Consider the following 144,179-nt stretch of genomic DNA (forward strand, 5'->3'; position numbering starts at 1 on the left):
ATTTCTCAAACTCCTTCGCCTGCTACCCACAACAACCATCACCCAAACCCTCCAAAAACACCATCACAACTTTCTCACCCTCCCTATAGTGCTGCTGCTCCAACACCAACGTCATCACAACCACCATACAATACTTTCCCTGTTTAATATAAGAAACTACTTATTTGTACTTGGAGAAAAACAAAAGATAGAAGAAAGAGTAACCAATGACTGAGACAATATAACAAACAGAAAGAGCGCAAAGCTAAATAACAAGCTTAGTGATAAATATAACAAACATAAGGCATAAGAAACAAATATAAAGTGAAATAATTCTCAAACAATTCAAATTCAAAGTAACAACAGGAATGCTATTTGCGTGACCTAAACTTGTCAATGGGAAGGATATGTAAACAGGTGCTAAAATAGAGCAGAAAAAAGAATGGTAGAATCATCAATACCTGCAGAAGAATGCCAAAAACGAGAATCTCACCAAAAACACGAGCAGTGATAATCGAACAATGACTAGCGGTGATGAACGCGAGCAGAGAGGATCGAAACTCGACGAAAAGAAAAGTAGATGATCGAAGCTCAACAAGCAGATGATCGAATCTCAACGAGTAGAGAATCGAAGCTCAACGAGGAGAGGAGCAGAAGATCGAAGCACATTGACGAGCAGAGAAGATCGAAGCACATTCACGAGAAGAAAAAATTGAAGCTCATTAGCGAGCAGAGATTGAGATCGAAGCTCAATAAAGAAATGCGCGTCATCATCAAATGGATTGAAGAACAACAGAAGAACGAAACATTTGGAATGGATTGAGGATTTTGTGATTTTATTAATTGAAATATTTTAGGAATTTTGTTAGGGTTGTGGTTTTAGGAACAAAACGTTTTGGAATGGATTGGAGTTTTCTTCTCCCTTTTTTCTCTTTCTCGGCACAATATAGTTTATTTTTGGTTTTTAAAAATATTAAAAAATTTTAAACAACACTTGAAACGTGAAGACTAAAATAAATCTAAAGGCAACTTTTAAAAAAAAGTAATATATTATTTTTATAATAGTTGTTTTTGTATATTTAATATAGCAACATTTAATAAGTGTAATATATAAATATTATAAATGTTGTTTATTTAATTTATTAAAGCAACGTTTTTTATATGTTTTTTAAATTGATCAAAAATAACACTTATTAACAAGGTGTTATATTAGTTTTACTTTTTTGCAATAAATTTTAAATGATGCTTTTAACCACTTTAGACAACATTTTTTAAGAGTTATTTATCGCATATGTTGTAATAACTCAAAAATGTTGTAGTGTATGTTGTGTAGAATTAAAAAAAATTATGGATATTTTAAGAAAAACATGTGTAGAAAAAAATTGGGTAAAATCCACGATTTGATAAAACTTGAATTTTTTTACCATCTATATATTTTTCTTTGGACTTTTCATGTCCCGGCAGAATGCTCCTTTCGTTTTTGATGAGTACTTTCTGCAACTACTTATTTTTGAATTTTTTTTTTGACAATTATATCCTCTTTTTGAGGAGATGCCAAATTTAAGACATTAAAAAAATAAAAAATAAATATTTAATTTTCTTTTCAGAGTGAAATGATAAATGTCTAAATGAATAATATATTACATTAACTTGGTTTTTCATCATAAATAATTTTATAACTTCACTCAATTTCTTTTTTCTTTCAACCTTATGCAGTTCATATAGCCTGCTAATTAAGTCTCTCTCTCTATTAATCTAGTAATCACCTTAGTTATATATATATATATATATATATATATATATATATATATATATTTAAATTTTTAAAAATTATTTTTTTTAAACTTTTGACTTATAAAAAATAGTATTATTAATATCTGATATTTATAAAAAAAATTAAAAAAATGATTTTTTTATAATAAAAATTTATTATCATATTTTTTTAAAATAAATATTTTTTAAACTAAAAAACTAAATACAAAATAATTTATTTATAAATTAATTTTAATATAAATATTTATTATTTAAATTATTTTTAAAAATAAAATTTAATTATACTGTTTACTCAAACTGAAACTTAATCGCTCTAACTATGTAATTTGTCAAATGTCACCTATATATCTTGCATTGATGACACCCCACAATGGTCGCCAAACAGCAATCGCTTTCATCCAAAACCTACATTATTTATTCTTCTCTTTTTTTTTTTTTTTTGCCAGCTCTAAGGTAGTGTTTATTTGCAGCTGATACTGGGGGACAGGGTCTCAGTATTGTGTTTGTTGAGGTAGAGACTAGCACTGAAAATTGTGTCTCTATCTCAATAATTTGAGTATTTCAGTGCTTCAAAAAATTGGGGACACTAGAGACTGGGACAGAGACAGAATTTGAACTAATTAATTTCTACCTAAAATACCCCTAACATAATTATGTAATTCCAAAATTACCCTTTCACTATATGAAATTAGGGCTTCAGTTTTTACTCAGCCCCTCGAAACACCTTCTCCTTCATGCTCGAAGGAGATCCTGGTCGGCGTTCATAGGCAGCGAAGGTCCGTCAACCACGCCGGCGTAACTGGTTGAAGGTAAGCGCTTGGGACTTCCGACGTCCTCTCCGTAGGCCTCCGTTTCTGATGTCGTCTCCCTTGTTCACAGATCTGGCGGTCCCACGAACCTGTAGGAGAGAGCCTGCTGAGTAGGTGTGGAGTCCATCTGAGAGTTGTTGCAACTAATGATATTGAAATTGAAATTGAAATTGAAAGGATATTGAAATTGAAATACTAATGATACTACTAGATAAAGTGCCTAACATATAAAAAAAACACAGATGCTAGGTTTATATATATACTCATTTCATATCAAATTGCCATGGTTTGAATCTAATCATGTCCAATTAGTAAGTTTAATTATAAGACGTGACAGACCAACCTATCCTGAATTTGATTCCATGTAGTTAGAGTACCATGCAATGAATTGGAGCTTTATAAACAAAAAAAAAGGGATATGTACAAAACAGAGAATCTTAATTATTAGTAATGTTTAACAATTATTAGGCATCAGCATTGACCAATTGTGCTAATTTATGTCCACTCTCTCAAACAAAACCCTAGATAAGATATGTATCTATCAGATGTTGATGAACTAACATGCAAAGATCACAATTTGTTTTATTTAAGAAACATTCCACGACTGATGTGTGTCACTGGGTCATTAAAAAACAGTATCATTATTCAGCATCCAACGATAACGAATCAACAAAACAACCAATGCACAACAGAGCTAATCCTATCAACCAATTCACAACAGAGCAACAGACCTAATCCAATCAAGCAGTTCACAACACAGCAACATAGCTAATCCAATCAACCAATTCACAACAGAGGTAACCCAATCTAGGGAACGGGGAAGGAGCACCTATTAAATTTTGAAACCATACGAAACTTACCTAATTCGTGCACCCACAAACACCGGCGACCAGACACAGAAATCCGGCACCGGGTCGACGCACAACCCCAGACGTGGATTCCGCAGCGGCGCCACAAATCACGGGGTCCGTCACGGGACGACGACCATCAACCAGGGATCGCTGCCGACTCGCCTTCCTCGGTCCCACCAAAAACAGCTGACAAGCTCAGGTCCTTGCGGCGGCGGGTCGGGCTCCAGCCATCTTTCCCGGAAGAGAACAGGAGGAAGGGTTCATTGGAGGAGAAAAGGGGTGAGGGTAACTCCAACTTACGAAAATGAATTTGGCTTTGTGGGGGGTTAGGGTTGTTTGGTGATATAAGGGCATTTTAGTAACTTTACAAATTTAGTCTTCATTTTTTATTTCAAACCAAATACGATACTGAGACATAACTCACTCTTGTACACCATCACACCAAACACAATACTAATACTTATTTCTATTTCTGTCTCTTAGTCTCTGTCTCTCTGTCTCTGTCTCGCAAACAAACGCTACCTATAAGGATTAAAAATTTTGAGACCTAACTATTTTGGCGAACTTATAATTGTTCATCCTATTTTATTCAATACTACAGAGGCATCCTTGTTAAAAAAATAAAAATAAAAATCGAAAAAACGAAAAGGCTTATGAAGATTTTTGTTACCAGAAAAATTAAAGCCATAATTGGGATTAACTAATAAACTATGATTTCGAATTCGAATTTTAAAATCGATAAATAAACATTCAATGTTATAAATGGAACAATAGTCGTCATGTTAGATATGTAGCTATTTATAAATCTTTTTATTTAAATTTTAAAAAATATTTATATAAAAAACGTAATATATATATATATATATTACTAATTTTACCATTAAAATGTGTTATATGTGACTTTTTTATTCTAATTGAAATTAAATATTTTCTTCTAAAATTAAAGAGTTCTACTTTCCTACCTACTAATTTTATAACCAAAATGTGTCACATGTCACTCTCTCGTTGCAATTAAAATCAAATTTTTTTCTCCAAAATTAAAGAGTTCTTTCCTCCTCCCAACTAATTTTACAACCAAAATATATCACATATCATTTTCTCATTGCAATTGAAATCAAATATTTTTCTCAAAAATTAAAAGTTCTCCCCTCCTCCCTCTCTCTTTATCTATTTCTCTTGTTCCTTCAACCATTCTATCTCTTTTATATATCATTATTAATGATTTATTATTATAAATTTAACAATTAAAATGTGCAACATGACATTCTTTAATTATATTAAAATTAAAATTGAAATAATAAAATTAAAATATAGCTATATTATATATTATATTATATTATATTATATTATATTATATTATATATTACTATTTAATTTAATAACAAAATGTATCACATGATACTCTTATTAAACTTGAGAGAAAATATTTTTCTCCAAAATTAATAAACTCCCTTCCTAAACTCTCTCATCTACATCTCTCCCTTTTTTCTATTTATCTCTACCTTTTTCACTCTATATATAATTTATTATATATTTATATATTACTATCTAATTTAACAACTAAATATGTCACATGACATTCTCTTATTAAAATTGAGAGAAAATATTTTTCTCCAAAATTATTAAACCCCCTTCTTAAATTCGCTCATATATCTCTCTCCTTTTTTCTATTTCTCTTTACCCTTTCCACTCTATATATAATTTATATTTTATATTAGTAATTTAACAAATTAAAATATGTCACCCGATATTTTTTTTATATAATTAAAATAATTTTTGTTTTTAAAATTAACAAACTCCCTTTCTCAATCTTCATCTTTATCTTTCTCTCTCTTTTCTCTCGTTCTCTATTTTTTATATCTTTTTGTTCTAAAAAAATAAAATTAACAAAATAATATAATTCAAATAAAAGATATTATTATTATATACATATCTTTTAGTTTTTTATTTAGTTTTAAATTTTCACTGCTTATCTTTCTAATCTATATTTTCATTTCTCTTCTTTTAAATATTTATTAAATATAATTTAGAGAGAATACTAATGTTATGATTAAAAGTTAAAATCAAGATTCAATTGTTTAAAAAATTAATTTTAAGTTAATTTTATAACTATCAATATATATTTTTTTATGGTAATATCTAATTATATTTTTATATACATAGAGAGAAAAAAATATTATTTTTAAATAGCAAACATAAAAATTAATTATTTCTGTTTGTGCAACAGACTTAACATATAATCAAAAGTATATAAGTTAAATCGTTTCAAATTTTAGATAACGAATATTTAAATTAATTATTAGTAATAAATTAAACTTTTTCACATGAAAATAATAACTAAAAATCTTATTATTTGATTTTTTATCTACGGAGACTCTGGTTTTTTTAGTCGACGGGAACTTTTGTCCAATACGATCTTTTTGTAAAAGTAGTTTGATTCTATAAATTTTTTGTGCCATAATCTATAATGTCAGAATAAAATTAAACCAATATAATTTTAAGAGATTTATATTCCCATAATGTAATTACAAGTAAAAATACTACTATATATATATATATATATATATATATATATATATATATATATATAGATAGAGAGAGAGAGAGAGAGAGAGAGAGAGAGAGAGAGAGAGAGAGAGAGAGAGAGAGAGAGAGAGAGAGAGAGAGAGAGAGAGAGAGAGAGAGAGAGAGAGAGAGAGAGAGAGAGAGAGAGAGAGAGAGAGAGAGAGAGAGAGAGAGAGGAGAGAGAGAGAGAGAGAGAGAGAGTCTAACTCACTAACTCCCAAAACCAAGACGTACGTGAGAGTCATAACAAAACAAAACAAAAACTATAGCAAATCTAAGCTACCAAGAAACCCTGCAAAAACATCCTAGATAGACTACAAGATATAGAAATTGATTAAAGGCCTAAGAGAACTCTAATAATCAAAACATACATTATTATAACACTTCTTTATCACTAAAGCACCTTCGCTCACAATAATTTCATGACACACCACAATAACTAGGGCACTAATGGTGCAAGTCCTGGAAATGAGCATGTGGAGGGACCAAGCCCATGTGGAGGGACCAAGCCCTAATAAAGCTAGGGAATGAAACACCAATATAAAGTAAATGAATTCTCTTAATCATAGCATCATTAATTCTATTATTTGACTTGAGTATTAACATGCTTTTATTTTGTAAGTAAAACCACCATCTGATGTGGTGATTGGTTTTCGGCAAATCATATATATGTGGGTCGATCACTCCTATACCGACATGATAGAGATAAAGACTCAAAACACAATAGGATCAGTGAGATTACTTTAAAATCAAGAAAGCTTAGACTATTCTTAATTTATACTACAAAAAATGTGCTTATTACTATCAGATTTAATGATAGATATTATTAATGGGTTTAGTGGCGAATTTTTCGACGATTACGAGTGAAAATTTATCTTTGGATTATTTGTCATCAGATTTAAAATTCCGTAACTAAATCCGACCATAAACAGGGGTACAAAAATAATTTTATTAGTGTCAAGTTTAGCGTTGGATTTTCTGTCAAAAATTTCCAACGATAACATGAGTTAGTGAAACACAGCGTTTGGGCAATGACCCTTGTTATTGAATTTTTCTATTGTTAAATTTGAGACAAAATTCAAACACAAAACCCTTCTTACTCACTTCTACAAACTCTCTCTATCCTCTTCTTCTCTCTGTCGTCTCTCTCCTTCTCCTCCATTGAAAAAGGTTCCTACGCCACCACCCGAACTATTGTCTCTGCCGCTTAGTCCCATCGTCATCGTAGATTAGCCATCGTCATTGTTGTTGTTGTTGGAGTCTTCATATAAAGTCTTCATCGTCGTTGTTGGTGTCCTTCCCGTCAGAGGTTGTCACTGTCATTACCGTTACAGCTGTCACCAAAGTTAAGGTTGTTTTTTTTTTTTAGTTGTTTGTTATATTACACCTAAAATTTACTAAATTCTAGCTTCACCACCATTGATTTTATTGTTACCTCCTATTATCGCTAAGCTCTCACCATCCTGTAGTCACCATTACAAATAATTTTTCTATATTTTTTTTAAAAATTTTTATTTATTTAAAATTTTATTAAGTATTTTATTAAATCCTTGATTAAATTTTGTTAACGAAATATGTGATTAGGATTTGTTACATTAATTTAATTATTATAATTAGAAATTAAATTAGGTTAGGTTACATAGGGTGTAATTTATAGTAATTAGTTGGATAAATTAATTTAGAGTTTACTTAAAGTTGAAGTTAGAGTAATATAGAGTTGAATTTTTTTTATTTGTTTAGAATTTTATTTTTTTTATTAAATTCTTGATTAAATTGTTTAATAAAGTGTGTGATTAGGGTTTGTTATATTAATTTAGTATAATTAGAAATTAAATAATATTAAATTAGACAGAGTGTAAGTTAGAATAATTAGTTGGATAAATTAGTTTAGAATTTTGTTTATAGTTAAAGTTAGAGTAATTTAGAGTTGAACTTAGATAAATTAAGTAAATTTAGAATTAATTAGGATTTTCAAATTAGTATATAAGTGTATTTTTACAAATGTTATTAATTCTTTTATTATTTTTTATATTTTACTAACTTTATTTCTCTTTTATGATTTTTTTGTTTGTTTGAATATCATGTAACTTTAATCATAGGTTGTTCGTCCTGATAATATATGTGGGTTGTTCGTGCAGTATTAAAGTTGATTTTCTACATCAACATGTTAAATTAGTAAAATTTTATGCCGAACTTACTCTTCTTAAGATAGAATTTTAGGATAGAAGTGAAAAAATGTTGCCTTCTCAAAATATTTATTTATTAAAAATACAGAATAATAAGAGGATGTGCACTAAAACAGTTAGCATTTGATGCGTATTTGTTTTAATTTATGCTTGCAATTTTTTTCTATGTGAAAATTGATCAATTTTTTTGGTAAAAGTCTCTTGATTAAGAAAAAACTCTGCCAAATTTCTGATAAAATTGTTCAAAAGACATATTTAGTTTGTAAAAAAATAAAAATGATATCAAATTTATCTAATTATATCGATTACTTAAAAATCTCTAAGATCATATTGTAATAATAATCATGAAATAAATACTATCAAATTTATCTCTAATTATATCGATTACTTAAAAAATTTACAAAATTTATATATATATTATTTTATAATAAATATAGTGCATTATGTTTATGAACCCACACAATATCTTATAGGGTTAAAAAACATTCTTCATATAGTGAATTAGGGTTCTCTCTCATGATAAGACAAGTACCAGCACAGGAAACAATACCACCATTTAGATTGCCGATTCAGTAAGACCAGGGAGACGACGACAATGACAATTGTTAGGGTATAGTTTTGCTTTATTTGATAATATTAGTAGTTTATCTATTTGACTTTTTTTTATATATTTGTTATTTCAGATTATAGTTGTATATGTTTGATTAAAAATATCCTTAGATATTCATTAATTAATATTTGACTATTAATTCTTGAAATATTGATGATGATGTAAATTATGTATAGCCATTCAAAAATTAAAAAACAAAAGTTCATTATAGAATTTACCATCAGTTAAATTTGTCGATAATTATTAATAAATAATATATTATCGTTAGATTTAACATGAGATAAATTTGATAATAAATTTAAATTTTATTTTTTAAAATTTAATTATATCTACCACTAAATATGTCGATAAATAATTACCGACAAAATTTTTATTGTCTAATTTAATCTGACATTAAATCAAATAGTAAATAGATCACCAACAAATTTTTTGATAAATCCGCTATAAATCTAACAGTATTTAACGACTTTTTTTTTTGTTGGTAATTTGTTACTGCTATAATAGAACCAGTTAAATATCAATTAGGCACTTTCTATATAGAGCAGTTCAAATAAGAATGTAGTAGCCTGATTACTCGATTCATAATAATACAATTCAAAGTTCATCATTGTTCTCTTCTTCTCTCCTCTGATCCGTATTTTTTCTGAGTTCAAATGCTATTGCATTTTTTCAACAATTGCACAAATTCGTTCATGATATCATAGAGCTAAGATTTTGTGATCCATGGCTGCAGTAATACCTTCTCAATCCACAAATTCTTCTTTTCCTACACCAGTTCTTGATAAATTGAATGACGATTCATTCAAAACATGGAGACAACTAGCTTTACATGTAATTAATTTAAACGACCTTGGTGATCATCTCATCAAGGAGAAAATTCCTCAACAATTTGCCACGGATGCAAATAGACTTGCAGACACTAAATTTGAGAATACAAAGCCTAGAAAATCAAGGAGCATTACTTGATGATTTGGTTACTCACTTCTCTGGATTCATCATTCAAGAATAGATGCTTAAATGCCATTTTGCTTACCAAATTTGAAAACTATCAATGATTATTTCTCCACAATTTCAAGAATCAATGTACAATAATTGAAATCTCAATTAAAGTCTATCAAAAAATATGATTCCGCCACTACTGAGTCATTACAAGAAAATATTGAGTATTGTCGAATTTTTTATGGGAAAAGCAAACAAAATTTGACGGTAATTAAGTTACTATTGGATTCATCATCGGAAAAAATTGGACGGTATAAGACTTGTCGGTAAATATTTATCGAATTTTTTCGTCCGACGATAATTATCGTTGGATTCTGCAACGGATTACCTGCTCGAAAAAATGTTTGGTTACTGGCGAATTTTTTTATGGTAATATTAGCACTACAATATGTTGTTTTTCGTACTATTACGTACCGTCGGATTATTTCCTCGATAAATCCGACGATAATGTCAATTTTAAAAAAATATATAAAATAAATGGTCAATTATAATTTTTTTATTTAAATTAATTTGTTACATAATTAATGGTCAATTTATAAATAATAGAAACCTATTATTTAAAACAAATTATCAAATGTTCAAATAAATTAAAACTCAAGTGAATCAAATAAATACAATGAAATAATAAAACGAAGCACTAATCACTAAAGATCTAGGGAGTCCTCATCGTCATCGTCATCGTCATTCCCGTGGCCCTGATGAGGTGGCGCAGAAGGTGGTGATATCTGTGTGTCACAAGGTTTTGAAAATCGGACCGGTCATCAAACCACTCTAGTCACTGGTTCACTGGTTTATTGGTCTAACCGGTCCAACCAGTGGTTCAACCGGAAAAACCGTTTTAGAATAAAATAATAAATAAATAATAAATAAATTATAAATAACCATCCTAAAATATCTTCCAAATTTAAAATACTATACAAAAAATCATCAATCAAATTCATATGATTTTATCAAAATACAAACTCAAAAGTTAAATAGTAAAAAAATATCTAAATATTAAATTTTGACTTTGAGGGTTAACAGGATCACTTAACACCTCAGATTCTAATTTAGAAATGTCAGGAGACAAATGATTATCAATTTCAAAAGAATGTTGAGCTAGTTCAGTTAGAAAATGTTGATCATTATGTGGTATTATGCTAACTGAACATGAACCTGAACCTTGCAAGATGACCTTTTTGGTTTAATCTTAGGCAGCGTTGCATTCATCTGTTGTAAGAGAGATCTCTTAGCAACAGATTCTTCTTGCTGAGTGATGAACCACTATTTCATGATAAATCTTGTACTTAAATTGAATGATTTATCAATTCTTCACCTACTTATTCATATGAATTTGCATGATTTTACAATTTCTTCCTTGGAATTCGATATATGAGAAAACATGTTTCCTATGCTTTAAAATTACCAAATTTAATTATCCTTTATTACCATTCGATGCCGTGATTTGTGTGTTGAGTACTTTCAGGTTTTATAGGGCAAGAATGACTTAAAGGATGGAAAGGAAATATACAAAAATGAAAGGAAAGCACAAATTAGAGTCCTTGGAAGAAATTGGCAGTGACGCGTCCGCATGGACGACGCGAACGTGTAGTTTGCTCAAAAGAGAATCGACGCGAGCGCATGGATGAGGCAAACGCGTGACCTGCGAAACACAACTGATGCGGGTGCATGACTGACGCAACCGCATGGAAAAGCAACACTCCAGATGACGTGACCGCGTGACCCACGCGGACGCGTGACATGCACGATCTGCAGAATTTGTAGAAGTCGTCCTCAGCGATTTCTGGGCCCCTTTTGGCCCAGAGAACACAGATTGAAGGATTATAAATAGAGGAATTCATCCATTCATGAGCATATGGATATTAGAGACTAAATACTGGATTCATACATAGTTTTAGGATTTAGATGTAGTTTTTAGAGAGAGAGGTTCTCCCCTCTCTCTTAGGATTAGGATTAGGATTTATCTTATTGGGATTATCTCTTCATCACAGGTTCAATGTCCTTTTTATTTGTCTTTCCAATTTGATTTATGAACTTGTCCATGTTAGAATTGACATCTTTATTTAAATATAATTTGAGGTATTTCAGACTCATGATTGCTTTTCCTTATTTTCAATTTAGATTATTTACTATTGGCTTTGGTTGATTAATTGGTAACTCTTGGGTTATCAAACTCATCGTGATTGATAATTATTATTCTTGATGATTAATTTAGATCCCTATAACTCTAGTCTTTCCTCAGGAGTTGACTAGGACTTTAGGTGTTAAATTGATTTGTCCACTTAATTTACCTTCATAGTTAGAGGTTGACTTAGTGGTAGCAAAAATATAATTCTCATCACCATTGATAAGGATAATTAGGATAGGACTCCCAGTTTTCATACTTTGCCAAGAGCTTTTCTTAGTTATTAATTTATTAATTCCTATAATTTATTTCCTCTTATTCAAAACCCTTTTCAAAACCCAAAATATTGTTTTTCATAACCAATAATAAATCATACTTCCCTGCCATTCCTTGAGAAGACGACCCGAGATTTGAATACTTCAGTTTATAAATTATATTGTGTTTGTTACTTGTGACAACCAAAAGTTTGTAAGAAAGGTTGATTGCTTGGTTTAGAAACTATACTTGCAACGAGAATTTATTATAACTTCTAAACCATCAATCTTCCGTTCTTCACTGAGCAAGCCATAATCGGGATCTAGTGTTGTTTCCAAGTTGAGGTATCAACATAACAAGTAATCATTGAATAAGAAAGCATAACATATCACCAACTACCTATATACTTTGACTCTCCTTCCACTACCATCATCATCATTCACCAATTTATTTATATATGGCATTGGCAGGTAGCTACCTTACTCATTCAGCAACAACCAGCATTTGATTTTATTTCCATTTTTAGCATTCAGTAACAACCATTACAAAACAGCAGCATAACAACAACACTGCCTTAGCAAAATAGCAGCATAACAACAATAGCATCTTAATAAGTCATTAATCACAAATTTCAAATTCAAAACTAGAATCCAACATCACATTGCTTGGTTTGATATCTCTCTGAACAGCACATTGTTCCTATTCTTCATGAAGACTACCATTTGGCATATATTCATAAACAAGAAGGAACTCACCTTGATCATGGCACCAACCTATGAGTTGCACAAGATTCTGATGCCTTAACCTGCTGATGACATTGACTTCAGTTACATACTCTCTTTTCCCTTGTCTTGATCCACTTGATATCTTCTTAACAGCAACAACCAAATCTAGATCAGCAAAGTAGCCTTTATACACTGCTTCAAATCCACCTTGGCCTAACCTCCTGTTTGGGTAAAAATCATTGATAGCAAAGACAATCTCTTTATAAGAGAATCTTCTTAGTCCTGCTCCTCTTTCAAAATCATCAATAATAGAGCTCACCCTCTCTATTTTGGCATCCTTTTTCTTGTTCTTCCATCTTCTAAATATCACACAATCACAGTGCCATAAAAAAATAGCAGCATAACAACAACATCAGCTTAACAAGTCACTAATCACAATGAAAAATAAGAAAATCCTCAACAAGACCATATCTAAATTTTTCCTACAGCATTCAACAATATTGCAACAAACAAATTAGGAGCCATCAGAACCAGTAAAATACTATCAGCAACTGCCATCAAAATTGGTAAAACACTATTAGTAACTGCCATCAAAACCAATAAAACACTATCAGCAACTGCCATCAGAACCATACAATCAAAACCATACATAAAAATTTGCAAATTTGTAAAATTTCCACCATTAGCAACAGGCAAATACAAGACAGAACCAAAAGAAGAATTGAAGAACCAACCTTTAGAACTAAACTTGAAACAGTTAAAACCAAGACCGAAGTAGACTAGGGTTCAGTGAAGAAGAAGAAGAACCAAAAAATTAAAAAAGAAGACCAAACATTCAGTGAAGATGAAGATGAGAAGCCACTAACCTGGGTCCGTGCCGAGAAGCCAGCAAAGATGAAGAGCCGAAGAGGACCTCTCAAGTTACTGGGTTCCGAACACGGGGAAGAGGAAGAAGCGGCGGTGCTGGGGACTTGGGACGCCGGCGGTGCTGAGGACCTGGGTTGGCCGGTGACGATGGAGGGCTAGGCGGCTAGGGTTTCTTCGATCAGAGTTCTCTGTTCTCTAGTACATGAATGAATGAATGATTGGGGAAAGAGGAGAGGGGGGATAGGTTTGGTCACGCGTGGATGATCCATTTCTTTTTTTTATCAATTCAAAAACGACGTCGTTTTCTATTAACCGGTCGGTTACCGGTCCGGCCTAACTGACCGGTTCTTGGCCGATTCGACGATTTTCTGGCAGTTTTCTTGAGAGCAGTTATAAGGGAAGGATCGGACCGCTTGCATTGCCGGTTCCTGGTTGAACTGGTTCGACAGGCCGGTCCGGTCCGGTTTTCAGAACCTTGGTGTGTCACCAGTACGACTGCTGCCACCAGCAGGGATGATGCCAGTGGCACGCATCTGAGCCTAGTAAACCTCCATCTGAGCCTCCATCCGTTAAAGCCGCTCCAGCTGATCCTTCCATTCTAGCCTGAGGTCATTCGTACCCATCATGCATGTAAGGATCTTTTGAAAGCTATCCTGATGATTGTTCAGCTCTTGAGCCTGCTGGTGATTGCTAAGTTGGTGTCCTCCCCACTTTGCTAAGATAGTTGAGTCGCGGCCTCTAGTCTTTGCTTGTAGTACTCCTGTGTAACACATGTTATTGTGATTAGTACGATAGTTATACAGTTAATCTCTAAATTTTATATCAGAATATCAGATGTATATTTACTCACATAATAATCCTGAGATTGCTGATAAGCAAATCTCACTTTGTTCTCCTTCAACGTATGGGTGTACTTGAACGTCTTCGCCAATATCACCTTGCGATCCAACGACTTCGACTATGCAGGTTGCATTGAAACAATATGATTAGGATGCCTAATAATGATATGGAAAAGAATATAACTAAGTTAATAACAAATTAAAAAAATTATATACTAGTCTAGCCTTAGTCTTCATGAAGGTTGCTGAGCCGTCAGTATACTTGGATGACTTGACCGATGCCCTATTAGTTCTGTTGGTGAGATATCATTGCCTGAACCCATCATCGGTCTCCCAGTGAACTAACAGAGCCTTCTTTATTTCCGGTCAGAGCCAGGTCATTAGGTGGTCCCGCCCCTCACGAACATCTTCCAACATCTATTGTAGGCGCCGACTCATTTGATGGTGATATATCTTCCTAATGAAGGCATCGTGCTCAGCGGCCCATATAAAGTGCAGCTGCACAAAGAAACTTTAGAATTTGTTAATCAAAATAGAAGATATAAACTAGGTAAAAATATTTGAAACAAAAAAAATTAACGCCCAATTCTGAAACCATCGCTCTCTAGTATTAGAGCGGATCTTTTTGTACCTGGGCCAAGGATGGTCGTATATCAGCTTGATGACATTGGTCATCTCCTGAGTACATGCGTTGTTCGGTGCAAACCTGTCAACAATTCACAAATAAACCAATATGGCAATATAAATTAAAACTTCAAAAGCAAATAACCATAACAATATATAGAGACTTTCATAGAAATTTTGGCAAAGTTTCATTTATAACTGGAATGTGCCACAAACTCTATCCATCAACAATTAACTTAAATAGCACCAAACATCAACAATCAATGAATAACATGCCATATGGTTGAATCAACGTCCATAAATCCATTAAATTCACTAAACTAGAATTGTAAGATCCCTAAATTTTTAAAAGTTATTAATAAATTATTATGATGTATTATATTTATTTAAGACTACATTTTAGATATTTTTATATAAAAATTTAGTAAACTCTTAGTTATTATTTAGAATTTTTATATTTGAAAAATAATGAGTAATTTATATGCCTTAATTTTAATATATAGATTTTTAACCTTATTTTATAAATGAAAGAGAATTAATCTAATTACCATCAATTTTCGTTGAATTGGTATTTATTCAAAAACAACTCTCAAGTTGATAATAAAATGGTATTTTAAAGACAATAAATTTATATTTGAATTATTACTTAACCCTATTATCTTATTAATATTTTTATTTTATACAAATCCTAATTTTTTATACAACAAACCCTAGCATTAATATTTTTTTTTTCCCTTTTCTACCCAGCCGCCATTACCCTTTCCTTTTCTCCTATTCTAAAAACGCAAACAGAACAAAAAAAGAAAGAAAATCAAAAGGAAAGAAAGGAAAGAAATAAGGAAAGAAAGGGAAGAGAGAAAGGGGGAAGCTGATCGGAGAAGAGGGAGAGAGAGAGAGAGAGAGAGAGAGAGAGAGAGAGAGCTGAACGGAAGAGAGAGAGACATCCAGAGGAGGCACCGCTGGGCCAGAGTAGAGCCACCACTGGGAGGGTCCTCGCCGCTGCCGCCATAGTCACGCAGCCGCTGTCTGGTCGTCATCATCGTTGCGCTCGCCAGAATTGAGGCAGAGAGCAGCGTCGAAAGAAAGCCCATCAACCCCATTGCCGCTGTCGTGCTCGCAAGTATGGAGGAAGCCCGTTGCTGCCAGCTTCGTCGGATCTCTGTCAACGAACCTGTCCTTGCCGTCGCCATTGGAGTCGCGAACGGAGGAGGGAGAAGAGGCGCGAAAGGGAGCGTCACTGTGTTGCCGTGGTCATCGAGTGGCTGGGCTTGCCATCGTCGCGTTTGGGTGGCTGTTGTGCCGCCGTTCGTTGCTGCCTTGTCGCCAATGAAGCTTCGCGTTGCCATTCTGACCGCCGGTAACCACCGGTGGAACCCCATCTTCTCGGTAAGCGTTTCATTCTGGAATCTTTGAAAATCGGAATTCTGTTATGAGTTATTGAAGGTTTTGAAACGTTGGTAATGTAGGGTCAAAGTCTGAGTCTTGCATGCTGAATTCAATGGTTGTTGCCTGCAACATCAAGCTGCTGCATCATCACTGGAGTTGTTGCTGCTCCGCGTTCTCGGTTAATCATAAGTCCGGTAAGCTGTCCCTTGTTCCGAACTCTGTTAGTCACTATTCTGTTATATGTTACTAAGATTCCTGCGACATGAATGCCTTAGGATCGAGTTCCGGTTATTGTATGTTACAATTCAAGCTGTTTCGGTTGTTGCGAAAGTGGATAAAGCTGAGGTTACGGTTGCTGCTGTTGCTGGCCGAGAAAAAAGGGGTTTTTGACGCGTTTTGGTTTTGCGAGTTTCGACTTTGAGGTAGGGGCGTTTTTATTAAAACTTATTTTAGTTCTTAAGGGTTGTTATAAATTGATATTTAGGCGAGTAAATATTTTTGGTGATTATGGAGTCTTATGAGTTGAACTAAACTGCCTTGAATGAATATGATTGCTTACTTGCCTGTGGCTAGTTCTGAATATTGAGTTGATTATTGAAGTAGTGAATGAAAGATTAATTTGGAAATCTAATTCGAATGTTTACTAAGTATGATTTGAGAATTGAAAAGTGATTTGATGTTAGATTTAGTTTGACTTCGGAAAATGATTTGAGATTTGTGAATAACTTGGGTTTGAAAATGTTGGAAAGTGTTTGAGAAAATGTTAGTTGACTTTGTTGGAAATAAATTGGAATTTAGAAAGGGTTATAATATTGGAAATGAGCTTGATTTGTAGAAAAATGAATTTAAATTAAAAATGGTTTGAGATATTGAAATTGTTCTGATTTTGAAATTGAGTTGAAAGGAGTTTGAGAAATGGTTTTGTTGGGACCCGGAAAGGGTGGCAGTGTCCGAGTTTTAGAGGAGATGTTGCCGAAATTTTATAAAATTAGAAGTTTTATTTGGAGTATTTAATTAAAAAGATTTTTTCTTAAACATTATATGTTTTTAAGATTGATTTATTTATCAGAGAATGGATTATGGTTTGAATGGGGATTTGTTAATGGATGGAATGGAAAGAAGGATGATGGGGATTTTCTTTGAAATATGATTTTGAATGAAGTTGGAAATTGGAAATGAGATATGGATTGATGAATGATAATGATGTTGAGAATGACTTAGACATTGAAGAATGTTGAATGGATTATTTATATGGCTTATGAAATTGAATTATCTGAGATATTAGATTCCCTGGATTAAGTGACGTGGCTTGCCAGCACGTGTACCAGGTTGAAAACTCGATACTCTGTTGACCCTACGATGTAAGTGTGACCGGACACTATATAAATTCTCGGGAATGTTACCCCCATTGAGCAATATTGATTATTTGAGAAAAAGCTATGCATAGACTCTTGGGGATGCACGTCGGGGTACAGTCTAAGTACAATTCAGACTTGTCGGGTTGGCTGGATAACCGACAGATGAGCCTCATCAGCCATAGGACAGGCATGCATCATATGCATTTGTATGCTTTGCTTGGGTTTGATCTTGTTTTGGTTTGCCTAATTGCTAAACTGTTCTTAACTGCTACTTGAACTATTTGCTGTAACTGCTACCTAAACATGTGCTTTCCTTGTTTGTCTTGCTTGTGTTTGTCCTGGCATGCTACATTTCAGAATGAACTTTGGTGTTGAATTAATGATTGTGTTGTTTGATTGCGTGGTTGGTTTCTGATTGGGTTTTTCTTATAAGAAAGGAAATGTTTGGATTTCTAAAAGATTAAACATTATTTTTTTTAAAAGGTTTTGAACAATTACCTATTGGTTTTTAAAAGATTCATAAGGCAATGATAATCACTGAGCTTGAAAACGGTTTTCTTATTAAATATCTTTTTTATGACAACTTTGAAACTCCGTGGTGAGACCATGTGGTTAGGTTCTCACCCCCTACAGCTTTATCTTTTCAGGAACCGGACGAAGCATTATGAGGAGTTATGCTGCGTTTGATTTATATGTTGTATTAATTAGATTATTTTTTCCCTCGCCTTTGTTATCACAGTTTTATAAGAGGGATAGGAGTTGTATGTTTTATATGTGTATTATATTATGAGATATTATGTAAGGAGCATAGTCCATGAATTTATGCCTGCTTGTGCTTTTCTTAAGATAAAGTATGTATTTCCGGTTTTCAAAGGAATCAGCAATACAGTTTCGAGTCACAGGCTCCTATTTTAATATTTAGTATATAAAGTAGTCATAATACTTCTTGCTATCAGAGTAGCGCAGCCGAAAGCGTGACATTCTGGTAGTGAGGGTGTTACAAGAATCATTAATCAAGCATTTTCAGCAATTCAATAATGAAACATGAAACACTTTCAGCCATTCAAACCTATAATCCTAAATCCACTAAACTAGAATCAATAATCAGACACTTTTATTAATTCAATAATTAGGAAACATGACACACTTTTAGTCATTCAAATGATAAATAGAAATTAATAGAAATTAAGAACAACAAATGATAAACCACAATTTTATCGTTTATCTTGTGTTGAATTGAGTGGGTTTCATCAACTTTTCCTACATTTATTCATGGAATTAGCATGATTTTATGAATTCCTCCTAAATTGTTCCTAAAAGTAAAAGCATGCTTTTTAGGCCATTAAATTGCTAAATTTTATTCACTTTAATTCCATTTGATGCCTTAATGTGTTTGTTGAGTGATTTTAGGCGTACAAGGCAAGTATGGATTGAAGAAGTAAGGAAAAAACATACAAAAATGGAGAATTCATGAAGAAATAGAGTTTGGAGCTCTTCAGGGTTGTGCATACACACGGTTGTGCATGTTTACGCACGTTTTGAAGTTCGCGTAACCATACGTACGCATGGTCAGTCGTGCGTACGCACGACTGCAAGCACGTGAGTTCATTTAATGCAACACATGGGTTGCGATTTCAGGGCTTTCTAAGCTCAATCCAACTCATTTCTGAAGCTATTTGAAGCCAAATTCAAGAAGGATGAAGGGGAGCAATTGGAGTAGTTTAGAAACATATTTTAGGGTAATTTTCTAGAAAGAGAGGCTCCCTCTTCTCTCTAGAATTTAGGATTTTTAGTCTAGATTCCTCTTAGATTTAGGTTTTGATACTTGTTTTAATTTAGTTTCCTTTACTTTTCCTTGTTCCATTGCCTTAATTCTCTTAGTTTTTCTTGTTAATTTCTCATTTGTACCGCTTTTTAGTTGATGAATACTCTTGTTAATTTTGATTCTTTTTTAATGCAATTTGATGTTTTATGTTTCTTTGATATTTGCCTTAGTTATTGTTATTATTTTCTTGCAATTGGTAGTTATAGTCAGGCACGGACTCAGTAAGAATAATAAGGGGTCACTTGCCCCCACTGGGTTTTTATTTTTTTCTTTTTTAAAAAAATATTTATTTATAATATATTTTTATTTTAAATTTTAAATGACTCCATTACAAATAAATTAAATTCAACTGGCTAAAACTTTAATTTTATTTTTTTATTTTTTTATTATTTTAACTATTATTTAACTTAATTAAATTTAATTTTTATGCCGTCACTCCTTTATTCTCTTAAACCCTCTTCTTATTTTTATATTTTCAACCTTATTTTTTTATTCCTTATCTAGTAGTCAACCAGTCATCTTCTCTTCATCAAAAGATAAATTTCAAATTCTTTATATTTTTTTATATAGCTCTCTATAATTCTATGTATCTTCCAATTTTATTGTTTCTCTTTTTGCTTTTTTCAATTATAAATTTTAATTCAAACAATTATAGTTTAAGTATTAATCTAATATTTTATTCTTTTCATGATTTTATATATTTTATTTTATTCTCAATTTATTCATCCTTATTACTTTTTTTTATCTTTTGTTCTATTATATGTACCTATATTGTATATAAAATTTTAAAATGAATTGATTAATTTACTAATTTAAAATATATTTTTTACTTTTAGAAATAGTAATGACAAAATATTTTAATTACAATACATAATTAAACAGATGAATAAAATCTTTTATCTAATATTATATCAAAATTAAATTAAAAAATATATAATAAATTTAATTATTTAAAAAAATTAAAAAGATTGTAAATTAAATTTTTATTATTTTATATAAATATACTTTTTATATACAGATTTAATTTTTTTAGTATTTATATATAATTCTAGTTTCAAATTATAAATACTAGTATATTATTAATCGCTAATGTGTTAATTGATTCGGTCTTTTATTATTAAATGTGTATTTAAAAAATTAGTTAGAACATTAAGTTATCTATAATTTAATTAAAATATTTTAAGTTTAAGTTTTAAAAATAAAAAAAATATTTTTTATAAATTATATATAATAAATAATATTTTAAAAATAAAAGTGTTTACTATATTTTTTAATTTTTATATCTTTATATAATTAATAATGTTCAACAAAATTTATTTTAATGTATATATTTTTGCCCCCACTTCTAAAATTTTATGGGTCCGTCACTGGTTATAGTTTTTATTAATTCATGCAATTTACTATGCTTTTTCTTTTATGCACACTAAGTATTTGATAAAATGTCTCTCTTAGTTTTAGAGTAGACTTTTGCATTCTTGGTTTGGAAAGAGAAGTGAGGTAATCTTGAGTCATTAATATCCAACTTGGATTGGTAATCTAGAGTTGTTAGTTAATCTTGTTTCCATTTATGCTACTGATGCGTGAGCATCTTTTCTTTATTTTCTTACTATTTTAGATATGAATTTATTGAGTTTTATTGAGATTTTAATGTTTGAAGCTTGTTTGGATGCTACTTTGAGTCGCTCTATTGTTTTAATTATTTCAAGTGAAGTTTGGATTGGTTTGGCAGAGTTTGTGTGCAAGAAAAGAGAAGAATTTTGAATCTGCTGAGCTGGCGCGTGTCTCATAACGTGTGCAATCATTATATGAAGGCAGCACTAAACGCCGAACCTGGTGTTTAGCACCAGGACAACCGAAACTTCACCATTTGATTCTGTTCGAGCGGTGCTAAACGCGGACCTGGGCGTTTAGCGCCAGGTGCTTCGTGACTCACTGCCTCGTAGGGTACTAAACGCCAGCTCTGGCATTTAGCGTCAGGAAGACAAAACCGAATACCAACCTTACTGTGTTTAGCACCAATAGCGCGGATCCACTTTTATGACAAGGCTTCATTAGTTAGGTTTGGGTTATTTTTTATTATATTTTATTTTGTTTTGGTTAATTCTATTCCTAAACACAATCTTTTGGGCTTTAGTAATTAGTATTTTATTTTATTTTCAAATCAAATTAGGTTAGAGATAAAAGGGAAAAGATTTAGCCATTCGGGCTCTCTTCTCTTCTCTTCTACCTCATTCCAGTTTTCACACACTTTTGAACCCTAGTTTTCTCTTTGAGGCATGAGCAACTAAACCTCCTTATTAAGGTTAGGAGTTCTATTTATTCTATGGATTAAAACTATTGTCACTCTATTTTAATTAATATATTGATTTAAATTCAAGGATTACTTTCGTTCTTCATATTATGAATTTGAGTGTATTGGAAAATAACTCTTATTCTACATGAATTCTTGTTGATTCTTGAAAAAGTTATCTCACTTGAATAGTAGCTTGAAATTAATTTCTTCATAAATCACCCATTGCCTAGACTTAACGGGATACATGACATATAATCCTCTTATATTTGGGTAATTAGGGTTTTTATGGCTAATAAACTAGAATTGAACCTAACCCTCTAATCTATATTAAATGACCAAGGAATTGGTGGTTGATTAGGTTAGAGAAGACTAAATCACTAAGGAATTAGGCTTTAGTCAATTACAGTTTTCCATGAATTGAATCGTGCATGATTAAAATAGTTAGTAAGAAATCTTAATCCAAAAAATAAACATCTCTGAAACCTTAACTATTCTCTCACATACATCCCACACCAAATCTACTGTTTGCTTTCCAAATCCCTAATTTACTATTAAATGACCAAGGAATTGGTGGTTGATTAGGTTAGAGAAGACTAAATCACTAAGGAATTAGGTTTTAGTCAATTACAGTTTTCCATGAATTGAATCGTACATGATTAAAATAGTTAGTAAGAAATCTTAATCCAAAAAATAAACATCTCTGAAACCTTAACTATTCTCTCACATACATCCCACACCAAATCTACTGTTTGCTTTCCAAATCCCTAATTTACTATTTGATGCATTTTGAACCCCAAAATACCATTTTCTCCTTGTCTGACTAAGTGAATCATTCAGTTGTTGCACAGTCCATTAGTCTTCGTGGATCGACCCAAACTCACTCATCTGAGGTATTACTTGGTACGACTCGGTGCACTTGACGGAAGTTAGTTTGAGATTTTAAAATCCGCACTAGCTACTTATGGATTGGGATTAACTAGGCCTGTTTGATTATCTCTTGATGTTGGGGATGATGAAGTAGGATTAACTCTTGGTAATTGTTATGATATGATTAATGACTAGGATAGAAAACCTCAATTCTCAATTCTTGCCAGAAATATCTCTTTAGTATTTATTATCTTTAGTTGATTGCTTTACTTTCTTGTCATTTAACTTCTCATCCGCTTATCTGCAAACCCCCTGATTCTCATAACTGATAACATGCATACCTCACTATAATTTCTTTGAGAGATGACCCAATATCTAATACTCTTGGTTTTTATTGGTTTGTATTCATGATAAACAAATTAAACTTTGATTGAAAGTCAATTGTTGGTCTAGAACTATACTTCAACAAATCAACAATAAATTATAATAATACCAATGTAATTCTTATAACTAAGATTATTTCAAAATATTTGCGCATTAAAAATAAGAAAACAAGCAACAAAAAGCTCAACAATCACTTAGGCCAATCAAGAATTGATGTAATGTGGTGGATTATGCAAAAGAAGAGTTTTAGAGTATGTATTGTTGTGATTGAAATTCAATTTTCAAGTATCATCAGGACAATTGTACATAACACATATACTCAAAACTCAATTAATGAGAAATACATCTTGAGCAATCCATTATATCAATGCATAATAACACTAATCATGTAAAAGAAAAGCATTGATTTTTAAAGATTGAACCAAATTTTCATCTACAACTTTTTGAGGCATATTATTGAACACTTGCCATGCCAAAGTATCAAACATGCAAAAATCAATACCAAGCATCAATATACAATCCTAATTCTAAATCAACAAGCACACCAACAATAGTTAACGCAACAAGCAGCAATCAAGCAGAATCCAGCAATTGCAATAGCAAGATTTCAGCGAAATCAGTCATAACACAGTGAATCAACATAATCAGACAATCCAACCACTTTCAGCAATCTCAGAACCAAGTAATTTACACCTAACCTATCTTAACAACCTAAAATCTACTAAAATAGAAAATTAAATCTAACTAAACTAACTAAAACTAATGAACCAATACTAACTAAACAGAATTTGAAAAATAGAGTTTAATAAAAACCTATGATGTACGACAACATATGAAATACAGGAGAAGGAAGAGAGGTGTTGCAATGGTGATGAACGATGGGGAACTCACCGGGAGACTGGGATAAGGTGAGCAGTGACTGCACTGAAGGCTAGACTCGCAATGAAACTAGGCAGTGGCAGCGCGATGACGGTGGCTCTATGGTGCAGTGGTTTCGAGAAAGGAGAAGAGAAAGGGTAAAATGGCAATGAGAGAAGAGGAAGAGTGGTGTTGTTCTACGAGGAGAAAGGAAAAGAGGGGAAAAGAAGAGGAAGAGAGGTCAGCGGTGAGTTGATGGCAACAGAGAGGGGTGTTGTGATGGTAGTGCTATCGGCGGTGGTAGATGATGGTGATGGGAAGAGTGGAAGAAGTGAGAGAGTGAGTGAAATCTGAATGAGGAAAAGAGGGTTCACGCTTTTGATTTACGTCTCGGTTACCGTTGGATTTATCGTCGGTAAAATTTGATGGTAAACCATTGCGGGTTACCAAAACGCATTGTGTCACTAAGTTAATTTATCGTTGAATTTTTCCGATGGTAAATCTGACGCTAAAAGATGCGGCACTATATTTTTGTTTTCCTCTAAATATTACCGGCGAATTTACTGTCAGAAACTTAAATCCACTGATAATTATATAACCTTACGAATTCGATGGCGTTACCTACGGTAAATTTACCGCTACTCTGCGACACTAAATCTGAGATAAATTTGACGGTACTCAGCGTTTTTCTTGTAGTGAGTATCTTCAAAAGATAAGAAGGGTTATTGATGATATGGCCAACATTGGCCATATTCTTTTCTTGAAAGATCATATATCTACAATTTGTGCTGGACTTTCTGAGGATTATGCCATGTATCTTCCTCAAATCATGGAATAATCTGGCATAATTTTCTTGAAGCTGAGGCACTTCTTTTTAGCCATAAAGATATGCTTGACAGAACCAGAAAATCTGAAATTGGGCCATTAGTTCAAGCTATTATACTCAAGCATCTTTATATGACAGAGCTAATTTTCATGCAAATTTTGGAGGAAGAAGAGGGTGCTCTGGAAGATTCAACCGTGGAGATTGCCCTTCAAATCAAAACACTCATCCACAATGCCAAGCTATGGATAAATTGGGCACATTGCTCTCTCTTATTTTCATCTATTTGATAATTCTTTTCAAGATTCTTCTCTGAGCTCAACCACTTCTCAATCACCTTCACTCCCACCCCTTCCTCATTCTATAATCCTCGTGCCTATTTAACTACATAATCTAGAATGATAGATTCAAGTTAATTCCCAGATACAAGTGCAAGTCACCATGTTACTTCAAATGCAAGCAACATCCTCTTATGACAGAATACAATGGTCCTGATAAGATTCTATTAGGTAATGGCTCAAGTATGATTATCACTAATGTTGGTGAATCTTGTCTCATGTCTCTTAAAAATAAAAGAAATTTTGTTCTCAAATAATTATTCCATATTCCCCTGAAGAGGTGACTCAAAACTTTGTTAGTGTAAAAAAATTTGCAACTAATAATCATTGTTTTTTTGAATTTCATGCTAACTTTTATTATGTAAAATGTTATGAAACTCACGAAATTTTGCTACAGAGAATACCTAAAAAAGGAGTTTATCAATTCCAAAATGTTACTGTTCTTAAGAATACATTTAAATTATAAAAAGATTCTAGTTGAGACCCTTGCTTTTTTAGCACCAGATGTAATGACTATACTATGTGGCATAAGAAAGTAGGTCATTGTGCTCCAAAAATATCTCTCACTGTCATGAAATTATGTAATGTATCCACTGTAAGACCCAGTTAATTAACGGCTAATTAACCCATAAATGAAAATTTATTCTAGAAAGCCCTAAATGTGATTTTTATGGCTAAATGTGATAGAGGAGATTGAGACGAGAATTTCGGTACCAATTTTATAGAATTCGGACCAAGATTGGACCGAACGGGCCAAAACGGACCAACCGGACCCAACGTGGGCCATTGGCCCAATATAACTAAACCAAAACCCTAGTTTTCAGCACTCTCTCTCCTCACAACACTCAAACTCACGCTGAAAATTAGAAGGGAGGGGGGAAGAACACTCTTTCAACTTCTATCTCTCACTTGATCTTCAAACCACCATAACTTTTGATCTAGAGCTCCGATTGCCGCACCGTTTGTGGCCACGCGTTCACCGTGGAGAGCTCTACAAAACCCATACAATTAATCTTGAGGTAAGCCACGTTTTACTCTTCGAATTTCTAGCCTTGATTTCGAGTTCATGAGCAAAAATGTTGAGACTTTGGGCTCTTTCATGTTATAGGACCCAACTCTCTTAAAGGAGAAGGTTAATCTTGTCTCCTTGGACCATGGGTGTGGTAAGATTCTCAACCCTAGTGTAATTTGTGGTTCTATGATGTTTGGGTTTTGAGATGTTGTGTATGGGTGTGATGATTGTGGCTTAGGTTGTGTATATGTGAATATTGGAGCTTGATTGGTGATTTTGAAAAGCTTGAGAAAGAATTTGGTGGTGAAAAATCTGTTTTTGGAGGTGTTGAGGCCTTGAGAGCTTGAAAAAAAGTGGTTTGGAAGTGCTCCGGTTGAGCTTGGAAAATCGGCTAAGGTATGATCTCGGTTTCTCGTATCTAATATGTAATGTGGTAGGAAATACTTAGGCTAGAGGCCCTAAGATAGGCATTGATTTGTTGATGTTGTGAATGGTTGAAATATATGATGTGGTCATATATGTGATGATGATTATTGATGCCTTAATGGTATGATGTATGAGGAAGATGAATGTTGTGATATATGCTTGATGGTTGATTATGGTTGAATTGTGGGCAGAACCATGTTGATGGTGAGTATGATATTGATTGTGTACAATGATGATTTATTGGAATTGGTGTTGTTGAAAATTGCATGAGGAAGAGTATATGATATGTCAATGTGTTTGGGTTTGAGCCACTTGGGTAAAGTGGGTTAAAATGATGGGATAGTGCTTTTGTAAATTGTGGTAATGTGTCAATGTGTGAGTTAAGGAGGCTTGATGTTGAATTTGATATATTTTGATTGATTTCAAAGAAAAGGGATGAAATTGGCATGTTTTGATTGATTTTGAAAAGAGTTGAAAATGGCTTGTTTTGCAAATGGCACTTTGTGGTTTTGTATGAAAAACATGGTTTTTAGGCATACTTTGACGGGACATAACTTGGACTACGGATCTCTGTTTTGTGCCAAATCTGTTTAGAAATGAAATTGGATTCGGGATGTCCATGCCGTTCGAAGAACGGGTGAAAAACGGTTTAAAATGAGAAAGTTATGTCCGTTGGAAGATTGGGGTTTGAATCTGTGAATTCTGCAGCTTTTAACTTAGAAAATTTTTAGCAGAATGACCCCTCGCGCGTAGGCGCATTTGGCGCGTACGTGCCGTTCTTTTAGAAAATGCCATCCACGCGTGCGCGTGGTGTGCGCGGGCGCGCCGATGTGCTGCACCCAATGCCCAGCCATTTTCCAGAGGGTTGTGCCAGAGTTGTGCCAGTTTTGTGCCTGGGGCACGAGAGCACCCACGCGTACGCGTGGCTGACGCGCGCGCGTCGCTTGGGTATTTTTCAATCCATGCGTTAGCGTGCATGACGCATACGCGTTGATGAGTTTTGTGGCCATCCACGCGTGCGCGTGGAGTACGCGTACGCAGGGCCCTGTTTTCATCCCAAAGTTGATTTTCGAGTTTTAAAAGTCAAATCTCATACTTCTAAGCCTCCGATCTCACCACTTATGTCTTAAATCATTATGATATGTCTAGCTATGAGAAAAAGGAGCTAGAGAATGTGGTAACTTGCGAGTGAAGCAAGGGAAAAATGAATGATCAATGAGGATCAAAGATGATTATGTGAGATGCGGAGGATGGTGGTGGAAGTGCTTGTTATGCTATGGGCCGAAGGACCGTAATTGTTAATGAATTGGCTGGTTATGGATTTAACCGTGAGCCGGATGGCTAGATTATTGCCGTGTTACGGCGGAGCCATGATTATGGCTAAGTATAAATGCATATATGCTATTGAATGAATTGTGAATGTTGCACTTCCACTGTTGGAGATGAGAGTTTCCCTGGAAGGAAGCAGTGGCTAGCCACCACGTGCTTCAGGTTGAGACTCGAAGCTCTTTTGACCCTATGTCATAAGCGAGTATGCTTGTGTTTTCTCTCTGGTTGTAAGGGTGACAAGGCACCGATACCCTCTAATGGCGATAGGGCGCATATACCCTCTAATGGCGACAGGGCGCAGATACCCTCTAATGATAATAATGCGCAACAGAGAGACTGTGTCCGGGTTAGCTACCAGACATATCGGGTTGGCTTGGTAACTGACAGATGATATCATTAGCCATTAGGGACAGGCATTCATCATATGCATACTATGTGAATTGATTGAGATTGCCTATTTGACTGCATATTACTTGCTATTTGTCTAAATGCCTTATTTGTTCCTATTTGTATATCTCTTGTCTAATATTACTATGTTTGCTATATTTTATACTCCTGCTGGTGGTTGGGAGGTCTGAATGAATTGGAAAGGAAAGTATTAGTTAGACTGAAGAATCTTTAGTCAGAAGCCCTTTTATGGTTTAACTTTTTTATAAGCTTTGATATTATCTGAAGGAAGTTCTAGGATTGCCTTCGGCTTTCCTCTATTATTATGTATTTTATATGTGGAAGCTATTACCATGTTGGAGACCTCTGGTTCTCACCCATGCGGATTTTGTGGTTTTCAGATGCAGGACGTGAGGTTTCCCGCTGAGGCATGCTGGAGACTTTTAGATTTGTGAAGATCCTTTGTTCTCGGGACTATGTTTTAGGTTATATGTTTTGCTTAGATACTTTTATCTCCATTAAATAATACAAACTGTGATGACTCCTCTTATAGGAGATTTTGGAGAATAGGTTCTCAATTTTGTATCCCTTTGGGTTTTCCTTGGGGTTTTCCTTATTTTATTATATGTATATATATGCTATGCTCGGACCGGTTATCTTCGCAGCCGGATTTTGAGTATTGATATTCCTGTTTTTGACACTCCTTTGTATATATATATATATATATATATATATATATATATAAATCTCGCGTTGGTTATCCTTGTTCGTTACGTTATCGATCGGAGTGTTGTGCTTTCGAGTTGCAATTTTTGTTTACCCCTTTTTCTACAAAGGCTCCTAGTTATAATCAATCATTCATACTACTATACGTACTAAATTTTTATTTTGAGGTCGTAATACCTTGCCATCTCTGAATTATGACTTAAGCATAAGACTCTGTATGGTAGGGTGTTACATTATGGTATCAGAGCAGTTCGTTCCTGTAGAGCCTGAGGGATGGACTGACTATGCTTCTGTGCATTCTCTGTATGTGTGTTATGTGCTATTAGTATATCTGCTTGATATAATTGGCATAAACATTCATGAGCATGCATTTGGGACTTTGAAGCACTAGACTTTCAATTTTGAGACTGATCAACTTAATATCGATTGGTTGGTGTGTATAGGAACCAGATGGCGCCTCGTGGACGTGGTAGAGGTCGTGTAAGGGGTCGTACGAATGCTCGTGCGCCAGAGATTAACCCTAATGACCCGTTGAACTTTATGACTGCGTTGGAGAACATGGCTACGGCTATGAAAGCCACTGCTGAGACTCTTGGTCAACAGATGAACAACCATGGTAATGATGGAGGTGGAGTTCAGGGCCCGATGACACTGGCAAACTTTTTGAAGGTTAATCCGCCTAAGTTTAAGGGAACTACTAGCCCGACAGAGGCTGATATATGGTTTCAGGCTATGGAGCGAGCACTACAAGCGCAAGTGGTATCTGAAGGACAGTGTGTCGAGTTTGCTACCTATTTGATCACTGGTGAAGCGTCACATTGGTGGCAAGGTATTCGACGTCTTCTGCAGCAGGGTGATGACTATATCACCTGGAATGTCTTCCAAGAGGAGTTCTATAAGAAGTACTTTCCGACTTCTGCTAGGACGGCTAAGGAACTTGAGTTACTACAGCTGAAGCAAGGTACCATGTCCGTATCGGAGTATATTGACAAATTTGAAGAACTGTTTAGGTTCTCTCGTATGTGCCAAGGGACTCCGGTGGAATATGAGGAATGGAAGTGTGTTAAGTATGAAGGAGGACTCCGGAGCGATATTTTCAGTTCAGTGGGACCAATGGAGATTAGGACTTTCTCCGAGTTGGTAAACAAGTGTAGGGTTGCTGAAGAGTGTGTAAAAAGGGAAACCGCTGAGAAAGGGAGTCACAAAGGATCATTCCCACAGAATCGAGGGAAGAGCTTTGTACCTAGAGGTCCGCCTTTCAAGAGGGAAAGCTCTTTCAGGAGGCCCAACAACAACAACTCCCAAGGGAAGAAGTTTGGGAAGTAGCCTCAGAATGATCAAGCTTGTACTAGATGTGGGAGTCACCATCCGGGAGCACCATGCAAGGCCGGATGGGGTTTGTGCTACAATTGTGGAAAGGCGGGGCATAAAGCCACAAGTTGTCTGGAGAAGAAGAAACAAGGTGCTGGGAAAGCACAACAGACTTGTCGGGTGTTCACCACCTCAGCTATAGGTGCCGAGGGATCCAAGACACTCATTCGAGGTAACTGTGAAATGGCTGGTCAAACTTTAAATGCTTTATTTGATTCGGGAGCATCACATTCATTCATTGCATTTGAGAAAGCCCATGAGTTAGGATTGAAGATTGTAACCTTAGGTTATGACCTAAAAGTATATAATGCTACCCATGAAGCCATGGTAACTAGGCTAGGATGCCCGAAAGTTTCCTTTAGGTTCAAGCAGCGCGATTTTGTTCATAATTTAGTCTGCTTGCCGATGATCGGTCTTGATCTTATCTTGGGATTGGACTGGTTATCTAAGAACCATGTCCTGCTTGATTGTTCTACAAAGTCGGTGTACTTTATACCGGAAGATATAAAAGGGCCAGTCGTGGTGAATAATTATTACTTGAATTCGATGATGGTGAACTATTCCAGAACCGAATGTCAGGGTATCCTGTTGTTAACCGCGGGTGTTTCGGGTGATGATCAAAGGTTGGAGCAGATTCCGATTGTGTGTGAGTTTCCAGAAGTGTGTCCCGATGATATTGATGAGTTTCCACCTAACCGAGAGGTTGAGTTTGCTATTGAGTTAGTGCCCGGGGCGGGACCAATCTCAAGTGCTCCTTATAGGATGTCACCGTTAGAGATGGACGAGCTAAAGTCTCAGTTAGAGGATTTGTTGGGTAAGAATTTTATATGACCAAGTGTCTCTCCGTGGGGTGCGCGAGTGTTACTGGTAAAGAAGAAAGATGGGAGTATGCAGCTCTGTGTGGATTACAGGCAGCTGAACAAGGTTACAATAAAGAATAAGTACCAATTACCGAGAATTGATGATCTCATGGATCAGTTACAAGGAGCTGGAGTTTTCTCCAAGATCAATTTGCAATCCGGTTATCACCAGATAAGGGTGAGGGGTGAGGATATCCCTAAGACCGCTTTCAGGACTCGTTATGGTCATTACGAGTACACAGTAATGTCTTTTGGATTGACGAACGCTCCTGCAGTGTTTATGGATTATATGAATAGAGTTTTCCATCCGTTTCTGGATAAATTCGTTGTTGTCTTCATTGATGATATACTGATCTATTCCAAGACTGAGGAAGAGCATGCGGAACACTTGAGGACCGTGTTGCAGATTTTAAAGGAGAAGAAACCCTATGCAAAACTGTCTAAGTGTGAGTTTTGGAAGAGTGAGGTGAAGTTTTTGGGTCACATGGTGAGTAAGAAGGGAATAGTCGTAGATCCAACTAAGGTGGAGGTTGTGATGGATTGGAAGCAACCAACCACCGTAACAGAGATAACGAGTTTTCTGGGCTTAGCTGGCTATTACCGAAGGTTTATCAAGGGCTTTTCACAGATAGCCTTGCTAATGACAAAGTTAACCCGCAAAGACACTCCGTTTGTTTGGACTCTTGAATGCGAGGAGAGCTTTCAGACATTGAAGAAAAAGTTGACCACTGCACCTATGTTAGTGTTACTTGAGCCAAACGAGCCATTTGAGGTGTACTGTGATGCCTCATTGAAGGGTCTAGGGTGCGTGCTGATACAGCATCATAATGTGGTGGCGTATGCCTCACGGCAGTTGAGACCGCATGAAGTTAATTATCCTACGCACGATTTGGAGCTTGTTGCGGTCGTGTTTGCACTAAAGGTGTGGAGGCATTACCTCTATGGGGTTAAGTTCCAAGTTTTCTCTGATCATCAGAGCTTGAAGTACCTCTTTGATCAGAAAGAACTTAATATGAGGCAGAGAAGGTGGATGGAATTGTTGAAGGACTACGACTTTGAGTTTCATTACCATCCGCGAAAGGCGAATATAGTAGCGGATGCGTTGAGTCAAAAGTTGCTGTATGCTGCTTGGATGACACTTCAAGAAGAAAAGTTGCTCAAGGAGTTTGAGAGTCTGAAAATTGGTACTCGAGAAGTATCCAGAACTTTGTGTTTGAGCCGATTAGAAATCTCAAGTGACTTTTAAGTTCGAACTCTTGAAGGCTCATCAAAATGATGAAGCGTTATGGAAGGTGTTACCGGCCATTGAGCAAGGAAAACAGTGGAGAGTGTCGGAAGAAAAAGATGGGTTATGGAGATTCAAGGGTAGGATCATTGTGCCGGATGTTGGCACTTTGGGGCAGGATATTTTAAAGGAGGCACACAAAAGCGGATTCTCCATTCACCCGGGAAGTACTAAGATGTACCATGATTTAAAGGCGATGTTTTGGTGGCCGGGTATGAAGAATGATGTGGCAGAATATGTATCAAAGTGCCTAAATTGTCAAAAGGTAAAGATTGAACATCAAAGACCTTCCGGGATGTTGCAACCTTTAGAGATTCCACAATGGAAGTGGGAAAGTATTGCAATGGACTTCGTGTCAGGATTGCTAAGGACTAGGGTTGGTTTTGATGCTATCTGGGTGATTGTGGACCGACTGACGAAGTCAGCTCACTTTTTACCCATTCGCATGACTTACACCCTTGAGGAGCTAGCACGGTTATACATAAAGGAGATTGTAAGACTTCATGGTGTACCTGCTACTATAATCTCTGATAGAGATCCTCGTTTCACTTCAAGGTTTTGGGATGCATTTTAGAAAGCTTTTGGAACCCGATTAAGTTTGAGCACGGCTTACCATCCTCAAACAGATGGTCAATCTGAGAGGACGATCCAAACACTAGAGGATATGTTGAGAGCTTGTGTTTTGGACCAACCGGCGAGTTGGGATCGGTATATGCCATTAGTGGAGTTTGCATACAATAATAGTTATCATGCGAGCATTGGAATGGCTCCGTATGAGGCCTTGTATGGGAGGAAATGTCAATCTCCGCTATGTTGGTATGAAGCTGGAGAGAAAAGCTTGTTGGGGCCGAAAATGATAGCTGAGACCACTGAACAAGTCAAGAAAATCCGTGATAGGATGCTTACGGCGCAAAGTCGTCAAAAGAGTTACGCTGATCAGAGGCGAAAGCCCTTAGAATTTGAGAACGGAAACCATGTTTTCCTTAAGGTTACTCCGACCACGGGAGTAGGTAGGGCGATTAAAGCAAAGAAGTTGAATCCTCGATACATTGGTCCATTTCAGATCCTGGAGAGGATTGGACCGGTGGCGTATCGAATGGCTCTACCACCACATCTTTCGAACCTGCACGACATGTTTCACATGTCGCAGCTTCGGAAGTACACTCCTGATGCTAGCCATGTGTTAAAACCTGAATCGGTTCAGTTAAGAGAAGATTTGACGCTTCCAGTGGCTCCGGTCAGAATTGATGATACTAGTATCAAACGGTTGCGTGGAAAAGAGGTTTCATTAGTCAAACTGGCATGGAGTCGAGGCGGTGTTGAAAAACACACGTAGGAACTTGAGTCGGAGATGCGAACGGATTATCCGCACTTATTCTCAGGTATTTGCATTTGAATTTTGTGGGCAAAATTCCCAATTAGGTGGGTAGAATGTAAGGCCCGGTTAATTAACGGCTAATTAACCCATAAATGAGAATTTATTCTAGAAAGCCCTAAATGTGATTTTTATGGCTAAATGTGATAGAGGAGATTGAGACGAGAATTTCGGTACCAATTTTACAGAATTCGGACCAAGATTGGACTGAACCGGCCAAAACGGGCCAACCGGATCCAAAGTGGGCCCTTGGCCCAATATAACTAAACCAAAACCCTAGTTTTCAGTACTCTCTCTCCTCACAACACTCAAACTCACGCTGAAAATTAGAAGGGAGGGGGGAAGAATACTCTCTCAACTTCTATCTCTCACTTGATCTTCAAACCACCATAACTTTTGATCTAGAGCTCTGATTGCCGCACCATTTGCGGCCACGCGTTCACCACGGAGAGCTATACAAAACCCACACAATTAATCTTGAGGTAAGCAATATTTTGCTCTTCGAATTTCTAGCCTTGATTTCGAGTTTCATGAGCAAAAATATTGAGACTTTGGGCTTTTTGATGTTATACGACCCAACTCTCTTGAAGGAGAAGGTTAATCTTGTCTCCTTGGACCTTGGGTGTGGTAAGATTCTCAACTCTAGTGTAATTTGTGGTTCTATGATGTTTGGGTTTTGAGATGTTATGTATGGATGTGATTATTGTGGCTTAGGTTGTGCATATGTGAATATTAAAGCTTGATTGGTGATTTTGAAAAGCTTGAGAAAGGATTTGGTGGTGAAAAATCTGTTCTTGGAGGTGTTGAGGCCTTGAGAGCTTGAGGAAAAGTGGTTTGGAAGTGCTCCGGTTGAGCTTGGAAAATCGGCTAAGGTATGGTCTCGGTTTCTCGTATCTAATATGTAATATGGTAGGAAATACTTAGGCTAGAGGCCCTAAGATAGGCATTGAATTGTTGATGTTGTGAATGGTTGAAATATATGATGTGGTCATATATGTGATGATGATTATTGATGCCTTAATGGTATGATGTATGAGGAATATGCATGTTGTGATATATGCTTGATGGTTGATTATGGTTGAATTGTGGGCGGAACCATGTTGATGGTGAGTATGATATTGATTGTGTACAATGATGATTTATTGGAATTGGTGTTGTTGAAAATTGGCATGAGGAAGAGTATATGATATGTCAATGTGTTTGGGTTTGAGCCACTTGGGTGAAGTGGGTTAAAATGATGGGATAGTGCTTTTGTAAATTGTGGTAATGTGTCAATGTGCGAGTTGAGGAGGCTTGATGTTGAATTTGATATATTTTGATTGATTTCAAAGAAAAGGGATGAAATTAGCATGTTTTGATTGATTTTGAAAAGAGTTGAAAATGGCTTGTTTTGCAAATGGCACTTTGTGGTTTTGTATGAAAAACATGGTTTTTGGGCATACTTTGACGGGACATAACTTGGAATACGGATCTCTGTTTTGTGCCAAATCTGTTTAGAAATGAAATTGGATTCGGGATGTCCATGCCGTTCGAAGAACGGGTGAAAAACGATTTAAAATGAGAAAGTTATGTCCGTTGGAAGATTAGGGTTTGAATTTGTGAATTCTGTAGCTTTTAACTTAGAAAATTTTTAGCAAAATGACCCCTCGCGCGTAGGCACATTTGGCGCGTACGCGCCATTCTTTCAGAAAATGCCATCCACGCGTGCGCGTGGTGTGCGCGGGCATGCCGATGTGCTGCACCCAATGCCCAGCCATTTTCTAGAGAGTTGTGCCAGAGTTGTGCCAGTTTTGTGCCTGGGGCACGACAGCACCCACGCGTACGCGTGGCTGACACGTGCGCATCGCTTGGGTATTTTTCAATCCAAACGTTAGCGTGCATGACGCATACACGTCGATGAGTTTTGTGGCCATCCACGCGTGCGCGTGGAGTACGCGTACGCAGGGCCCTGTTTTCATCCCAAAGTTGATTTTCAAGTTTTAAAAGCCAAATCTCATACTTCTAAGCCTCCGATCTCACCACTTATGTCTTAAATCATTATGATATGTCTAGGTATGAGAAAAAGAAGCTAGAGAATGTGGTAACTTGCGAGTGAAGCAAGGGAAAAATGAATGATCAATGAGGATCAAAGATGATTATGTGAGATGCGGAGGATGGTGGTGGAAGTGCTTGTTATGCCATGGGCCGAAGGACCGTAATTTTTAATGAATTGGCTGGTTATGGATTTAACCGTGAGCCGGATGGCTAGATTATTGCCATGTTACGGCGGAGCCATGATTATGGCTAAGTATAAATGCATATATGCTATTGAATGAATTGTGAATGTTGCACTTCCACTGTTGGAGATGAGAGTTTCCCTGGAAGGAAGCAGTGGCTAGCCACCACGTGCTCCAGGTTGAGACTCGAAGCTCTTTTGACCCTATGTCGTAAGCGCGTATGCTTGTGTTTTCTCTCTGGTTGTAAGGGTGACAGGGCAGCGATACCCTCTAATGGCGACAGGGCGCATATACCCTCTAATGGCGACAGGGCACAGATACCCTCTAATGATAATAATGCGCAACAGAGAGATTGTGTCCAGGTTAGCTACCGGACATGTGGGGTTGGCTTGGTAACTGACAGATGATATCATCAGCCATTAGGGACAGGCATTCATCATATGCATACTATGTGAATTGATTGAGATTGCCTATTTAACTGCATATTACTTGCTATTTGTCTAAATGCCTTATTTGTTCCTATTTGTATATCTCTTGTCTGATATATCTGTGTTTGCTATATTTTATACTCCTGCTGGTGGTTGGGAGGTCTGAAGGAATTGGAAAGGGAAGTATTAGTTAGACTGAAGAATCTTTAGTCAGATGCCCTTTTATGGTTTAGCTTGTTTATAAGCTTTGATATTATCTGGAGGAAGTTCTAGGATTGCCTTCGGCTTTCCTCTATTATTATGTATTATATATGTGGAAGCTGTTACCATGCTGGGGACCTCTGGTTCTCACCCATGCAGATTTTGTGGTTTTCAGATGCAGGACGTGAGGTTTCCCGCTGAGGCATGCTGGAGACTTCTAGATTTGCGAAGATCCTTTGTTCTCGGGACTATATTTTGGGTTATATGTTTTGCTTAGATACTTTTATCTCCATTAAATAATACAAACTGTGATGACTCCTCTTATAGGAGATTTTGGAGAATAGGTTCTCAGTTTTGTGTCCCTTTGGGTTTTCCTTGGGGTTTTCCTTATTTTATCATATGTATATATATGCTATGCTCGGACCGGTTATCTTCGCAGTCGGATTTTGAGTCTTGATATTCCTGTTTTTGACACTCCTTTGTATATATATATATATAAATCTCGCGTTGGTTATCCTTGTTCGTTACGTTATCGATCGGAGTGTTGTGCTTTCGAGTTGCGATTTTTGTTTACCCCTTTTTCTACAAAGGCTCCTAGTTATAATCAATCATTCATACTACTATACGTACTAAATTTTTATTTTAGAGGTCGTAATACCTTGCCATCTCTGAATTATGACTTAAGCATAAGATTTTGTATGGTAGGGTGTTACACCCACAACTAGAAAATTGTTTAATACAAGCAGATTTATAGACATATTTGGTCTTTATTACAGACGAATTTTTGGTTACCGACGGATTTCGTCCCTTTGTAAAAACCTCATCAGAAATTATTTACCAATAGATTTTTACCAGTTACCGACAGATTTTTCCTCGGTAAATTCTCTCCTCCATTTCCCTAGAACGTCAAACTTTTCGACGAATTTTCTGTCGGTAATTAGAGATAGATTTTTTAAAGGATTTTTCATCGGTAACTAGCGTTAGATTTTCTGTCAAAAATTGGAGACTTGGAAAACCATTCCAAACTCTGAATACAGAGAGAAAATCCATCTATAAATTCGTCAGTAAGGTAAGATAGAATTTTTCTTAGATTTTTTCATTGCAAAATGAATACTTTAGGTTTGTTTTCTAAATTTACTCCATCAAGCACACTGTAAATTGAAAAAAAAAAAAGAAATCCAAAAATCACATAGATAAACATAATATTCATTACGTGATACTTATAAAATTGGATGTTATTTTTCAACATCATTGGCCAATATTTCACTGTCTTAATAAAAAGATACCCAAAAAAAGATGACCATCCCAATGTTACATGGATCTCCTTCATTAATTGATGTCACAAATTACACTTAGCACTTAAAGATAGGATAATCTAAAATATTAATGGATAACCAAGTTGCATTGGCAGCATCAAGCTCCACATAAAGTTGATCTTGGCATCTCCTGACTGAAATAGAATTAAAACCCGAATTGGAATTGGAATGAATTTGAATGCTTGAATTCATTCATATCAAAGCTAAGATGTCTATTTAAACAATCATTTTCGAAATTGGGACTTACCAAGACTTTTGATTGTCTCTTTTCCCATTGAGAACTAGCCTGTAAAAAGTGCATGCTTGTTATGTTAGACAAGGAAAGAACTTAATAAAAATATGCATTAACCCGAACTCTTAAACATTCAAATAAAACATTTTCTCTGAAACCAAGTTTGAAATTTAAAAAGGCATCTAGTGCAGATTGTAGGATGGAAAATGAAATGTTCTTATAGATTATAACATTCTAAAAATGCTTCCTCAATCCATGTTATGATTATCTTTCATATTATTTAAGCAGAATATGACAACCACTACAATGTTTCAACCAAAGAAATCACATCAACCCAGCACTATCCACAAAAACTTTATAGTAAAGGTGTTTCGAGGGTTACCTGAAACTAGAGGTCGATCTTGGACGAGATCTTCTATGCTGGTCGGAGCTGCGGAGTCCAATCTGATGATCGTGGTCGGAGTCGCTGTGTCCGACTCGTTGGACTTGGTGATGATGCTGATCCTTCATCCCCGGAGCGTGGGGGGTACCTGCAAGGGACTCCGATGCTTAAGTTAGCAAGGGTATTAAGCAGGTATTGAGTAGAATCAGAGTATGAGTTATACCTGGGTGCTCCAGTGTATTTATAATGGTGAGATGTGGCCTCCTGTGGATAAGATAAGTTAGTTATCTTATCTTTATCTTTATCTTATCTTTAAGTGAGGTCATCTTATCTTCAACGGAACTGCCTTTATCTTTCTGGGCTTTGGCTGCCTTTAGATTAGGCTGTGTTCCTTCGTTTTGGGCCTGCTTTGGGCTCCTTTGGCGATTTGGCCGAGCTCTTTGAGAAGAGGTCGGGCATTTGGCCGAGCTCTTTGAGAAGAGGTCGGATAGCCTGACCTGAAGAGGTCGGTCGGCTTGTCGCTAAACATCCTAGGTCGGACAGCTTGACCCAGGGTATGAACAGTGCCCCTGCTTGAGTTCGATCTTTCCATGAGATCATGCTTTTCAGAGCTCCGATCTCTTTGGAAGTCGTGCTCAAGCATCTGTCTGGCTTGTTTCTTCATTGCTTTGCAATCTTTGTAGATTTTCTAGAGGTTTTGTACTTCACAGTCCAACCTCTTTTGAGTGGTAGCGTGGGTTTTCTACCCTTGCCTTCTGTATCACGCCTTGCTTTAAGTTTGTGTTGACAACCCTCTGCTTTGGCGAAGTTGTCCTTGCGGCTTGATATCCGGACTTTTAGTGATATGTCCAATGACTTTTTTAGTGTTCTTTATGTAGAACCTTTTTTAGTCTCGGATGACGTTCGCAGCCCTGTTTGAGATTGTGCCTTCTTTGAGTGGAGTTGTATCCCTTTTGGCTGAGAATTTTTTAGCCTTAGGTTGTTTTTGAACCTTTATAGCTTTGTTCTTTTTTGAGATCATACTTGCACCTCTTCTTTAGCTGACGTCGACCTGTATGACTTTGCCCTTGCTTGAGTTCAGACTTTTTCGTGAGACCGTGCTTTCAGAGTTTCGATCTCTTCGGGGAAGTCGTGCTCAAGCATCCTGACTTTGGTCGATCTTTTGAAAAGTTTCTCTTTGTGCGAGTCTGATATTGTCCCTTTTACTTTGTTGAGGGGAGTTTTTCAGCCTTCTTCCGACTTGTTTATCTTTGCTGTTCGGGCTTTTTAGTCATAATCCAACAACTTTTTAGGTAGTGTTCGATGGGGAACCTCTTTATAGTTTGTTTTGGATGACTTTTTAGCTCCGTCTTTGATTTGTGCTTTTGCTTTTTAAGAAGTGTCTTTTTCCAAGACTTCGTATTTTTTAGCAAAGCATTTCTGGCCTTCCTCTGGCCGTTGCGAGATGTCTTTGTCCTTTTTTGTGGATCTTTGTAGAGTGTCGGTACTTTATTGTCCGACCTCTTTTGATCACTTCTGGTTTCGTCCACTTTCTGCTTGGTCGAGGTGGTCCTTGGGGCTAATTTATCCGACGACTCTTTAGTGTTTTCGTAGAACACTTTTTAGTCATTCTGAACAGTTTTTGATAGCCTTGTCGTAGAGCCATGACTTTTTGGGCAGAGCTATGTCCGTTTTAGCGCACGTTTTCCGTTGGTCCGACTTCTTCTTGTCGGTCCAAGCTGTAGCTTTCGTTGGTCCGACTTCTTCGTATCGGTCCAAGCTGTAGCTTTCGTTGGTCCGACTTTTTCTTGTCGGTCCAAGCTGTTGCTTTTGTTGGTCCGACTTCTTCTTGTCAGTCCAAGTTGCTATAACCCTCTTTTTTGGACCTCATTTGGGTCTCTTTCAGGGGTTACTTTTGTAGCTTTATAGTTTGGGCCGACTTCGTCATGTCAGACCCTGTCGAGTTGCTTGGTAATCCTCTTTCTTGGACCTTGTTCAGGTCTCTTTTAGGGATTATCTTTGTAGCTTTATATTTTGGGCCGACTTCGTCATGTCGGACCCTGTCGAGTTATTTGGTAATCCTCATTCTTGGACTTTGTTCAAGTCTCTTTCAGGGATTACCTTTGTAACTTTTTGTAGGAGTCCGACTTCATCATGTCGGTCTCTTCTGCGTTATGTCTGTAATCCTCTTTCTTGGACCTTTGTCAGGTCTCTTTCAGGGATTACTTTGATAACTTTTTAGTGGTAGGGGTCCGACTTGGTTATGTCGGTCTCCTTTAAGTTATTTTTTGTAGTCTTCTTTCTTGGATCTTTGTCAGATCTCTTTCAGGGACTACTTGTATAACTTTTTAGTGGTAGGAGTCCGACTTGGTTATGTCGGTCTCCTTTAAGTTATTTTTTGTAGTCCTCCTTCTTGGATCTTTGTCAGATCTCTTTCAGGGACTACTTGTATAACTTTTTGTTTTGGGCTGACTTTGTTATGTCAAGCCCTTCTAAGTTAAAGTAATCCTCTTTAATAGGGTTGGTCAGCCCTCTTTCCAGGGTTTACTTATAACTTGGGTTGACTTGGTTCGACTTCTTAACGTTCGACCAGTCCTTAAGTTATTATTTTAGCGATCCGTAAGACCTCGTCAGGTTCTTTTTCTAGATCACTTTCGATAACTTCTTACATTATTATGTGTTCATCTTTGCCGATTTGTAGAAAGTGGTTGTCATATCTAGATTGTCCTTTGGGTGAATCGCGTTTTCACCTTTATCGGACGGTTGTCTTTATCGTGATCGTGCAGTGAAATTATTTTTCACTTTCTGCCGATCTGTTGCTTTATAATCGGGCGATAAACTCTGCTTTCACTTTTTTGCCGACCTTGTCGAAATCGAGTGATGAATTCTGGTTTCATCTTTGCCGACTTTTATCATGATCGGGCGGTGAATTTGGTTTTCACCCCGTCGACCTTGTCGTGATCCGGCAGTGAAATTTGCGTTCCAGATTAATGCGTCTTGGTATAGCAGTGAATTTTGTTTTCACTTTGTCAAAATCAAATGATGAATTTGGTTTTCATCGTGGTCGGGCGGTGAAGTTGGTTTTCACCTTGCCGACTTGTCGCTTTGTAATCGGACGATGGGTTTGGTTTTCATCTTGCCGACTTTGTCGTAATCGGGCGGTGATTTTGGTGTTTCACCTTGCCGACCTGCCGTAGTCGGGCGTCTTGGTAGGAAACTTTTTAGGGAATCTGCAATCTTTTAAACAATAATATAAAGATAAGAGTGTGTACATGTTAGTAATTACCTTTCTAGGTTGGGCAATCTTTTTGGATCTCGGTCTGGTGCCCTTTTTAGATTGCAGGCATGCCATGACCTTGGTAGCTCTTGCCCTTCGAGTTCGGACAGTCTGTAGCAACCTTTCCCCAGTTCTTTTAAACAACTTGGTATGGTCCTTTCCAGTTAGCTGCTAGCTTTTCTTCTCCAGGTCGAGTTGTTCCGATATCATTTCGGATTAGGATGAGGTTGTGGTTGGCAAGGCTTCGATGTACTACCTTCTGATTGTATCTTGAGGCCATTCGACGTTTTAACGCCTCTTCCTTGATCGGAGCTCTCTCTCAGACTCTTGGAAGTAGGTCGAGTTCTTTCCTTTGGATTTGGGAGTTAACCTCTTCATTGTAGAAGATCATTCTGGGGGATCCTTCTTTGATCTCTACTGGGATCATTGCCTCCATTCCGTAAATCAATCGGAAGGGTGATTCCCCCGTGGTGAAGTATGGAGTTGTCCGATATGCCCATAGGACTTGTGGGAGCTCTTCAGCCCAAGCTCTCCGTTTTAACCTAGCTAGTATGACTTTGTTGGCAGCTTCTACTTGTCCATTGGCTTGTGGGTGTTCTACGGATGTGAATTGGTGCTTGTAATAATGTTTATGTACAAGAATTTTTGACTTCTTTGAGCAGTGGCACTAGCTAGGGGCTCTGCCTCAATCCATTTTATGAACACCCCTACAATGAGGAACTTGACTTGTCCCAATCCTTGGGAAAATAGTCCGAGGAGGTCGAGTCCCCTCTTTGCGAACGGCCAAGGTGATGTTACACTGATGAGCTCCTCTGGTGGGGCAATGTGGAAGTTGGCATGCTTTTTGATGTAAAGCTTTGACTTTGTATTTGGGTTTTTGCTCCGTTTGTTGCCTCCAAAGGGTGCCCCTCGACCTTCGTGTGAGTCCTGGGGTTTCCCTTTTACTGTTGTATTTGACACCTGATATTTTGCTGTTATTGTTCGAGTTGTTGCCCGAGTTGTTTGGTAGTAACCCCATAGTTGACCTATGTCTTTGAGATGTATACTAAGATCCCAGACGGCATGTCTAATTGGCTGGATTCCATAGTTTTTTAATGCGTGTTACTATGGCTGACCCTGAGTACATCCCTGAGATTGACTTGTTGTGGTCTTGTGATGTAGCCTGGATGAGGCTTCTGTTATTGCCCCCTAGTTTGGTGTTGGCTAGTTTTGAAAATGCATCAGCTCAAGCGTTCTGCTCCCGAGGTATGTGTCGGACCTCATATCCCCGAATTGTCCGAGCTATTGGTGCTGGCCGGTTTTGGAAGTGCATTAGCTCGGGCATTCTATGTTTCTATGTGTCGGACTTCATTTTCCCCGATTTGTCCGAGCTGTTTTCTGTTTTTGTCCAGGGTCCCCTGAATTGTCCAAGATGTTTTCTGGTTTTGTCCAGAGTCCCCCGAATTATCTGGGCTGTCCTATGTAGAATTCTTCCAGCTAAGTTTGTTTTCTATAGGATGTCTTTTTATGGGCTGGTTGGTCCGAACTCTGATAGTGTGAGCTTGAAAGTATGGGTGGAGTCATCGAGAGGTGAGTATGAGGGTGTAGGCAAACTTTTTCTATCTGTTGATGGTTTAGTTCGGTCCCTTGTAGAGCTTTGCTGATGAAGTAGACGGGTTTTTGCCCACTTTTATCTTGACTAGTGCTGAGGCTATTGCCTGACTTCCCACTGCGAGGTGTAATGAGTTCTTCACTTTCCCGTGGTCTGAAAAGAATGGGTGATTGCCCCAAGAATTTTGAAATCTCGGAAGGCTTGTTCGTACTCCGTTGTCCTTTTCAACTCGTCCGACCTTTTTGGTGTGAGGTGGACGTTCAACTCGTTCGACCTCTTTGGTGTGAGGTAGATATTTAACTCGTCTGATCTCTTTGGTGTGAGGTGGACTTTCAACTCGTCCGACCTCTTTGGTGTGAGGTGGACCTTCAATTCGCCTGATATCTTCGGTTTGAGGTGGACCTTCATCTCGTCCGACCTCTTTGGTGTGAGGTGGACCCTAAACTTGCCCGATATCTTTGGTGTGAGGTGGACCTTAACTCGCCCGACCTCCTCGATGTGAGGTGGACTTTCAACTTGTCCGACCTCTTTGGTGTGAGGTTGAGCTTCGACTTGTCCGACCTCTTTGGTGTGAGGTTGACCTTCAATTTTGTTCGACCTCTTTGGTGTGAGGTGGACCTTTAACTCTTCCGACCTCTTTGGTGTGAGGTGGACCTTCAACTTTGTCCGACCTCTTTGGTGTGAGGTGGACCTTCAACTCGTCTGACCTCTTTGGTGTGAGGTTGACCTTTAATTTTGTCCGACCTCTTTGGTGTGAGATGGACCTTCAACTCTTCCGACCTCTTTGGTGTGAGGTGGACCTTCAACTTTGTCCGACCTCTTTGGTGTGAGGTGGACCTTCAACTCGTCCGACCTCTTTGGTGTGAGGTGGACCTTCAACTTTGTCCGACCTCTTTGGTGTGAGGTGGACCTTCAACTCGTCCGACCTCTTTGGAGTGAGGTTGACCTTCAATTTTGTCCGACCTCTTTAGTGTGAGGTGGACCTTCAACGCGTCTGACCTCTTTGGTGTGAGGTGGACCTTCAACTTTGTCCGACCTCTTTGGTGTGAGGTGGACCTTCAACGCGTCCGACCTCTTTGGTTTTGGATTAGGCGAGGTGGTGGGATCTTCTCGATATTGCATATTTCTCGGTAGACATCCACAAGAGACACCCAAAGGGGTGTAATTGTGGTATTTTCTAGGCTTCTCTCCATGTTGATCTTTCTTCTTCTTGGACACTTTATCCTTATCCCGAGAGGAGTAGGAATGTTTGGTTTTTGAGATCTCTCCTAGTCGAGAGTTTTTCTCCATGTTGATGTACTTCTCTACTCGTTCTTGTACCTCGTTTAGAGATGTTTGGGTGCTTCTTGGATATTGAGTGGCTAAAAGGTCCTTCTCGTAGACCATTGATGAGACCCTTAATAGCTGCTTCTGTTGGCAGACTTTGTATGTCCAGACATGTTTTGTTGAATCTTTCCATGTAGTTGCGAAGGCTCTCTCGATCTCCTTGCTTGATCCCTAATAGGCTTGATGCGTGTTTGGTTTTGTCCTTCTGGATGGAGAATAACAGATTGCATCTGAGGCCTCCGTGAGATACATCCTGCTTCTGAAATTGCTAAGATGATAGCTTGGATCTGATGTGCCGTCGTACGGAGTCATGTTGGGAGCTTTGAAGTCCTTTGGGACCTTTAGCTTTCATGATCTCTTTGGTGAATGGGTCTTGATCTTTGTGGGGGCTATCTTCGTGACTAGATCGAGCCGTCTCGGTTTTGAGATCAGCTTCGAGTTTTAAGAGCTTATCTTTTAACTCTCGGCGTCGCCTAGTTTCCCTTCGGAGGTCCTTCTTGGCTTCCCGTTGATGCTCGTCTTCTTTTTCGAGCTGCTCCAATCGATTTTGAAGTGCTTCCATTACTCCTGGATTTGATGAATTTTTGTCTCCGTTGGTTTCTGGAGTTTCTTTGAGTATTGTGTCCGCATTTTTATGCGGCGTTCTGTCTTCCAAACCTGAATCGTGGTCGTTGTCATGGTCATCTGCCATGTTAATGGGGTGACTTCCAGGTTCCCCGGCAACGGCGCCAATGTTCCGAGGGTTACCTGAAACTAGAGGTCGATCTTGGACGAGATCTTCTATGCTGGTCAGAGCTGCGGAGTCCGATCTGATGATCGTGGTCGAAGTCGCTGTGTTCGACTCGTTGGACTTGGTGATGATGCTGATCCTTCATCCCCGGAGGGTGGGGGTACCTGCAAGGGACTCCGATGCTTAAGTTAGCAAGAGTATTAAGCAGGTATTGAGTAGAATCAGAGTATGAGTTATACTTGGGTGCTTCAGTGTATTTATAATGGTGAGATGTGGCCTCCTGTGGATAAGATAAGTTAGTTATCTTATCTTTATCTTTATCTTATCTTTAAGTGAGGTCATCTTATCTTCAAGGGAACCGCCTTTATCTTTCTGGGCTTTAGCTGCCTTTAGATTGGGCTGTGTTCCTTCATTTTGGGCCTGCTTTGGGCTCCTTCGGGCATTTGGCCGAGCTCTTTGAGAAGAGGTCGGATAGTCTGACCTGAAGAGGTCGGTCGGCTTGTCGCTAAACATCCTGGGTCGGACAACTTGACCCAGGGTATGAACAAAAGGCCTTACGTTGACTCTTTCTATTCAATGCATTTCATCTTCAAGTAATGATAGTTGTGCAGTAGATGTCCAATGAATGCAGTCCACAGGGCTAAAATACTCCCAAAAAAGAAAAAATTGTCAAATTAATTCTAGTAATCTTGATTAGCTTAGTTGTTACACTGAAATATCATTTCCATACAAGAACTTCTAATACTCAAATATCTGAGATCCCAATGGAAAAGGAAGGGACTGTGAACTTCTAATAGACAGAGGCATAGATTTTTTAAAAGTGTTTGGGATTGGAATTATCATCAATAAAATACATGGCCGATTTTATAATTTTTTATGCTGTTAGAAAACAGTGAATATTATAAAATGTAATTAGCTTGATTCATGAGAGTTCATTCATCATGTAGCCTATGACTAAGAAGAACTTAATCTTACATTCACTGTCAGCAGAAGTAATCTTGTTCAAGGCACGATCAAGAAAGGAAGAATAATATTAGAAATGATCGATAAACATAGTCTATGAGAGTGATGTTCATATACATACCAACTGTCGATCGCCTGCTAAACTAATTCAGGGTTCCCACATTGGCTATATACCCTAGCTCTTCCAAAGTCTTTCTCTATTGCAATCACATCAGGGGCTACATTGGTACAAATTTTGCAGCCTGTTGAAGGATTTGAAGCATAATTACATACATGGAAAAGCTTTGTAGACTCTAAAGCATCATCTTACAATAAAAATAAAGCCTATTATTTAAAGCATTTTGCATTTAGGAAGTAGTCTCTTTTGCATGACTTGAATGAATCTTGCTAATACATTTTTAAATACAATTTTCTATAAAAGAATCATTACTGAGAGAATCACAGCTCTTCTTTGTTTGTAAAGAGGTAAAATAGGTAGACATTAGGGGCTTATGAAATGTGTTTGGTGCTGACATAAACATAAAAAAACAAAATAACACTGTATATAGAGTAAAGTACCTATGCAGCTGAATTCATCAACAAAAGCATGATCCTTGGGGCTAGAATCATCCACAAAAGGATTCATTGAAGTCAAAGAATATCCATAAATTTCATCATTAACCTTGCGCTGGACAGGATCGTTGAGCACCTAATAAAAAGAACAAGGTATAAAACCTCAATAACTTTTGTCTCAAACTCAATTGAAGAAACAAAGGGAACTCACTGCATAGAGTTCATTGATGAACATGCAGAAGGAAAATAAAGATTAGAATATGAGACACATGAAGATAGATTGGTTTGTATCATTACATAGGAAAATATGACAATGATCTCTTTCTATGCACTATGATAGTTGTAAAGTTGTTGTGTCCCCATCTTCGTTACTACCAGCGTTTAGGGCATTTGCTTTGATTAAAGCAGATTTGCATGAAATCTCATGTTGCAATGTTTTTATCTGAAACAAAATACATCGAATCAAAATTAACAAAACAATTTGTATTTCTGAAATTAAGAGTGCAGTGATGAACTCATTGCAAATGCTTACCCTATCCTTTCCCAAATTAAGCTCTTACAAAAATTAACATAACAGAATCATCAATCACCATTATCAAATTGCAGAATAAGAACAAGGAAATGAACGAAACGCTGAAGAAACTAACCGCTGAACAAGAGATAGCAGAAAGCTGAAATTGATGAATCCAAACTAGTATTAACTGAATTAAATTTCTGTTCGAGACAACTATAGCATATATCACACCGTTACATGAAATTGAAAAGAGGAATTACGAGCAGGTCAGAGATTACGAACAGCATATATCTTGCTGAATTATATCACACCATTCCATGAAATTGAAAAGAGGAATTAATTGAATGAAATTGAAAATCTAACCAACAAGTGAAGAAAAATGGAGGGCTTCAATTTCAGTTAATTAGCGGATTGAAAATCTAACCTCCAAGCAACAGAATCACAAAATTAGTGTTCAGATTAGAGCGGTGGCAGAGAGAGATCTACGACGACGACGATGAAGGGAGTAGACGCGTCGAAAGCAGCGGAGAGGGCTCTGTGACAATAGCGACGAAGGGAGCAATGCGACGAGAACGGCGGCGGAGGGGGCTCGTGCGATGCGAGCGGTGGAAGGGGCTCGTGCGATGCGAGCGACGGTGGCAGCAGCAGAGAGAAGTAGTAGCTCGTTGATGGAGAAAGGAACAAGATCGTTTGAATTGTGTGGTGTGAATGGAGCTCGATAGAGTTAGGAAAATACTAGGTTTAACTCAATTTTTCTGACAGAATATTTTAAATTATAGACAGATTTTCTATCTGTAATAATCCATCAGTAACTATTTCTCAAAAAAAATTAATTTTTTCAATAAAATTATCGATATATTCTCTTTTTTGTCTGTAATTTATCCTAATCCATTTTCCTTCATTTTTAATAGAAATTTTCTTACAAAATTTATCTGTATTTTTATGGGATAAAATCTATAAAAAATATCTGTCTGTAATAAATATTTTTTTAGTAGTGATCTCTTCCTTCTAATGAATCAATAAAATTGCGATTTTATGAACCATGTTGTTTGACTGAAATGCATTTGTTGTCCTTTACTAATGATTCTTTTAATTTCACTGCTCCCTTGATATGATATATATTGACATTTGGAGCCTTTTTCAATTTGCATGAAATTTCAAGCTTTTCAAATATTTGTGTAATTCAAAAATCAAATTGAGACTCATAAAGTTAAGATGATATTTTTTAAAAAATAAAAATCTATTGCAGTACGAAATAGTAAATCATCTATTTTAATACTTAATTATTTTTTAACCAAAATTTCATGAGAAGTGATTTAGTAGTGAGAAGTTTAAAATATATATACAAAAGATGTTAGATTTAAATTTGATATGTGAATGTAATAAAATTATAATAAAAAAAAAACAGAAAATTTTATTCCTCTCTTTTGAAAGATACTAAAATGATATTTTCTTTTTCTATATTTGTAAAATGTACACTCTCCTCCCTCGTAACTTTTAAAAAACTAAAAATCTCCTCTTTAATTCATTTTAAATTTTTTTGTGTTAACTAAGGTTAACTTTACTCATTTTTTAAGAAAAATAAATTATTTTTTATAAAAATACTCTTTAGCAAAACTTTTATTTTTTGGTTATTAAATTTTATCTATCAAAATGCCCTTTAACAAATTATTTTCTATTGATTAAATTATATTTTTATCAAAATATTCTTTAAAAAAAATTTAATGATTAAATTATTTTTTCTTAAGATACTCTTCAATAAATTTTTTTAATTATTAAATTATGATTTTACCAAAATTTTCGTTAACAATTATTTTGTACTTTATTATTAATTTTTCGATATCAATGTTTATTATTTTAATATTAAATTAAAAAATCTTATCACGGTTAATATGTATAACAATTAATATTAATAAATAATTTATTCTATAGAACTATTGAAAATTATTATAATTTTATCAAAACTTAAAAATAAGTCAAGATAGATAAATTTTAAATTTAAAAGATTAACATCTCGTTCCTCCACATTTTCACAAAGCAAATTTTCTTATAATTAAAAAATTATTGAAAGATATCTTAAAAAAAAGTAATTTAGTTGTTAAAATTTTAAAAAAAATATTTTAAAAAATACAATTTAATCCGTAAAAATAATTTATTAAAAGATATTTTGATAAAAAAAGTTTAATAACAAAATATAAAATTTTTATTATTAAAGGGTATTTTTGTAAAAAATATTTTTTTAAAAAAATAGATAAAATTAATATTAGTTAATACAAAAAATTTAAAATAAATTAAAATATAAAATATTTTAAAAATTATAAAAGAGTAAAGTATATATTTTATAAATAAAAAAATATCATTTTAATATCTTTCAAAAAAAATAAAATTTTAAAGAAAAGAAAGTCACATTGAGATCTCACTTGAAAACCGCATTATAGCTGCTTGGTTGTTGGCAATCGTATATTGAATAATTAACTAACATAACGACATAATGGATAATGTATTTAATTCAGTGTTGATTGTGATAACCTAATCAAATTGTTTAGTATGTAATATTGTAATTCATCTAATTCCTAAAAAAAAATTAAAAAATCAGAAAATTTTATAATTTATAGTTATTAATAATATTTTTAATAATATAAAATTATATCTATTAATATAAAATTATTTATTTTTTTTACTAGTTAAGTATTGACTAAATTTTAATTAAAATACTGACCCTAAATTTTCTTATTCTTAAAATATGGGTCATTGTTAGGTACTCTAAAATTAAAATAAAAATATTTATTTTCTCCAATTAATTTATATCATATATGTTAAAGTAGACTTGTTATAAGGATTAAGATTTTTTTTAAAATAAAAAATTGATAAAATAATAAAATAAAAAGTTTATTATTTTTAAATTAAAATAATAAAATATGCATTTAATAAAAGTTATAAATTCATAATAATTATTTTCTCATTTAATTATTTTACCAATTTTTTATTTAAAAAATAAATTTTTATTATAAATATTTATTAATAATTTATTATTCAATTAATATATGATTGCAAGAATTATAATTTATACCGACAGCACCTAATGATTTTTTCCAAAATCCAACCAAAAGGCTTTACACGTTTTCACAACAAACTAGTTTATATATTTGGCATCAAATATGAATTATGAGAGCATCATGCATGCATGCATGCTAAGTGCTACCTATATTCTCAACAAATTCAAAGCCCTGTCCACTGAACATCGAGCAAAATAATAATGCATCGCTTGGTTTATTCTTATTATTATTGCCTTTTTTGTTTTCTTTTTTCTTCTTCGTCAACAGCATTATCATCATACTCCAAATATGTCTTTATTTATTTATTAATGAATTTTAAAATATTTATACTAAAACAATTACTCTGTAATTATTAAATGATTCACTTTGAGTTGTGACTGTCATCAGAATATGGTAAAAGAAAAAAAAAAGAGGGGGACGGTTTAAAAAAAATATATGTATTTTAAGTTTTTAATGAAAAATAAAATGATTTAATCATAGTATTAAATGTATTAATTTACAATTATATTATTTATTTATTCAATTAATAAAAAGAGTTCACTTTCATAACATTTTTGATAGCTTATTCATATATATACTAGCTAGTAAAGCATTATTTAATTTGTTTATATGCTTTCTCGTTTATCCAAGGTATTTACTGTCAATTAAAGCGATGATTAAATTTATTATCATCTCTATATATACAAACGATTTTTTTTTTTTCATACTATCTCCAATTCGTCAAGTAAAAAATTATTCTATCACAAATTATTTAAGTTTAATTTAAAAAAATTTTACCAATCAATGAATTACTATATACAAAATTAAGTATGAACTAACTATTCGACTAACTTTACTTCTCGTACAAATTAAACAATCTGAGTTAAAATATTTGATTGATAAATATTAAAGAACAAGTCCAATAAATAAAGATAATGCCAAGAATGGTGAGGCTATTTATTGGTTCATTTGTTGATATGCCTAATAAACGTCCAAACTGGCTCCATATACTTAACTTTCACGTAAAGTTACGTGCTAACACCTCTATCAAAGATTGGAATGTTCCACAATCAATCAATAATGAGTGTCTAGGCCTAATTTGAATCAAATATCTTAATGAATTGTTTATCTTTATCTAACTATCATCAGGATCTGAGGTAGCTCCAATAGTTCAAACACTATGTTGTATTCTAAAAAACAAACTAACTACTATTAGATGAATTTTATTATACATTCAACTTCGGTAGAGCTAGTGTGAGGAACTATACACCTAGCTACAAGAGGAAGAGGGGGAAATGACTCTCCCAATTTTTTTTATATAAATTATATACAAATTTTAGTTTACCTCTGCTTAAAATTTTGATTTTAATCTTATTTTATGGTAAAATTAATTTTTGGTATTTTCCTAATATTTCACCTAGCTCCTACCTACAATATTATATATATGGATATTTTTGTATTAATATTTTGAAAGCCACGAAAAACCCCTAACTTTGACATGTTGAAAGAGCGAATTCTGGGATTCTGCTCTTGAAAATTAAGAGTCAACAAGAAAATGAATATATATATATATATATATATATATATATATATATATATATATATATATATATATATATATATATATATATATATATGTATATATATATAATTAGTAGTGATGTATTTTTATCGTTAAAGTATTTGTTCTAAAAATTTAAACTAATAGAAAGAATATAAATGATTATATTTCGATTCTCAAAAAGATTATTTCATGAAAGAGTTTAGGATCAACAACAATCAAGCTTTAAATTTTTTGGTTATAGAAATTCTGATATTTATAAAATCGTTTATTTTAAAAATTTAAATTTATAGAATGAAGCGAGAATAGACCTACTCATAAGGTTGTGGGGACATTTACACCTACCATTGAATCTTAACTAAAAACAAAAATATATATATACAAAGAGTCTATTGTAATAATGTGTATGTCGCTATATTTAAAAAAATATATTTTTGTGTACAACAGTTATGTTATTAAATATTAATATAATAATAAAAATTACTGTATTATATGAATTTAATCTATTAAGATTAGACAAAATCATATTTACTCAAATAAATAATAATAATGATAATCATCTAATCATCTAAATCCAACTCTGGCTTTTCAAATCACACACACTTATAGAATTGTGATTATTTTATTTGAATTTTTGTCTTTTTATAATTTTTGTTCAGTTTAAGTTATATTTTCTATAAATTTTTCAACTTTTATATTTTGTATTAGCAATGAACATATTAAGTAACATGACCAAAATATTAAATGAGAAGAAAATACTTTTAAATTAACATACTTTAAATTAACCTACTTTTTTATGTATTAATTAAAATGAAAAGAAATTAAACATGATTAATGTGCTTTGAATTTTAGATATCTAACTATTTTAATATTAATTTTTATATTATTTTTTTGTATTATTTTTTCTCTCGCTGCTAAAAATTTTAGGTCTATTACTGGTTCAATGAAATATATAAATGGTTATATTGTTGAGAGTTCTAAACATTTTTCTCAATAATAATGTGTTTCTAAAAATATTGTGCGAAAATCATTTACTATATTAATTTAGTAATTATTATAATTAAAAGAAAGTTAAGAATGATGGAGAGTTCTACCGTGGGGAAAGAATATTAAGGTCCTTAGAGGACCAGGATCTTTGTGCAATTTTTTTTTTAAATTTTAGGACTCATTTGATATTAAATCAATTTATAATTAAAGTATATTTTTTATTCATTTGCGCATGTAACACAACCACATTTCACTCCTTTAACGGTCGAAATGACCATTTCACCCTTCACACAAATAAATTTCTATTATATTTAATTATTTTTCAATTTTTTTGACAAATCCAATTATAAATTAAAATTACATTACATAAGTGAATTATAATTAATAAAATAACCTTTCATGTATTAATGACACACAATTTTATAATTTAAATAGTATCTTTCATATAATAATGACACATAATTTATATTTAAACACTTGTAGAAAAAATCATATTGATATTTTATAAATTGAATAATCTATTACACTAATTTTTATTCTTATTTATCCTATTTATATTTAAAATTGATTTTATTCTTATAATTATACCTAAACCAAGTATATTCATTGAATTTTTATATTAAAAATGATAAATATCATTTTACTTTATTTTAAACGACTAAAAAATCATATTAGATGTAACAATGCTTGATTATGTTAGACATTATAATCTTAATTTGATTTTTTTTAGTATTTTTTTTGTGTTTGTCTATTTTAATCTGATTATGAGAATGTTAAAATTTTAATTTTATTACAAAAATAATAAAATATCTTTTAAACATTAAAGTAAAAAAATTAAATTATTCAATTTAATAGTCATATTTCTATATACATTATTTATATATATAATTTAATTATTAAAATTATCCAATTGTATTTATACAACTTAAACTTTTAGAGGAGATTATTAATGACACGTTATTGGTAAAAAAATTTAATGATTCGAGATAACTTGAGGTAAATATTTTATTTGGTTCTTTATTATTTACATCTACTTTAAATAAGAATTAACTCTGACATATAACTGAAAAATTAAAATACAATCAATTAATAATTTTATCTATAAAAAGAATTATTCATGAGATCTAATCGAGATGTAAATTATCATGAAAAATAAATTATATGAATATAAATTTTGACTAATAATTAAGATTGCAGTATAGATTTTGGAAGGACTAAAATTATGTGAATAAAATTATAAAAAGAATTATTCATGAGATCTAATCGAGATGTAAATTATCATGGAAAATAAATCATGTAAATATAGATTTTGACTAATAAGTAAAATTGCAATATAGATTTTGGAAGGACTAAAATTATGTGAATAAAATTAAATTATGATCGACATATTATAACCTAGTAATTACTATATTAATTTAAAATTAAAAAAAATGTTAAAAAATTTTCATTTTAAATATATTAAAAACAATTAAAGACTTGATTAAATTTACTTAACTAATAGTATTATACAAATAATAATTAGAATAATTAAATAATATTACTATATTTTTAACATTTATATTACTCATGATATATATAATTACTAAAATTTATCTAATAATCTGAGTGAATATATATAAATTACATAGTTTGTAAATAAGGGTTTTAAATTGAATATTTACTTTCTTCAATAATTTTGTTGAAAGATTCAAATTAATTATATATTTTTTTGGTACCAATAAAATAAAGCAACGCAAATAAAATTAAGGGCAATTTACGTTTTTAAATTATTTGAGCTCCAATTTTACGCAATTACATTGTTTCAAAAATGGATACGCAAATATATTGTTTCACTATATTATATAAACCGCTATTGCCAGTAGCGGTTTACAATTGCACAGAAACCGCTATTATCAGCCGCGGTTTATGAGTGTTTATTTCTTCAAGGAAACCGCGATGAGCTGTCGTGGTTTACGTTCGAGAAGAATTGGTCAGAAACCGCTGCTGCCAGCAGCGGATTATGTGGAATGGGTTATGTCCGTAAACCGCTAGAGCCTATAGCGGTTTACGTGGAGCATGATAGCTATATAAACCGCTGAGCCAGCCGCGGATTATTCATTATGAGATTTTCTTAGGTTGGTTAGAGAGAGAAAATTCTAGAGAGAGGTCAGAGCAAGTTGAGAACGGGCCCGAGGTATCTGAGCTGCGATTTCCAGCGGGATATCATGGCAGACAGAAGGAGCATGTACCGACTGAACGGTGTTGCGCATATTGCCGGTTCCATCGATGACGAGGTTAGTTAATTATTTAGCTATTTTTTTAGGCTTAAGATTTTTTTAGCTAGAAAAATGATATGAACGCAAGTATATACGGAATTTATAGATTAGTCCCTTTTAGTTTTAAAAATGGTATGAATGCTAGAATATACAGAAAATTTTTTTAAAATTCTATTGTTAAAGATTTGTAATACTTTTATAATTGTGGGTGTTATGTAATCAGTTTAGTGTGTTGTCATTTGTGTTATTGTAGTAAGTATTTTATAAATTGAACCTCGCTGGTTTATTGACTACTTAGTTATAGGATTTAGGGATTAATTCGTTTATCAGTAAAAAATTTGTTGACGGTTTAGGATATGTGTTATTACTAGATAGAGAATTTTTTTTATGGATTGGAGAATTTAATTGTATCCTGCATTTATTGTGCGGTTTTTTGCAGCCCACTAGGTGTATATACAGTGTGAGACGGCAACAGAATATGCCGATGCATGATAGGATCATTCCGTATTTAGAGAGGGCTGGATTGTATCATTTGGCCAGGCTAAACAGCCAATGGTTCTGGTTGGATGAGCCATTGGTTAGTGTGTTCGTTGAGAGGTGGCGTCCTGAGACGCACACGTTCCACATGCCTTTTGGAGAGTGCACAGTGACATTGCAGGACGTGGCTTTTCAGCTTGGGTTGCCTGTCGATGGGGAGGCTGTGAGTGGTTGCCTTGGTGAGTTTGAGACATACATGCAGGGTGGTCGACCAGCCTGGGACTGGTTTCAGGACCTATTCGGTGAGCTGCCACCACCGAATAAGGTCAAGCAGATGACGGTCCACTTTACATGGTTCCACGAGAGGTTTAGTGTGCTACCACCAGATGCGAACGAGGAGACAATTCGCATCTACGCACGTGCCTACATCATGATGCTTTTATCTACTCAGTTATTTGGGGACAAGAGTGCGAACCGGGTTCATATACGGTGGTTGCCATTTGTAGCGAACCTTGATGAGATGGGGCGATATAGTTGGGGATCGGCTGCGTTGGCTTGATTGTACCGATGTATGTGTCGGGTAGCAAACAAAAATGTGACTAACCTTGCGGGTCCCCTCCAGTTGCTACAGAGTTGGATATTCTGGCGTTTTCCCTCGTTGAGGCCGTCCGGGTTTGATCTTTTCTCTTTTCCACTTGCATCCAGGTATGGTTTATGTTATTTTCAAATGTCGAAAACTTTCTGTTGTGTTTTTTCAAGTTTGTGTCTCATCTGCCTTACAATTAGGTGGTCTGCTTACTTACCTCCGAACGATGGGAAGGAACAGAGGGTCATAAGTTATCGAACCACATCTCATAATCCATCCTGTTTGCCCAATCACACATGGCTGGGTTCTCTGACCTCATTATATCAAACCAATAGTCAAATTCTACTTCAGTCTTCGCATAAGCGGCGTTAACCAGCCACCTCCTAACATCCTGCCCCTTGAAGGTGAGGGCAAAATTTGCAGCAACATGCCGAATACAAAATGCCCTATAAGCATGCGGAGGTCGCCAACCATTATCTGGTGACTCCAGCGCAGCCTTGATGCCGTTGTGTCTGTCAGAGATGACGAGAATACCTTCCTGTGGAGTAACATGTCTTCTAAGATTGTACAGAAAATATGACCAAGACTCAGCATTTTTCCCCTCCACTAGTGCAAACGCAACAGACAAAATATTCGAATTTCCATCCTGAGCAATCGCCAACAACAAGGTCCCTCCATACTTACCATACAAGTGTGTCCCATCGATACTAATGAGTGGCTTACAGTGGCAGAATGCCTCAACACATGGAGGGAATGTCCAAAACATACAATGAAAGTATACTCTTTCTTCATCAACCTGGTCACCCACTCTAACCGGGGAGGTCTTCAGCAGAGCAATGGAACCGTCCATGGTGAATGTGACCCCAAGGATCCAGCGGGGCAGATCCGCATATGACTCCTCCCAATCGCTGTAGATCTGTGCTACTGCCTTCTGTTTTGCCAACCACACCTTCCGATAACTTGGCTTGAAACCATATGTTGCCTCAGTTTCCTCTTGCAACACCTTAATCGATACCGACGCATCAGCTCTAACCAATGGAAAGATTCTTGCACAAATCACATGATAATCAAGCTGCCTGTGGTCGCTCGAAATCGATGTGGCCATACACGTGTGTGGTCCGTTGTACCTCCTTACTTCCCATGTGCTTTTCCTTTTCCGCATGACTATCCGAATCAACCACGTGCACCCGTTACCGAACTCCTTGCATCTCCCTTGGTATTTTAGATTGTCTGACTCCATAACCCTGTACTCAACTCCACGCCGAATGCTGTAATCTTTCACGCTCAGCACAACTTCCTCCTTACTCTGGAATGATTGGCCAATCTGAAATTCAGTCAAACCTGACCCATCATGCATACCCTGCCTATCGAATGTTGCCTCTACATTCTAGTGTTGGCCGATGGCCTCCAAGTTCAAAGACGACGGGTGGGGAGGGTACTCTTGTGATCCAGAACTGGAAGCTCCATGGCCTGTACGTACACCTCTCGATATATCATCTTCATTGTCCCCCCAATATCGACCGGCTCCTCATCGGAATCATCATCACACAGCGCATTCTCAACTTGATCCGGTCCGACCTCAAACTCAACCCCAGCACGTTCGGCCTCAGGAGGTGGAACTACCGCTGCTACCACAGCCAGTGATGTTGAGGCACCACCCACTGTGGTCGACTGAGGACCCGGTGCCGATGCCCCAGAGCTATCCACACGATCTTCCAACTTCGCAAACATCTCAGGTATCCTGACCTCCGAAAAACTACGCCTGCAGTGAAACAAGACCTGCAGGTCTTCATCCGACCCTATCACAAAGGTCTCATATCTCACACCGGTTGACACAACGGTAATCGGAATCTTGTAAAACAACTTTTTAACCAGCTTCGTCTCACGGGTACCGAGCTTTTGTAGTATGCTGAGCTTAATCTCTGCCAATGTACTCGAAGATCGGATAAAAATACTAACCGGTTCTCTATCTGTGAATTTCACACCATGCCGTTTGCTCTTTTGAATTTTTCCAGCGTAATGGACCAGAGCCACAAAACTCTCCTCCCCATCCATTTGTGAATAACACTCTACCTCTCCACATTTGGCCCCTCCATGGTTTATATAGGGACCCCAATGACACACAATACACGTAAACCGCTATGGCCACCAGCAGTTTACGCACGCATAAAAATCAACATAAACCGCTGCTGCCAGCAGCGGTTTATAAACAACCAAAAACACTCATAAACCGCGGCTAGTACTAGCGGTTTCTGTGCAATTATAAACCGCTACTGGCAGTAGCGGTTTATATAATATAGTGAAACAATGTATTTGCGTATCCATTTTTGAAACAATGTAATTGCGTAAAATTGGAGATCCAACAATTTAAAAACGTAAATTACCCTAAAATTAATATCAATTTTATTTTATTTTTATTAATATAAAAATTAAAGGAATAACTGATTATTTTGATATTTACTTATATATATATATATATATATATATATATATATATTGTTTTTACTAAATTAATTTTACTAAATATATGTTTATTTCAAAAATTCCATAGTTTTCTTTCACTAAATTTATGCCTTAAAAATTTTAGTATAATTGGACCATCTTTTAATCTATTCATTATAATTTATTAACTTAGAATCATCTATGTAATATAAAAAATAGTATACTTTCCTTGAGAACCACTTTATACTTTCCTCACCATAAACAAAAAATTTCAAATGAGTTGTTTGATTTATCTGTTACATAAATTAAAGAGCTTCCTTGATATGATAGGTACTCTCTTTGAAAATCTATTTATTTTGTTAAGAAGAGAATTTGTAAAAATTAAGGTCGTCAGTGCCGTCATCTTTATTAGGACGGAATATTCCTCACGTGAGTTGTTAAATATTCTATTCAAAGATTCCCATTCAATTTCATTTTACAATTTTGATTAGCATTATTCATTTATTTAATCTGTCTTTATAGTTTCGGCTAATCTGTGACAATGAAATTAGTAATAATCATTTAGTATATGACAAAAGCTACAAAACGTTTCAACCAAGTTTCTTCACTTAATTACGAGTAAAATCACACCACCATAGACCTCTATCCTTAGTAATTAAGCTAAAATTTATGTAAACTAAGCTAAATTTGGAACTTACTTATCTTATAATATTTTATTTTACTTGAATTAAAATGATATTTATTAACAAAAAGGGTATTTAATTTACTAGTTAGGAATGATCATTTTAAATACACAAGGATATCAAAAAAAAAAATTCTCAAAATTGTTATAAAGTATTCGTATAAAACACTATCTAAAGTGAGAACTAAGTCCTCTAGAGAGCTTATATAATATTCACTTAATTGCTTTCATTTGGTTAAGTTATTCTTCTTTGTTTTTGTTTTTCTAACTTCATGTCCTTCAAACATAAGTAATTTCTCTCTCTCTTTAACTTCTTAAGCAAGAGTAAATTTCTAAATTAGTCTTAAATGAATTCTTAATATCGATTTTGTACTCAATCAGGATATATAGAAGGATTATTATTAGAACATTGTAACATTATTCTTTAATTTAATCCTGCATTAATTAAAATAAAATTTAATTATTTTATTAGTTCTTATACTTTTACTAAATATTTAATTAGGTCTTTATATCTTTTTTTAATTGGATTCTTAATTACACTGTTTTTAACTTTGTAATTATTAGATCCTTTGTAGTGTACAAATATTAGAGTTAGCTGAATATTTGTTTTTGTAAAATAAAAATATATATAATTAAAAACTTAATTAGACCTTTGATCACATATTTTTTAGAAAAAATATTCTATTAATTTTAATATTTTTTATATGAAAAAAGTCTAATTATAAAATTAAAAATAATATAAAAATTCAATAAAAAAATATAAAGACTTAATTATAAATTTAATATAACTGTAAAGACTAACAGAATAATTAAATTTTAAAATAAATGTTTATGTTACTTCTAACTTCTTTTGATGTTGTACCCTTTTCTTGGATGAGAGGAGAAAATAAAAAAAAAATAGAAGTTGAAGAGAAGATTTTTTTTCTTACTTAATTGTAGATTGAAAAATGAATATATATTATATATATAACTTTTTTTGTTTCATAAGGATATTAATAACTACGATTGTCAATCGGCTTTTTTAATAAAATTTGCCATCACATTAGTTTTAATTTATCTTCAATTGAAGAGAGTTTTCTTAAAAAAATGATAACTTCTACAATAATTATTTTTCTATTTTTTCTTCACATCTGATCTGAACAAAAGAAAACATATATAAAAAAATAGTCCAACTTATTTCTTCTTATTTTTTTTCTTCATATTTAATTTTCTCTTCCACAAATACTAGATTAAACTAAGAATAAAACTAATTTTTTTTAATTGTGAAAGGATTGAATTATCATTTTAAAGTACAGACGTCCTTTCATAAAATAGACAAATACATATATTAGGATAGAATTTTGCTATTAAACTAAATTGATAGTATTAATAACTTTTGAGAATATATAATAAAAAAGAGCGAGGAGTTTATAAGATAGGAAGATGTTCATATATGTCACTCTATTTGTTTGGAATATGGTATTTCAATTTCTATAACCATTGAGATATATATTAAATAATACATGTGGTCAAGAATTAATGAATAAAAATATTGTGCATATCAATCACAAAAGGTCTACAAAAAACTTGCAACAAATTTTTTCTTTTGCCAGTTTGGAATGGATGAAAATGTCCAACCTACCCCACTTAGTCTGTTTCATCGTAATATACAATGAGTCCATCTGTCAATAATTTATATGAATTATGTCAAATCATTTTTTTCTAAGCCATTTTTAACAATAAAACTTTATTTTTTATTTTTTTAAATTAACTCTTAAATATATATGTTATCATAAATTTTATAAAATTAAAAGTTTATTAAAAAATTGATGGAAAATAATGTTAAAATATTTAATTTTGCTCATTTTTTTATTTTTCTAAAATTTTTTTAATTTGTGAAAAATCTTAAGATTTATTATTTTATATATCATTTTCATATTTCACTAACAAAATAAGAAAATATATATTAAAAATTTTAGTCATATTTTGCAATTTTATATATGAAAAATATGTAAAAATATTTTACTTAAATATTTTACTTCTATATAAGTGAAATATACACAAACTGAATCAAAGAAAAAAAATATTTTGGATCCTACTACAAAAAATTGTATTTTACGTTAAATGTATTTTTTATTTTCTATTTTTATCTGAACTATTTTTCAAACGTTACATTAAATGGCTTAAATTTGTTGTTTTTGCACTTTAAATTAAATTAATTGAGTTATTCCTTTTACCTTGTAAATTTCAACTCTTTCTTACAATTTTGATTAATTATTAAGATTTTTTTACAAGTTTAAAACTATTTTCAATATATATCGTGTAATATATGTTTTTTATTTTTGTTTTTAGCATATAAGTTTGTTTACTATAAATAAAGAGTTTATCTTAATTAAAATATGTATTTAATATTAACAATTAAATAATATTCTTTTCATATATCATTTTGTTAATCTTTTATCTTTTGAGACCAAATTGGTAATTTTTTTTGTAAATTTTAATTTGATATATTCATAATTTGCTTTTACGGACTTTATTTTTTAAAAAGTAAAATTATTAAATTCTCGAATTAACTTTTAAATTCTTATAAGTTTACAATTTAGATTAATAAAAGAAATAAATTTAATAATTAGTAATTTAAATTTGAATAAGCTAGGATGAATTTGAGTAAATTTCATAAATTCACATAAATATGTATAAATTGGATAACCTTTGGATATACTATATATTTTAAACCTATTTTGCTCTCTTAAGTATTAAAAATTGTAATTTCATAAAAAAATTACCTTCAAATTAAAATTTTACAATAAAAAATATAATATCTAACTATATCTAATAAATTTTAGTTTTTAATATGGCACGATTTATGATTTGTTCAAAGATAGATAGTCAGGATAGAGAAAAAATATTTAATAAAGTAAAGTAAAATTTTATATATTGAGTTTTGATTGCTTGATTGATGTGAAAAAAATAAATTATAAAAGTCTTGAAATTTTTTATAGCAAAATATCTATTTATTATATATTTCTAATTTTACAATCAAAATGTGTCACATATCACTTTTTCATTGTAATTAGAATCAAATCTTTTCCTCCAAAATTAAGAAATTTTCCTCTTCTCCTTACTAATTTTATAACCAATTCATCTCATTGCAATTGAATTCAAATATTTTCCTCCAAAATTAAAGAATTCTTCTATCCCCCCTCTTCCTTCCTCTATTTCTCTCGTTCCTTCAACCACTCTATCTATTTTATATATCATTATCAATATCAATGACTAATTACTAATTTGACAATTAAAATGTGCAACATGACATTCTTTAATTGCATTAAAATTAAAATTAAAATATACCTACATTATGTATTATATATTATTATCTAATTTAGCAATCAAATGTGTCACATGACACTCTCTTATTAAATTGAGAGAAAATATTTTTTTTCAAAATTAATAAACTCCCTTCCTAAATTCTCTCATCTACCTCTCTCCATTTTTCTATTTCTCTCTACTATTTTTATTCTATATATAATTTATATTTTATATTAGTAATTTGAAAAATCAAAATATGTCATTCGATATTTTTTTACAATTAAAATAAATATTTTTTCTTCTAAAATTAACAAACTCTCACTTTCACTCTCATTTTTCATTTTTATCTTTCTCTCTCTTTTCTCTCCTTCTCTATTTTTCTATTTTTCTCTTCTACAAAAAACAAAATGAACAAAATAATATAATTTAAATAAAAATATTATTATTAGTGTTATTATATACATATATAATTTTTTTAGTTTTTTATTTAGTTTTAAATTTTCACCGCTTATCTTTTTAATCTATATTTTCATTTCTCTTCTTTCAAATATTTATTACATATATAATTTGGAGAGAATACTAATGTTATAATTAAAAGTTAGAATCAAGATTCAATTGTTTTAAAAAATTAATTTTGAGTTAATTTTATAACTATCAGTATAACTTTTTTATGCTAATATCTAATTATATTTTTATATACATAGAGAGAAAAAATATTATTTTTAAATAGCAAATATAAAAATAATTATTTTTATTTGTGCAACAAACTTAACAGTTAACACCTAGTTAAATGTAAAAGCATAGACGTTAAATTATTTTAAATTTTAGATAACAAATGTTAAAATTAATTATTAATAAAAAATTAGACTTTTCATATAAAAATAATAACTAAAAATCTTATTATTTGATTTTTTATCAACAGATACTTTGGCCTACTTGTCTACTTAACCAGAGACTTTTGTTGATTAAGGACTTTTTTTTCGTAAAAATAGTTTGATTTTATAAATTTTTTGTGCCATACATAATCTGTACTGTCAGAACAAAATGTACCGTAATTTTAAAAAATTTATATTCCCATAATGTTATTACGAATAAAAATACTAGTTGATATATAAGCAAAAGACTTTGCATGTTTTAACTTTTAAGTAATCTTTAAAATAAATTCAAATTCTATTTGGATGATTTATTTGATCAAATCAAACTTTATAATTTAATTATCAAAATAATAATTAATTAATAATTTAAAATATATTAAAATACTTGTTAGTATATCAACTTATAAATTTTAAACACAACAAATCAAACTAAATTTGTCAATTAAAATTGCTATTTAACAAAAATTCCCAAAGACATGATAACATGAAGTAATTATCATAATAGTTGGATGCCAAAAAAAATTTTAATATTATTTTTTATTAAATATTCTATTATTAACAAATATTAATAATTATAACCATAAATAATGATCATATTGTGAGTCAGTTTAATAATCATATTTATATGTGTATAATTTAATAAATAAGATATATTAAATTTTTTCAATGAAAATTATTATTATTATTAATCTATCTAAATTATTAATATTTTTTAATAAATTCTAAAATGTTTATTTCTCACCTTATTATCCATATCATAATGATAAAATTCACGTAAAATAATTATATAAATTGTTAAAATGTGTTTAAAAGCTAATATAGGTAAATATTCACAATATATAATTATATATATGAAAATATATAAAAAATACGTATATATTTAGCTTTTTTTTTTGTCACACTACACTTTTTTTATTATCTAACACATTTTACGGTTCATTAAGAGGGTTAGTTTTGTCCTTCAAATTTCATTACACGACAAATTTGTCTAAGGCTACTTGTTAGTACAAAGGAATATCATATTCCGCTATTTCGAGTGCCATACGAGATAATTTTCCTATAAGATAAGAGATTTATTAATTTATTATCTTTAAGGTTTTGAGTTAGATATAGTGTCTTTTTATTTTATATTTTCTTATTTATTGATTCTTCTCTAAAATTTTTTTGGTGGTCGAGAGTTTTTACAGTGGCTCAACATAGTGGTATCCGAGCCAATAATTAATTAATCTGGTTTAAGAAGTATTCAAAATGAAGTATCAAAAATTTTTTCAGCAAAAATAATTTGAATAACGTGTTTCGCAGTGTTTTACAGTGATATAATAAACAAATACTACATGTAAAAGAAGAATAAAATTAGTTTCATATTAAAAAAATAAAAAAAATAAAAAATTTATAAAATAAGAGATTTATTAATTTATTATTTTAATAAAATTTTAAGTTAGATGTAATATTTTATAAAATATTTTATATAATAATTATAGTTTTTTAAAATAATTACTCACATAATTAATATAATATTAAATAATTAGATACTGTGCATTAAAATTAAATCTATGTATATATGGCAAGTTGGCAACTCTCTCCCTAGGGAAAACCAATGCATTGAATCCGGTTAGAATTTAGAACGATTGGAGAGTGTAATAGAAGGGCCCACAGAATTTGGAATATTTTTTGGGAATCTTAATTGTTTCTTCTCCTTTAGACACATATGAAAAGCAGTAGCCTTAGGAGACAGAAATCATGAGCAGTGAGAGAGGGAAGAAGCAACACGAAAATCAAAGTGATCCATTTCATTCTCATCTGCACCATTCTTCGCATTACACATTGGCCAATAATCGTTGAACGCTTTAACTTGTACTCATTTACAAGGTAACGCTTGTTTCAATGATTAGTTTGACTTGTTACTATAAACAGCTCTTGTCTTTTTCATATGATTATAACACTTAGAGATAAGAATTACTTTGAGCAATTATTTACATCAAACATATACTTGTTTTAAAAGCTAGTTTAATTGCTAGTGGGGACCCGATTTTATACTGTTGTATTGATTGGAATTTTGAAATTCTTTTATATTATTAATATTATAATACACGTTGATATAATATTTTAGAGAGTATTTTATTAATAACATTTTTAATGTATATTAATAAAATTATTAAGTAATTAATATATTATTTTTATAAAACTACAAACATATTAATTATAATTTTTAAAATATATTTTTAATAAAATGACAATTATAATTATTATTATTTTTTTTTATGATTTACTATTAAAAATTTAATTTGTTCAATTGGTATATAAGTTATTAAAATTAGGATAAAATACATAATTAAATTAAATTTAAAACAATATTATATGATTCCCCCAAAAAAAACGTTACATGAATTATCCAAGTACATGTTTTTATATAAATCGAATGAGATGTATTTGATTTATAAATTTTTATGACGAAATTTATCAATTCGAATTACCATAAATAATGCAAATCTAATAAGTTGATTTATGCATGCATATCAGCCATCTAATAAATCGAATCAGGTACGCTCGATTTATGCATGCAAGATTTCGATTTTTGTTATCTAAAAATTTAAGTTAAATAAAAAAAATTTATAAATTTTTTTTATAATAAAATGTTAAAAATTTGATTTTTGTTATCTAAAAAATTAAGATAAATAAAAATAAACATAAAAAATTTATGTAGAATAACATGTAATATTGATATATTTAATAGGGCAAAGTACTAAATTAGTTAATCTCCTACATTTGGGCGTAATTCTATTTTGGTCCTTAAGGTTTAAAGTGTCCTATTTAAATTTTAAAAAAATTCATTTAGTTTTAATATAGGCGTGAGGTCAAAGTTAAATAATTAACGAACAAGGCCGATAATCTGAATAATAAGTACAAGTTCCAAAGGCACAAAATCAATATCAATACATTTATTTATCATTTTTCTTACCATTTAAATGAAATATTTTCTATAGAACTAAGGAGAATGATAAATAAATGTATTGATGCATTTACAATCAATTTTGTGCCTCTGTAACTTGTACTTATCTTCTAGACCTTGTTCTTGTACTGCTGAGTATTTCATTAATTATTTAACTTTGATTTCACTGTAAGAGTACATTAAAATCAAATGAAACTTTTTTGAATTCAAACAGGATACTTTAAATTTTAAAGAGTAAAACAGAATTACACACAAACATAAAGACCAATTTAATATTTTACCCTATTTAATAATATATAGATGTATAATATATACTAACTATTAAAATATACATAAACCATGTTGAATTAGTTATAAGTTCTATTTTTTATTTTATGGCTTATTTTAGATATAATTATTTAATATGACAAAATTATTGTTATATTTTTTATTTTTTATTTTTGTAAAATATATTAAATCTTATGTTAGGTGAAGACTTAGGTGTGGAAACAAGCCAGGCCAGGTCAGGCTTTGCTCTTAACAGGCCTGGCCTGTCATATAGTTGATTGGTCTGGGCCTTACCTGCAGCCTATTATAGGTTCTTTATAAAGTACTAGACTTGGCCTGTTATTCAGCCTGTTAAAAGGCCTAATAATTTTTTTTTACAAAAATAAAAATATTATTTAAAAAAATTATTTTTTAATAAAAATAGTTATATGTAATATGTCATATATTTAATATTTATAAAAAATTTTAAACTTTTAACATATTTAAAATATACACAAATATTTATAATAAAATATAATAAATTTAAAATATCTCATAATTTTATTAATAATAAATAATTATTTATATATTTAATTATATTTTAACCGGCCCAGGCAGGCTTGACAGGCCTATAAGACTAATTAGTGAGTCTAGGCTTGACCTATTAATGTATTAAAACTTTTAAAAAAACCGAACCTATACCTATTTTATAACAGGCCAGACCAGACTGCAAACCCCTGACAGGCCACCTGGCCTTTTTCCACTCCTAAGTGGAGTATATGTTTTCATATTCTATTACCATAAACTTTAGAATATTAGATTATAAAATTATTTAACTTCAAAAATTTAATTTATCCAACAAAATATATAAATAATTATATACTTTATGGAGTAAAAACTTTTATGGTCATAAAACTTTATTCTCTGTAATAGTTTACTACTTTATTTTTGATGTACTAAAAAATCGCTATCTCTTGTAATAGTTTATATTTCCATTATCTGTATTCATAAACAACTATATGTTACATAAAAATAATTTGACAGGAGTAACTATTTTAAAAATTCTTTTATAATATAAAATTTAATAAGTTTAAATAAATAATTTGTCTCTAAATTGTACATATTTTTTTAGTTTTCATATAAGAATAAATAATTTTGTCTCTAAAATGATCAAATTTAATCAGTTCAATTCTAAATTTGTTTTTAATATTTTCTTTTTCTTTTGAAGTATCTTTTGATAAATTAATTTAAAATAATATTTTAAAAAATATTAATTTTATTCCTAATATATATATTGATATATATTCTAATTAAATGGTATGTTATAATATAATTCATTTTTAAAATCATAATGCTATGGATGAAAAAAAAAGTAGGATATAAGACAAGTTTTATGAGATAAATTATATTAAATAAATAATTAAAATAAATAAAAATAAAATTATTAATTAATTAAAATTTATAAATGAATTTAATAATTTTAATAACTTATATATTAATAGAACATGTTAAATTTTTAATAGTAAATCATACAAAAAAAATTCAATAATAATCATAATTATCTTTTTATTAAAAATATATTTTAAAAGTTATAATTAATATATTTGTAGTTTTACAAAATAAATGTATTAATTGTTCAATGATCTTATTAGTATACATTAAAAGTTTTTTAATGGAATACTCTCTAAAATATTGCACCAGCCTATATTATAATATTCTCTAAACAATAGAAAAATATTATAACATCCACCTTGTTAGTGACATATTTATTCTTATCTCTAAGTTCCTGATAAACACACCACCCACCTCATGTCTAGTTTTTTTTTTCCTTATTTTAGGAATATCCGAAAACTGGAAGTAACAAAATGCGCCCAAAGATATTCAATCTCAATGATTTTTCACAAATAGACCTTTAGTCCAATTAAATATATCCATGACACATATGACAAAAAAAAATATGAAGAAAATAAAACTCACATCTTAAAACAAATAGTTAAATTATCCATTACCTTATAGGCTTGTACTCAAAACAAAAATGATCGATTATCCATTACTCGCATCTTAAAGAAGTCTCTAACTATTTAAACACATTGAAAGATCCTGACAAAAAAAATACATTAAAAAATCTGCTCAATATATTTGACAAAAAAAAAAAAAACGCTCCGCTCAATGATTAGTTTACTAATATGTTTATAAAATATTCTATCTTATTAATAACTATGAAAAAAAGTTAAATGCCAATAAATTAAATTTATATTTATCAATATTTTTAGTTAATAGTTTAGCATTATTTTTTTAGTCAATATTTTTAAATTTTTGACTAAAAAAATATATTATATTTATCTTATAATATTGTTTTGTAACTATAATTTGTTTAAATAATTAGTTTAATATTCTAAAGTTAGATAAAAAAAAATTTTAAATCTCCAAAACTTGGAAGGATAATGTATACTCCCTTCTAAGAAAAACTTTTTAATTTGAGACTTCGAGTAAAGTTCCCTCAACTCAGCCCACTTCCATTAAACTAACTCTCTTTGGGTCATTAATATTTTAATAATTGTGCTTAGAATGTACTCAGAAGATAAAATAAAAAAATGAAACAAACACTCATGTGACAAATAAAATGAACTAGAACTTTCTACCTCTAACATCGACATCGTGTTAAACTACAGAATGTGAGTAATAATTATTTGATCATTGAACAATTTGAATTGACTATTATTAGTGCTTATTAATCCAACTTTTTTATAAATTAAACAACAACAACAATAATATATGTAAGTTTAATTAATTAAAATAGTAATTATTTTGTGTTCTAATTAAAAGCTTTTTGACTATGAATTTTAAAAATAAAAAATATTTTTAAATAAATTATATATGATGAGGGTTATTTTTGAAAAAAAAAAATTATGAACCAAATCCTTTATATATGACTACTATACGCATCTTGTTACGGACCCAACTCTCAAGTTCCGCACCCGGAACGGCCTCCGACCCGAATACCTAGGATTGACTCCACCCCTCTCTCTCTAGAAGGCTTATATCGGCTTCTACATCTTCTAACCAATATTCAAATTCAAATAACTCCCGTATCTTAACTAAATAAGATAAGATGAGATAACTTTCACTAGCTATATAAAGGGGAGCCAAAACCCCCTCAAGTACGTCATTCGTCTCACAACTTTATACCTCCCAGATCCATTCTGACTTGAACGTCGGAGTGTCTTTGCAGGTACCACCCACTATTGCTCCAATCAGACGATCCGTCAACCGCTTTGACCCGCCAGTTTCTGATCCATCTCACAACCTGTACCGGAGACTTTTTGTACATTAGTGGCGTCTGTAGGAACTGCAATGTTGTGGCGGCATGGCGGATAACACTAAGGAGCAATCCCCAAACCACCACCACAGCTCACATACACAAAGCCCAACTCCCGAACACCAGGAGACCACCCTCCCACCCATGGGAAGATAACAAGCGATGTACATCGCCAACCAACCCCGCCCCACAACAACCAAAAGAAGACAACTGTCCACCCTTCGGAACCCTGGCCCCCGACGGCCTGGGAGAAAAGGCAATTCAAATAATCCAAGAACTGTGCCTCCGGGTGCAAGACCTCAAAGGCCGAGTTACGACTAAGAAATCACACGGAACATGGAAGCCATGTGACTTCCAGAACCCGATGTCATCGTGAAATCATGAACAACGGATCATTCGAATGGCAACACAGTAAGAGACACGATCGCAACATTTTTCGGGACTCGGAATGCCGACGTGAAGAAGACGACCAACAGCACCATCGGGAAACCAAAAGAGCAAGAAGCAAACATGTGATAATGAGAGCCACCCCTTTCACCAAAAGAATTCTAAGAGCCAAGCTTCTAAAGGGCTTTGACAAGCCCACAGACATTAAATACGACGGGATCAAAGATGTCCAGAAAGACCTAACGGCCTTTGAGGCCAGGATGAACATGGAAGAAGCCACCAACGCGGTCCGGTGCAGGGCCTTCCCAGTAATCCTAGCCGGCCCCGCAATCAAATGGTTCAACGCCCTTCCAAACGGTTCCATAGCCAGCTTTCATGACATCTTCAGGAAGTTTATGGCCCAATTCACCACCAGAATCACCAGAACCAAGCACCCCATCAGCGTACTCGGAATCACCCAGAGAAAAGACGAATTTACGAGGAAATACCTCGATAGATTCAATGATGAGTGCCACATGGTTGACGGGCTCACGAACTCGGCCGCCAGTCTTTACTTGACCAATGGCCTCATGAACGAAGACTTCCGAAAATATCTCACCACCAAGCCTTATTTGGACTATGTACAAAATTTAAAGCGTCGCAAGGGAATGCATCAATGACGAAGAGGTGAGTCAAGTTGTAACCGTTAATAAACGACAACACAACAAATACGACACAATAACCCGCCACAAAAAAAAATCCAAAAAGAGCACTTCAAACCAACAAACACAAACCAATCATCTAAGGTGGGAAAGTTTTTCAGTTGCACCCGTACCAGCTCCATCACAAAATAATAATGCATGATTAAGTTGCTCTGTTTTTTGTATGAAAATATTATCTTTCCTCAATATTTTTAGAAGCACACACGCATGTGATCCCATCCTTCATTGGACATTTGTCAAAATAATATGATAGGTGAAAAAATACTAACGACAAATAAAAAAAATTGCGAGAGTACTTCGCTACGCCAAATAAAAAAATTTATATAATGAGAGAAACTTAATGGATAGAAACAAAGTCTTAATTTTTTTGTTTTAAATTTACAGAGAAGTGCTACGTTACAATAAAATATCTTTCCTTTTTTTTTAATAAATCTATTTAAACACTTTTTTTAATTTGAGAAAAACATAGCACTCCAAACACATAATCAAATGCATGGTTAAATTTGCATATTAGCACACGTGCTTTTAACACTAAAAAAATTGTAATAAACTCATCACAATTTAAACAATCAGCTACCTAAAAAAATAAAAAAAATATATAATAAATCTAAACAAAATATTAAAAAAATCTCAAACAAAAAATTTTAAAATTAAAAATTTTTTTAAAATAAAAAGTGATCAAACTTTGTTTTTAAACTTAGTCTTGAATTTTTTAAATATGGTATTTTTGTCAGTTAAACTTTCAGACTACGCCTTTAAAAAAGACAAGAACAAAAAATAAAGATCAAATTGAAATAGAATTTAAATTGAAATAGAAAAGATCTATAGCCGAAGAATTATTAGGAAATAGTTTTCATATATGAAATGTATGAGAAAAGTGACATTGTTTTTTGAATCAGAGACAAACAAAGAAGCTAAAACTTAGAAACTTTTTGTTGGTGGCATTAGTTATTTGGTGAATTAGCTGCCATGATAAAATCTGTTAGAAATTTGTCATCTTGATACAATTAGATACAGTTTTGCATTTTTTGTTATTTATCTTTTGCTTTTTAGTATTAGTTAGTTAGTATTTTTTTTGGATATTTAGATTTTGATCGAAAACATAAAAATTTATGTGATGAATTCAGGATTTTATCCATTTCTTCGTCTATTTGTTTTTTCCCATTTCTAACCCTAATTTCTGTCACATTCTTCGATTCTATTTTCTTTCATTCTTTGATTTTATTTTCTTTTCTTTTTTGCACGTAGACTCACACAACAGAGTTTATGAGAGCTACCTCAATTCTCGCTTGATACATCAAGAAAGCATAGATTTGAGGGTTCCGATCACGAGATTACGTATGAAAAGTCTTTGATCTAATCTTTTAAAGGGTAGAATTAGTGAAATTGCAACCATGACAGATCCGAATCAAGAAAGTCCTATGGAGAATCAAAGCTTTTTGATGACAGATTTGCAAACTTTTGCACGAATGATGAGTTAAATAGCCACAATGCAGAGTCAGATTACTCAATCAGGCAGAATGAGTTTAACTTGAATATGCTTCAAGATCTCTTAAGCCTGTTCTATCTCCACACTAGAAATAGTCCAGGTACTCCTCTCACGACAAATCCTCTCACAAATCAGAATTATCCACTCATGGTCTCGTTTGGTATGGCTTGCATTGAAGTCTGAAAACAAGTTGCGATTTATAGATGGTTCCCTTCTTAAACCTAGGAGATCAGATAGTTTGTTTGAGGCTTTTTGTTCTATCTTTTTTTTTCTATCTTATCTTAGTGTCTGAAGCCACTAACACTCTTCTCTATCAGTTTTTGTTTAACGAAATTCATTATGAGATCCAAAAATGCAGGAGCTTGAGGATGATTGGCACTTCTAAACTTCAAACAGGGTTGTATATACTGAAAATTGGTAGCATCACTCGACATACGTCAGCCACACAGACAAAAATAACTGCTGAAGACCATCCTTTAGCAAGTACATTTTTTTTGAAGTAAAAGCTCAACACAATAAGGTGGAGCAAAGGAATTAATAAAGACTAACTACTCAACGGCATAGCAACAACCAAAGGGATCACTACCACTCCAATCATCGGAAAACAAAAAAGACCTGTTTATAATTTCCACCATGCTTGAACCTTGATTATTGAAGATTCTAGCATTTCGTTCTAGCCAAATTATCCAGATAACAGCAAAGAAACCAATCAACCACCTCTTCCTCTCATCCTTCCTTGTTGAGATATTCATCCAACTTTCGAAATGTTGCTTTAGAGTACCCGGCGTAGTCCATATCCTTCCAAGAGCGAACAGCCAAGCACACCACACCTGCTAAGTAAGTAACCTCACAACCAACAAAACAAGTGAAAAGTAGACTCCAACGACTTACAACATAAGGCGCATAAATTACCATTTTGGTTAATGATGAATCCATATTTGACGATAAATTTTGGATTGATTTGAGTGTATTTTATCATACAAACCCACATTTATTCATCTAAATAGCATACTTTTGTGTTCTCTTCCTAAATTGAGCCTAATTGTGAAAATATGCTATTTTGTGCCTAATTTAGTCAATTTTATCCCACTTTCATTCCATTCGATGCCTTGATGGTTTTGATGAATAATTTCAGGTGTAATAGGTTAAGATGGCTTGATGAGAGTGGAGGATAAGCATGCAATTGGGAGAAAACATGAAGAAATCAGAGGAGAAGCACACACTGGCGTGTGCATACGCACAACCTACTGTGCGAATGCACAAAAACCACACAGCCATGTATGCGTATGCACAACATCCTGTGCGTACGCATATGAAAAAAATCAGCAAGTGTGCGTGCGCACACACATGTGCGTACGCATAGGTCCGAGCGCGTGACTCATTTATTGCAAATCGCTGGTGGCGATTTTTGGTCCTCCAAAGCCCAATTTTGGACCTTCTGAAGCTGATTGAGTGCTATATCAAAGAGGGCCTCCTTCCATGTGAAGGGGAGGGGCAATTAGGTTTAGCTTTTATCATGTTTTAGTGTAGTTTTCTAGAGAGAGAAGCTCCCCCCTCTCTCTAGAATTAGGGTTTCTTAGTTTAATTTCTTGCAATTTCTACTTTTAATTCTTGTTTTCATTTACTTTTCCTTGTCATTTATTGTTATTGCATCTTTGTTCTTTCCTTCTATTTGCTATTTTATTTCTATTGTCCTTTTATGTTTATGACACTTTGTTGATTTTAATTTTAATTAATGCAAATTTATGTTTCCATGTCATTTATTGCTTTCTTTAGTTGTTGTTATGATTCTCTTGCTTTTGGTATTTTAGATTTTATTTTTAATACAATTTAATATTATTTTATTTTCATGCACACCAAGTGTTTGATAAAATGCTTGGCCTAGTTTCTACTTAGTTTTTCTACATTCTTGGCTTGGAATTGATGACTTTGGTGATCCTTGAGTCATTGATGTCCATTCTTGTTTGGTACATTAGAGTAATTAGTTGATTTGGTTTCCATTGACTATATGTGACCCTTAGTGTTGACATAGGACTTATGGATTGAAATCAACTATACCTATTTGACTTATCTTCGATGTAAGATTGACTAAGTAGGATTAACTCTTCATAATCATCATGTGTTTGTGGCTAATATCTAGGATAGATAACCTTAACTCTCAATTACATGCCAAAAGGTTTCTTGCATTTTAAATTTCCTTGCTTTGACTTTTATTTCTTGCATGCTTAGTTTTCACACTCTTGGTTGAGAAATTGGGTGTTTGGGTGGAATTGAGTTGTGGATGTCCATTCCACAGTGTGTGAGGATTGTTAATTGGTTTGGTTTCCCTTGACTCTAAGTGACCCACTAGTGTTGACTTAGGACTTATGGATTGGAATCATTTATGCCATTTTGACTAATTCTCAAGTAGGATTGATTAATTGGGATTAATTCCACACACAATTACCATGTTTGTGGTCCACAACTAGGATAGGAATCCTTAATTCTCCAATTTTCACCAAGAGTCTTCTTGCATGTTCATTTAAATTCTTGCTATTTACATTTCTTACTTCTTGCATTCATCCAACCCCCCATTTCCCCTATAGCTAATAATATGCACTTAATTTGCAACTCCTAGGAAAGACGACCCGGGAGTTTAATAGTCTCAGTTTATTATTGTGTATTGATTGTGACTATTCATTTGATTGATGGTCAAATTGTTGGCTTAGGACTATACTTACAACGCCAATTCTATTTTGATGAAAATTTTCTAACCTATGCAATTTGGCCGTTCGCCAAATTTGGCGCCGTTGCCGGGGAGTTGCAATGGTGTATGTTTTTGGCTATTGTGAATATGTAAATATTGTGAATAGCTTATTTTTGGTTGATTGTGCATACTTTTCCTGCTTATTTTTAGCTATTGTATATATGTTAATATGTAAATAGCTTGCTCTTTGGTTCTTTTTTGTTTTTGTTGATGGTTAGAATTGGGATGCCAGAAGACATTAGACATTCTAGGAGGTGGGGTAGTCAAGCACAAGCCACCATAGCAAGGGCTCTCCCAATTGTCTAACATAAAGACATTAACTAAAAGTGTTTGGTAACATCTTTCTAACTCTCCCTCTCTTTGAGCACTTGTTTGTTGAACTTTTGCTTCTTTTAGTTAGCTTAGTTTAGTAGAATTTTTGTGTTGATCTTGTAGTTTTAGGGTAGAATAAGTTTTGGGGTTGAAAATACTGTCTTAGATGTTATGTTTGGTGCCTTAGAGCACTAAATTTTTTTGCGAAAAATAGAGTACGTGCGTGCGCACACACCTGTGCGTACGCACGCACGCCAACTTGTGCCTCCTCTGTTGAGAGCATTCGCATGCCTTGTGCGTCTGCAACCTCCCTCATTTTGCCTCTTGTGGGTGCGCACAGACCTGTGTGTGTACGCATAGACGGCGTGAAAGCTGGCAATTTTGACGTTTCATTTATTTTCTGAAAAAAAGTGTTCTATGCGTGAGCACACGCTGGTGCGTACGCACGCCTCTTGATCCCCTCTCTGTTCAGAGTGCTCGCACACACTGTGCGTCCGCTCAGCCTCCATTTCTTTACCTTATGTGTGTGCGCACACCATTGTGCGTGCGCATACTTCTCAATTCCTCTTCTGCTTGGAGCGTTCGCACGCTCTGTGCGGACGCACACCCCTTTGCTTCACTTAGTGTGCATACGCACACATACCTGTGCGTACGCACACCATTGTTTCCTCACCATTGCACTTCTTTTCTTCTCTTCTCTCTTCTTCTTCTCTTCTTCTTTTCTTTTTCTTTTTTCCACTCCTCTCTTCTCTTACTTTTACCATCTTTTTTGCTTGTTCTCTTGCTTTTGGTTTAGTTATTTGACTATTAAATAAATTGCAAGTGTTTGCTTGATGATTCTTGGGTTGCTTCTTGCTTGAATTTTGATTTAATGAATATGTGCACTATGTATCAAGTCTTTGTTTGATTACCTAGATGAATTGTAAGTTTAATGCATGTGTTGTCGCGACCATATGTGTTAGACTATATCCTTGGTTGGCAACTTGATTAAGAATTGTGCACTTTTAATTTAGTGATTTGAGTTGAACTACTTATTCATCATGGGTTCTAAGTGAATATAATCGCACAACAAGGTATTTGTTCCTTGTTAATGCTTTACATTTTTTTAGTTGACTTGACTTGATTCTTATCAAGACTTGTCACTTTTTGTAACAAGCACAACCTACTGTGCAAACGCACAAAAACCACACAGCCATGTGTGCGTACGCACAAGAAGAAAATCAACAAGTATGCGTACGCACAGGTTCCAGCACGTGACTCATTTATTGCAAATCGCTGGTGGCAATTTTTGGGCCTCTAGAGCCCAATTTTGGACCTTCTGAGGCTGATTGAGTGCTATATCAAAGAGGGCCTCCTTTCATGTGAAGGGGGGCAATTAGGTTTAGCTTTTATCATGTTTTAGTGTAGTTTTCGAGAGAGAGAAGCTCCCCCTCTCTCTAGAATTTGGGTTTCTTAGTTTAATTTCTTACAATTTCTACTTTTAATTCTTGTTTTCATTTACTTTTTCTTGTCATTTATTGTTATTGCATCTTTGTTCTTTCCTTCTATTTGCTATTTTATTTCTATTGTCCTTTTATGTTTATGACACTTTATTGATTCTAATTTTAATTAATGCAAATTTATGTTTCCATGTCATTTATTACTTTCTTTAGTTGTTGTTATGATTCTCTTGCTTTTGGTGTTTTAGATTTTATTTTTAATACAATTTAATATTATTTTATTTTCATGCACACCAAGTATTTGATAAAATACTTGACTTAGTTTCTACTTAATTTTTCTACACTCTTGGCTTAGAATTGATGACTTTGGTGATCCTTGAGTCATTGATGTCCATTCTTGTTTGGTACATTAGAGTAGTTAGTTGATTTGGTTTCCATTGACTCTTTGTGACCCTTAGTGTTGACATAGGACTTATGGATTGAAATCTACTATGCCTATTTGACTTATCTTCGTTGTAAGGTTGACTAAGTAGGATTAACTATTTATAATCATCATGTGTTTGTGGTCAATATCTAGGATAGGTAACCTTAGCTCTCAATTACATGCCAAGAGGTTTCTTGCATTTTAAATTTACTTGCTTTGACTTTTATTGCTTGCATGCTTAGTTTTCACACTCTTGGTTGAGAAATTGGGTGTTTGGGTAGAATTGAGTTGTGGATGTCCATTCCGTATTGTGTGAGGATTGTTAATTGGTTTAGTTTCCCTTGACTCTAAGTGATCCACTAGTGTTGACTTAGGACTTAGGGATTGGAATCATTTATACCCTTTTGACTAATTCTCAAGTAGGATTGACTAATCGGGATTAATTCCATAGACAAATGCCATGTTTGTGGTCCACAACTAGGATAGGAATCCTTAATTCCCCAATTCTCACCAAGAGCCTTCTTGCTATTTACATTTCTTGCTTCTTGCATTCATCCAACCCCCATTTCCCCTATAGCTAATAATATGCACTTCATTTGCAACTCCTAGGGAAGACGACCCGGGAGTTTAATACTCTCAGTTTATTATTGTGTATTGATTGTGACTATTCATTTGATTGATGGTCAAATTGTCAGGTTAGGACTATACTTACAATGCCAATTTTATTTTGATGAAAAATTCCTAATGCAATTTGGTCGTTCGTCAGTTAACTACACCTACTCTACACAGTCTTTCTTTAGTATTCACCCTCCCTACCAACAAAAACCAAGAAAATAACTCAATCCTTGGTGGAACAAAACCCTTCCAAATGACACTAGTGAAACTGTAGCTTGTGATTTCCTCCGGATGAACTGCTTCCTGCAACACACCTGCACAATCGAGTTAGTTGAATAAATTCCAGATTTATCATATTTCCAGACCACACTGTCCTCTCTCTCAGTTGTAAGCTTAACTGACTGTAGCATCTCATGAAATTGGTTGACTAATTCCAACTCCCATTGAAATAACTCTCTCCTCCATTAAAAACTCCATATCCACTCTAACCCATATGGTGCATGAAATTGTGATCCAATGGCGCCAACAACTTAGTACACACAATTGTAATATCACTCTTTTTCACAACTTCACACAACTAACCAGCAAATGCACTGGGTCGTCCAAGTAATAAACCTTACGTGAGTAAGGATCGATCCCACGGAGATTGTCGACTTGAAGCAAGCTATGGTCATCTTGTAAATCTCAGTCAAGCGGATTCAAATGGTTATGGAGTTTTGATAATTAAAAAGATAAATAAGCATAAAATAAAGATAGAGATACTTATGTAATTCATTGGTGGGAATTTTAGATAAGCATATGGAGATGCATTGTTTCTTCTAAATCTCTGCTTTCCTACTGCTTTCATCCAATCCTTCATACTCCTTTCTATGTCAAGCTGTATGTTGGGTGTCACCGTTGTCAATGGCTACTTCCCGTTCTCTCAGTGAAAATGGTCCTCTATGGTTTCTGTACGGCTAATCAACTATCGAATTGCTCGTCTCAGATGAAAAATACCATGCATAGATATCATATGGCTAATCAGCTATTGGTTCTCGATCGTGTAGGAATAGAATTTACTATCCTTTTGTGTCTACCACCACGCCCTACACTAGCGAGTTTGAAACTCGTCACAGTCATCCCATCCTAGATCCTACTCGGAATACCACAGACAAGGTTTAGACTTTCTGGATCTCAGGAATGCTGCCAATGGATTCTAGCCTATACCATGGAGGTTCCAATCTCATATTCAGATGCCCCATTGTCAGAGGAGAGTCGATGTGAATCGTTGATTAGAAACCCAAGAGATATACATTCAAGCTTGTTTTCATGTAGAATGGAAGTGGTTGTTAATAACTCGTTCATAAGTGAGAATTGTGATGAGTGTCACATAATCATCACATTCATCATGTTCTTGTGTGTGAATGAATATCTTAGAATAAGAATAAGCATGAATTGAATAGAAGAACAATAGTACTTTGCATTAATACTCGAGGAACAACAGAGCTCTACACCTTAATCTATAGTGTGTAGAAACTCCACCATTGAAAATAAATAAGAACAAGGTCCAGGCATGGCCAAATGGCCAGCCTCCCTAAATGGCATATGAATTCAAAAATAGGGAAAAATACCCCTAGTACAATAGTAAAAAGTTCTATTTATACTAGACTAGTTACTAGGGTTTATAAAAATAAGTAATTGATGCAGAAATCCACTTCCGGGTCCACTTGGTGTGTGCTTGAGCTAAGCATTGAAACTTTCACGTGTAGAGGCCTTCTTTGGAGTTAAACACCAGTTTGCAACTTGTTTCTGGCGTTTAACTCTAGCTTGCAACTTGTTTCTGGCGTTTAACGCCAGAATAGGGCAGAAAGCTGGCGTTGAACGCCAGTTTGCATCGTCTAAACTTGGGCAAAGTATGGACTATTATATATTTCTGGAAAGCCCTGGATGTCTACTTTCCAACGCAATTGAGACCACGCCATTTGGGTTTTTTTAGCTCCAAAAAATCCATTTTGAGTGCAGGGAGGTCAGAATCCAACAGCATCAGCAGTCCTTTGTCAGCCTCTGAATCATATTTTTGCTCAGGTCCTTCAATTTCAGCCAGAAAATATCTGAAATCACAGAAAAACAAACAAACTTATAGTAAAGTCCAAAAATGTGAATTTTGCTTAAAAACTAATAAAAATATACTAAAAAGTAGCTAGATCTTATTAAAAACTATATAAAAATAATGCCAAAAAGCATATAAATTATCCGCTCATCACAACACCAAACTTAAATTGTTGCTTGTCCCCAAGCAACTGAAAACAAGATAGGATAAAAAGAAGAGAATATACAATGAATCTCACAATATCAATGAAACTTAGTCCCAATTAGATGAGCGGGGCTAGTAGCTTTTTGCTTCTAAACAATTTTGGCATCTCACTTTTTCCTTTGAAGTTCAGAATGATTGGCATCTATAAGAACTCAGAATTTTGGATAGTGTTATTGATTCTCCTATTTCAGTATGTTGATTATTGAACACAGCTACTTTATGAGTCTTGGCCGTGGCCCTAAGCACTTTGTTTTCCAGTATTACCACTGGATACATAAATGCCACAGACACATAACAGAGTGAACCTTTTCAGATTGTGACTCAGCTTTACTAAAGTTTCGAATTAGAGGTGTCCAGAGTTCTTAAGCACACTCTTTTTACTTTGGATTACGACTTTAACCACTCAGTCTCAAGATTTTCACTTGGACCTTCATGACACAAGCACATGGTTAGGGACATCTTGATTTAGCCGCTTAGGCCTGGATTTTATTTCCTTGGGCCCTCCTATCCATTAATGCTCAAAGCCTTGGATCTTTTTTACCCTTGACTTTTGGTTTAAAGAGCTATTGGCTTTTTTTGCTTGCTTTTTCTTTTTCTTTTATTTTTTTTGCCATTTTTTTCGTAAGCTTTCTTATTCACTACTTTTTCTTGCTTCAAGAATCAATTTCATGATTTTTCAGATCATCAATAATATTTTTCTTTGTTCATCATTTTTTCAAGAGCCAACAATTTTAACATTCATAGACAACAAGATCAAAATTATGCACTGTTCAAGCATTCATTCAGAAAACAAAAAGTATTGCCACCACGTCAAAATAATTAACTAATTTCAAGATAAAATTTGAAATCCAAGTACTTCTTGTTCTTTTGTAATTAAGCACATTTTTCATTTAAGAGAGGCGAAGGATTCATGAAATTATTCATAGCTTTAAGATATAGACACTAGACATTAATGATCATGTAGTGAAGACACAAAACATAGCCAAACATAAAGCTCAAAACCGAAAACAGAAAAATAAATAGACAAGGAGATTAAGGAATGAGTCCACGTTAGTGAGGGTGGCGTCTTCCTCATGAAAAACCAATGGTGCTCTTGAGATCCTCTATGTCTCTTCTTTGCCTTTGTTGCTCCTCCTTCATAGCTCTTTGATCTTCTCTAATCTCATGGAGAATGATGGAGTGCTCTTGGTGCTCCACCCTTAGTTAGTCCATGTTATAACTCAAGTCTTCCAAAGAGGTGTTGAATTACTCCCAATAGTTGTGTGGAGGAAATTGCATCCCTTGAGGCATCTCAGGAATTTTTTGATGAGGATCTTCCTCATGCTCTTGTTGAGGTCCATGAATGGGCTCTCTTATTTGCTCCATCCTTTTCTTAGTGATGGGCTTGTCCTCTTCAATGAGGATGTCTCTTTCTATGTCAATCCCAGCCAAATTGCATAGATGACAAATGAAATGAGGAAAGGCTAACCTTGCCAAGGTGGATGACTTGTCAGCCACCTTGTAGAGTTCTAGAGGTATGATCTCATGAACTTTCACTTCCTCCTCAATCATGATACTATGGATCATGATGGCCCGATCCACAGTCACATCAGATCAGTTGCTAGTAGGAATGATGGAGCGTTGGATGAACTCCAACCATCCTCTAGACATAGGCTTAAGGTCCGGTCTTCTCAATTGAACCGGATTGCCTCTTGAGTCTCTTTTTCATTGAGCTCCTTCCACACATATGTCCATGAGGACTTGGTCCAACCTTTGATCAAAGTTGACCCTTCTAGTGTAGGGGCGTGCGTTTTCTTGCGTCATTGGAAAGTGGAACGCCAACCTTATATTTTTCGGATTGAAATCTAAGTATTTTTCTCGAACCATTGTAAGCCAATTCTTTGGATTCGTGTTCATACTTTGATCATGGTTCCTAGTGATTCATGCATTGGCATAGAACTCTTGAACCATTAAGATTCTGACTTGTTGAATGGAGTTGGTGAGAACTTCCCAACCTCTTCTTCGGATCTCATGTCGGATCTCTGGATACTCATTTTTCTTGAGCATGAAAGGGACCTCGGGATCACCTTCTTCTTGGCCACAACTTCATAGAAGTGGTCTTGATGGACCTTTGAGATGAATCTCTCTATCTCCCATGACTCGGAGGTAGAAGCTTTTGCCTTCCCTTTCCTCTTTCTAGAGGTTTCTCTGGCCTTAGGTGCCATAAATGGTTATGAAAAAACAAAAAAGTAATGCTTTTACCATACCAAACTTAAAAGGTTTGCTCGTCCTCGAGCAAAAGAAGAAAGAAAATAGGGGAAGAAGAAGAAAATGGAGAAGATGGAGTGTTATAGGTAGTTCGGCCAAGAGGGGGAAAAGGTGTTTGTATTGTGTGAATATGAAGGAGTAGTGAGGGGTTTATATAGGGGTGAGGAGAGGGTTAGGTTTTGGTCATTAGGGTTGGGTTTGGGAGGGAAATGAATTTTGAATTTGAAAGGTGAGGTAGGTGGGGTTTTTGGGGAAGAGGTATGGAGGTGATTGGTGAAGAGAATATAGGGAAGAGAATATGATTTGATTGGTGAGTGTTGTTTTGGGTAGAGTGTTATAGAGATGTGTGAGGGGAAGAGAGAGAGAGGTGGGGTAGATGGGGATCCTGTGGGGTCCACAGATCCTGAGGTGTCAAGGATTTCTCATCCCTCCTCCATTTAGGCATGTAAACGCCCTTAGAGTGCAATCCTGGCGTTTAATGCCAGACTGCTGCTTGTTTCTGGTGTTAAATGCCAGCTTTTATTCCTTTCCTGGCATTAAACGCCAAGCTGCAACCTGTTTCTGGCATTTAACGCCAGTTTGTTACTTCTTTCTGGCGTTTAAAGCCAGTCTGGTGCTTCTTTCTGACATTTAACGCCCATTCTGCTACCCTTACTGGTGTTTAAACGCCAGTAAGTTTCTCCTCCAAGGTGTGCTATTTTTTATTTTTCTTTAATTTTTACAGTTATTTTTGTGACTCCACATGATCATCAACCTAAAAAAAAGAAAATAACATAGAAAAATAAAATAAAATTGGGTTGCCTCCCAATAAGCGCTTCTTTAATGTCAATAGCTTGACAGTGAGCTCTCATGGAGCTTCACATATGTTCAGAGCATTGTTGGAGCCTCCCAACACCAAACTTAGAGTTTGAATATGGGGGTTCAATACCAAACTCAGAGTTTAGTTGTGGCCTCCCAACACCAAACTTAGAGTTTGACTGTGGGGGCTTTGTTTGACTCTGCATTGAGAGAAGCTTTCCTTGCTTCCTCTCCATGGTTACAGAGGAAGATCCTTGAGTTTTAAACATAAGGTAGTCCTCATTCAATTGAAAGATCAACTCTCCTCTATCCACATCAATCACAGCTTTTGCTGTGGCTAGGAAGGATCTTCCAAGGATGATGGATTCATCCTCATCCTTCCAGTGTCTAGGATTATGAAATCAACAGGGATGTAAAGGCCTTTGCCCTTTACTATCACATCCTCTATCTATCCATAAGCCTTTTTCATGGATTTATCTGCCATCTCTAATGAGAATTTGGTAGCCTGTATCTCAAAGATTTCCAGTTTCTCCGTTACCGAGAGTGGCATTAAGTTTATGCCTGACCCCAGGTCACACAGAGCTTTCTCAAAGGTCATGGTGCCTATGGTACAGGGAATTAAGAATTTACCAGGATCCTGTTTCTTTTGAGGTAATGTCTGCCTAACCAAGTCATTCAGTTCATTGGTGAGCAAGGGGGGTTCATCCACCCAAGTCTCATTACCAAATAACTTGGCATTCAGCTTCATGATTGCTCCAAGGTACTTAACAACTTGCCCTTCAGTAATATCTTCATCTTCTTCAGAGGAGGAATAGTCATCAGAGCTCATGAATGGCAGAAGTAGGTTCAATGGAATCTCTATGGTCTCTAGATGAGCCTCAGATTCCTTAGGTTCCTCAAATGGGAACTCCTTTTTGTCCAGAGGACGTCCCATGAGGTCTTCCCCACTGGGATTCACGTTCTCTTCCTCCTCTCTAGGTTTAGCCACACCAAGTAAGGTTATGGCCATGCACTCTCTTTTTGGATTCTCTTCTGTATTGCATGGGAGAGTACTAGGAGGAGTTTTAGTGACTTTTTTACTTAGCTGGCCCACTTGTGCCTCCAAATTTCTAATGGAGGACCTTGTTTCATTCATGAAACTTAGAATGTCCTTAGATAGATCAGAGACTATGTTTGCTAAGCTAGAGGGGCTCTGCTCAGAATTCTCTGTCTGTTACTGAGAGGATGATGGAAATGGGCTTGCTATTGCTTAACCTTTTTTTTCCACCATTATTAAGGCCTTGTTGAGGCTTTTGTTGATCCTTCCATGAGAAATTTGGATGATTTCTCCATGAGGGATTATAGGTGTTTCCATAGGCTTCACCTATGTAATTCACCTCTGCCATTGCAGGGTTCTCAGGATCATAAGCTTCTTCTTCAGAAGATGCTTCTTTAGTACTGTTGGATGCATTTTGCAAACCATTCAGACTTTGAGAAATCATGTTGACTTGCTGAGTTAACATTTTGTTCTGAGCCAATATGGCATTTAGAGCATCAATTTCAAGAACTCTCTTTCTCTGAGGCATCCCATTACTCATAGGATTCCTTTCAGAGGTGTACATGAACTGGTTATTTGCAACCATTTCAATGAGTTCTTGAGCTTTTGCAGGCATTTTCTTTAGGTGAATAGATCCACCAGCAGAATGGTCCAATGACATCTTAGATAATTTAGACAGACCATCATATAATATATCTAGGATGGTCCATTCTGAAAGCATGTCAGAAGGACACTTTTTGGTCAGTTACTTGTATCTTTCCCAAGATTTATAGAGGAATTCACCTTCTTTTTGCCTGAAGGTTTGAACATCTACTCTGAGCTTGCTCAGCTTTTGAGGAGGAAAGAACTTGGCTAAGAAAGCCGTGACCAGCTTATCCCAAGAGCTCAGGCTATCTTTAGGTTGAGAGTCCAACCATATTCTAGCTCTGTCTCTTACAGCAAAAGGGAAAAGCATAAGCCTATAGACCTCGGGATCAATCCCATTGGTCTTAACAATATCACAGATTTGCAAAAATTTAGTTAAGAACTAAAAAGGATCTTCTGATGGAAGTCCATGAAACTTGCAATTCTGTTGCATCAGAGAAACTAATTGAGGCTTTAGCTCAAAGTTGTTTGCTCCAATGGCAGGGATTGAGATGCTTTTTCCATGGAATTTGAAATTAGGTGCAGTAAAGTCACCAAGCATCTTCCTTGCATTGTTGTTGGGTTTGGCCATTACTTCTTTTTTAAGATTTTCTCTAAGGTTTTCTCTGGATTGTTGTGCTTTAACTTCTCTTAACTTTTTCTTCAGAGTCCTTTAAGGTTTAGGGTCAGCTTCAACAAGAATGTCCTTATCCTTGCTCCTGCTCATATGAAAAAGAAGAGGACAGAAAAAGAAGAGGAATCCTCTATGTCACAGTATAGAGATTCCTTTATGTAAGTGGAAGAAGGAAAGAATAGACGAATGAAGAAAGAGAGAGAAAAATTCGAACACAGAGAGAGGGAGAGGGTTCGAATTTTTGAGTAGAAGAGAAGAGTGTTAGTAATTAAATAAATAAATAGAAGAAGATGAGAGAGAGTTTTCGAAAATAATTAAAAGGAAAAGGAAAATTTTTTTGTTTTTATTTTAAAATTTAGTTAGAATTTGAAAATTAAGAGAAGAAATAAAATTAAAATTAAAAATTGAAACAATTAGTTAATTAAAAGAATTTTTGAAAAAGGATGAGGAGTTTTCGAAAATTTGAGAGAGAAAATTAGTTAGGTAGTTTTGAAAAAGATAAGAATTTTAAAAATCAAACAAAAAGTTAAGTGGTTAATTGAAAAAAAGATTTGAAAATCAATTTTGAAAAGATAAGAAGTTAGAAAAGATTTTGAAAAAGATATGATTTGGAAAAGATTTTGTTTGAAAAGATATGATTGAAATTTATTTTGAAAAAGATTTAATTTTTAAAATCAGAATTAATGACTTGACTCACAAGAAATCAAAAGATATGATTCTAAAATTTAAAGTTTGAATCTTTCTTAACAAGAAAGTAACAAGCTTGAAATTTTTAAATTAAAACATTAATTGCTAGTATTAATTTCGAAAATAAAAGATAAAATTAAGAAAAAGATTTTTGAAAATTAATTTTAAAGAATTTTTGAAAATAATAAAAGGAAAAAGAAAAGATTTGATTTTGAAAAATATTTTGAAAAGACAAATTTTTGAAATTGAAATCTTGACTTGACTAACAAGAAATAACTTATTTTAAAAAATTTTTACTAAGTCAACCCAAGGATTTCAAAATTTATGAGTGAAATAAGGAAAAGATATTTTTTGAATTTTTTGAATTTTTAATGAGGAGAGAGAAAAATCACAAAAAGACTCAAAACATGAAAATTTTGGATCAAAACTAAAGATGCATGCAAGAACACTATGAATGTCAAGATGAACACCAAGAACACTTTGAAGATCATGATGAATATCAAGAACTTATTTTTTGAAAAATTTTCAAGAAAAGAAAAACATGCAAGACACCTAACTTAGAGATTTTTCATGTTCAGACACTATGAATTCAAAAATGCATATGAAAAACAACAAAAGACACAAAACAAATATGAAGATCAAACAAGAAGACTCATCAAGAACAACTTGAAGATCATGAAGAATGCAATGCATGATTTTTTTTGAAAAATGCACAAATTTTAAAGACATGCAATTGACACTAAACTTAAAAATTGATACTAGACTCAAACAAGAAACACAAAATATTTTTGTTTTTATGATTTTATTAATTTTTTTTGGATTTTTCGAAAATTATTTTTTTAGAAAAACGAAAAAGAAGAAAAATTTTGAAAGAGTTTTTTGAAAACTTTTTGAAAATAAAATAAGAAGAAAATTACCTAATCTAAGCAACAAGATGAACCGTCAGTTGTCCAAACTCAAATAATCCCCGGCAATGGCGCCAAAAACTTAGTGCACGAAATTGTGATCTCAATGGCACCAACAACTTGGTACGCACAATTGTAATATCACTCTTTTTCACAACTTCGCACAACTAACCAGCAAGTGTACTGGGTCATCCAAGTAATAAACCTTATGTGAGTAAGGGTCGATCCCACGGAGATTGTCGGCTTGAAGCAAGCTATGGTCATCTTGTAAATCTCAGTCAGGCGGATTCAAATGGTTATGGAATTTTGATAATTAAAAAGATAAATAAGCATACAATAAAGATAGAGATACTTATGTAATTCATTGGTGGGAATTTCAGATAAGCATATGGAGATGCGTTGTTCCTTCTAAATCTCTGCTTTCCCACTACCTTCATCCAATCCTTCATACTTCTTTCTATGGCAAGCTGTATGTTGGGTGTCACCGTTGTCAATGGCTATTTCCTGTCCTCTCAGTGAAAATGGTCCTCTACGGTTTCTGTACGGCTAATCAACTGTCAGATTGCTCGTCTCAGATGAAAAATACCATGCACAGATATTGTATGGCTAATCAGCTGTTGGTTCTTGATCGTGTAGGAATAGGATTTACTATCCTTTTGCGTCTATCACCACGCCCTACAGTCGCGAGTTTGAAGCTCGTCACAGTCATCCCATTCCAGATCCTACTCAAAATACCACAGACAAGGTTTAGACTTTCCAGATCTCAGGAATGCTGCCAATGGATTCTAGCCTATACCACGGAGGTTCCAATCTCATATTAAGATGCCCCACTGTCAGAGGGGAGTTGATGTGAACGGAAGTGGTTGTCAAGCATGCGTTCATAAGTGAGAATGGTGATGAGTGTCACATAATAATCACATTCATCATGTTCTTGTGTGTGAATGAATATCTTAGAATAAGAATAAGCATGAATTGAATAGAAGAACAATAGTACTTTGCATTAATACTCGAGGAACAGTAGAGCTCCACACCTTAATCTATGGTGTTTAAAAACTCCACCGTTGAAAATACATAAGAACAAGGTCCAGGCATGGCCGAATGGCCAACCTCCCTAAATGGCATATGAATTCAAAAATAGGGAAAAAGACCCCTAGTACAATAGTAAAAAGTTCTATTTATACTAGACTAGTTACTAGGGTTTATATAAATAAGTAATTGATGCAAAAATCCACTTCCAGGCCCACTTGGTGTGTGCTTGGGCTGAGCATTGAAACTTTCACGTGTAGAGGCCTTCTTTGGAGTTAAACGCCAGTTTGTAACTTGTTTCTGGCGTTTAACTCTAGCTTGCAACTTGTTTCTGGCGTTTAACGCCAGAATAGGGCAGAAAGCTAGCGTTGAACGCCAGTTTGCATCATCTAAACTTGAATAAAGTATGAACTATTATATATTGATGGAAAGCCCTGGATGTCTACTTTCCAACGCAATTGAGAGCGTGCCATTTAAGTTTCTATAGCTCCAAAAAATTAATTTCGAGTTCAGGGAGGTTAGAATCCAACAGCATCAACAGTCCTTTGTCAGCCTCTAAATCAGATTTTTGTTCAGGTCCCTCAATTTTAGCTAGACAATACCTGAAATCACTGAAAAACACACAAACTCGTAGTAAATTCCAGAAATGTAAATTTTACTTAAAAACTAATAAAAATATACTAAAAAGTAGCTAGATCCTATTAAAAACTATATAAACACAATGCTAAAAAAGCGTATAAATTATCCGCTCATCACCATTCCAAAACCCACAATCCCCTATAACAGAACCTTTAAGGTTTGAGACCGAGAAAAGTCTTGGAAATAACACTTTCAAAGAACCATTAGGTAACCAGATATCCTCCCAGAATTGAATCGTTCTGCCATTCCCTACATTCATAGACAAGCCTCTGATCATCTTTTGTCTGGCTTGTGGCTCACTGATTTGAAGCTGATAAATATCCTTCCAAGGGCCCCCTCTTGTAGGAACAGGCTGACCACACAACATCTCGGACGGATTTATGTTATTACAAGAGCACACTACTTTCTTCCATAAAAGGGCAATCTTCTTTCGAAAACCTCCACCACCATTTAAATAGAAGAGCTGTATTCCGAATCACTCCATCACCAACTCCCAAACCACCTGCCTTTTTTGGAGCCATCGCTATATCCCATTTCACTTGTGAGAAGATTTAGGTGCACTATGGCATAGTAGATTAGGTTATATTTCGCATGATAGGATAGAACTCATGAAAGGACATTATAACTTTCTTTCCTACAAATTGAAATATGCCCCCTGTGAGCCATGCCATTTTGACAAACAAAAGAGACTCTCTTTTTCTCACAGTATCACAAAATCAGTTTTTTGTTTTGACAACCACATGCATATTTAGGGATCATTGGCAATTCAATCTATTAGCGACCACAAATACTTCCTCACTATTGTGGATGATAAAAGCAGGTTCACATAGGCATATTTCATGAAAAATAAAGCTAAAGTAGCTACTTTGATTCCACATTTTGTAAAACTCATTGAAACTTAATTTCATACAAAAGTAAAATGTATGAGAATTGATAATGGCAAAGAATTCATTATGTAGTCCTTTTATGATTCTTAAGAAATAATTTATCAAACTTCCTACGTGGAAACCCCACAAAATAATGGCATTGTAAAGAGCAAACAATATATTCTTAATACGGTTGGAGCCTTAATTTTTGAAAGCAATTTACCATTAAAGTTTTGGAACTATGTTGTTGCTCAAGCTATTCATGTTTTAAATCGAGTTCCTTCTAGCCTCTACATGCCAAGAGCCTTTATCTGATTTTGTTTGATAAACCATACAACATTTTAAAGTCTTTGTTTGCTTGGTATTTTCCTCAACCTTGCGTAATCACAAAACAAAACTATAAAAGAAAGCTCGAAAAGCCATATTCTTGGGTTTCAAAATGGGAACCAAAGGTTTCATTGTACTAGATATAACTACAAAAGAAATTTTTATTTCAAGAGATGTCATTTTTTATGAGCATAATTTTTTATTTCAGCAACATAAAATTGTCTCAGATTCTCACTTTTCATCTCATGATCCTTATGCTACTACACATACTACACCTATCTTTCCCATTTCTATACCTACATCATTTCATCTATCACCTCTTTCATTCCATACTCCATCTCATGCACCACACTTAGACGCATCATCACACTTAGATAATTCACTCTCGTCCCATGACACTCACACCCGTGATTCCATTCGAAGGTTACTAATCCTAACTCTATCTCTACGGAAGATATTATCAACATCCCTAAAAGCACCTCACAACCTCATGACCCCTAAGCACCACTTAGAAAATCCAGTAGAATTCGTAGACCTCTTAATCACCTTGCTAATTTTTATTGTATGCATGTCACTACTATGCCAAATACTTCCAGCAGTGTTACTCCATCATGTCCCAAGCAGCCTCTCTCACAAATTTTTTCATTTGACAATCTCTCACACAAACAAAAAGAATTCTCTCTTGCCATTGATAGCATTATTGAACTAACTAGTTTTGAGAAAGCCATTAAATATGATTGTTGGAAGAATTCAATTAAGGATGAACTTCAAGCTTTAAAGAATAACAAGACTTGGATTATCACTATACTTCCCAAAGGCAAGAAAGTTGTTGGTTGCAAATGAGTCTTCAAGACCAAATTGAAGCCTGATGGGTCTGTTGAATGCCATAAGGCGCGACTGGTCGCTAAAGGATATACCAAATGGCTGGCTTTGTTTACTTTAACACCTTTAGCCCGGTATTCAAAATGTCAACATCCCAGGTTCTCTTAGCTCTTGCTGCTCACAAAGGTTGGTTTCTTTACTAATTAGACGTTAATACAGCCTTTCGTCATGGTGACCTTCTAGAAACTGTTACATGAAAGTGCCCCTGGGTCTTTCGGCTCCTCCCAACATTATATGCAAACTTGAGTGCTCCCTCTCTGGGCTCAAGCAAGCCAGCCACCAATAGATTCACAAGCTATGCTTAATTTTGAAGTCCTCTGGTTTTTGACAATCTCGGGTTGACCATTCTCTCTTCACCAAAGGTTCAGCCACTGCCTTTGCAACCATCTTGGTCTATGTTGATGATTTTGTTCTTGCTGGCAATGATATGGGAGAAATCAATCATGTTAAAAGCTTTACTCGATGCCAAATTCAAAATCAAGGATCTGAGTCGTCTTAAATATTTTCTTGGCATTGAAATTTCTAGGAGCAAGGAAGAAATCATGTTATACCAACGAAACTATGCAGCTGATCTCTTGGAGGAGTTTAGCTTGACATATTTGAAACTTGCCATAACTCTTCTGTGTTACACTTCTCATCTTTCAAAGTCATCTGGTTCTCCTCTTCATGATTTGATGAATCCCTATCATAGACTTATAGAGAGGCTATTATATTTGACCAACACTCGTCTGGACATTAGTTTCGCTGTCAACAAAATTAGGCAATACTTAGATTGTGCGACCACCGAACACTTCAAGGATGGTTTGTACATTTTGAGGTACATTAAGCAAACTCTAGCCAAGAATCCTCTTCTCTTCAAGGTCAGACCTTCACCTCACTAGCTATTCTGATTCTTATTAGGGAACAAGCCTCGATACACGCAGGTCGGTGTCTGGGTTCTACTTCTTGGAAGAGTAGAAAACAGGTCATAATGTCACACTCTTCAGCTGAGTAAGAGTATAGAGCTTTGTCTCTAGCTACTAGCGAAGGACGTTGGTTGACCTATATCCTTCATGACTTTCAAGTACAACTGGAAAAACCTATATCTCTCTTCTGTGACAACAAGTCAGTGATCCACATTGTGTCAAATCTCGTCTTCTATGAACGCACTACATACATCGAGATCGATTGTGATACAGTTCGGGATCGTATCCAAGATGGTTCCTTGAAATTCCTACCTATCCCTACCTCTAAACAAATTGTTGACATTCTTACAAAGAGCTTAGCTCCAGGTCTATTCACAAAGTTTCAATGCAAGCTTGGCATGTACGATATCCACATCCCAAGCTTGAGGGAGGTTGTTGGTGGACATTAGTTACTTGGTGAATTAGCTGCAATGATAAAATCTGTTAGGAGATTGCCATCTTAGCACAATTAGTTATAGTTTTGTTATTTATCCTCTGTTCTTTAGCGTTAGTCAGTTAGCATTTTTTTTGTTATTTATCCTTTACTTTTTAGTATTAGTTAGTTAGCATTCCTATATTACTTATATATACACCCGTAAGATGTATAATTTTAGTGAGATTCATCATTATTGATAATGAGAAGTTCATCTTATCTTCTCAACCTTTTTCTCCTTCTCTCTCTCTCACCAAACGCATCTCAGCTTTATCCTTATCCATGAAAACTTGATTGAACCACTCTTGAATTTACCTTTTTGTACTTTTAGGTAAGAAAATGCTATAAATTCAACTATCTCTTCTCCCTAATCTTAAAACAATTTTATTAAATAGACAGAAAGGGCAACAAGATACCATACCAGAAAGAAAAAAGTTGGTATATATGAGGTCGTATAAAGAGCGGTTAGTGGCTGAGGAAAAGAAGAAAAAGAAAGAAAGAATATTATTGGATTTCAGTATTAACATTGAAAAACAAATAAGATGATCAAATAGAATGAAAATTAAAAAAGACAAAATATTAATATATTTGAATTTTAAAAGCAATAGTGGAACTGTAGAATTATTAATTAAACACTATTAGAAGAATAAACCAAATAGGTAAATACATATAGAAAAATAAATCAATGAAACTAATAAATATACTTTATCAGTAAAAAATCTGCGTATCAATTTAAAAAGGGTTGTCACAAAATTAAGAATAAAATACTAGAAGTAGAATTTACAATTCGTCTCCCAACGAGTTGCTAAGAGAGTGCGAATTATTGATTAGGGGTTTCTCAAAAATTTGGAGTTTGGGAAATAGGCAAATAAACGATTATAAATTAAAACAATGAAAATTAATAAGAGGTTTTATGTAATTGAAATAAAAAGTCTTGGTTAGGAGAAGATTAATCGGAAGTTCTATCCTTGTTGGTTTTTCCAAGATTAACAGTAATAGGTTATTGTTTCTACTTAGTTAACCCTCAACGAATGAAGGAAAGTCAAGTAGTTGAGCTGACTCCACTTTACAAGTCCTAATCCTCTCCCTTAGGAAGGATTAGCATTAGTGACTAGAGAGCCAGCCAACAACTTCCAATTACCTATTTACTCTTGAGTCTTCCAACTCAAGGGTCTCCTAATATTAATCAACTCTAAAGCCAAGTTGGTAGTCTACTCCATTGACATGGATGCCATTTTTTCATTCATATAAAGGGAGTAAGAAGAAGACATGATAATTTGGAATTGGATCGAGATGATCAAGCAATTAAAGAAATTAAATAGAAAAATACTTTTGCATTAATAATTTCCAAAATTAAAGATATCGAGTTGTAACTCTAAATAGGGTAAATGGGAAATAAAAGAGTAAAGGAATAGGAAACAAACTAGAATGATAGAAACTTCAACAGAGGTAGTAACTCTTCCCAATATCCAACTCAAAAGCATAAAACTAGAAATATCTGAATGTGAAGAACCCTAGAGGAAGTGGTAAAATCTCTCCAAGATTCCTAAAACTAAAACTAGAACTAAAAACTGAGAATGTGTGAATGTCTCTTGAGTCCCTGCTGTCCCCTGGATCTAGTCTGCGTTTCTGGGCCAAAAATTGGGTCCAGACTCAGCCCAAAATCGTCCCTAACGTTTTCTGCGAATTTTGCACATGGCGCATGTCGCGTGTACGCGTCAGGTACGCATACGCGTCGATAGTCTTCTGCACATGGTACACGTCTGCGTCAAATACGCGTTCGCGTCGATAGGGAATGCACCAAATTGTGTGTACATGTCAAGTACGCGTGCGTGTTGATTCTCGCTGACCAGCTCCTTAGTTTCTTGTGTTCCTTCCATTTTTGCAAGCTTCCTTTCCATCCTCTGAGCCATTCCTTCCCTATAAAGCCTGAAAACACTTAACACATGGATAACGGCATCGAATGGTATAAAGGGGAATTAAAAGTACACAATTTAAGGGCTTAGAAAGCAAGTTTTCAACCTTTAAACAAAATTGGGAAGGATTTGTAAAACCATGCAAATTGTATGAATAAGTATGCAGAGAATTGATAAATACCACTCAATTTAGCACAAGATAAATCATAAAGTAGTGGTTTATCAAATGCATTGTGGATAGACGTAACTCGATAATTCTCTTTCATGTCATGCTGAAATTTCACTACTGCAAACTTTTTTATAATAAGGATTAAGCACAATTTTAATTTCTAGGGTATAGGTCAAAAAATATTTTCGTCCTCAACTTTTTTTTGCATATAAAATTATTCTTAAGGGTTAACTTAATTTTAAAACCTTCTCTTTTTACCAAAATTTTAATTTTTATTACTAAATTACCCTTAATTAAAAAAATAAAAAAATAAAAAAAAGAAAACGGATGAAAAGGGAAAGGGAAAGGGAATCACGCGGGGGAGGGGGAAGGGAAAGTGGGGAGAAGGGAAGCTTCGTCGTTCTGTCCATCCTCCTCTCGCCGCCGCTGCTCCTCGCCACGCCTTGCTGATGTCAAAGAGCTTGTATAGAGAGAGAGAGAGAGAGAGAGAGAGAGAGAGAGAGAGAGAGAGAGAGAGAGAGAGAGAGAGAGAGAGAGAGAGAGAGAGAGAGAACCCGTGGCCAGGGGGAGGAAGATGGGTGCCCCGTCGCCATCGTGCTTCACCACTGCCGCCGATGCTTCTGGTCCTTGCTGTCGCTACGCGTCCTTGCCGCTGGTCCTCCCTAGGTTTCGATTCTATTTTTGATTCGTTCTACTTCGACTTCTAATTTCTTCTGCTTCTGATTCTGATTTTATTGTTCATTATTTCTTCTGCTTCTAATTTTTTCTGCTTTTGATTTGATCTTTGATCTCTTTGTGTTTTGTTCTTCTGATTTTATTGTTTTGTTGCTGGTGCTATGATGAAGAAGAAGAAAAAGAAGTAGAGATGCTTCTGATTCTATTTTTTAATTCTGTTTCTTATTTTGTTAATCTATTGTTCTTCTACTTCTGTTTCTTCTGCTTCTGATTCTGCCTTTGTTTTTTATGCTTTTGATTCTTTTTATGTTTCTACTTTTATTTCTATTTCCAATTTTGCTTCTGCTTTTATTTCCAATTCTACTTATGCTTCTGTTTCTTCTATTTCCAATTCTGCTTTTGTTTTTGCTTCATTGTTATTACTGAAGAAGAAAAAAAAGAAGAGATGTTTTTGTTTCATTGTTGTTGCTTCTGATTCATTCATTATTGTTGTTGAGTATTTTGGTGAAGAAGGAGAAGGGTATAATTGTCTGAAAGATAATTTTAAAATCAACTCGAACATTAGGGATTTGTATGTAAAAAATGGTTGGGGACGAAAAATTTTTTTGACCTATACGTTAGGGACCAAAATCGTACTTAACCGGTATAATAACAACATAGGATTTATCAAAATCCAAAAGAAAAAATTTATTATGACATTTTTTATTATCTTGTTTTATAACTTGTAAAACTATTTTTGGTGTGAAAACTTGAAAAACTTATATTATTTTATTTTTAGCTATGAAGTACGGGCATTTTACTGAGTTGTCGTATTTACATGTCGAATGCATTTCAGACGCAACACTCATCGACATTTGTCCAATACGTGTGTTTGTTGTGTCTAACCGTATCTTAATAAAAAATAAAAAAATTTACTCTGGACACACTTGAACATACCTAAATATCATCACGTGTTAGCGCGTACAGCGTTATTTTTAATATATATTCTTATAATAAATTTAAAAATAATAATTATTATTATTTATTAAAACAAAAAAAATTTAAATATTTTATATAATTAAAATAAACCTTTAAAAATAATTAAAAAATTAATTTATATTTTAATATCAATAAAATACTAAAATATTATTATAACTTACCTAAAAAATACTTTATATTAACTGAACGACTAATCCATCTTTTTCTTTTAATCCGGATGTGATTGTTAAGAAAGCATATGGTATACCACAAATTGGTTTATTCTTAACATAATATATTAGGAAATCTCATTGCTATTACCCAAACAAGCATGCATCATAGATTTTTAGTTTATAAGAGGCCCATTGCCCATGAAAAATGTAGAGTACAAAATTCTGTGGCCCATTAAAGACTTAACTAGAAAATTACCAAAATATCCCCAAATATATATATCTCAAACCCCACCCTTCACACTCAATTCCTCCTCAGAGACTCTCAGGCACTTAGTCGCAAACCCTAGCAGGTATACTCTGATCCTCGCCGCTCGCTGCCGGCTGCCCGTTGCCCACCGTCCTCGCCGGCAACTCTCTTTTCTCTCATCCCTCGATACTCAACGGTATTCAAATTGAATTCGTTGAATTTGTTTGTTTGGTTTAGTAGGGTTTTAGTTCGAGCTCCCTCGCTGCAAAATACAGTTTTGTTTCTGCAACTGTTTGATCCAGTTTCCAAACCATGGCAAGCACTAAAGTTCAGAGGGTTATGACCCAACCCATTGTACGTTTCTCACTCCTCTTCTTTTTTTTTTCTGTTGGTTGTGTTTTAAAGTTTCTGTTTGTCTTAACATCTTTCCTTTTCGCATTTCGCAGAACTTGATTTTCAGGTTCCTTCAAAGTGTAAGTCCTTGCCTATACTGAGTAGTACCTACCTCTATTCCTGAATTCTTCTATCCTTTCTATAACTTGATTTTTCTTTATGTGAATTGTGTTTTTATTGCAGAAAGCTCGCATTCAGATTTGGCTCTTTGAGCAAAAGGATTTGAGGATTGAAGGCCGTATCATTGTGAGTCCTTCATACTTAATTGAAGTTTCTTTTTTTCATGCGTACTTAATAAAAAAAATGGTTTTTGCGGACTTTAAACTGTTTTGCGGATATGATTAATGTGGATTTGGATTGTGATTGAGTCTTCTATAGATTAATGGTGATGCTGTGCTGTCTTTTAAATTATGCAAATTCAGTATTGTTACTAGTTGAGGCTAGATTATTCTGTACAGTGACTTTTAAATTAATGGTGAATTGACGAGGTATTGAAAAACAGGGATTTATTTAACACATTCAAACAGTATCAGTTGGAAAATTTGGTTGTACAATAAAACATAAAACAAAAAAGGGCAGCCCGGTGCACAACCATCCCCGCTAACACAGGGTCTAGGAAGGGCTGGACCCAAAGAGTGTAAGCTATGCAGCCTAACCTGATAATTACATCATCGGCTATTTCCACATCTTGAACCCGTGACCTTGAGATTACATGGAAACAACTCAACCGTTTGCTCCAAAGCTTCCCTTTGAAAATTTGGTTCTATGATTGAATGAATTTAAAATGAGATGATAAGTTGGTGTTGAATCTATCTAGTGCGTTTTATATGAAGCTCCATTGTATTTGTATCTAGAGTACAGACCTACAGGCTTGTGTTTTTGGCATAGCAATATAAAATGTGCTGTGGTTAGAATTTAGAATCCAATCTCATCTTAATTTTAAACAGGGTTTTGATGAATACATGAATTTGGTTCTGGATGATGCTGAAGAAGTGAATGTCAAGAAGAACACCAGAAAGACATTAGGTATGCTAAAGTTTCTCAATTTTTTTTGTTTTTTTGCTACTTATTCATGCAATTTCTGAAGTATATTGTTCTTATTAGGGAGGATCCTTCTTAAAGGAGACAACATAACTTTAATGATGAACACGTAAGTGAAATTAAAATTCATCTTTCCTAGCTCACATGGTTCACATTTCTATCTGAGTGAGTTAATTTTCTCATACAAACGTCACATAAATTTCAGGGGAAAATGATGAAGAAGATGAACACCCAGGGTGTATTGTAAACCATACATTCCATTCAGCAAGGAGACAGAATTATCTTTCATTTTGTTAATCGCTGTCACTTAGAATTTTGAATATCCGGTGTGAGAATGGTTGTTATGTAGATTAGATTTTGTTGCACTAGATGAATTCTTAGTTCAGCGACTTTCTTTGCTGTTCCACCTGTTCTGCCTTCTTTATGCATATATCAATATCTTATATTACGATTGAGGAAATATGACACTAATATCATATATCATATATATATCCGTTCCCATGCCTTGCAGTGCATGATACCCTCAACACCACTAACTGCAAGGATGATTTAATTTCGCACAACACTAAATAAATACTGCTATTATAGTTTATGACAAAAATAATAATCAAAATAGTACATTAAAAAGAAAATAATGTATTGACTCCTTTAATTTAATTTCTATATGAATGTGACTGATGACTGCATCTCTAACAGGCCAGGTTTGAATATCCGAGATTTCCACTAACAGTAAAAACATTGTATTTTGAATAATATTTCAAAATAGTCCAAAGATATTTGAATTATTTTGGTGTTGATAAAAATATTCCCAAATTTTATTGATAAAAATGTTTTTAAATTATTTAAAAATGCAATAAAAATATCTAATATTAAATATCTATTTTAAAAAATATTTTAAAAATTGAATTTTAATAGATTTTTTTGCAAACACAATCAGAAAAAATAAGATATTTTTATCTTTAAAATTTGGTAATTTTTTTATTAAATATATATATTTTTTGTGATTTATTTATCAACAACCAATTTAAAAAAAATCTAGAGATGAAATTTTTATTTGATTTTTTTGTGTATTTTTTAAATAGTTATCTAAATATTCTAATAAAATTTTTAATTAAATGTATATAAATTTTCTCAAATATAAAAAGTGATCGTTTTTTATTATTTTGTCGCATTTTTTAAATAATTTGAGAATATTCTTGTCAATAACAAAATTCGGAGACACTTTTGTCAATAGAGATAATTTGAGTACATTTTTTGTGGTTTATCCTAACAAAGTTTAGGAGTCTGCAAGTGTAACTACCTTTTGTTGCCGCATCATTCTTCTTTCACTCTGGCCTACTTTCCTATGTGATGGCAGCTTAGACATGGTAACCAACTAACCGTAGCCATTGTAGTCCCCAACAAGAAACCTGTCTTATTTTATCAAACACTTATAAATGGTTCGACCCTTGTCATATTCCAGTCTTGTGAATGAATAAAAAGGATATAGAAGGGGACTAGTCAACTCTGAAAACTAGTAGTATAATGTGCAAATCCCAAGTATATACAACAGGTAACTGGTATTCACTTTCATTCAGACATCTTTGTACAATAACTGGTATTTTGGAATTCTTTCAGGTGGGAGAGGGCAATTCACAATAAGCTTCCCTTTCATTGCTCCTCTAAATATTGCCTGCAGTAATGTTCATCACAATTTCATCAAATAATGAAAAGGTCATACATGGTAAATAGCTGGAAGCACACATTTTCAAGTAGAAGCTAATCTAGCATCCAATCAATGTACTACTGCATAGAAGGCAAGAGACATAAAAAAAATATAACTCAAATTAAGATTGTAATGCAAAATTGGATTCTACAGTGATCAACGGGAAATGGAAGGAGAATATCCTAAAGAGTTTTTCGTAACACACACCTATTTAAATTCCTTTGCCCCTTATTTGGTTTCCTACTGTATCTCCCAATCCAGCAGACTAAGGACTAATCCATCACGGATCAAACCTCCATTGAGGGTTTACTGTTGGTCAATGCTTTGTTGCATGCACAAGGCGGGATTCAAACCCCCAACACTTGCTTATGCGGACTAGTGAGCTAACCACTAGACCAACCGAACTTGATTTCCCTTGCCCCTTATTTAACTAAGTTTGCACTCCCTAATTGAGCCTATTGGACTAGAATCATACCATTGTACAATTATTTATCTTCATGGCAAGAGAGATAAGACAAGAAAAATAGATGAAAAACATCTAATACTCAACATCAGTTTTGCACAAGCTAAGCTAAATACTCGTTTAAAGCTCAGAGAAACCACTTATTTTTTCAGAAACAAGTTTTGAAGTACTGCGCCCTTTTAATCCTAAATTTTGTTTATAAAAGGAAAGGGGAAGGTGGTGGAGACATGTTCACAAATCACAAGTGGTTATGTTACTTAAGATGATGGCATCCTATGTTATTCTCAATAACATATCAATATCAAGACAAAGATCACTTCTCAATTGAAAGACTTCAAATAACCTTTGGACGGAATACTAATGAAGTTTAAATGGCAAGAATTAAAAGAGGGAGAGAGAGAGAGAGAGGCATGTAAACAAATGATAAACACTAGATATCTTACTATGTCTTTTTCTGCATATGAACCCACCATTTGTTACTACTTTTAACAATAATCAGTAAATGTCAATGATAAACGACTGGCATTTGAAACGATTTACAATCATTTTAATCAGATCCAAGATTCGCATAAACAAGGATATGTAAGTATGTACCTCTACAACATCAATGAAATCTTGCTTTCTGTGAAAAGCGCCAATCCACTTAGTGTGATCTGCAGTCCTATATGTAACAGAACAAAATGTCAAAATCTTAACCAGAAAATTTCTTGATACAAATCCAAAGAATTGAGGAGGGAAAAGCCTCTTCTACAATACTGGAAGTCTGAAATGACGAAATCATAAATGCTATATTACTTCTGGAACTCTAAGTAAACTTTCATAGAATAAGAGCCTAAGAGGCTAGAGAATACAACCAAGTAATAGTATGTCTTGACACCAAATATTGCACTTAAGAAGCAGACATTTAATTGTACTCCAAAGAAAATATAAAATTTCCTTAGAAACATGCATATATGAGGCACCGAAGAGAATATATCATTTCCGAATTTCAAACCGTCAATCAGCTTCTCAATTCTCAGTTTATCATTCACAGCGAGTTATTTGTTAAAAGGATATATTGGTCGTACATTACATACCAGCAAAATAGCCCCGAAACGAATGATGAAAAAAAAATTCTGATTTGACAATTACCAATGCACATAACAAATCAATCAGTCTAGTTAACAGCATTTTTAAATTATTTTTGGCAGGTTTAAACTGAAAAAATATGAGTTAAGATGCTTTCCAATGGATACATATGTCATAATCATAAGTAAATCATGAACACAACACAATCATAATCAGATGAAGCAACAAACAATTGAAGAAACATGCAACACAAAAGTGTAAAAAATCAGACCAAAACAAAGAAGTAAACTACTGAATCAAATCATATTATAAAAAAGTTAGCAGCATACCCAGAATCCATTTTCATGTGATGGGCATTGAAGAAGAACACCGTGGAAGGAATCAAAGAAATGTCAAAATACTTGACATAAACCTGAACATCCTCTGAGTCAACATCAACCAGTGCCACTGTTGCGAATTTGGACACATCCCTCACAGCTTTAGAAAGCTGCATCAAACAAACCAAACGAGTTAAATACCATAATATAATCAAATATATAGAATTGGAAAGTGTAAAAAAGAGAAGCATACTAACAATTTGATCAAGTTGGAGACAGACAGCATCGGAGGCACGACCAAAGCGGAGGACAAGAACCTTGTCGATGGTGTCTTTGATGATGGAATCAACCTCGTGCTTCTTTAACAATGTTGTTAAGAGGTAACTCATTCTCCTTCATCCCAATTCTAGTTTTGGAACATCAAACCAAACAAAATCAAAACCCCAAATTAAAAGTTCAATAAGAGATTATGCAAAGCTCATGAATCGAAAGGTATGGCTGTCAGCCCGTAGTTCAACCGTGGTTAGATCAGAATAACCATTTTATAATAAATATAATTATAATTAAAAAATATCACTATATTGTAATTTAAATATTAAAATAACACAAATTGAAAGTATTACATGAACCAAAGTTATAATTATAGAAAAGCATACATAAGTTGGAGGAAACAAAGTTCTGAAGCATATAAAAATATTCTTTTTTTTTTTCATGCTTATACACTCAGAGATCCATACAAAGATGGTGATGTTCATGTCAAAACACAAGAACAAGAACCAGCAGTACAAACCAAAAAAACCAGAAACACATCAGGGACTAAGAACATGTATGCTACACCAACCTGATAGATAAGCATTAGGATCAAGTAACCAAAAATATTTAAACCCCATTGTTCAATTAGAAGCAACAATTTTGAAATTTATGAAAGGAAACATAAAATCAACTCACATATATATCAACCGGAAAAAGTGAATTGCGAACGCACGGCGGTTGGGGGAAAAGAATGACAGAATGGTGGCTGACTGGCTGGCGAAGAGAGGTAGAGCCGTACAGAAGAGAGAAGAAAGATAAAAGGGTTCTTGTCCTTTCATTAGAAATACCCCTCTTCTAAACGGCGTCGTTTTTGCAGGTTTTAGAAGACCAGCCGGATCCTAAATCGGTTCAACTAACCCATTCTCAGCTGGTTTTCCGCCACGATTCCTGACCGATAATTGAACTAATTACATTATTAATTGACTGATTTATTGATTTAATTGGTAAATAGATTGAATCGATAAAATCGATCCTATATAAATTAAAAATATAAAATAATTAAAAATTTAAAATATATATTTACTAATATTTTAAAAATAATTAAATTTTAAATTCTAAAAATAATTATTACAAAAATAAACATAAAATTAGCTAATATTATTACAATAATATCTTAATTTGATACAATAAAAATAACAATTCGTAAAATATATTAAATTGTATATAATTTTTTTCATAATAAACAATTTTTATTTTATTTTTTATATTAAATTGATTATTTTTTATTTTAAAAATTTATTAATTAATTTATACCTATTACATTATATTATTCATGTGTAAATAACCATGTAATTTATTTATCTAAATTTATTAGTCCAATTAAAATTGATAAATAAAAATTATTGTTTATGATTTCTACAAAACAAAGGTTTCATTTTTTAAATTTTATTTTTTTTTAAAAGATGAAATAATTAAACAAGTCCAACAATATCTAGTAAAAAAAAAATTAGTTGCCTTGACAAAAAGAAAAATGGTCCAATTTTATCTACGGGTGTTTATGGATCGGATCGTATCCGCAGATCTGCGATAAATATCCGCATCCGATTCGAAAATTACGGATACGATCCGATCCGCACATTGATCGAATCGGATCGCGGATATCTGCTCTACATCCGCATATCTGATCCACGGATCTACAGATCCGCACAATAATAATTAATATATATATATATATATATATATATATATATATATATGGTTGATATTATATTTACTTGTTTGTATGTTTTAGTTAGTAATTATTATTCATATATTGTATTATTTTATTTTTATTATTTAGAAAAAGTTTGATTAAAAATATTTTAAGAAAAAATAAGTTTAAAAATGTAAAAGATATATTTTTTACATAAAAATATGATTAAAAAAAATGTTCAATTATGCGGATATATCCGATATTCGATTCGATCCGATCCACACATTTATAGATGAAATTGGATGGATCTAACATTAAAAAATGTGGATATCATATCCGATCCGATCTGATGAAAATTATGTGGATCCTATCCAATTTGTATACACTCCTAATTTGATCAACTGTTTGACATGAAATATATTTAAAACAACACAATAATATAGTGAAATATATTGTAGCCTAGTGGCTATAGAATATTAACTATCTTTTTGAGCGTGGGTTCAAATCCCACATCCGATTAATGAACATTATCTGCTCGAACTGGTTTTCGACTAATTTGACCTAATTTTTAAATATTGAACTTGTATTTTTATTAAAAATATCAATAAAATACTATTTTATATTAGATTGATATTTGCAATTTTTTAAATTGAATTAAGATAAATATCGCAGATATATGGATCGAATCCGATTCATGAACATTATCTAAAATTTTTTAAATTAAATTAAGATAAATATCGCAGATATATAGATTGAATCCGATTCATGAACATTATCTAAAATAACCACTGATTTTTTTGTTCGATCGATTTGACTTATCAATTTGGCCCAATTTTCAAATATTGAACTTGAGAATACTTTCGATTTATTTTAAAAATTCGACTTTGATCTTAAATTAATTAGAAATAAATTAGGTTAAACGATCAACACGTATATAATTAATGTATATAATTTCGTAAATTTTATATAATAAATTAATAACATTTTATTTTTAAAGATTAAATTTAATAAATGATATATAACATTTATTTATACTAAAATAAATTATTTTAAAATAACAATATCATATAATATATACCAGATAGTAATTGGGATATAAAAATATAATATTTTATTCTTAACTTTTATTTTAAAAAAATATATATTTTTTAACTATCAAATATGATTTCAAATAAGGTCAGATCAACCCGAAGTATGACTAAAACGTCAAAACCAATCCAAAAATGACGATTGAAAAAGACAAATCCAAATCCAACAAGATATGCTTCGAATTCGAATCGTACTGAATTTTGAACAAAGTTATCAAAAAAGAAAAATTATAGGGAACAATGAAAATATTAAACAATGTAAATAATAGATGTATTGAATATTTATTTTACTAATGTACAGATAATTATTTTAATATTAAAATTTAGAAAATTAATTTAGAGGTATATTATATTTTAATTTAATTGATAGTTGTTCATATTATTCAACAAAATCATTATCTCCCTAATATTCCCCTATCAAAAAAATATAGAGTCAGATTTAGGTTTGTATTGGCTGAATTTCAATTTTATATCAGCTGGTCTTAACAAAAAATAAAGACTATTTTTTTGTTTTTGTGTCCAATTTTATAATTATTTGTTGTATATGGCACAATTTATAACATAAATTTAAGGATAATTTTCGCAAAATATAGCTATTCGATCTCAAGAGTTGACTAAAATTTTAGAACTTTATTCCCATTGGCAGAACTTGATTGAGATAATGGGGTCATAACTTTTTAAATATTTTATAAAACCAAAATTGTAACTATTGATTTTGTTTGATACAAGTTGTTCAAATGATTTTTACTTTTCTCGTATATATATATATAGTATATATATATATATATATATATATATATATATATATATATATATATATATATATATATATATATATATATATATATATATTATTTTTTTTATTTTTTAAGTTTATAGTGAGAAGGATAAGTTTATAATTTTAAATTATAATGAAGTAAATGAAATCTAACTATAAAATAATAAATAATACAAATAAATAATTTTATACTGTTTTATTAATTTTAATATTTATAAAACAAAATTATTTTTCAATTAAATTACAAAATAAATAAACAATTATAAGTATTTATTAAAATAAATCTAATATTTTATTTTTTTTATATCACTAATATCAAAATATGTTGCACAATATAATAACTGGTATCATGATATTAAATAAAAAAATCTTATTATATTTTAAGTTTATCATTTTATATTTTTTTATTGATCTTTAATATTTTTTTAAAAAAAATTATTTGGACAAAAAAATATCTATGTATTATAATTTTCGATGCTATTATGTTAATTATAATTTCTTAATTTTTTAAGTAATGTATTCCTATAATTATACATTTATAATAATTAAAAAACTTAAAAATTAATGCATTTCATTTGAATATAAATACTCTTATATAATATATATAATTAATTATACATTTGGCTCCTCTAAAATCTTTTTTTAGGATTCGTCACTGTTTAATAGATAAATTAGTTCAATTATATAATACAGTTGAAAACAGAAAATCATTTAAAATATTATTTGTACAAACATTTTGTAATCAAGTTTAACTAATTTGGCACAAACCTAACCAAAAAAAAAGTGCATGCGTCATTTTCTTTTTTGCGCTTCTTTAGCACAGTTATTTTTATTGGAGAGAACGTAATTTTATTGATGTAGCACATAAATTTTTACACATAGCATAAGCTTATCCATATAGCATAGAAATTTTTGCACATTGTAACCACCCTACTCCACGATGTCACGGCCTTGGACACACTCCAATGCTACCATGCCGGCACTCGGACTTACTCAACCTCTTGAGCTAAGACCAAGTCAGCCTAACCCTCAATACTTAGCAAGAAAGCTAAGAACACAAGAGAACACAAGAGAAAGGAAGCTTTGGTGGAAGAACACTTTATTACTCAAGTGTTTGTTACAAATGATTCACACACATCCACACTAACTCTTACCTCCTATTTATAGCCATCTACCTCCTCAATGGATGGTTAGGATTAAATCTAAGCAATGGTCTAGATTAATCATCTAGAACCTTCTTTATAAATATCTATCATACCACTACTTTCTAAATACTTCTAGATTGTTCCATACAACTCTTCATACTTTTATATCAATCCACACTCTTCTAGAATATTCTATGATCTTCTAAAGTCTTCTAGAACCTTCTAGGGTATTCCGGGACCTTCTAGAACATTCTAGAATGTTCCAGAACCATCTAGAGTATTCTCAAATACTCTAAAAAACTATACAAACACTGTTAAATCTAACCTTCTAAAAATTTACCGTGACATTCTCCCCCACCTAATGCGCAGACGTCCTCGTCGCGTTCTGTTCATGATAGCGCTCTAGGTGTTCTTGGAATTGCCATAGATCTTCATGAGCTTCCCAACTAGCTTCAGTTATCGGGAGCCCTTTCCACTTGATCAAATATTGAATACTTAGTGGTACCCCTCTTCGTCTCACAACGCGATTAGATAAAATCTCTTCGATTTCTTTATCGAAGGATCTAATCACCACAGGCGGAGCACGACTCAAATCACCTCTACTCGGTTCATCTTGGTCTTCATGATATGGTTTAAGCATACTCACATGGAAGACCGGGTGGATCTTCATAGAGGGAGGGAGTTGTACTTTGTAAGCAACTTCCCCAACACGTCCAATGATCTCAAATGGCCCTTCGTATTTACGGATTAAGCCTTTATGAACCTTGCGAAAGGCTTTGAATTGTTGTGGAAGAAGTTTCATCATTACCTTGTCTCCCACTTGATAGCTTGCATGCCTCCTCTTCTTATCTGCCAATTTCTTCATCCTCTTTGCAGCTTTGTCGAGGTAAGAACGAGTGACATCTGCTTGTTCTTCCCACGACTTAATCATATGATAAGCTCCAGGGCTCTTCCCTGAATAAGGGGAAGAAAGAGAGTGAGGTGTAAGCGGTTGTTGTCCAGTCACAATCTCGAACGGACTCTTCCCTGTAGACTCACTCCTTTGCAAATTATATGAGAACTGAGCAATGTCGAGGAGTTTTGTCCAATCTTTCTGATTAGCGCTTACAAAATGCCTCAAGTAACACTCGAGTAAGGCATTCACTCTCTCTGTCTGCCCATCAGTTTGAGGATGGAAGCTTGTTGAAAAATGAAGCTCCGACCCAAGGAGTTTGAACAACTCTGTCCATAGTCGTCCTGTGAAGCGTGGATCTCGATCACTAATGATGCTCTTAGGCAATCCCCAATATTTCACCACATTCTTGAAGAATAGTCGTGCTGCCTCCTCTGCAGTGCAGTCAGTAGGGGCGGGTATAAAGGTAGCATACTTCGAAAATCGATCCACTACCACGAGAATAGATCCAAACCCCTCGGACTTCGGCAAGGCAAAGATGAAATCTAGAGAGACACTTTCCCACGGTCGCTCTGAAGGAGGCAGAGGTTCCAACAACCTACTTGGTGTCTTATTTTCAATCTTATCTTGTTGGCACACAAGACAAGTCTTCACATAGCTCTCCACTTCATCTCTCATTTGAGGCCAATAATAAGAAGATTCAATGAGTGCTAAGGTCCTTCGCTGACCTTGGTGACCAGCCCACTTGGTGTCATGGCATTCTCTTACCAACTTCCTTCTCAGATTTTCCCACTTAGGAATGTATAGTCTTCTCCCTTTTGTGTAGAGAAGGTCGTTTTCTAACCAAAATCTTTTGGTCTTACCTTCTCTAGCCAACTCCACCAACTTCTTTGTTAATAGATCGTGATGCAACCCTTCCTTGATGGTATGCACAATTTCTCCTTCAACCATAGAAATGGCCGCCAACTCAGCTTTGTGACTCAGCGCATCTTCTACCACATTAGTCTTGCCTGACTTGTATTCAATCTTTTGGTCCACCTTCCTCCCAGGTGGTAGTTGTTTTGGCAACTCGGGAGGCATCACATCCTTATTTTCTTCAGGGACTTCCTTGATTTTAGGGGGAACAACTTCTCCTTTAGACGTTGACTCCTCTTGTAGCAAAGACATCATCTTCCCTTTCTTGAAATCTTTCTTGAGTTGCATGGTCGAGAGCATCGGGATTCCTTCAACTTTTGAGATAGTAGGGACCATGCATGGAGACCCTTTCTCCATGACGCATACTACGTCGTAGTATGGCATAGGTATTATATTTGCCTTTCTTTGCAAATCGAGCCCGATGACTATTTTAAAATCATCCATGGGTGCTATTGAGAAATCTACAAGGCCCTTTCAAGAACCAAGAGTCATCAAAACCCCTTTTGCTACTCCCTTAATGGGTTCACCCTTGGTGTTCACGGGTTTGAACTAACCATTCTTTTCGGTGATCTTCAACCCAAGCCTCTTTGCTTCATCAGGCGTGATGAAGTTGTGTGTAGCACCAGTGTCGATCATAGCCATGACAGGTTTTTCATTGATAAAGGCTTTGACATACATCAAGCCTTTCTTTTCTGCAGTGCTTGCCTCTTTTCCCTTCACAGCATTTATGTGTTGGATGGATCCAACACACTCAGTTACTTGAGTTTGGGCCTCTCGTTCCTCGGCGATAGATGCCAGAGTCCCTAGCTTGGGACAGTCCTTCATTTGGTGTGGTCCCTTGCACACGAAGCATCCTCCTTTGGGCACGAAAGCCTTCTTCTTTTCCTCGTACTCTTTCTTTGAAGAGTATTTTCCTTCCTTCTTGATTGAGAAACTCTTCCCCTTGTCTCCCCTACTTTTAGTAGAACTAGGCTTGGAAGAAGACTTGGATTTAAAGTCTCCCCTATGATACTCAGTGAGTGATTCGGCCACCACGATGGCCTCATCGACATCCTTAACATTCCTTCTTTGTAGTTCTTGCTTTGCCCAAGGTTGGAGTCCATCAATGAAGAAGAACAATGCATCCTCTGATGCTAAGTTGGGGATTTGAAGCGTGAGAGTAGTGAACTCCTTTACATAGTCGCTAATCGTACTCTTGTGCTTCAACTCCCTCAACTTCTTCCTTGCTTCATAAACCACATTCTCAGGGAAGAATTGTCTTTTCAACTCCCTTTTGAAATCTTCCCATGTGGTTATGTTGCAAGTACCCTTCTCCATATCTACGCTCTTTCTCCTCCACCACAAAGTAGCATTATCAGAAAGATAGAGAGCTGCAGTGCGTACCTTTATTGCTTCTTCGACCACCCCTTGGCCTTCGAAGTACCTCTCCATTTGCCATAGGAAGTTCTCCACCTCGCGAGCGTCCCTTACGCCCTTGAACTCCTTTGGCTTGGGGAGATCAATCTTTGTCGTCTCCCTTATAATGGTTGGTCGAGATTTCGCCTCCTCGAACCAAACTCGAACTTCCTCAAATAGCTTCAAGGAATTCTCAAGCTTCTCTTCGATTTGGAGCATGCTTTCTTTGAAAGCATCTAATTCTCCCAATACGTGAGCCTTGAGGGTCTCCTTGTCATGTTCTATCCTTTGGAAGCGTTCATCCATAGAGGATAGAACATTTTCTAACATAGAAACTCTTTCTTCTAAGAAGTTAGAGTCCTTACCTCTAGGCTCACTTGAAGAACGGATCTTCTTGCCTCCCCATTGAGAAGGAATAGCATCCCTTCCCCTTTGAGACTCAACATGCTCCATGGTGATATTAGAAGCCATTCTCACAAACCACTTGTGCTCCCTCTTGAACCTTGCTCTGATACCAAATTGTCACGGCCTTGGACACACTCCAACGCTACCGTGCCGGCACTCGGACTTACTCAACCTCTTGAGCTAAGACCAAGTCAGCCTAACCCTCAATACTTAGCAAGAAAGCTAAGAACACAAGAGAACACAAGAGAAAGGAAGCTTTGGTGGAAGAACACTTTATTACTCAAGTGTTTGTTACAAATGATTCACACACATCCACACTAACTCTTACCTCCTATTTATAGCCATCCACCTCCTCAATGGATGGTTATGATTAAATCTAAGCAATGGTCTAGATTAATCATCTAGAACCTTCTTTATAAATTATCTATCATACCACTACTTTCTAAATACTTCTAGATTGTTCCATACAACTCTTCATACTTTTATATCAATCCACACTCTTCTAGAATATTCTATGATCTTCTAAAGTCTTCTAGAACCTTCTAGAGTATTCCGGGACCTTCTAGAACATTCTAGAATGTTCCAGAACCATCTAGAGTATTCTTAAATACTCTAAAAAACTATACAAACACTGTTAAATCTAACCTTCTAAAAATTTACCGTGACAACGAGCCCTGTAATTTCTCATTCTTTATAACGTTTACCGATACGCATAGGTGTATATATATATATATATATTATAATCTGTGGCGCTAAAATTTTTTTACTTTTCCAAACGACAAGTTTTGGATAATTAACTAATTACTATTATAATTAAATATTTTTATTTTGTTAATTTGTTAAGGTTACTGACTGATAAATTAGTAGAGAAATAACCATAGATGCTTCATCAATCAACAATTAATACATGATCACAATTTCTATTCTTAACCCAAAATACTCTTGCTATAGTATAAATCAAATTAAAGCTTTAGTCATCCTTGTATAAAATTCTAAGATAAAAAATCATTAGATCACCTAACCCAATTATAATTAGCCATGATTAGAAACAACAGCATTACTCTTTCTTTCATTTTGGTTCCCACGGATAGCACCCCCTCCCAAACCATGATTACACCTCATGGTCAATTAACCTAGTGAGCACTTACTCACCAATCCTAAGCACATGTGTTACTTCATCCTGTCTCCTGAGACATGAAACGTATATAGAATCCACACTTACCCCTTCTCCCCTTTCACTCATACCACCACTTACAAAACATACCATCTAATTCAAAGAAGGGAGAAAGAGAGAAGACTGAGAGTGACCTAGCAGAAGAACACGGTCAGTATGCAACCTTCTCCAACCCTTTTGACCTCCATAGGAGTTTGAAGAAATATAGTTCACACATTCCTTTATCAACCTTTACTGTTTTGGAATTCTTCACTAGGTAAGCTAGCTTCGGTTTCTTCTCTTCTATTCAAATCGGTTTTCACCATCACCAAGCAGCCCAACCTTGTTTTTCCTTCCAGTTTGTGTAGTTCAAGGACATTTTCTCTAACTCCTCTGAACCACCGAACCATCTAGCTTGAGGAGGTGAGTACTTCATTTTTTCTCTTACTGTGATCATGGGTTCGTCCTCAAGGCCATAATGATGATGATGAATGAAATTAAATTATAATGCATTAGGTGTTGTAGCCGAGCAAGTGAGCTTAAGAGCAAAGCCCTTCGATTTTTGACACCACCAAGTAAGAGATAGGACAATTAGATTGTTATTCTCGTAGCTGTGCCTACTGATGAGAATTGATGAATTATCATATGCTTAATTGATGATAAATATAATTTTATTATATATTTGAATGATGATCAGTGTATATGAATTGTTATGTTTAATATAGTGCTGAAAAGTGAAAGTTTGATTATGATTAAGTATTTAAATTGTGAAATTTATTGAATTTGGATTTTTGGGATGTGTTGGATATGAAAGCCTCTTTGAATAAAAGAAAAAAGGTTAGATGTGTAATTTTGGAAGGGTTATAAGTTTAAATGTGGGATATGGTATGTAAGGTTGTTAAATTACTTAGTGCAGAATTTTTAGCATATTTGAAAGTAATTTAAAATAAAAATTGGGAGTAATCTAGGCATGATTTTCGATCCAAATTATTTTTCTACCAAGCTTCAAGAATTCAAGATTTTCCCAGAAAACTTTCAGAGAATTTGGCCAAGTGGTTTGGAAGACGTGTATTTTTGAAAGTGGTTGCTGCAGAATTTTTTGATTTTCTGGTTTTGTAGTATCAACTTTTGGTCACTAGAACTTTTGATTTATTTGACATTTTGAGTTTCTTTCAAAAATATTTTAAAGATCTGTAAGCCTATTTTAAGTGAGTACAAATTTCATGTCCATAGCTATTTTTTAGAGTTAGTTATGTCTCTTGGAAGTTAGGCTACTCGCAGGAAATTCAGAACCAATTTAAAGAAACAGGGCAGCATTTCCAATTGTCATTTACTTAACCAAACGAGGTGCTATAGACCTGAAACTTGTTTGTCCTAAAACTTAGGGGTGTTGAGTATATCCTTACCAAAATCTGGAAGTAACGAATTAGAATTGAATTTTTTTATATATTTTTCAAAAACAAAGCTAGCTGCTGTATTTTTCTGAATCTTCTTAGGTGCAGCAGCAGATTTTTATTAAGTTTCTTATCAAATCCAATTCTATTCCAAATACGGTAAAATTTTGATTTCGATCCAAAGGGTATATCCATATTTGGCAGTATACATGACCTTAGTTAAATGAAAAGATAATGGTAGACTTTTTCCAAAAAAATTAATGTTAAACGGTGATGCGGAGGGTTGTGTAATTAAATGACGATGTGGAGGTACGTATAATAAAGTGGCGATACGGAGGTGTGTGGATGTAATTGATGATGTGGAGGTATAATGAAAAGAAAAAAAATGAAAAATAATGAATGAAACAAAAAGTTGAGAATTGTATATTGAATGGGCATTGTGCTGAATTGCTAATGCGAAAGTGTCTGCCTAACTGATAGCTTAAGGTTGCTCATGCGGGAATGTTCGCCTAACTGATAGCCTGTTTCTTACTGTAATGCCAAGATATCCTAACTAACATGGTACGGAAATCATATTCGGGGTTCGCCCCGAATAATGTCAGGTTGCGGGTAGACAATCGACGCATGAGCTCATGGCCTGCACTAGAAATCAGCATGCATAATCTTGTTTGCGCATATAAACTTTCTGTGAATTATTTATTGCCATTTTCTAATTGTTTATACTATTTACTTGTTGTATGTATATTAGTGTCCTATTTTTCTGTCTTTGTTCTTTTTCTGTTTCACGACAACTTAGAGACAAAGACCTTATGTTTCCTTTTTACCTTGCTGAGAACTCTAGGTTCTCACCTTTCTTTTCCTTCTTTCCCCCTCCCCAGATGGGGTTAGCAGAGGAGTTCTATTAGTTTCGTCTTATTCTGAACTATGTGGACCCGACGCGGGATGGAGTCATCATATGGAGCATGTTGTGGACCTGCATTTACGTTTCACACAAGCCTGAGTTTCACATTTCTGTGCAACGCCCTCTTTTTTACTTTGGCATGCCGTACGTGTTCACGTTATCCGATTTACACCTAGTTGGAGATCAGTCCCCCTCTTCTCGCCTTCTTTTCTTGGTAGGACCATACCACGATATCCCTCTCCCGGATTCTTCGCACGCATATGAGACCGACTTGGACCTTGCGCAACACCTTCCTATTTCCGCACCTCAAGATTGAACCCATCGAGTTCGATGACCTTTTGGAGTTTGTGGTAGCAGCCATGGAGGCCGACCCTTTGGATGACTTTTCTGTCTGGAATGATGAGTCGGAGGAGGACTCAGAGTCCGACGAAGAGCCGCCTCCCGAGGGATTTTGGGCCGCCTTCCAGGAGGTTGTTCAGAGGTCACTCCAAAGTTAGACACGGCGAATCTTCTACTCCCTTTTGATGATCAGTAGTATTACTTTTTTCTTGTTTTTGTAGTACTTTTAGAGGGGTAGGACCTCATAGTAGTTCGGTTCCAGTTTAAGAAACCCGTGTGAGGGTTGGGACTGACTTCCTCTTTTGCATTTGTATATATAACTTGGTGTAGTACTCGACTTTTGATAAATGACATGTATCTCCAAGCTTAACTCATGTGTATATTTGTATATATGTATATATGATATTTGCTGTTACCATGTACTTCTCTGTGATATGGCTTTAAGTATTAACCTAGCGAACAACTAAATGATTTTTCATGATAAGTAAGTTAATCACGCTAAACCGATAAAGGTTTATATGAACATTTATGAAATCTGAGTCTAGAGCCAAGTAGGTCCTTACGACATGTAACACCCCAACTTTTGACACGTCATGACCGATGCCAAATGTTTAGGTGTTACTTATCGTAAGGACCTACTTGGCTCTAGGCTCACATTTCATAAATGTTAATGTAAGCCTTTATCGGTTCAGCATGATTAACTTACTTATCATGAAAAATTATTTAGTTGCTCGCAAAGTTAATACTTAAAGCCATATCACAGATAAATACATGGTAATAGAAAATATCATATATACATATATACAAATGTACACATGAGTTAAGATTGGAGATACATGTCATCTATCAAAAGCCGAGTACTACCTCAAGTTATATATACAAATACAAACGAGGAAGTCAGTCCCAACCCTCACACGGGTTTTTTAAACTAGAACCGAACTACTAAGAGGTCCTACCCATCTAAAAGTACTACAAAAGCGAGGAAAAAGTAATACTACTGATCATCAAAAGGGAGTAGAAAATCCACCATGTCTAACTTTGGAGTGACCTCTGAACATCCTCCTGGAAGGCGGCCCAAAATCCCTCGGGAGGCGGCTCCTCGACGGACTTCGACTCTTCCTCCGACTCATCATTCCAGACGGGAAAATCATCCAAATGGTTGGCCTCCATGGTTTCTGCCACAAACTCCATAAGGTTGTCGGACTCGATGGGCACAATCTGAGGTGCGAAAATAGGAAGGTACTGCGCAAGGTCCAAGTTGGTCTCATATGCATGCGGAGAATCTGGGTGAAGGATATCGTGGCGTGGTCCTACCAAGAAAAGAGGGCGAGAAGAGGGGGAAAAATCTCCAACTAGGTGTAACTCAGATAACGTGAATGTGTACGGCATGCCAAAGTCAAAGAGAGGGTGTTGTACAGAAACGTGAAACTCAAGCTCGTGTGAAACGTAGATGCGGATCCACAGCATGCTTCATATGAAGACTCCGTCCCGCGTCGGGTCCTTATAGCTCAGAATAAGACGAAACTCATAGAACTCCTCTGCCAACCCCATCTAGGGAAGGGGAAAAGAAGAAAAAGAAGAGTGAGCACCTAGAGTTCTCAGCAAGGTAAAAAAGGAACCTAAGGTCTTTGTCTCTAAGTTGTCGTGAAACAGAAAAAGAACAAACACAGAAACACAAGGCACAAATATACATACAACAAGTAAATAGTATAAACAATTAGGAAATGGCAATAAAGAATTCACAGGAAGTTCATATGCGCAAACAAGATGATGCATGCCTGTTTCTAGCGCAGGCTATGAGCTCATGCGTTGGTTGTCTACCCGCAACCCGACGTTACTCGGGGCAAACTCTGAATATGGTTTCTTTACCGTGTCAGTCAGGTACAATTATCATCATGGGCGAACCCATGTCAGTTAGGATATATTGACATCACAGTAAGAAACAGGCTATCAGTTAGGCGAACTTTCACATTAGCAACCTTAGGCTATCAGTTAGGCTGGCACTTTTGAATTAGCAATTCGGCACAAGGCCCATTCAATATACAATTCTCAAATTTTTGTTTCATTCATTGTTTCTCATTTTCTTTTCTCTTTATTATACCTCCACATCACCAATTACATACACGCACCTCCGCATCTCCACTTTATTATACGTACATCTGCATCATCATTTAATTACACAACCTTCCGCATCACTATTTAATATTAATTCTTTTGGGAAAACTCTACCCTTTTCTTTTCATTTAACTAAGGTCATGTATGTTGTCAAATCTGGATATACCCTTTGGATCGAAATCAAAGTTTTACCGTATTTGGATTAGAATTGGATTTGATAACAAACTTAATAAAAATCTGCTGATGCACCTAAGAAGATTCAGAAAAATACAACAAGCAGCTCTATTTTTGAAAAATCTACGATAAATTCAATTCTTATCCGTTACTTCCAGGTTTTTCTAAGGCTACACCCAACACCCGTAATTTTAGGACAAACTAATTTCAGGTCTATAGCACCTTGTTTGTTTAATTAAATGACAATTGGAAGTGCTGCCCTGTTTTTTTGAATTGGTTTTGAATTTTCTGCGAACAGTCTAACTTCCAAGAGACATAACTAACTCTAAAAGATAGCTATGGACAAGAAATTTATACTCACTTAAAATAGGCTTACAGATCTTTAAAATCCCTTTGGAAGAAACTCAAAATGTCAAATAAATCAAAAGTTCTAGTGGCCAGAATTTGATACTGCAGAATGAGAAAATTTTGCAGCAACCACTAAATTTTAAAAATTCATATCTTCCAAACCACTTGGCCAAATTTCTTGAAATTTTTATGGGGAAATATTTATTTCTTGAAGTTTGATAGAAAAATAATTTGGATAAAAAATCATGCCTAGATTGTTCTCAGGTTTTATTTTAACTTGCTGTCAAATATGCAGAAAATTTTGCACTAAGTAATTTAAGAACCTTACATACCATATCCCACATTTAAACTTATAACCCTTATAAAATCACACATCTAACCTTTCTTAAATTATTCAAAGATGCTTTCACAACCAACACAGCCTAAGAACCCAAATTCAATAAATTTCACAATTTCAAGTACTTAATCATAATCAAACTTTCACTTTTCAGCACTATATCAAACATAACAATTCATATGCACTGATCATCATTCAAACACATAATAAAGCTATATTTATCATCAATCAAACATATCATAATTAATCAATTCTCATCAGCAGGCAGAGCCACAAGAATAATAATCTAACTATCATATCCCTTACTTGGTGGTGTCGAAAATCGAAAGGCTTTGCTCTTAAGCTCACTTGCTCGGCTACAACACCTAATGCATCATAATTTAATTTCATTCATCATCATCATTATGGCCTTGAGACCGAACCCATGATCAGAGGAAGAGAAAAGATGAAGCACTCACCTCCTCAAGCTAGATGGTTCGGTGGTTTAGAGGAGTTAGGGAAAATTCCCTTGAACTACACAAACTGGAAGGAAAAACAAGGCTGGATTGCTTTGTGATGGTGAAAACCGAATTGAACAGAGGATAAAAAATCGAAGCTAACTTACCTAGTGAAGAATTCCAAAACAGAAAAGGTTGATAGAGGAAGGTGTGAACTATATTGCTTCTAGCTCCTTTGGAGGTCGAAAGGGTTGGAGAAGGTTGCATGCTGACCGTGTTCTTCTACTGGGTCACTCTCGATCTTCTCTCTTTCTCCCTTCTTTGAATTAGATGGTATGTTTTGTAAGTGGTGGTATGAGTGAAAGGGGGGTAAGTGTGGGCTCTATATACGTTTTATGTCTCAGGAGAAAGGAAGAAGTAACACATGTGCTTAGGATTAGTAACCAAGCATTCACGAGGTTAATTGACCATGAGGTATAATCATGGTTTGGGAGGAAGTGCTGTCCGTGGGAACCAAAACGAAAGAAAGAGTAATATTGTTGTTTCTAATCATGGCTAACCTATAATTGGGTTAGGTGAGCTAATGGTTTGGTTATATTAGGGTTTTATACAAGGATGACTAAAGCTTTAATTTGATTTATCCTATAGCTATAGTATTTTGGGTTAATAATAGAAATTGTGATCATGTGCTAATTATGATGGTATTTGATCTATATAGCTGATCTCTCTTAGTGGAATAAGGCTTGGTAGTTGTATTATTCTTATAACTTGGTTGTTAAATGTTAATATACCCTCTAGATTTTTCAAGAAAACTTAGTAAGCGATCTCTTTTGCTGTTGTTCTTTCAGGTTCGACTGGATACTTCTAGGACTTTGAGCAAGCGTAAACATTGGATTGTTGCTGAAATTCTCAAGAAAGCACGCATATATACTCCTCCCACTGCACCAGTATCTGAGAATATGCCCTCCAGCAATGAAGCACCTGCTCTTTAAATTGGTGTAAGGTATTAAAAGAATTTTAGTTGTCAAATCTACAGCAGTTTTGCTGTTGACGTAAATGGAACTGGAAATAAAGTACAGTAGAGTCAGCTAGTTGTTTGATACCTTATTCAAGTATAGTAGAAATGATTTATATGCATACTTTTTGTAGCTTCAATTTGATTATACTGTTTTGTTACTGTTAGTAAGAAAGCTTGTAATATTACCTCTGGTTCTGTCATCATCTTAGAAGAAATTCAAAACCTCCTTTATTCTCCATTTTTAGATTCTGATATCATATCTAAATTTGTTATGGCAGGAGAAATTTATTGTACTGCGTTCTAAGGTTGATTAGCTTGTAACTTATTAGTTTGAAAACCAATCTTCTCCAATCTCATTTTCACATAAGTATTGCTAGAGTTTAGGTTACTAAGTTAGCGTGAATGTTTGATCTTTATTACCCTCAAGTTTCAAATCAGCTATTTAATATGCATGAATTACGGTTTTTTTCTATTTATAATTATTTTTTAAGTTAATTAGTTGATTGTTGTTAATTGTCTAATTTATTATTGAGGCCATTAAATATTTTATTGACTTATTGTTTATTGTTGTCGATTTTCTAAGTTTATTATTATCTGGTTAATTATTTTTTGAGTTAATTAGTGTTGTATTTTCTGATTTATTAGTTTAGAAATTATTGAATTTAAATATTTAAAATTATATATTAATTTTTAAATAAATATTTTTAAAAATTTAAAAATTTAAGTTTACCATCGGTTAAATCCGCTTGTAGTTATTAATTTAATTATTAATTAATAATATATTACCGTTGGATTTATTGGGAAAAACATCCGATGGTAAAAATTTCTAGCGGAAATATTATGATGGTAATTAATGACAGATGAAAAAATTCATCGGTAAATAATTACCAACGAGGTTTATACCGTCGAATTTATTCCGACGGTAAACATATTACCGACAGTACTCAATATTTTTCTTGTAGTGGAACGATGATGAAGAAGAAGAAGAAGTAACGCACACATACAAAAAGGATGAAATGCATGATGACATGGTTAGAGACTTGGTTTAAAAAACGCTTGGATGCCTAGTTTTATTGTTGTTTTAATTGGCATTTGATACATGATTTCATTTGGCAGTAAATTAGTGATTAAATTAAGTCCAAAAAAATAAAAATTAGTGATCGAATATTTATTATGAAGATACTGAAATTTTTTAAGATAGTTTGACGAGTTAAATCTCAAATTGCCCCTGAAATTTGACCCGATGCGCAAAATGACCCCTACAATTTTTTTGGCCCCAATTAGAATCCCCAAATTTGCAATCGTGGCTCCGAATTGCTCCTATGATCATCTCCGTCACTAGAATGCTGATCTGCGCTATTGCATGACACGGTGGACTACACGTGGCCTGTTAAGTGCTGAATGGGATTGGTAACTGGTGGACGAAATTGTGATCATCAATATTGGCTCTTTGGCATATACACAAAAACTATTGTGTCTCTTGGTTAAATTCACAACTCCGTTCAACTAACCAGCAAGTGTACTGGGTCGTCCAAGTAATAAACCTTACGTGAGTAAGGGTCGATCCCACAGAGATTGTTGGTATGAAGCAAGCTATGGTCACCTTGTAAATCTCAGTTAGGCAGATTAAATTTGTTTATGGGTTTTCGAAAATAAAAATAAGAAAATAGATAGTAAAAAGGATAGAAGACTTATGCAGATTCATTGGTGGGAATTTCAGATAAGCGAATGGAGATGCTGCATGGCTCAAGGACGCCTGCTCTCCTACTGCTTCTACTCAATCCTTCTTACTCCTTTCCATGGCAAGCTTTGTATAGGGGTTCACCATCAGCTGTGGCTACTTTCAATCCTCTCGGGAAAATGATCCTATGCGGTTGTCAGTCGCAAGGCTAATCGTCTGGAGGCATCACCCATGGTTGATGGCTACATCCCATCCTCGCAGTGAAAACTAATGCTCACGCACTCTGTCACAGTACGGCTAATCACCGGTTGGTTCCCGCTCCTACTGGAATAGAATCCCTTGATTCTTTTGCGTCTGTCACTAACGCCCAGCAGGTTGCAAGTTTGAAGCACGTCACAGTCATTCATTACCGGAATCCTACTCGGAATACCACAGACAAGGTTAGACTTTCCGGATTCCCAGGATCCTACTTGGAATACCACAGACAAGGTGAGACTTTCCGGATCCTCATAAATGCCGCCATCTATCTAGCTTATACCACGAAGATTCTGTTGGGGAATCTAAGAGATACACATTCAAGCTCTGTTGCATGTAGAACGGAAGTGGTTGTCAATCACGCGCGTTCATAAGTGAGAATGATGATGAGGGTTACTTATCATCACATTCATCATGTTCTTGGGTACGAATGAATATCTTGGAACAAGAATAAGAGAGATTTGAATAAAAGAAAATAGAATTTCATTAATACTTGAGGTACAGCAGAGCTCCACACCCTTAATCTATGGTGTGCAGAAACTCCACCGTTGAAAATACATAAGCAAAGGGTTCAGGCATGGCCGAATGGCCAGCCCCCTAAAACGTGATCAATGATCTCTTAGGATGAAGAATAAAACAAAACTGAGACCAAAGATGAAACGTGGTCAAAAGATATCTAATACAATAGATAAATGTTCTATATATACTTAGACTAGCTCCTAGGGTTTACATGAGTAAGTAATTGATGCCTAAATCCACTTCCGGGGCCCACTTGGTGTATGATTGGGCTGAGCTTGATTAATCCACGAGCTGAGGCATTTCCTGGAGTTGAACTCCGAGTTATGACGTGTTTTGGGCGTTCAACTCCGGATCATGACGTTTTTCTGGCGTTTAACTCCAGACAGTAGCGTGTACTTGGCGTTCAACGCCAAGTTACATCGTCATTCTTCGAATAAAGTATGAACTATTATATATTTCTGGAAAGCCCTGGATGTCTACTTTCCAACGCCGTTGAGAGCGCGCCAATTGGAGTTCTGTAGCTCCAGAAAATCCATTTCGAGTGCAGGGAGGTCAGATTCCAACAGCATCAGCAGTCCTTCTGTCAGCCTTCTTCAGAGTTTTGCTCAAGTCCCTCAATTTCAGCCAGAATTTACCTGAAATCACAGAAAAACACACAAACTCATAGTAAAGTCCAGAAATGTGAATTTAACATAAAAACTAATGAAAACATCCCTAAAAGTAGCTCAAACTTACTAAAAACTACCTAAAAACAATGCCAAAAAGCGTATAAATTATCCGCTCATCACAACACCAAACTTAAATTGTTGCTTGTCCCCAAGCAACTGAAAATCAATTAGGATAAAAAGAAGAGAATATACTATAAATTCCAGAATATCAATGAATATTAATTTAATTAGATGAGCGGGACTTGTAGCTTTTTGCTTCTGAACAGTTTTGGCATCTCACTTTTTCCTTTGTAGTTTAGAGTGATTGGCGTCTCTGGGAACTTAGAATTTCGGATAGTGTTATTGAATTTCCTAGTTAAGCATGTTGATTCTTGAACACAGCTACTTATGAGTCTTGGCCGTGGCCCTAAGCACTTTGTCTTCCAGTATTACCACCGGATACACAAATGCCACAGACACATAACTGGGTGAACCTTTTCAGATTGTGACTCAGCTTTGCTAAAGTCCCCAGTTAGTGGTGTCCAGAGCTCTTAAGCACACTCTTTTGGATCACGACTTTAACCACTCAGTCTCAAGCTTTTCACTTGGACCTTCATGACACAAGCACATGGTTAGGGACAGCTTGATTTAGCCGCTTAGGCCTGGATTTAACTTCCTTGGGCCCTCCTATCCATTGATGCTCAAAGCCTTGGATCCTTGCTACCCTTGCCTTTTGGTTTTAAGGGCTATTGGCTTTTTCTGCTTGCTTTTTCTTTCTAATTTTTTTTTCGCCATTTTTTTTTCACTGCTTTTTCTTGCTTCAAGAATCAATTTCATGATTTTTTTCAGATCATCAATAACATTTCTCTTTGTTCATCATTCTTTCAAGAGCCAACAATTTTAACACTCATAAACAACAAGATCAAAAATATGCACTGTTCAAGCATTCATTCAGAAAACAAAAATTATTGCCACCACATCAATATAATTAAATTAAATTCAATAATAATTTCGAAATTTATGTACTTCTTGTTCTTTTGAATTAAAACATTTTTCATTTAAGAGAGGTGAAAGACTAATGGATTTTATTCATAGCTTTAAGGCATGGTTACATACTAATGATCATGAAGTAGAGACACAAAACATAGATAAACACAATAATTAAAAACCGAAAACATAAAGAAATAAAGAACAAGGAATGAATCCACCTTTAGTGGCGTCTTCTTCTTGAAGGACCAATGATGTTCTTCAACTCTTCTATGTCCCTTCCTTGCCTTTGTTGCTCCTCCCTCATTGCTCTTTGATCTTCTCTTATTTCTTGGAGAATGATGGAGTGCTCATGATGTTCCACCCTTAATTGTTCAACATTATGGCTCAAATCTTCTAAAGAGGTGCTGAGTTGCTCCCAATAGTTGTTGGGAGGAAAGTGCATTCCTTGAGGCATTTGTTGATGATGAACTTCCTCATGTTCTTCTTGAGGGCCGTGAGGAACTTCTCTTGTTTGCTCCATCCTTTTCTTGGTGATGGGCTTGTCTTCTTCAATGGAGACATCTCCATCTATGATAACTCCAGCTGAGTAACATAGATGGCAAATAAGGTGAGGGAAGGCTAGCCGTGCCATAGGTGAAGGCTTGTCAGCTATTTTGTAGAGTTCATTGGAGATGACTTCATGAACTTCCACTTCCTCTCCACTCATGATGCTATGAATCATGATGGCCCGATCCACAGTAACTTCAGATCGGTTGCTTGTAGGAATGATAGATCTTTGGATGAACTCCAACCATCCTCTAGCTACAGGCTTGAGGTCCAGTCTTCTTAGTTGGACTGGGTTGCCTTTGGAGTCTATTCTCCATTGGGCACCTTCCACACATATGTCCATTAGGACTTGGTCCAACCTTTGATTAAAGTTGACCCTTCTTGTGTAGGGGCGTTCATCACCTTGCATCATGGGTAGGTGAAACGCCAACCTCACATTTTCCGGACTAAAATCTAAGTATTTCCCCCGAACCATTGTGATATAGTTCTTTGGATTCGGGTTCATACTTTGATCATGGTTCCTAGTGATCCATGCATTGGCATAGAACTCTTGAACCATCAATATTCCGACTTGTTGCATGGGGTTGGTTATGACTTCCCACCCTCTTCTTTGAATTTCATGTCGGATTTCCGGATATTCATTCTTTTTGAGCTTGAAAGGGACCTCGGGGATCACCTTCTTCTTTGCCACAACATCATAGAAGTGGTCTTGATGGCTCTTGGAGATGAATCTCTCCTTTTCCCATGACTCGGAGGTGGAAGCTTTTGTCTTCCCTTTCCCTTTTCTAGAAGATACTCCGGCCTTAGGTGCCATTGATGGTAATGGAAAAACAAAAAGCTTATGCTTTTACCACACCAAACTTAAAATTTTGCTCGCCCTCGAGCAAGAAAGAAAAGAAAAGTAGAAGAAGAAGAAGAAATAGGGAAGAGAGGGAGAAGAGTTGGTTCGGCTATGTTGGAGAATGTGGGTTTGTGATGTGTGAAAATGAAGAAGAGTGGAAGGGTATTTATAGGGAGAGGGGAGGGTATAGGTTCGGCCAATTTGGGTGGGAATGGGTGGGAAAGTGAATTTGAATTTTATGGAGGTAGGTGGGGTTTATGGGGAAGAGTGGGTTGATGTGAATGGTGAATGGGGTAATTGGGAAGAGGAATTGAGGTGATTGGTGAAGGTTTTTGGGAAGTGTGACATGGGAAAGAGTGAAAATGAGATTTGGATTAGGAGAGTGTGATTAGGATTAAAGAAAAGGTGGGAATGTGGTAGGTGGGGATCCTGTGGGGTCCACAGATCCTGAGGTAGGGATCCTGTGGGGCCCACAGATCCTGAGGTGAAAAGAAATACCATTCCTTCACCATATAGGCATGTAAAATGCCTTCGTGCATCATTCTGGCGTTCAAACGCCCATTGGTGCACGTTCTGGGCGTTCAACGCCCATGTAATGCATGTTTCTGGCGTTGAACGCCAGTTTCATGCTTGTTACTGGCGTTCAGCGCCAGCTTGTCTCCTCCAGGCACATTCCTGGCGTTAAACGCCAGGTTGTTGCTTGTTTCTGGCGTTCAGCGCTAGAATGGTGCTCTGTTCTGGCGTTGAACGCCAGCCAGATGCATCTTACTGGCGTTGAACGCAGTCTGCGCTGCCTCCAGGGTGAAAAATTTTTTTTTCTTTTGTTTTTGACTCTGTTTTTAATTTTTTTGATTTTTTCGTGACTCCTCATGATCATGTACCTAATTAAACACAAAAATAACAAAGAAACAAAATAAAATAAAATTAGATAAATAAAATTGGGTTGCCTCCCAACAAGCGCTTCTTTAATGTCAATAGCTTGACAGTGGCTCTCATGGAGCCCCAAGGTGATCAGGTCAATGTTGTATGGTTGTCCACACCAAACTTAGAGTTTGGATATGGGATCTTAACACCAAACTTAGAGTTTGGTTGTGGCCTCACAACACCAAACTTAGAATTTGACTGTGTGGGCTCTTCTTGACTCTGAACTGTGAGAAGCTCTTCATGCTTACTCTCTTTTGTCACAGAGGGATGGCCATGTTCCTTAAACACAAGGTAGTCCCCATTCAATTGAAGGACTAACTCACCTCTGTTAACATCTATCACAGCTTCTGCTGTGGCTAGGAAAGGTCTTCCTAGGATGATGCATTCATCATCTTCCTTCCTAGTGTCTAGGATTATGAAATCAGCAGGGATGTAAAGACCTTCAACCTTTACTAGCACGTCCTCTACTATTCCATAAGCTTGTCTCACTGACTTGTCTGCCAGTTGTAATGAGAACAAGGCATGTTTCACCTCAATGATCCCCAGCTTCTCCATTACAGAGAGTGGCATCAGATTTATCCCTGACCCAAGATCACATAGAGCTTTTTCAAAGCTCATGGTGCCAATGGTGCAAGGTATTAAGAACTTGCCAGGATCTTGTTTCTTTTGAGGTAGAGTTCTCTGAATCCAAGTATCTAGTTCACTAATGAGCAGGGGAGGTTCACTTTCCCAAGTCTCATTACCAAACAACTTGGCATTCAGCTTCATGATAGCTCCTAAGTATTGAGCAACTTGCTCTCCAGTCACATCTTCATCCTCTTCAGAGGAAGAATAGTCTTCAGAGCTCATGAATGGCAGAAGGAGATTTAATGGAATCTCTATGGTCTCTGTATGAGCCTCAGATTCCTCAGGATCCTTAATAGGAAACTCCTTCTTGCTTGAAGGACGCCCCAGGAGGTCTTCCTCACTAGGATTTTCGTCCTCCTCCTCCCTAGTGCATTCGGCCACTTTGATCAAATCAATGGCCTTGCACTCTCCTTTTGGATTTTCTTCTGTATTGCTTGGGAGAGTACTGGGAGGAGTTTCAATAACTTTCTTACTCAGCTGGCCCACTTGTGCTTCCAAATTTCTAATGGAAGATCTGGTTTCATTCATGAAACTGAAAGTGGCCTTTGATAGATCAGAGACTATATTGGCCAAATTAGAAGTGTTTTGTTTAGAATTCTCTGTCTGTTGCTGAGAAGATGATGGATATGGCTTACTATTGTTCAGCCTATTGCGTCCACCATTGTTAAAGCCTTGTTGAGGCTTTTGTTGATCCTTCCAGGAGAAATTTGGATGATTTCTCCATGATGGGTTATAGGTATTTCCATATGGTTCACCCATGTAATTAACCTCTGCCATGGCAGGGTTCTCAGGATCATAAGCTTCTTCAGAAGCTGCCTCTCTAGTGCTGTTGGATGCATGTTGCAGTCCATTCAGATTTTGAGAGATCATGTTGACCTGTTGAGTCAACACTTTGTTCTGAGCCAATATGGCATTCAGAGCATCAATTTCAAGAACTCCTTTCTTCTGAGGTATCCCATTATTCACGGAATTCCTCTCAGAGGTATACATGAACTGGTTGTTTGCAACCATGTCAATGAGTTCTTGAGCCTCTTCAGGCGTTTTCTTCAGGTGAATAGATCCACCTGCAGAATGGTCCAGTGACATTTTCGAAAATTCAGAGAGACCATAATAGAATATATCTAACATGGTCCATTCTGAAAACATGTCAGATGGACATCTTTTGGTCAGCTGCTTGTATCTTTCCCAAGCTTCATAGAGGGATTCACCATCTTTTTGTTTGAAGGTTTGAACATCCACTCTCAGCTTGCTCAGCTTTTGAGGAGGAAAGAATTTATCCAAGAAGGCAGTGACCAGCTTATCCCAGGAGTCCAGGCTATCCTTAGGTTGTGAATCCAACCATATTCTAGCTCTGTCTCTTACAGCAAAAGGGAAAAGCATGAGTCTGTAGACTTTAGGATCAACTCCATTCGTCTTTACAGTCTCACAGATCTGCAAGAACTCAGTTAAAAACTGATAAGGATCTTCAGATGGAAGTCCATAAAACTTGCAGTTTTGTTGCATTAATGCAACTAGTTGAGGCTTAAGCTCAAAGTTATTGGCTCCAATGGTAGGAATGGAGATGCTTCTTCCATCAAACTTGGACGTTGGCTTTGTGAAGTCACCAAGCATTCTCCTTGCATTATTATTATTATTATTTTCGGCTGCCATGTCCTTCTCTTGTTCGAAAATTTCTGAAAGGTTGTTTCTGGATTGTTGTAATTTAGCTTCTCTTAATTTTCTCTTCAAAGTCCTTTCAGGTTCTGGATCAACTTCAACAAGAGTGCCCTTTTCCCTGTTCCTGCTCATATGAAAGAGAAGAAAACAAGAAAAGAAAGAGGAATCCTCTATGTCACAGTATAGAGATTCCTTTATGTTAGTAGAAGAAGATAGGGGTATAAGAAAGAAGAAGGATGGATTCGGATTTTTGGATGAGGAGAGGTGAAGAGAAGTGATGAGCGGATAATTTATACGCTTTTTGGCATTGTTTTTATATAGTTTTTAATAAGTTTAAGCTACTTTTAGGGATGTTTTCATTAGTTTTTATGTTAAATTCACATTTCTGGACTTTACTATGAGTTTGTGTGTTTTTCTGTGATTTCAGGTAAATTCTGACTGAAATTGAGGGATTTGAGCAAAACTCTGAAGAAGGCTGACAAAAGGACTGCTGATGCTGTTGGAATCTGACCTCCCTACACTCAAAATGGATTTTCTAGAGTTACAGAACTCCAATTGGCGCGCTCTGAACAGCGTTGGAAAGTAGACATCCAGGGCTTTCCAGCAATATATAATAGTCCATGCTTTATTCGAAGAATGACGACGTAACTTGGCGTTGAACGCCAAGTTCATGCTGCTGTCTGGAGTTAAACGCCAGAAAAACGTCATGATCTGGAGTTGAACGCCCAAAACACGTCATAACTCAGAGTTCAACTCCAAGTAAAGCCTCAGCTCGTGGATTGATCAAGCTCAGCCCAAGCATACACCAAGTGGGCCCCGGAAGTGAATTTATGCATCAAATACTTACTCATGTAAACCCTAGTAGCTAGTCTAGTATAAATAGTATAATTTACTATTGTATTAGGCATCTTTGGTCTCAGTTTTGTTTTTATTCTTCATCTTAGGAGATCATTGATCACGTTAGGGGGGGCTGGCCATTCGGCCATGCCTGAACCTTTTGCTTATGTGTTTTCAACAGTGGAGTTTCTGCACACCATAGATTAAGGGTGTAGAGCTCTGCTGTACCTCAAGTATTAATGAAATTCTATTATCTTTTATTCAAATCTCTCTTATTCTTATTCCAAGATATTCATTCATACCCAAGAACATGATGAATGTTATGAGTCAGATTACCCTCATTATCATTCTCACTTATGAACGCGCGTGATTGACAACCACTTCCGTTCTACATGCAACAGAGCTTGAATGTGTATCTCTTAGATTCCCCAACAGAATCTTCGTGGTATAAGCTAGATAGATGGCGGCATTTATGAGGATCCGGAAAGTCTCACCTTGTCTGTGGTATTCCGAGTAGGATTCCGGTAATGAATGACTGTGACGTGCTTCAAACTTGTAACCTGCTGGGCGTTAGTGACAGACGCAAAAGAATCAAGGGATTCTATTCCAGTAGGAGCGGGAACCAACCGGTGATTAGCCGTACTGTGACAGAGTGCGTGAGCATTAGTTTTCACTGCGAGGATGGGATGTAGCCATCAGCCATGGGTGATGCCTCCAGACGATTAGCCGTGTGACTGACAACCGCATAGGATCATTTTCCCGAGAGGATGAAAGTAGCCACAGTTGATGGTGAACCCCTATACAAAGCTTGCCATGGAAAGGAGTAAGAAGGATTGAGTAGAAGCAGTAGGAGAGCAGGCGTCCTTGGGCTCTACAGCATCTCCATCCGCTTATCTGAAATTCCCACCAATGAATCTGCATAAGTATTCTATCCCTTTTATTATTCCTTTTTATTATTTATTCCAATAATCACAATTACCCTTTAATCTGCCTGACTGAGATTTGCAAGGTGACCATAGCTTGCTTCATACCAACAATCTCTGTGGGATCGACCCTTACTCACGTAAGGTTTATTACTTGGACGACCCAGTACACTTGCTGGTTAGTTGAACGGAGTTGTGAATTCAATCAGTGCCATAATAAAGCTTTCATTCAAAATCCAAAGAACGTAGATCACAACTTCGTCCACCAAGAAGTGTTAGTAATTAAATAATTAAATAGAAGAAGAAAAGAGAAGGAAGATTTCGAAAATAATTTTTGAAAAAGAGGTTAGTAATTTTCGAAAATCAAAGACAAAATATAATTAAAATTAGAATTTGAAACAAAAAGAATTTTTGAAAAAGAGAGGGAGGTAATTTCGAAAATTAGAGAGGAAAAAGTAGTTAGGTGGTTTTGAAAAAGATAAGAAACAAACAAAAAGTTAGTTAGTTGATTGAAAAAGATTTGAAATCAAATTTTGAAAAAGATGAGAAGATAAGGGGTTAGATAAGATGTTTTGAAATCAAATTTGAAAAAGATAAAATTTTGAAAAAGATAAGATAAAAAGATAAAAAGATTTTTAAAAAAAAGATAATTTGAAAAAGATTTAATTTTAAAAATAATTTCACTAACAAGAAACTACAAGATAAGATTCTAGAACTTAAAGATTGAACCTTTCTTAACAAGAAAGTAACAAACTTCAAATTTTTGAACCAATCACATTAATTGTTAGCTAATTTTCGAAAATTTGATATAAAGATAAGAAAAAGATTTTTAAAGATAATTTGAAAAATTTTCGAAAATAATAAAAAAAATGAAAAAGATATGATTTTTGAAAAAGATTTTGGAAAGATAAGATTTTTTAAAATTGAAATTTTGACTTGACTTGTAAGAAAGAACTAATTTTGAAAATTTTTGACCAAGTCAACCCAAAATTTCGAAAATTTGGAGGAAAATAAGGAAAAGATATTTTTTTGATTTTTGAATTTTTAATTATGAGAGAGAAAAACAACAAAAATACTCAATGCATGAAATTTTTAGATCAAAACAATGAATGCATGCAAGAATGCTATGAATGTCAAGATGAACACCAAGAACACTTTGAAGATCATGATGAACATCAAGAACATAATTTTGAAAAATATTTGATGCAAAGAAAACATGCAAGACACCAAACTTAGAAATTTTTAATGCTTGGAAAATATGAATGCAAAAATGCACATGAAAAACAACAAAAGACACAAAACAAGAAATCATCAAGATCAAACAAGAAGACTTGTCAAGAACAACTTGAAGATCATGAAGAACACTATGAATGCATGAAATTTTCGAAAAAAATGCAAGAAAAAATTTTAAAAGCATGCAATTGACACCAAACTTAAAAATTAACACAAGACTCAAACAAGAAACACAAAATATTTTTTTATTTTTATGATTTTCTAATTTTTTTGTATTTTTATTATTTTTTTTTCGAAAATAAAGTTTAGAAAAATGAAAAAGAAAAGAAAAATTTTGAAAAAGATTTTTGAAAAGAAAATTACCTAATCTGAGCAACAAGATGAACCGTCAGTTGTCCATACTCGAACAATCCCCGGCAACGGCGCCAAAAACTTGGTGGACGAAATTGTGATCATCAATATTGGCTCTTTGGCATATACACAAAAACTATTGTGTCTCTTGGTTAAATTCACAACTCCGTTCAACTAACCAGCAAGTGTACTGGGTCGTCCAAGTAATAAACCTTACGTGAGTAAGGGTCGATCCCACAGAGATTGTTGGTATGAAGCAAGCTATGGTCACCTTGTAAATCTCAGTTAGGCAGATTAAATTTGTTTATGGGTTTTCGAAAATAAAAATAAGAAAATAGATAGTAAAAAGGATAGAAGACTTATGCAGATTCATTGGTGGGAATTTCAGATAAGCGAATGGAGATGCTGCATGGCTCAAGGACGCCTGCTCTCCTACTGCTTCTACTCAATCCTTCTTACTCCTTTCCATGGCAAGCTTTGTATAGGGGTTCACCATCAGCTGTGGCTACTTTCAATCCTCTCGGAAAAATGATCCTATGCGGTTGTCAATCGCACGGCTAATCGTCTGGAGGCATCACCCATGGTTGATGGCTACATCCCATCCTCGCAGTGAAAACTAATGCTCACGCACTCTGTCACAGTACGGCTAATCACCGGTTGGTTCCCGCTCCTACTGGAATAGAATCCCTTGATTCTTTTGCGTCTGTCACTAACGCCCAGCAGGTTGCAAGTTTGAAGCACGTCACAGTCATTCATTACCGGAATCCTACTCGGAATACCACAGACAAGGTTAGACTTTCCGGATTCCCAGGATCCTACTTGGAATACCACAGACAAGGTGAGACTTTCCGGATCCTCATAAATGCCGCCATCTATCTAGCTTATACCACGAAGATTCTGTTGGGGAATCTAAGAGATACACATTCAAGCTCTGTTGCATGTAGAACGGAAGTGGTTGTCAATCACGCGCGTTCATAAGTGAGAATGATGATGAGGGTTACTTATCATCACATTCATCATGTTCTTGGGTACGAATGAATATCTTGGAACAAGAATAAGAGAGATTTGAATAAAAGAAAATAGAATTTCATTAATACTTGAGGTACAGCAGAGCTCCACACCCTTAATCTATGGTGTGCAGAAACTCCACCGTTGAAAATACATAAGCAAAGGGTTCAGGCATGGCCGAATGGCCAGCCCCCTAAAACGTGATCAATGATCTCTTAGGATGAAGAATAAAACAAAACTGAGACCAAAGATGAAACGTGGTCAAAAGATATCTAATACAATAGATAAATGTTCTATATATACTTAGACTAGCTCCTAGGGTTTACATGAGTAAGTAATTGATGCCTAAATCCACTTCCGGGGCCCACTTGGTGTATGCTTGGGCTGAGCTTGATTAATCCACGAGCTGAGGCATTTCCTGGAGTTGAACTCCGAGTTATGACGTGTTTTGGGCGTTCAACTCCGGATCATGACGTTTTTCTGGCGTTTAACTCCAGACAGCAGCGTGTACTTGGCGTTCAACGCCAAGTTACGTCATCATTCTTCGAATAAAGTATGGACTATTATATATTGCTGGAAAGCCCTGGATGTCTACTTTTTAACGCCGTTGAGAGCGCGCCAATTGGAGTTCTGTAGCTCCAGAAAATCCATTTCGAGTGCAGGGAGGTCAGATTCCAACAGCATCAGCAGTCCTTCTGTCAGCCTTCTTCAGAGTTTTGCTCAAGTCCCTCAATTTCAGCCAGAATTTACCTGAAATCACAGAAAAACACACAAACTCATAGTAAAGTCCAGAAATGTGAATTTAACATAAAAACTAATGAAAACATCCCTAAAAGTAGCTCAAACTTACTAAAAACTACCTAAAAACAATGCCAAAAAGTGTATAAATTATTCGCTCATCAGTAACTGTTATATGACATGGAGACGGTATCTTATCTCAATCTAGCCCCCTGCGATTGAAATAAATCCCTAGATGAATCCCCCAAATCCCCAAACTGATAACCCATCGTCATCTTCATAGGGATGATTGGGAGCAGCAGTCAAGGTTCAGGGAGCTCAAGTAGGTCACGTTCACATGGAACTTGGGTGAGAACCACCAGTCGTAGCAGAGCAGGGAAGCTTCCTCAATGGTGTGGATGTGGAATGTGCCTTGTTCTTTGCTAGTTTGGTACAGAGGCCAATCCCCAGCATTCTCTTTTTTGGGTGCCTAAATTATAATGTGAGTGTTGAATTCTCAAAGCTAAGGCTTCGTTTGGTTAGTGGGTGGAGATAAATAAGACACAGACACAAATACACAAAATGACATAGACACAATGAGACATGAAATTTGAGAACTTGTTTGGTACTCAAGGAAATAACACTACTTGCAATTTACCATTCTAACAAAATGACAATGTTATCCCTACCACAAACCATCAACACCACCTCTTTACCATTATATCAGTTCAAATTACTACCATTAAAATCACTATAACCACTTCTCTACCACCATTTCAATACAAATTACAACTACTAATAATAACAAATATAGAATCAATTAAAAATTCAAATCCAATCTAATTTAATATATAAACACAATTTTCAATCAATATTTAAATAAAAAATAAATAATATATGAATTAAAAAAACAGAGAATTAAAGGGATCTGACAACAAGGAAGAGAGGTGGAGGAATTGTAAAAGAGAAGCATAGGCAAAATTGGAAGAGTCGGTGAGACCAAATTAGATTTATGAGGCAAATTGAGAGAGGGAGAGGGAGGCACAACAGAGGCGACAACGGTGGATTTGGTAAAGACAAATACAAAGTAGAGGCGGCGACGAATCTAAGCAAAAGGAGCCTCAAAGATGAGGGAGCTAGGAAGGGAGAGAAGAGTTGAGGCAGTGGAGAGGAGGAGGAGGAAGAAGAGGAGGAGGAGAAGAGGCGGCAAAAAAGGACAAAGGAATGGAGGCGGTGGAGAGGGACAGAGAAGGTGAGGCGGTGGTTGGAATGAGAGGCATGGAGGAAGAAGGTCAGAAAGAAGAGAAAAAGAAGTGGATTAGGGTTAAAAGGAGAAGGGTATAAATGAAAATAAAAAAAGATAACAAGGATAAAAGTGGAAATAAAAAACTGTGTCTGTGTCTCAAATCTGTGTCACAGGTTAAAGATGAGACACAAAAAACATGTATTTTGTATCTATGTGTGTGTCACCGTAGGGGTGGCAAAGCGGGTCGGCCCACCCAACCCGCCCCGTCCCGCCTAGGTCCGCCCCATAAACGAGACGGGTCAATCCGCTCCACCAACTAAGATGGGTTCAAAATGCTAGCCCGCTCCGTTTTATGGCGGATCGGCAGGTCGGCGGGCTAGCCCGTTTGATTTTTTTTTTGAAAAATAAAATTCATTAAAATTAACCAAAAAATAATAATTAAAAAATCAAATACAAATAAAAAATAGTCAAACTATAATATAATTTTTTTTACTATCTTTTTCTTAATTTTTAACTTCAATAAAATTGTTCAAAATAATATTTATCAATAGAACCATCTTTATTTTAAAAAATAAGTCACATAATTTGAGCATATATACAAAATTGTAAAATAAAATAAATAAAGTTAATAACTAAAAGAAGAATAAAAACAAAAAATGAAAAAAAAGTGTTTAAAAATTCTATAATTATTAATTTTATAATAGTAATTATTCTTTTATTTAATAAAAAAAAGAAAAATAAAAATCTTCGACTCGACGGACCGGCCCGCACCGCCCCGCCAATTTGGTGGTGCGGGTTTGGCGAATTTTTTTAATTTGGCGGGCTCTAAATCCTACCCCGACCCGCCCTTTTTAGCGGGTTTAGCGGATTGACCCGACGGATTCGACCAGTTTTGCCACCTCTATGTCACCATGTCCAAGATAATTTTGTGTCTCATTAAACAAACAATATACATGTGTCACTGTATCCATGTCTCTGATGGACATGGACACCAACCAAACGGCCCATAGTTGTTTCCCATTATGAGTTGTATTTTATGTTTTTTTCTTGTGTAATCATCAAACTGCGGAAAAAAATGGTGTTGTATTTTTGTTTGGGCAGATGAGGAGGATGACACCATTGTTGTGAGAGCTGAACCTAAAAGAAATGTTGACCATTGGATGATGAGCTTAAGTTGGACAATTAGGAATTTGGAGGCTAATTTTAGGATTTTAAAAATATGGAGTTGTGTTTTAAGCTTATTTCTGATTGCAATTGTGTGCATTAATTATGGATTGGTTGTAGGGAAATAATATGTTATATTATTGCTGATTGTAGAAATGAAATTAACATGAATGTAATTGATTATTGAGTATGACAATTTGTTCAATTCTGGCATGGTGTACAATTTTAAAACTGCAAATCAAAATAATTGGAAATCAAAATAATAGCACTAGATTGAATATAAAGGTGGAAAATTGCCAAATCGCCAAAGGAGCCCAAAGTAGGCCCAAAACAAAGGAACACAGCCCAATCTAAAGGCAGTCAAAGCCCAGAAAGATAAAGGCGGTTCCCCTAAAGATAAGATTACTTCACTCAAAGATAAGATAAGATAAGATAAGATAAGATAACTATCTTATCTCCAGAGAGGTCACTCCTTACCATTATAAATACACTAGAGCACACAGGTATAACTCATACTCTGATTCTACTCAATACCTGCTTAATACCCTTGCTAACTTAAGCATCGGAGTCCCTTGCAGATACCCCCACCCTTCGGGGACGAAGGATCAGCAGCACCGCCAGATCCAACAGGTCGGACACGACAGCTCCGGCCACCAGCTCTAAACAGGTTGGACACAACAGCTCCGACCAATACAGAAGATCTCATCCGAGATCGACCTTCAGTTTCAGGTAACCCTCGGAACATTGGCGCCGTTGCCGGGGAACTTGAAAGTCATCCCACCACCATGGTGGACAACCATGACAACGACCACGATTCAGATCTAGAGGATAGAACGCTGCACAAAAATGCGGACACTACACCAAAGGATACTCCTCAACTTAATAACAAAAAGGATTCTCCAAATGCGGGAGCCATGGAGGCGCTTCGAGACCGTTTAAAATAACTGGAAGAAGAAGCCCTACATCAACGAAAGGCTGAGAAAGACCTATAAAGGGAGATAAAGCGACGCCGGGAATTGGAGGACAAACTCCTAAAACTCGAAGTCGATCTCAAGGTCAAAGCTAATCGATCCTCTCATGAGGATAGCTCCTGCAAGGACCAAGATCCATTCACCAAAGAAATCATGAAAGCTAAAGGTCCCAAAGGACTTCAAAGCTCCAGACATGACTCCGTACAACGGCACATCAGATCCAAGCCATCATCTTAGCAATTTCAGAAGTAGGATGTATCTCACGGAGGCCTCAGATGCAATCCGTTATTCTCCATCCAGAGGGACAAAGCCAAACACGCACCGAGCCTATTAGGGATCAAGCAAGGAGATCGAGAGAAGCCTTCGCAACTACATGGAAAGATTCAGCAAAACATGTCTGGGCATACAAAGTCTGCCAACAGAAGCAGCTATCAGGGGCCTCATCAATGGTCTACGAGAAGGACCTTTTAGCCACTCAATATCCAAGAAGCACCCAAACATCTCTAAACGAGGTACAAGAACGAGCAGAGAAGTACATCAACATGGAGGAAAACTCTCGACTAGGAGAGATCTCAAAAATCGAACATTCCTACTCCTCTCGGGATAAGGATAAAGAGTCCAAGAAAAAAGAAGATCAACATGGAGAGAAGCCTTGAAAATACCACAATTACACCCCTTCGGGTGTCTCTTGTGGATGTCTACTGAGAAATATGCAATACTGAGAAGCCTACCACCTCGTCCAATCCAAAACCAAAGAGGTCGGACGCATTGAGGGTCCACCTCACACCAAAGAGGTCGGACGCATTGAAGGTTCACCTCACACCAAAGAGGTCGGACGCGTTGAAGGTCCACCTCACCCCAAAGAGGTCGGACGAGATGAAGGTCCACCTCACACCAAAGAGGTCAGACGAGTTGAACGTCACGCCAAAGAAGTCGGACGAGTCGGACAAGTTGGGTGTCTCACGCCAAAGAGGTCAGACGAGTTGAACGTCCACCTCACACCCCTGAGAGACATGTTCGTGGAGGATTCACAGGAGGAGGGATCTCTAAATCATCTCGCAAAAGACACCTCAAAGAGGTATATTAAGGAAGGGAGAGATGTTTGAAAAGGACAACGGAGTGCGTACAAGCCTTCCAAGATTTCAAAAGTTAGTATGGGGCAACCACCCATTCTTCCCAGACCACGGGAAAGTGAAGAACTCATATTATACCTCGCAGAGGAAAATCGAGCAATAGCCTCACCACTAGTCAGAGAAGACGAAAGTGGGCAACAACCCGTCTACTTCATCAGCAAAGCTCTACAAGGGGCCAAACTAAACTATCAAAAGATAGAAAAAGTTCAACAAACCCCCTCATACTCACCTCTCAACAACTCCACCATACTTTCAAGCTCACACTATCAGAGTTCGGACTAACCCATCCATAAAAGGCATCCTACAGAAAACAGACTTAGCTAGAAGAATCCTACAGTGGGCAATCAAGTTATCCGAATTCGATCCTCGACATGAAGCTTGGACAGCCATCAAATCACAATATCTAGCCGACTTCATCACAGGGTACACCCCGGGAACTCCTACAAAATGGAATCTCTATATGGACGACTCTTCAAATAAAACTGGGAGTGGTGCAAGTGTAATTATAGAAAGCGATCAGGGAAGCCAAATCAAGCTAAATAACCAAGCTGAATACGAGGCACTACTGGCTGGGTTAACGCTAGCTAAGAAGGTAGGAGCTTACCGTGTCCAGTGATTCACAAGTAGTCACCTCACAAATAGAAGGGAACAACCAAACTGAGGATCCCACCATGAAAAAATAGCTTGGACAATTCGGGGGACCCTGGACAAAACCAGAGAACAGCTCGGACAATTCGGGGGACCGTGGACAAAAACAAAAAACAGCTCAGACATTTCGGGGAATATGAAGTCCGACACATACCTCGGGAGCAGAATGCCAGAGCTGATGCATTTTCAAAACTAGCCAACACCAAACCAGGGGGCAATAACAGAAGCCTCATCCAGGCTACATTACAAGACCACAACAAGGAAGGAAAACAAACCCTCTCCTCGGGGTCCGGCGACACCAACTCATTCTACGGAACCTCCTAAGTCACACACAGTACTCAGAGTCAGCCACAGTAACACGCATTAAAACTATGGAATCCAGTCAATCAGACATGTCGTCCGGGATCTTAGTAGACATCTCAGCAATATTTTTTCATGAAGACATAGGTCAACCGTGGGGTTATTACCAAATAACTTGGACAAATAAGGAAACAACTCGGACAATAACAACAAAACATCAAGTGTCAGATACAACAGTAAAAAGGAAACCCCAGGACTCACACGAAAGTCCAGGGGCACCCTTTGGAGGCAACAAGAGAGCAAAAACCCAAATACAAAGTCAAAGCTTTACATCAAAAGCATGTTAGCTTCTACATTGCCCCACCAGAGGAACTCGTCAATGTAACATCACCTTGGCCGTTCGCAAAATGGGGACTCGACCTCCTCGGACCCCTTCCCCAAGGATCGGGACAAGTCATGTTCCTCATTGTAGGGGTGGATTACTTCACAAAATGGATTGAGGCAGAGCCCCTAGCTAATGCCACTGCTCAAAGAAGTCGAAAATTCTTGTACAGAAATATTGTTACAAGGTGTGTGGTTTCTTACTCCATCACCACAGACAATGACACTCAATTCACAGATGCAGGCTTTAGAAAGTTGGAAGCTGACTTGAAAATAAAGCACCTATTCACACCCGTAGAACACCCATAGGCTAATGGACAAGCAGAAGCTGCCAATAAGGTCATACTAGTCAGGTTAAAACGGAGGCTACAAGACGCAAAGGGAGCTTGGGCTGAAGAGCTCCCACAAGTCCTATGGGCATATCGGACAACTCCACATTCCACCACAAAGGAATCACCTTTCCGATTGGCTTATGGAATAGAGGCAATGATACCGGTAGAAGTCGAAGAAGGATTTTCCAAAACGATCCTCTACAACGAAAAAGCTCATCCTAAATGATATCGAAACAAGTCGACTGGGAGAGAGAAAGCTAGCAGCTAATTGGAAAGGACCCTGCCAAGTCACGGAAGTACTGGGGAAAGGTCACCACAAAGTGTCCGACCTCGAGGGGTGAGAGCTACCAAGGTCATGGCATGCCTGCAAAAGGCGCCAGGCCGAGATCTAAAAGATTGCCTGACCTAGAAGGGTAAGCACTAACATCTACACACTCTTATTCATATCCTCATTTTATTGTTTAAAAGTTCGCAGATTCCCTAAAAAGTTTCCTACCAAGACACCCGATCACGACAAGGTCGGCAAGATGAGAACCAAACTCATCGCCCGATCACGACAAAGTCGGCAAGATGAAAATCAAATTTATCGTCCGATTACAAAGCGACAAGTCGGCAAGATGAAAACCAACTTCACCACCCGACCATGATGAAAACCAAATTCATCATTTGATTTTGACAAAGGTCCACAAAGTGAAAACCAAATTCATTGCTCTACAAACTCCCAAGACGCATTAATCTGAAGCATTCATCATCCAATTATAAAGCAACAGATCAACAGAAAGTGAAGAACAGATTCATTGTACGATCTTGATAGGAATGATCGTCCGACAAAGGTGAAAACGTGATTCACCTAAAGGACGATCAAACCGAGACAGAAATCACCATCTACAAATCGGCAAAGATGAACACAGAATAATGCAAGAAGTTATCGAAAGTGTTCCCAAAAAGAACCTGACGAGGTCTTATGGATTGCTATATAATAACTTAAAAAGACTGGCCGACACTAAAAAGTCAGACCAAGTCAACCCAAGTTATCAGCAAATCCCTGGAAAGAGGTCTGGCCAACCCTATTAAAGAGGAATTGCTATAACTTAGAAGAGATCGACCTAATGAAGTCGGGCTCCTACAAAACAAGTTATAAAAGTAATCCCTGAAAGAGACCTAACAAAGGTCAAAGAAAGAGGATTACAAAAATAACTTAGAAGAGATCGACCTAACGAAGTCGGTCTCCTACAAAACAAGTTATAAAAATAATCCCTGAAAGAGACCTGAACAAGGTCCAAGCAAGAGGATTACAGAAATAACTTAGAAGGATCCGACATGACAAAGTCGGCCCAAGCAACAAAAGTTATAAAAGTAATCCCTGAAAGAGACTTGAACAAGGTCCAAGAAAGAGGATTACAGACATAACTCAGAAGAGACCGACAAGAAGAAGTCGGACCAAACGAAAGCAACAACTTGGACCGACAAGAAGAGATCGGACCAACGAAAGCAACAGCTTGGACCGACAAGAAGAAGTCGGACCAACGAAAGCTACAGCTTGGACCAACAAGAAGAAGTCGGACCAACGAAAGCTACAACTTGGACCGACAAGAAGAAGACGGACCAACGAAAAACGTGCGCTAAAACGGACATAGTTCCGCCCAAAAAGCCATGGCTCCACGACAAGGTTATCAAAATTGTTCAGAATGACTAAAAAGTGTTCTACAAAAACACTAAAAAGTCGTCGGACAAGTTAGCCCCAAGGACCACCTCGACCAAGCAGAAAGTGGACAAAACCAAAAGTGGTCAAGAGAGGTCGGACAACAAAGTACCAACACTCTACAAAGATCCATAAAAAGGGACAAAGACATCTCGCAAATGGCCAGAGGAAGGCCAGGAATGCTTTGCTAAAAGGTACGAAGTCTTGAAAAAAGACACTACTTAAAAGGCAAACGCACAAATCAAAACGGCGCTAAAAAGTCATCCAAACAGACTATTAAAAAGTTCTCCATCGGAACACTACCTAAAAAGTTGTTGGATTATGACTAAAAAGCCCGAACAGCGAAGACAAACAAGTCGAAAGAAGGCTGAAAAGTCCCCTCAACAAAGTAAAAGGGGCAATACCAGACTCGCACAAGGAGAAACTACTCAAAGATCGACCAAGGTCAGGATGCTTGAGCATGACTTCCCCAAAGAGATTGAAACTCTGAAAGCACGGTCTCACGGAAAAGTCTGAACTCAAGCAGGGGCAAAGTCATACAGGTCGACGTCAGCTAAAAGAAGAGGCGCAAGTACGACTTCAAAAAAGAACAAGCCAAAAGGTTGGGAAACAACTTAAGACTCAAATGCGCTTAGCCAAAAAGGATACAACTCCACTCAAAGAAGGCACAATCTCAAATAGGGCTACGAACATCATCCAAGACTAAAAAAAGGGATCTATATAAAGAACACTAAAAAGTCATTGGACAAAACACTAAAAGTCTGGATATCAAGCCGCAAGGATAACTTCGCCAAAGCAGAGGGTTGTCAACAAGAACTTAAAGTAAGGCGTGATCCAGAAGGCAAGGGTAGAAAAACCACACTACCACTAAAAAGAGGTTGGACTGTGAAGTACCAAACCTCTAGAAAATCTACAAAGATTGCAAAGCAATGAAGAAACAAGCCAGACAAATGCTTGAGCACGACTTCCAAAGAGATCGAAGCTCTGAAAAGCACGATCTCACAGAAAGATCGAACTCAAGCAGGGGCACTGTTCATATGCTGGGTCAAGCTGTTCGATCCGGGATGTTTAGCGACAAGCCGACCGACCTCTTTAGGTCAGACTACAAAAACTTGATGTGGTATTTATAACCCACACTTACTAACCAGCAAGTGCACCGGGTCGTACCAAGTAATACCTTACGTGAGTAAGGGTCGATCCCACGAGGATTGATGAATCAAGCAACAATGTTTGATTGATTGGCTTAGTTGGACAAGCAGAAATTGGTTTTAAGATGTTCAAAAGGTTTAAGTTTGAATTCAAAATATCAAAAGTATAGACAATTAAATAAATTGGGAATAAAATATGGATAAACAGTTAAGGCTTTAGAGTTATCTATTTTTCCGGATTAACTTTTCTTACAAACTATTTTAATTATGTAGGATTTAATTAATGGCAAACTATATGTGACTAGACCCTAATTCCTTATACCTTCCTAGTCTCCTCTAAAATTCATTAACTGCCAATTCCTTGGTCAATTAATTCCAATTAAAGGGTACATGATCAAATTCCAGTTTGCATGTCACAAAAACTCTAATTACCCAAAAATAAGGGGATTATATGTCACGTATCCATTAAATCCAAATAATTAAAATTTAGGAGAATATGTTTTCAAGCTGTTGTTCAAGTAAAGAGCTTTTCCAAGTTTTACAAGAACTCAAATAGAAAGAGGGTCATACTTCCGTTCCACCCAAATTCATAAAATAAAGAGCGAAAACAATTCTTAAACATAAATCCAAAACATAAATTAAAATAGAAAAAGTAATAAAATCAATCCATACAAATAGACAGAGCTCCTAACCTTAACAGTGGAGGATTAGTTGCTTATGGAAAAGAGAGAAAATTAGTATAGAATTCTCTAATGGAATCCCTCTAATGTAATGTAATGTCCTTTAATAGAAGAGAAGTCTCCCCTTTTTATAACTAATCCTAATTAATTTAAAATCTAATATTTTAAATTAAGATAACATCTTTTCCTAAAAGATAATATTTGAATTTAAATTCGAATTAATTAACATATTTTCAGTTGATGGATGGGGACCACTTGCTTTGTCCATTCTATAGTTTCTAATCTGTGTTTTCTGGGCTGAAAAGTGGGTCAAAATAGCCCAGAAATTCGTAACCAGCGTTTTCTGAATTATTGCAGATTGCGCATGTGACGCGTCCGCGTCGTCCACGCGCTCGCGTCATATATGCAGATTCCAGTCCACGTGTTCGCGTCAGGCACGCGATCGCGTCATTGCGATTTCTCCATTCTGCGCGGTCGCGTGAGCCATGCGTCCGCGTCGGCCTTCGCTGGTCATCTCTTTGGTTTCTTCTTCTTCTCTGCAGAAACTTCATCAAATCCCTCCGAATGCTATCTAAAATAAATAAAATTGCACAAAACTCAAAATAGCATCCATAGTGGCTAAAATATAATTAATTCTTAATTAAACTCAACAAATTAGATGCAAATTCACTAGGAAAAGATAGATAATATGCTCATGCATCACAACACCAAACTTAAACTGTTGCTTGTTCTCAAGCAACCAAAACTAATATAGGCTTAGGATGTGAATTTGCATGAGAATGAGAGTTCGATTAAGCTTATGTCTCTTTTTATAGTGGGGTTTATAACTGTAATCCTAAATAGGTTTGGTATCTCACTCTCCTTTGAATCAAGAATGTTATTGTCATTCAGAATTAGAATCCAGATGATATTATGAATTCTCTGATCTTTACATTTCAGTTTAATCCTTGAACACAGCAACATTTACTTTAATTTATTTTTCTTTGGTGCTTTGCACCTTGAGCCTAGCCGTGACTTTAAATGTTTTGTCTCAAGAGTTACTTGACACAAAAACACCACAAGCACTTAACTGGAGAACTCCCTTTGAGTTCTGATTTTTCTTTCAGTTACTCCCAGACAGTGGTGCTCAAAGCCTTTGGCATACTTTATTAAACGCACTTGGTCTCGACTCTAAGTGTTCTGTCTCAAGGATTATTTGACACAATCACACCACAAACATATGACTAGGGAAACAACTCTTTGAGCTTTTAATCATGTCTGACCTCCATAGTCATTGATGCTCAGAGCCTTGGACCTTGCTTTTATTATTATTATTATTATTTAATTTATATATTTTTTTCTTTTGCTGTTTCTTTTTTTTCAAGGATTAAATTTTTGTTTATTTCAGAGAAGTCATAATAATTCTCTAAATTCATGTTCCTTATACATCAACATCTCTTGATTCAAATTCAAATATGCACTGTTCATATCATACATTCAAAAATCACAGAAAATACCACCACATTTAAGTAAATAAGACTATTCTTAGAATTAATGTGCTATGTAGGCATATTCTGTTAACCCAAAAAAAAATATTAACGGAAGATCTAGCCAGTCTCATAAAAATAAAGATCCATAATCAAAAAGAGTATTACTTTTTATTGAAAGCCACATTATTTTTGGATAATTATCAAGCATCATTTGTTATTTTTTTTCTCTAAAATTAAATGAAATGTTATGCAATTGTTTGAGACCACTATTTTTTTCATATTTATTGTCTTTTCTTTTATGCATATGTGAAATTTTCAAAAAGTGACCTGCCATTATTTGAATCTTTTTAAAAAATTATACAATAACCAATAG

The 144,179-nt window shown here is 35.0% G+C and overlaps 4 protein-coding genes and 1 long non-coding RNA gene across 7 annotated transcripts; 2 read left to right on the forward strand and 3 right to left on the reverse strand.

Moving 5' to 3' along the window:
- Positions 1-2,144: 2,144 nt before the first annotated feature.
- Positions 2,145-3,768, reverse strand: LOC112739086 (uncharacterized). Its single transcript, XR_003170031.3, has 2 exons — positions 3,422-3,768; positions 2,145-2,688 (listed from the first exon to the last, which is right to left on the reverse strand). It is a non-coding gene; the product is annotated as an uncharacterized lncRNA (long non-coding RNA).
- A 51,836-nt stretch (positions 3,769-55,604) lies between these two features.
- On the forward strand, positions 55,605-56,691 carry LOC140176567 (protein MAIN-LIKE 1-like). The gene is made up of 2 exons (XM_072208092.1): positions 55,605-55,673; positions 56,095-56,691. The coding sequence occupies exons 1-2, from the start codon at positions 55,605-55,607 to the stop codon at positions 56,689-56,691; spliced, it is 666 nt and encodes a 221-aa protein (XP_072064193.1).
- Positions 56,692-56,962: 271 nt separating this feature from the next.
- On the reverse strand, positions 56,963-58,075 carry LOC112722220 (uncharacterized). Its single transcript, XM_025773202.1, has one exon. It carries the CDS (start codon positions 58,073-58,075, stop codon positions 56,963-56,965), a length of 1,113 nt encoding a protein of 370 aa, XP_025628987.1.
- A 39,026-nt stretch (positions 58,076-97,101) lies between these two features.
- Positions 97,102-99,005, forward strand: LOC112739097 (uncharacterized). 3 transcript variants are annotated; one of them, XM_025788956.3, is made up of 7 exons: positions 97,102-97,214; positions 97,349-97,465; positions 97,558-97,584; positions 97,688-97,750; positions 98,452-98,530; positions 98,609-98,654; positions 98,751-99,005. In XM_025788956.3, the coding sequence occupies exons 2-7, from the start codon at positions 97,424-97,426 to the stop codon at positions 98,758-98,760; spliced, it is 267 nt and encodes an 88-aa protein (XP_025644741.1). In that variant the 5' UTR covers positions 97,102-97,214; positions 97,349-97,423; the 3' UTR covers positions 98,761-99,005. The 3 variants fall into 3 exon arrangements, with proteins under 3 accessions (XP_025644741.1, XP_025644742.1, XP_025644740.1); XM_025788957.3 differs by having other exon boundaries at positions 97,131-97,214; positions 97,352-97,465; XM_025788955.3 differs by having other exon boundaries at positions 97,162-97,465.
- Positions 99,006-99,933: 928 nt separating this feature from the next.
- Positions 99,934-103,300, reverse strand: LOC112739133 (uncharacterized). The gene is made up of 5 exons (XM_025788958.3): positions 103,047-103,300; positions 102,356-102,504; positions 102,111-102,268; positions 101,308-101,374; positions 99,934-100,217 (listed from the first exon to the last, which is right to left on the reverse strand). The coding sequence occupies exons 2-5, from the start codon at positions 102,485-102,487 to the stop codon at positions 100,119-100,121; spliced, it is 456 nt and encodes a 151-aa protein (XP_025644743.1). The 5' UTR covers positions 102,488-102,504; positions 103,047-103,300; the 3' UTR covers positions 99,934-100,118.
- Positions 103,301-144,179: the final 40,879 nt, after the last annotated feature.

Source organism: Arachis hypogaea, chromosome 2, assembly GCF_003086295.3.
Source record: "Arachis hypogaea cultivar Tifrunner chromosome 2, arahy.Tifrunner.gnm2.J5K5, whole genome shotgun sequence".
Classification (NCBI taxonomy): Eukaryota; Viridiplantae; Streptophyta; class Magnoliopsida; order Fabales; family Fabaceae; genus Arachis; species Arachis hypogaea.

Bases quoted from the DNA above. Each gene is read 5' to 3' on its own strand.
- LOC140176567 (XM_072208092.1), top strand. From the start codon at position 55,605: ATGGCAGACAGAAGGAGCATGTACCGACTGAACGGTGTTGCGCATATT. The intron at 55,674-56,094 runs GTTAGTTAATTA...GGTTTTTTGCAG, and splicing joins CCGGTTCCATCGATGACGAG to CCCACTAGGTGTATATACAG.
- LOC112722220 (XM_025773202.1), bottom strand. From the start codon at position 58,075: ATGCATGATGGGTCAGGTTTGACTGAATTTCAGATTGGCCAATCATTC.
- LOC112739133 (XM_025788958.3), bottom strand. From the start codon at position 102,487: ATGAGTTACCTCTTAACAACATTGTTAAAGAAGCACGAGGTTGATTCC. The intron at 102,269-102,355 runs GTTAGTATGCTT...TGTTTGATGCAG, and splicing joins GTCTCCAACTTGATCAAATT to CTTTCTAAAGCTGTGAGGGA. The intron at 100,218-101,307 runs GTACATACTTAC...ACATTACTGCAG, and splicing joins ATTTCATTGATGTTGTAGAG to GCAATATTTAGAGGAGCAAT.
- LOC112739097 (XM_025788956.3), top strand. From the start codon at position 97,424: ATGGCAAGCACTAAAGTTCAGAGGGTTATGACCCAACCCATT. The intron at 97,585-97,687 runs GTAAGTCCTTGC...TTTTTATTGCAG, and splicing joins TTTTCAGGTTCCTTCAAAGT to AAAGCTCGCATTCAGATTTG. The intron at 97,751-98,451 runs GTGAGTCCTTCA...AATTTTAAACAG, and splicing joins GGATTGAAGGCCGTATCATT to GGTTTTGATGAATACATGAA.